At 45.0% G+C, this 122131-nt stretch overlaps 8 protein-coding genes and 1 long non-coding RNA gene across 12 annotated transcripts; 4 read left to right on the top strand and 5 right to left on the bottom strand.

Annotated features, from left to right (window-relative positions):
* The first annotated feature begins 3026 nt into the window (after nt 1-3026).
* GUCA1B (guanylate cyclase activator 1B) lies at nt 3027-8761 on the top strand. Its single transcript, XM_067558714.1, has 4 exons — nt 3027-3230; nt 5074-5223; nt 6688-6802; nt 8592-8761. The coding sequence occupies exons 1-4, from the start codon at nt 3027-3029 to the stop codon at nt 8717-8719; spliced, it is 597 nt and encodes a 198-aa protein (XP_067414815.1). The 3' UTR covers nt 8720-8761.
* A 9423-nt stretch (nt 8762-18184) lies between these two features.
* GUCA1A (guanylate cyclase activator 1A) lies at nt 18185-30017 on the bottom strand. The gene is made up of 4 exons (XM_067558713.1): nt 29820-30017; nt 21820-21969; nt 20952-21042; nt 18185-18396 (listed from the first exon to the last, which is right to left on the bottom strand). Exons 1-4 carry the CDS (start codon nt 30015-30017, stop codon nt 18236-18238), a joined length of 600 nt encoding a protein of 199 aa, XP_067414814.1. The 3' UTR covers nt 18185-18235.
* A 3970-nt stretch (nt 30018-33987) lies between these two features.
* CIMIP3 (ciliary microtubule inner protein 3) lies at nt 33988-41549 on the bottom strand. Its single transcript, XM_067558719.1, has 2 exons — nt 41155-41549; nt 33988-34398 (listed from the first exon to the last, which is right to left on the bottom strand). The coding sequence occupies exons 1-2, from the start codon at nt 41194-41196 to the stop codon at nt 33988-33990; spliced, it is 453 nt and encodes a 150-aa protein (XP_067414820.1). The 5' UTR covers nt 41197-41549.
* Nucleotides 41550-48623: 7074 nt separating this feature from the next.
* Nucleotides 48624-73623, top strand: CUNH6orf132 (chromosome unknown C6orf132 homolog). 2 transcript variants are annotated; one of them, XM_067558819.1, is made up of 5 exons: nt 48624-48872; nt 55645-55760; nt 64010-64085; nt 65466-68658; nt 69692-73623. In XM_067558819.1, exons 1-5 carry the CDS (start codon nt 48725-48727, stop codon nt 69798-69800), a joined length of 3642 nt encoding a protein of 1213 aa, XP_067414920.1. In that variant the 5' UTR covers nt 48624-48724; the 3' UTR covers nt 69801-73623. The 2 variants fall into 2 exon arrangements, with proteins under 2 accessions (XP_067414920.1, XP_067414921.1); XM_067558820.1 differs by lacking the exons at nt 48624-48872; nt 64010-64085 and having other exon boundaries at nt 55653-55760.
* A 2415-nt stretch (nt 73624-76038) lies between these two features.
* Nucleotides 76039-83796, bottom strand: WDR77 (WD repeat domain 77). Its single transcript, XM_067558818.1, has 10 exons — nt 83567-83796; nt 82880-83065; nt 81748-81889; nt 81612-81661; nt 80817-80887; nt 79836-79890; nt 79443-79514; nt 79222-79330; nt 78778-78846; nt 76039-78267 (listed from the first exon to the last, which is right to left on the bottom strand). Exons 1-10 carry the CDS (start codon nt 83679-83681, stop codon nt 78108-78110), a joined length of 1029 nt encoding a protein of 342 aa, XP_067414919.1. The 5' UTR covers nt 83682-83796; the 3' UTR covers nt 76039-78107.
* Nucleotides 83797-83983: 187 nt separating this feature from the next.
* On the top strand, nt 83984-90605 carry ATP5PB (ATP synthase peripheral stalk-membrane subunit b). The gene is made up of 7 exons (XM_067558814.1): nt 83984-84099; nt 84214-84256; nt 85727-85872; nt 86627-86790; nt 88184-88309; nt 89212-89391; nt 90442-90605. The coding sequence occupies exons 1-7, from the start codon at nt 84072-84074 to the stop codon at nt 90511-90513; spliced, it is 759 nt and encodes a 252-aa protein (XP_067414915.1). The 5' UTR covers nt 83984-84071; the 3' UTR covers nt 90514-90605.
* Nucleotides 90606-90754: 149 nt separating this feature from the next.
* LOC137160301 (transmembrane protein C1orf162 homolog) lies at nt 90755-101766 on the top strand. 2 transcript variants are annotated; one of them, XM_067558817.1, is made up of 5 exons: nt 90755-94495; nt 94934-95030; nt 96553-96653; nt 98454-98533; nt 99254-101766. In XM_067558817.1, the coding sequence occupies exons 1-5, from the start codon at nt 94453-94455 to the stop codon at nt 99332-99334; spliced, it is 402 nt and encodes a 133-aa protein (XP_067414918.1). In that variant the 5' UTR covers nt 90755-94452; the 3' UTR covers nt 99335-101766. The 2 variants fall into 2 exon arrangements, with proteins under 2 accessions (XP_067414918.1, XP_067414917.1); XM_067558816.1 differs by having other exon boundaries at nt 98454-98539.
* Nucleotides 96751-100588, bottom strand: LOC137160302 (uncharacterized). 2 transcript variants are annotated; one of them, XR_010921837.1, is made up of 4 exons: nt 100473-100588; nt 98383-98516; nt 97821-97878; nt 96751-97580 (listed from the first exon to the last, which is right to left on the bottom strand). It is a non-coding gene; the product is annotated as an uncharacterized lncRNA (long non-coding RNA). The 2 variants fall into 2 exon arrangements; XR_010921836.1 differs by lacking the exon at nt 97821-97878.
* Nucleotides 101767-104461: 2695 nt separating the features above from the next.
* Nucleotides 104462-108311, bottom strand: ADORA3 (adenosine A3 receptor). The gene is made up of 2 exons (XM_067558712.1): nt 107929-108311; nt 104462-105681 (listed from the first exon to the last, which is right to left on the bottom strand). The coding sequence occupies exons 1-2, from the start codon at nt 108276-108278 to the stop codon at nt 105051-105053; spliced, it is 981 nt and encodes a 326-aa protein (XP_067414813.1). The 5' UTR covers nt 108279-108311; the 3' UTR covers nt 104462-105050.
* Between the last annotated feature and the right edge of the window lie 13820 nt (nt 108312-122131).

Genomic DNA, 122131 nt, shown 5'->3' with positions numbered 1-122131 from the left:
TGAGGTAACATTATGTCCCAGGCATGTACAACCTTGTTTTGTGCACACGGTAGTCAAATTCCAAAAAGCTCTATAGACCAGTTAGCATGCAACAAATTGGTGCACTTTAGAAAGCATACCCTCATAGAGCGCATTGTTGCTCACTGTAGACAAGGCCCCACTTCTCCTTCTGTGCTAATAAGACCTACTTTTATAGGTGGTGTGATCTTACAGACACTTGTGTGGGTGCTTATTCTACTGCTGGTACTAAAGTTAAGCACATGCATAAGTATTTGCAGGATTACAGCCTAATTTCACTGGGCCAGATCCATCCCTGTTGGTGCAGGGAGGTGCAAACTGGATTTCTCTGCACCCTCTTAGCACGCTGCACTTCCGTGAGATTCACCTGGCATTTTTGCTAGAGAAAAGCAGCTTTAATCTCGCTGGTCATTCCACTGGATCCCATATGTACCCATACTTCGCCTGCCCTGACCATGTCTCAAAGACTCATAGACTTTGAGGTCAGAAGAGATCATCACAATCAGCTAGTCTGACCTCCTGCACATTGCAGGCCACAGAACCTCAGCCCTACCCACTTCGTGTGCAGATTCTTATGTGAATCAACATAGCACTTGTAGATCCTTGCTTGGAAAGTGCCATAGATGGATATGCTCCGGCAAGCCCACACGTAGGTGTGTAGTTCCATTGACTTCACTGAGGCTCCTCGCGTGAGTAAACGGTCAGCATGCGTGAGTAAGGAGTTGCAGGACCAGGAGCTATTATGTTAAATGGCAGCCTGATTTCTCTATGGTAGCGTGTGCCTAGCTGAGGTGTTGAACCATGTTCTTCCACGACATTATAAATTCCAACCTCCTGCTAAAAAGAGTGACTCTAATCCTCATGCCCCTTGCTATTACTGGAGTGTGGAGACTATTGTTTCCTATTAACACTGCTCCAATCCTCTTAGGGGTGGAATCCTATCTGTGTGGCAGGGTGGCTCAAGCACATTTATAGCAATAGGTCATTTGTTTCCAGCTGACATGGAAAGACAGATTGGACTCCAACACCTGCTGTGGCAATGGATAAAGTTCTAGTATTGTCATAAAAACATTACACTACAAGAACAAATAATATCAGGCACCTACAGAAGTGAGGGCCCAATCTTTGGGAGTGATGTAGGAGATTGTAAGATGCCTGATGCAGGGACTGTGTTCTGTCTTCTATATATACTGTGCCTAGCACCATAGGGGCCTGATTTTTGACTGGGTTCCTAGGTGCTACCATAATACAAATAATAAATAATAATTAAGCTATTGGAAGCTGATGTTTCTTCTCTCTCTGTGAGATATGAACTATTTCATCACAATATGTAGTAAACACTGAAAGCATGTCAATGAATGGAAGAGATAGGATTTGAAAAAAAAATGTAATATGATTTTTCTGCTTAAAAATATTTTAATGTATGTATAGGAATTCTGTTTTTTTGAAAATCAAACATTTTATATACAAATCATTAAGAGGTAAAAAGCAATTTATATGTATGTATAGAAAATTTTCCCATTTTAAATCATAGCAAAGGTCCTGGAGCACACAGGACTAACTGTATACACCCTGATGTTCACAGGCCTTCTCATGTGTGTAAAGTTACCCCCATGTGTAAGTAAGTGTTTGTAGGATCAGGGCCTATAATAAATAAGAGTTAGTCATTAATACAACCTAACATATGCATACAGAATATTAGAGAATGAAAAATTCATACAAGGAAAATCCACTGGCCAAATTTTCAGGCATGGATTCCTAAAGGCAGGCACCTGAATCTATATTTAATGCAACTAGATGGGCCTGCTTTTCAGAGGTGCTTGGAACCCTAAACTCCATTTAAAGTCAATGGAAGCGTTGCCATTCTTAGCTGCAGGTATTGATACAGCTGTCTAACTTTCAGCACATTTTGAACTGCAGTCTCCTTGAGAGAACACATACAAAAATGTCTCTGTGTGAAGTACTCACACAATGTTTAAAATTCCACTGTGCAATAAATGGCAGACAGATAAGGAACACAAAGTAACAGTGAGGTGCTTATGGAAAATGTAAATAGCAGCAGCTGCAACAAAGGTTAAGAAGCGACAAGATGATCATATCGCAGTGACTTCAGTTTAATTTATGCTGGATCTCCTATTTGGGTCCTATGGGTGAAATTTCCAAAAAAGCTCGAGGCTGATGAGTCACTTAAGTGCTTTTAAAATTTTTACCATAGCACTCATTTTCACTGGAAAAGGAGCCCACGTTTTATTAAAAGTGTGCAAAAGATAGCACATATTTCTCCAAAATGGATCTGTTTTGGAGTTTTTTAAAAAAAAAATTAAAATACCCTTATTTCTAGTAGTTTCACTTATCCTTGTGAATATTTCACACACTTCAAGGGAAGCCTAGAGTGTCCATCCCAAAAAACTCAGACACGTATCAGTGGCTAGGAACTACTCTTACAGAAATTGTTTCTGATTGCTTTGTTATTCAAATAATGCACAGAGTCAGGGAGAAGGGGATTATACATCACATATTAGTGGGAACCTTGACTTTCAAATCCTTAGATTGACATTAGAAGTCATTTTGACCCTTCCTGGAGTTTGCTCCGAAAGGAGGCACAGCTCTGAAACATCTGAAGGTCTCTGTGACTCATAATGGGAATCTCCTAATGATCTTAGTTATTTTTATCCAATTCTGATACCACATGTTGGACTAAGAAAAGCCACTCCAGTATCCTCTAGTAAGAGAATGAGATTGTAGGAGCAAGCAGAGGACACAGAAGAGAAGGAAAGAAAGAGAAAAGGAGGAGAAGGAATAAAGCAAAAGCAACACAAGGTGACAAAACAGAAATATACCACATCAATGAAAGGCAGGAAAGAGAAACAAAGACAAGAAATAACCCAAGAACGAACAGAAGATAGAAAAAGCAGCTGAAGGAGAAAAAGGAACAATATAAGCAAAAGGACACTAACTAAATTTTCCTTTCTTTCTGTCTTTCTTTCTCTTCTGTTTTTTGGAGCAACATGGGACAACATTTCACCAATGAGGAAGGGGAACAAGCAGATATTGACGTTGCTGAGTTGCAGGAATGGTATAAGAAGTTTGTGGTGGAATGTCCCAGCGGGACCCTCTTCATGCATGAATTCAAACGCTTCTTTGGAGTCCAGGATAACAAGGAAGCAGCGGAATATATTGAGACTATGTTCAAAGCTTTTGATAAAAACGGGGTAAGTGTCAAGGGCCAGCAGTAATGGAGCTGCTTAAGTAGATCAATCACCAGTCTTATTTTCTTTCTGAAATTTGGGGATTGTTTTGGCTCATTGCATCCTGTTGTTATTTTTTAATGAGTTTGAGACAAGGTTAGTGAACCCTGGTAGCCCAAGAAGGAGCTCTAGTACTTTCCATGCTGCGAGGATTAACTAAATGAAAATAAATGAAATAATGAAAATAAACTAAATGAAAATACCCTGAATCTAAACACAGGTAGCAATTAAGGGCAATACTTTTCTTACTCAGGTGCCTAAATACGGATTTAGATGTTTAAATTTAGGCGCCCACATTAGGCAATTTTTCCCAACAATCCTCAGACAGTAGAGCTGGCTCAGGAGATGAATGCCCAAAAGTTACCTTCCTGTCCTGGTACGGAGGGAATCGTAGTGAGTGAAAGTCTAGCGAGGCGCTATGTTGTGTGCAGTGGAGTGAGACTCTTGTATTGTCAGTGCAATCCCCATTTTAGCAAAACATCTGGTGAGTGAAGCTGTTACGTGCAAGAAGTCACTTCACTTTGGGTCTTATCTCAAGCTGACCAACGTCAATAGGAAGATTCCAATTATTCCAATTGATTTAACTAGCCTTTGGATCAGGTCCTAAAAGAGAGCCCCACTTTTGCAGTCATTTGCAGTACCAGGCTGATAGAAGTCAATTCTGCAGTGGGTGCACATGCACACTTCCCATTAGCACGAGTAGGAGAGAAGTGCAGGCATGAAAAGGGGGATGGTTTTACAACAATGCAGTGACTGTAATACCCCCAAAATGTTATGGAGGGTGAATGTAAGAAAGTCTTTCTGCCATCATAGCCTGCAAAGTATAGACACACACAAGACAGCAGCACCTCCGATCTTTTCGTCTTCCCATAAAGCACAGACCCACCAAAACTGTTATGGAACAGCCGTACTAAACTGGCAGAGCAAGCTGGGCATGAATGAGTGATTTCCACTTTCAGCGCTGCCTCAAGAAGTGCACTTTTTGGTGGGCTCTCTGAGCAGCCTCCCGTGCGCCCTCAAGTGTCCTTCTGATCACTGGCCACCAGCCGATGAGCCTGTAAACCTGGTATTACATAGCAGGGCCTCCCTGAGGGCAACCTGCCCTGAGGTGAGACAGTCCTTAGACTTAACGGTAGAGAATGTGGGGCCAGATCCTCAGCTGGTATAGACTGGCTTAAGTCTATTGAACTCAATGTACCTGCAACAATTTGCACCAGTTAAGGATCTAGACCTGGTCTTTAGTTTAAAGTATTCATGAAAAGTCACTAAGTCTCTCTTTGAACTTTGACCTCAGATCCCCACATGGCAGCACATCAAGCTATAGACCAGCAGCTCAAAAAGTAGCTCAAAAAGTATTTGAAGAGTTCTGAATTGGCTCATGAATATTCATGAGTTCATTTGGAGACTATATGGTGGTGTGCCTCCAAATAATGAAAGGTATCCAGGTGTGCCATGGCAGAGCAAAGAAACGTCTGGGAACCACTGCGATAGCTGAATTTGTCCTTGTCTTTTCCCTTCCCACCTAGTTAAACACAGCAGTTGGGGAAGGGTCTTGTTTTTGTTTAAGACAGTGAATACCTGACACCTTCAGATCAGATTCGACAACAAATCCCACACTGCCCAATCAATCGGTCAATCAGTTGGCTTGAAAAGTGCGCAGGATTCTTTAAAAAATGCAAAGTAGCAAATAAAGAAATACCCAAATAATCGAGAGTATCACCTTGGCATGTTTTTCATCCCTGTTTACACAGTCGTACTGACTAGGTCTGAGTAAGTGCCTGTGTGGTTGCCTCTCTTGTACCTGCAGGATAACACTATTGATTTCCTGGAGTATGTGGCTGCTTTGAATCTTGTCCTACGAGGAAAACTGGAACACAAGCTGAGATGGACATTCAAAGTGTATGACAAAGATGGGAACGGCTGCATAGACAAAACTGAACTCCTAGAAATAATTGATGTAAGTAGGATTTCCTTATTCCTTATGCTACAATAGCATCTAGAGGACCCAGTTGAGACCAAGGGCCCTGTATGTACATATAGCAAAAGACAGCATCTTCTTCAAAGAGCTAACAGATTGAGTGGACAAGACAGACAAAGGATGTAAGAAAGAAGAGCTTAACCTCTTCTGGGAACTTCTCCTAACCAACAAGGGAAGTACTTAGTAGTCACAGCAGGAATGATAATTAGACAGTATCTTCTTCACTAAAGCCAGTTGATCCCTCTTCTTGGATGGGTCATGGGCAGCAGGATGTGATAAGCATCCTTCGACCAGGGCCACAAGGGAGGACAGCCCTGGTGAAGTTTAGCCAGGGTTTTAAGGTCAGCAGGGAATCAGGCATAACTGTGTCATGCCTTCACCAGTCTCCAGAATGGCAAGATGTCAGCCAAAACTCTTTAGCCTCATGAGCAAAATTGGTGCCAGAGGCATTTTCCCCAAGAGCAGTTGGGTTGGAGGCATAAATAGAAACGACATGTCCAATTCTAGTAATAGAAATAGAAGAGAGACTATGGACCACCCTGTGCTTTCAACTACACCACTCCAAATCTTGAGTAATGCCACTGACTCCCATTTGGATCAGATATTTTAATCTAAGGATGTTAACCTGAAATGGTATTAGGAACCTGTCTAGCACATCCATTTGGGATCTGCTTGGATAAAAGGTGCTACATAAGTGCAAGGTCATTATTATTACCGGGTTTTTGCATTTTAGACATGTTTGCAGACTGAAATGTTTCCAGGTCTTTGCATGCAAAGATCTGTTCCTGCTCCCATTGAATTCGGTGGCAAAAACTCCTATTGACTTCCATGAGAGCAGAATTGGACCCAGAAGAGGAAACAATCCAGAAGATTTAGATTTATTAATTCATTAAATAATAAATAATAACAGTTACTCTTACTTTCACTTACTAGTATTATTATTATTATTATTTCTTTTCTACTGTGGTCTCATTAGCAGGGAAATTTTCTCTGCAGCTGGAGAGTGCCAGCAGGGCCAGGAGTAGCACAGTGACTGCCAAAGCTGGCCCCTGTATCAGCAACTATACACTCCCCGAAATATATTAGTAATAATATCAATAATGAGATGTGAACTAGCAGCCTAAGCACAGATCTGCGAGGCATGAATGCATGTGCTAAGGTTTTTTTCCCAGATATGCCACTCAAATGCTGTGAGGCCTTGGGCAAATCGTTTAACTTTTGAGCATGCGTTTTCCCATCTGTAAAATGGGGACAATAATACTTGCTTGTCTAGCTTGCAGGGGAGCACTGAGGTTTGATTAATGTTTGTGATAGACACAGACAGACAGACAGAGAGACAGACAGCAGGTTCAAAGTCCTAAATAGCATAATTAATAATAACTCTCTTTCTTTGCCGTTTTGTACTTGACGGTCCTTTTTACTCACAAGCTTCTTTCCTTTCAGTCTATTTACAGGCTGAAGAAAGTGTGTCGGTCAGAAATGGAGGAGAGGACTCCACTGCTTTCCCCTGAGGAGGTCGTGGACAGGATATTTCAGTTAGTGGATGAGAATGGGGACGGTAAGAAATTTACAGTTCAGGTTGGGTTCACGCCTTGTGAAAAGACATCTCTGCTGGCTAGACCAATGTAATTGTTAATCATCTAGGAGGATCATCTTATTCATATTAGAAATGGTGGACCAAGCTCTGATCTCAGTTACATTCGGGTAAATCTTGAAGTAACTCCATTAAGGTCAATATCAAGGGGACGGAGAACATTTCCTGTTGTTATAACATAAGATAACAGGAGTTCAAGATGGAAAAAATCTTCTAATCTATCTGAGTAATTATACCACACCCATCTCTGGCTCTGAGATCATCAGGTACTCTGCAAAGCCTAATATAGGGCTCAATCCTAAAACTCTGGAGTTGTCCTTGTAGTTCCACTGTAGTCAATGGGACCACTCACATCAGTAATGGTTTGCACGATCAGGTTCAGAGTTCTCCTGAAAAAGGATGTATTAGATATCAAACTATTACAACATTTGGTCTTAATCAAGCCCACTCCAGGAAGGATAGGCCTGAATATTTTTCTGTCTGTTAGGACTTGTCTACATGGGGAAATTGACCAAAATAGCTATTCTAGAATATTAGCTATTCTGGAACAACCCCCCATGTGGACACTGTTCCAAAATAAAAGTGACTTTATTCCAGAATAATTAATATGTTTTGGAATAATTCATCCAGAATAAAATCACTTTTATTCTGTAATAGAGAGTCCACACAGAGGAGATATTCCAGAACAGCTAAATTATACAAGAATAGCGATAGTTGAATAGTTATTCTGGAATAGCGATTCCAGTCAATTTCTCCCATGTAGACAAGGCCTTAGGGAAGGGATCTGATGACAAAGTTTGAGTCAATGTGTAGTGGGATGCACTGAAACCTGAAATACCTATACATTGGGTGGTTTTACGGCACCCTGGAAGACTGGCCATGTATCGATAAGCAGAGGACTGGTACTTAGTTGTTGCCCTCATTCTTAATTTGTCATTTAAAGTGCAGAATATCATTTTTACTTCCTTTTTGCCTCTTCTCTCTGACTTTGAGTATGTCTACAGTATGGGGACTACACCGGCTATGCCGGCATAATCTCATATGGTTCATCTACATTGCACCCTTCTTTCAGCGGCATGTTGTATACATACACGTGGAGTCTCCCTAGCAGGGGTAAAAATAGCAGTGCAGTTGGTGAGTCACAGCTTAGGTGAGTAAAGAGATGCCTGAAGGGTGTGGGTATATATTCAAGTACATACCCCATACACTCTCTACTCACCAAGTTGTGCTTCTCCAGCTACAATGCTACTTTCAGCAGTGTAGTGTCCTTCTGTCTCCCACTTGCTGGAGCCTTTTGCTGCCACAGGGAAAGACTCCATCAGAGGCTGAGCCTTTCCCTGCTGCCTCCCCTTTGCCAGCGTCTTTCACTGACATGTGTAGCTACACGCTACAGTGTGGACATGGTGTGCTTTTCACTGTGGCATGAAATTGCATGTCCCTTAGATGCCACTGCCAGTGGTGTGTAGTGTAGACATAGCCATAGTGCAGACACAGCCTATGCTGATGGGAAAAGATTTTCCGTAGGTGTAGGAACACCACCTCCCTGAGTGACAGTAGCTAGGCCAACAGAAGCATTCTTCCAACTTCCTTGCTGTGTCTGCACTGGAGGTTAGGTTGGCACAGCTGTGGTGCTCAGGGGGTTTGGATTTTTCACATCGCTGACCGACATCGCTATATAAACCTAGATTTTAAGTGTAAACCAGGCCTTTCTGTCTCACTCTGTTGATCTCTATCTTTCTCATTTCTTCTCCAGGACAGTTGTCCCTTGATGAATTCGTTGATGGTGCACGGAAAGACAAGTGGGTGATGAAGATGTTACAAATGGACGTAAACCCTGGAGGGTGGATTCTGGAACAGAGGAGGAAAAGTGATTCGTTTTAATAGAACCCTCTGTGATTCTGATAGGGATGAAAATGTGTGATACTGGCTGCACCTGGAGTTATGTCAGTTTGAGGATGAAGTCACCAGATGTCAATAGCCTGTCACTCTTAACAGAGCCTCAGCATCCAAATGAAAACTTCAGATGGCTTGAGAAACCTTCTTTCCATATGTCAAACCTGTATGCTGAATATAGCATGGAGACGATTGCTGGCAAGCCACTGTAGAGAATAGGTCTCTTTGTGTACATGCTATGCTGCTTGCCAGCTCAGGCTCCTGGTTACACCCAAAGGAACTAACATCTGACAATGTCTTGCCACGGCTGGTATTCTGAGCGGTGTCTGTTATTCAGACTACCCAAGGGGATTGGGAAATGAGTATTCCTGACTCAGTGGAATTGCTTTCACCGTAGATCGGTGTCTGTCAATATCATCAATGCCTGCAGAGATAGGAACATATTGAAAAGCAGCAACAAAAAGTAAGTGCTTTGATAACAGACTTTGAGCACTCAAGAGGTCTGTTAAGATGCCTAATATGTGTGAGAATGAAAGGTGGATGTATTTCATAGAGTACAATAAGCTCTTTGGGACAGGCACTCTTTTTGTTCTGTGTCTGTACAGCATCTAGAACCATGGGGTCCTGGTCCGTGGCTGGGGCGCTCCTAGGCATTACGGTAATACAAAGATCATTAGACATCAATATATCAGCATCACAAATGAAAGTTACATTGTAACAAGTGAGACAATGCCATGTTCTGAATTTCTGTGCTGGTAGCCAAAACTGTATGTATACAGAGCACAGGAAAATGTACTGTAGAGAACAACAGTATACTGGCTGGGCAGATGGAGTACAGCCCTTTTCCATCTCTCGTTTCTATCCTGCTCCCGGCACCGAGCCAGAGGGTCTTTGGTTCTGGGAGGTTCTGTGGGTGTTGGGAAAATAAAATCTCCAGACTATGGAGCAGCAGGGGAAAGTGCAATACGATTCTACCAAAAATTAAAGTAGGAAAAATATGACTGAATTTACTAGACCTGTATTTTTTCCCCTTTGAAGCAGTAGGTGTAATCATATCTATGAGAGATTTGCAATCACTTTTCATTTTTCTGTGGCCTTTTACTGTAATGTACTTGCTTCTCATTAGTTCACTGGTTTGCTCTTTTATGGTTTCATTGGTTTCTTAAATGTAGGGAAATAGGGGAGAAACAGAATGAGATGCATATTGTGCTGAAACTCGTGTAAAACATAAATCCATATATTTTGGTCTTTTTTTTAACATAGATTTTATAAGAGTATGTTCCTGTTATTTCCATAGCAGAGAAAAGCGATGGTGTTTTTCATTTCTAAGTAAAAGCTATACTTTGGGTCTGAAAAAAATCATTCTGGTTTCAGAGTTATTATCAATTCCAGAGATATTCCCTACATTTAAAATGAAGAATATCACTGCAGCCTCTGGATTAGTTGTAAACATTCTCTAAATCCTGGACCACACTCTCAGATAGCATAAGATAGTGTAGCTCACTGAAATTGATCCAGATAGTGTAGCTCACTGAAATTGATCCAGAATTCCTTCGCAGTAGGAATGTGCGGTTTTTAAATGCTACAACTTCTGAAACTCCAGGGTCCAAACCAAGCTAACACAACCTGACAATTACTTTTCCGCTCCATTTTTCATTTTCTTTTCAGGTTTACATGTGGCTGATATTTTAATTTCTTACTACATAGTTGAAGCTTCCTTATACCAGTCAGCCAATCAGATTGTGGAGAAAGAAAGGTGTTTGAAATCCCCCATCCCCATACAAATAAGTGTATGCTGGCGGGCTATTACAGTGAGAGCTTGTATAGAATCATTGTTAATGTTTTGTAACATTTGAATTTAATAAAGAATATTTGTTTGTTAAAATAGTGTGTTTTCGTCTGTTTTCTACCTTTTCTCATTTCCCTTCCGATTGAAGTGGTGCCCAATGGAGTATAAGGCAGCGTAGTGGGGTGAAATTAGCAAGCTGAGTCTCAGGATAAACCTTCTGTCTAAAAGAAATCTCTTCGGGTATGAAATAATGAACTTGCAAAGGGGTGGGGCTCACATTGCTTGGGTCTTCATCAACGAAACAGGATGAGGCAGAAAAATATTCAGCAGGGGGTGACCCTGCAACTACAAGGAGATGGGAACAGGTCTCCTCCATTGTCCTGTAGCTAATAGGATGCATGTAATTTAAGTCTTTCTCTTCCAAATGGGATCTGCGATAGCAGCACTCACGAAGTCCTGCACCACACGAGATGCAGATGTGATGGCCACCATCCCGGCCATTGACCCAGGGAACTACAGAGCTAAGCACGGTGGGAGCTAAAGAGTCAGACTCTCTAGCTGTGCCAGATTCACATGCTCTGTGGATCAGGTACACAGAGGGGGCACATAACACCAGTGGGCTACACAAAGCCCTGCGACATAGAATTATTGACCTTGACAGCGGCAGCTTCTCCAACAGCAGCGATAGATATAAAGAGCAAGATTTCCTGCTGAGAGCATCTGAGACAGCAGGAGGTTACCTCCCAGGTGAAACTGGCTCCTACCAACTCAAAATTCAAAATTCAAAAGCAGCAAACTCTATCCTTCTAGGCAATCACAATTCATAAGGCAGAAGCAACACCCCACCCTTAAACCATTGACTTAATCAGATTAATGAGCTCAGGATTATGGCTATATTAATTATGAAGGAATACTCCACAGCCAGATTCAAGTAAATATTTTATACTGACTGCATAAGTAGAGCATGTGTATTCTCTAGGAGCAGTAGTATCCCACTCAAATGAAGGCATGAGGTAGCAGATCCAAAATCCAGGTCAAATATCGCTCAAAGAAGCAGGTGCCACTCTGAGCTCAATGGAATTACACTGACTCATGCCAGAGCTGTATTTGACCACAAATGTTTACAAATCTTAATGGTGTTTGAAAAAAAATTGATATCCTTTAAACTAGTTTTGCTAGCACAACAGTGAAAAGATTTTTAATGGGGTGATGGCCCGTGTGGTAGGCACCGCTGCATGCATGATCAGATGTTGGTTTCTGCAGTCTACGGCCAGTGGCTGGGTAGATGTGTCAAAAAATCATACTGGAACTATAGTCCCCCTGTTAAGTCTATAAGCACTAAATGCTTTGATCGCCTCTCAGACTCAGTTTGACCTCTGTGTTGGCTCTTGCTGTCAATTACTTTATAAATCCATTTTCCAGACTTACTGCCTAGCTGAAATTGGATTTGCCTGATCCGATTTCTCATTGGCCTAAATTGGGAAACTGGAGGGTGGGCATCGAGGCTTGCTAAAGACAAATTCCATCTGGCTCTCTGAGCTGATCATCGTTTGCTCCCATTCTTGATGTTCACCAAAGTTAGACAGGCCCTGAAGGTGAAATAACCAGGTTAGAAGCTGAAGCCTTTGCTGCTGCAGAGATAGGCTGTGTGGGAGATGTGACAGAAAACAGTAGCCAGGAAGAGTTATCTTGCCCTGAAGCACTCTGCACAGATAGATTCTCCAGGAATATTACTGAGCATGGCTGAGCACTGCTCAGGAATTGTCTCTGCTCTGAAAGAGATGGGCCCTGACACAACCCCTGGTCTAGGGTCAGATCCAGATCAGTGCAGGGGCTCAGGTCCTCAACTAGTGTAAACAGTCAGTGGATTTGCCTCCAGTTGCAGACTGCTGCGCATATTAGCAAGATGAAGGAACCCCAGTTCTGCATGAATGAAAGTACTGCTGGAAGGACACAGTATGATCCCTGCCTGGTAGCACCTGAGCAGAAAGCAGACTGTTACCAGGGCTAGGACTGCATGTAAGTCCATGTCTATTCTGACATACCCATTCTCTGTCCACAGGCCTGCTGTCTTGAGCGGTAGGCAGTGAGCACCGTAGGGGCCGGAGATTCACTGCTGCTCAGAGGGAAGCAGTCAAAGTCATAACCTCACCTACACTCACTAATATTCTGTTGCAACAGTGCTGGGTAGCCTGCTGTGCACCATTTAAATACTTGCACAATCCCCAGGTTGCCAACTCTGTAATTTTTTTGTGAATCTCAGGATATTTGATCTTTTTCTTAAAGCTCTGTGATAATGTGAGAACCTCAGCTTTCAGTCAAAAAAATGTAAGTTTCTAGCCCTCGTGACTGGAGGAAAGCTGGGAAATATGAAGCAGGTTCACCTTAAAGGCTCAGAAACCAGCAAGGAAATAAAAACCCCTCAAAATATGTTATTGTTTTTAATTAATTATTTTTAAGCCAATTTCATGACGTTTTCAGGCCTGACTCATGATGTTGGAACGTGTGGGGCTGGCAATCCCGCAATCAAGCACCTACACGTAGGGAAGTGGTAATAAAGAGAGAACTATTTCATCTGTTTTCTGTCAGTTTCTGTCTTCTGTATCCTCACACCATAAAGTGTACAAGGAGACCTGCTTGCAGTTTGAGTGCATTAACCCTTTATTTATTTACTCTGGATTCTTTTTGCAATTGTTCTTCACCTTTCTGCAGCACTAAACAAGGGGAGCAGTAGTGCAAACAAACCTTGCTTAATTTCCTTCCTGCTCTCCAGGATGGGATCTCTCAGGACTTTCAGTGGGACTATAACTGACCCAGGTTCCCTGGCCAGAATCGTAAAAGTGATGTAAATTAAGTGTGCATGTGAGAGAGAGACCAGGTTCACTTACAATGAGAGATTATTTTCTTAATTTCAAAGGGCCAAAAATGTATTTGCTGTAATTTTTTAAAAGGCTGAGAGAAAACTGGAGGAGAGGGTGGGGATTCATCCAAGAAAGAGTTTCTCCCAGTTTTCTGGATGAAGAGCCAAACCAACTAGTGATTCTACTCCTACATGACAGATGTACTCCATAAATGTAAAATGACATTATTACTTTAAGGATTAAGAGTTGCTTTGTTTGCCATCAGCACGCCTCTGTGACGTGGTTCTATCTCCTAGATAGCTCAAGTGGTGACACAGAATCCGTCTGACCGCACAGCATGTGTGTGGGGTACCTTCACGGGTACAGAGCTTTGGAAAGGCTTCAGCAGCAGGAAACTCATGTGTTCCTGACAGTGGTCAGAAGGGTGGCATGATTGCTCTACTGTAGGAACCTGCTGCTGCAGGAGACATTCCCAGACAATGGGGAAAATGGTAATCACATTATTATTTTATTACAGTAGCATGTAGAGGTCTTAGCTGAGATCTATGCCTATAATATACAAACACATAGTCAGAGACAGCCTCTGCTGTGAAGAGCTTTAAAACAGAAATAGTAAGGACAGACCAGAGTGGGAGAAAGGGTGTATTATCCCCAATTTATAGATGGGGAACTGAGACCCCTAACTCCCATTGAAATAAGCACCTCGGCACATTTGAAAATCCCACTAGGCACCTATCTGTATCTTTAGGTGCTTAAATAACTTTCAAAATCTGGCCCTAAGTAACAGCAAACAGGTGGAGAATTGAACTGAGATCCGGTGAACCCCCGTTCACTGGCTCGTGTGTTTTGCCTGCCACTGTTTTATTAATTTGTTCTTATTAAGCCAGTTGTTTGAAGGCAGCTTCTCTGGTGCTCATAAGTAATTGGGGTTACAGTGCCAGCTTGTCTCCCCAGTAATGCTAATAAAACATGAACTGGCAGTAAGTAAACAAAGACAGCTGGCACCTGAGCAATCCCTGGGTGATTGCTACCATTTGGCTGTTTACTCAATTGCACATGAACTGGGGCAAAGAGATTCCCAGTGTTGTTTTTCTTGCTTTTTAATTTGCTGTCAGAGACTTTAGAAAGCACCATCTAAGGCAAGGAGGGGAGGGTTTGACAGACACACATCTACCCTCATATTCAACCAGCCAGTTGTTTTGCATCAGCTTTTAGGGCAGCTTAGTCTTTAGAAGTTTCAGATTAAACAGAACGTGGGCCTGTCAGGGTTTTTATAGGAAACATTGCAGCTTCTTTCATGATTAAGTGTGTGGAGGAAATAAAAGCCAAGCTTCCAATGCCATAAAGAGGTGAATTTCATTCTTGTGCAGAGAGCCAGCACACGGTCTTTGCAGTGCTTAATTCCAGCATAAATTCTATTTTGAGGGTTTAAGTGCTCTGGAAGTCTGATAGTGGTCCCCTACGCTGCAATGCATTTCACCCACAGAGCTCACATGGGAATCTTACAATCACATTAGGGATCTTATAATAAAGCAAAATCCTGCTCTCAGGTACACCTGTGTAAACCGTGTCACTGGTTGAACTGTCCTTTTGCCAGAGTCCTAAGTTCAGCCTTACCTGTGACTAGTTCACTTCTCAGTCTAATGACCATGTGACTGGAGCATGTGATTAGGAGCCAGGCCTGCTGGGCTACATAAATGCAGCTGAAGAGGAGCCAGAGGAAAGATTTAAGGGAGTAGTAAGGTTGTGTGAGCTGCTTCATGGAGAGACAATAGGGTGGAGACTCTCTTTAGTTCCCAGGCAGAAGTCTTGCAAAGAGCAGGACCAGTTAGGGAAGACTGGAGGGAAGCTGCAGCAGAGAAAGGGTTCTTAGCCCTGTCTCTATCAAAGGCTGCTATGTGAGCTGCCTTGTACTTTAACAAGCCAGAAACAGAGGGTTATCAGGAAAATGTCTGCAGGGTGAAATTTTATTAACTGTGGCAGAGGGGAAACTCAGGAATGGGAGCACCTGAATCCAGACTGGGTGAGCCCTGTTCACCCAGAATAACATCAGTGCAGTGAGCAAGTCCTGAAGTTACATGGCATTCAGTGAATGCAGGAGCAAAACCCCAGGCCTATCTTGTCTCGCGTATCATTTTAAGCTGTGGTGTAGCTCGCTCTTGTTCCCTGAATGGAATGGCTTTTGGTACGCACCAGGGAGCCAATGTAGCCTGCTGAAAATAGAAACATTAATTTAAAAAATAAAATAAAAAGGCCCAAGTGAAATAATTTTATACAATACCATCTTTATTTGGTTCTCTAATTACACGAAAAGATCAGAAGTATAAAACCTAACCGGTAAAATGCAGCCAAATGAAAAAAACCCCAAAACCTAGCAAATTGCTTATACATTGAAAACAGCCAGTGCCAAATAACAAAACAGTGAATGTGGGAAAATAATCGCTTCCAGTGTACAGCGCTGCCTAGTTACATGTGCGTTTGTTACTGCTGTGGGATGAAGAAACTGTCTGCCCCCCTTCTAGAAAAGTGATTCGGATAACTATCCAAATCCTAAATTAGCTGGGCCAATAAGTAGAGTTTTGCTGGTGTAAATGCAGAATAACAGACCAAAATTTGGCTCCTCAGGATGAATAGCTAACTAGGAAAGACAAAGGGTGGACACTATACATGGTTCTTTCTGTACAGATGATACACGCAGGAATATTTCTACAGACACATGAAAAGTCATTACCTTTCAAATCACTGCCATTGCTGCCCTTTCAGATTTCTTCATGGAGAAACAGGGCCATGCAGATATTGGTTTGACTAGTTCAGACATTAATAAAAAGGCACATTTATGTTTTTCACATTCTAAAAGGAAGTAAAAAAAGGCGCTGCAGTCAACACACTTTTTTCCTAACTCGTGTTATTGGTTTATTTTAATCTTACATTGCCTTTAGTTTAAAGAAAGCCTCAAGCCAAAGGATGAGCGACCTAACCATTGACCTCTTCTGCTTACGTGGCAAGCATCAGAGCTACTGCCAAAGGGCAGCTGTCTCAACATACATAGGGAAGGAGGAGACCCAGCTCATTTCTCTAGCTGTTCTGGAACCCCCTTTCGGGGAGTTACAGTGGGTCAAAGCAAAAGAGATTAGACTGGACACTCTTAGAGTCCATTTTTCCTCCACAGAACGTTGTCACTCCGGGCAGAGATTTCACTATGATTGAAATGCACCCTGTGAGGAAAGACAGCAGAAGGCCCAGGCACCACTTACAGTCTATTCTATTCTGTGGGCTTATGGTGGGTTCAAGTTTCGCCCGAGTGCGCTGTGTAGCAGTGAATTTCACCCGGTAATTTGAGTTCTGATGTGACTTGTTGAAGCGATGTAGGACTCTCCTACCACTTCACTCCCTACAATTTGCTTATGCTCCAGTTCGCTACAAGCTCCATTTTAGTCCTTTCAAAGCATAATAAAGAGAGAAATTTATTCGGTCAAATATCTGATTTGTTTTCCTTGTCATGTGTGTTACCTGAAAGAATTCTCTGTGAGGGTGTGTGTGTTTTACTTTTTTCTGAGAGGAAAATCATCACAACTGTGTTTAAAAACACCTCTAAATATGACCTAGTTCACGTTTCTCTTATACACACTGACTCATGTGTCTAACCAGAGAGGGGTTTGCAATGTAAGTGCTCTATTCAATGAGGGTGCCATCGACCCCAGTGCAGTGGGTCCACAGATGCCCATGTTGCCATTGAACGCCTGTGTTAAGGATTTATGGGGTGCCTAGAGCCGTTTTGTGGGCTCCTGTGCAGATCCAGCTTGCACCCATGTTGCCTCTTTGCTTTGAACTCCCGCAGCAACCGTGGATTCGGTGTTGATTTGACTGACAGAAAAGCTGGTCATGGTGAAGTGGGCTCCACAGGGTCCTAGGAAGGTCCCCTGTGTTTTTCACATACCGATTTCCATCTGCATCAGACAGCTGTGGTTACTACCCAGCTCTCAGAGGGGGAAATTCGCCCCTGTGCAGTCCCACTTAACTTCCCCACTGAATGTACACAGCTTACATCAGGCCTTCCCCACTGCTTAAGCCCATATTAAGAACCAGGTGCTGTTCCTTTTGAAGTCAGAGGGTTTTGCCCTGGGCTTTAATGGAGCCAGGTTTTGGCCCTAATGCTTAAGTGGCATGAAGACCTTGTGAATGTCCACAGGGGTCACTCAGCAATGCTCCTTCTGAAGGTATGATGCGATCCTGCTCTCCTCTTCCTGGAATACATCCTTCACGTCTCTCCCTCAAGAGCAGCAGCCACCTTCGGAGGCACCCAGATGGCAAAGGGGCCCATGTGGCACCCTTCGGGAAGCCCCCAGCATCCTGTGATTCTAGAGCAATGAGCCAGACCGGCAGCGCTCTCCCTTCAAAATCTGATCGCTCCCGTTTACAGAGGCAGCAGGGGTCGCATCCGCTCCCTGGGCAGCGCTCGCTGGACACCCAGAGGCTCTTCTCACTGCTGCTCTGCGTTGCTCTCGCAAGTAGCTGCCTACACACCAGGCTCCTGATCCCCCTGCTAGTGGCTCCTGATCCCCCTGCTAGGGTGGTATTCTACCATAGGATGTTCTGATCACCGGAGCAGTAACGTGGCTTGCCAATTTCCCCACCCCCACCAGTGCTTAATTTTTTGCCAGGGCTCAGCTCTGGCCCCTCTAGGCGTGGCAGTTCATGGCCCCGGCCGCTCTGTGCTTGCTGCATCAGTTATGAATGTACAAAAAAAAAAATGGTTTGAGCCCCGGCCCCTCTTTCATGACAAATTAAGCGCTGACCCCACACCCCAATTTTTTAATAACGTTAGACAATGAAATAAAAGAGTCTTTAGAATTTCTATTCAGCAGCCGCTTCCATCGGCTCCGAGCTCTGTGGGTTCTTCCCGTCATTCTGGATCATCCGGACAATGTGCGTCAGGTCCAAGCTGCGGGTGAGGGTATCCAGGAGCATCTCGTCCTTCTGGACTCCCTCCATGAACTCCTCCAAGGAGAGCTCGCCTGTGTGCAGGAACATGTGCAAAGGGGGTTCTGTTAAATCCTGCTGCACCCACTTCCGTTGACTTCAATAGGCTTTGACTCTGGCCCGGAGGAATTATGTAGACGTAACATAAAGAAGGGCCCTAGCCCAGGCTCTCGGCCCCCCAGCAAATAAAATTAAACTCCTTGCACAACATCAGACTCCCCTCCTTGCCACAAATCCAATCGCTCTCCAAAGCCCACCTCCTTCCCAGCTGCTGCAAACACAGGCAGCTTGCAGTCGGCCCTGAAGGTCAGTAGATCTCAGGGCCATTTCTGACCAGAAGAGGGGAAGCCTGTCTGAAAGCGGACGGTGTCTCACAGGGAACCATCTATGGCCAGTCCCCTCTCCGTTAGAAAGAGGGGTGTCTGTCTTGAGTTCCTCTGCTGAACGCACCTGTGGCAGTTTGTCATGAGGAGAGGGGCAAAGTCCTACACCATTAGGGCCTTATCAGTCAAAACTGGCATTTTAAATACAATCTGGAACCCAACAGGATTTATTTACTGAAGGGAAGGCTCCTTTTCACTCTCTATCTCCCTGCCAGTCTAGGACTGTTCTCTAAAGTTTCCAGCATAGTTTTAAGCCCCCCAAGTAAAGGGGTTTCTACCAGTTCTGTTGGGGGACTCCTCCCCAGCTGAGTGCATCACTCACTCGGGAAGTTTACCCTGACGTTCAGCTACATTTTTCTCTTTCTTAATCTCATCCTCTGCTTAATCCCCCTAGTGGATACTGGGTCTTTGGGAATATGGACATCTAAATTCAAACACTGGGATAAGAGTTTGAGATGTTGCTGTTACACCCATGCTTATTTTGGTACTGCTTAAATAGGGCTTCTGATTTTAGGTTTTAAATTTTAGGTTTTAGGGCGGTTTGAAACAGCACTACATTAAAGCGCGTAGAGAAACAAACACGCTAAACCCAGGGGGTTCAATAACAAGGATACAAAGCTTAAAATAACATGCAAGTTACATGTAAGTTACATGCATATTATTAAAAAGATCAAATAGATATTGTTTAGACAAGAATTTTAGGAAGTACCTGAAAAAATCTTCTCATCATAGTATTAAAAAGAGAGCCCCGAAAAACCTCATTTTTTGGACATCAATGTAGAACTCAGAAATTACTTACAATAAACCTTGAACAATACAATTAATAAACCCCCCCAAATGGAAGCCCTACACATAAATCCAGATTAATGAGGCAGAATCTGGGGTCTGTTTAAAGTTTAGGGATTGGTAGAAGCAGAGCATATTTTGACACAGCCCCACAGGACATTCTGATAAGTAAGCCGGAGAAATGTGGGCTTGGTGGAATGACCATTAAGTGGATACATAATTGGTTAAACAACTGCAAACAACGAGTAACTGTGAATGGAATGATGTCAGATTGGAAGGAGGTCTCGAGTGGGGTGTACAGGGATCTGTTCTGGGTCCCATGTTGTTTAACATCTTTATCAAAGACCTGGACATAGGAATAGAGAGCATGCTGATCAAATCTGCGGATGACACGAAGCTGGGGGGGTTGCCAACACTTCGGAGAATAGAGTTAAAATTCAGCGGAATCCTGATAAATTGGAAACTGGGCTATAGACAACAAAATGAAATTCAGCAAAGACAAATGTAAGGTGCTACACTTAGAGAAGAAAAACCAAATGCACAAATACAGAATGGGGGATAACTGGCGTGGCAGCAGCACTGCTGAGAAGGATCTGGGAGCTATGGTGGATCACAAGCTCAACACAAGTCAGCAATGCGATGCTGTTGCAAAAAAAAAGCAAATGCAATTTTAGGGTTGCATTAACAGAGGCAGAGCCTGCAAGTCACGGGAGGTGATAGTATCACTCTACTCAGCACCGGTTAGGCCTCAGCTGGAGTACTGTGTCCAATTTCGGTGACCAATGTATAGAAAGAATGTAGAGAAACTGGAAAGGATCCAGAGGCAAGCGACAAAGATGATCAAAGGGATGGAATGCAAGCCATGTGAGCAAAGGCTGAAGGGACTAGGTATGTTCAGTTTGGAAAAGCGAAGGTTAACGGGAGACAGGATAGTGGTCTTCAATAGCCACCTGCCTTGGATGGTTTAGACACAACAAATCCTGCATCTTGGCAGGAGGCTAGACTAGACACTGTGGCAGTCCCTTCTAACCCTATGGTTCTACGATTCTATGATTAACAGTGGGCAATATGTAAACACTTAGATTTCACACCAGGGGGAACAGGAGAGAAGGAAATGGACAGGTTAGATGCCACCTGTTTCTTCTTAGTTTGTTGAGACCTTGGACAAAATTTAGAAGGATTTCTCCTCCCACCCTAAAGTTTTTTGGTCAGATCTTCAGATCCTCCACTGATGTAAATGGCCATAGCTTTACTGATGTCAATGGGGCAACACTCATATACACCAGCTGAAGATCTGGCCTTTAAGATGCTCTCAGTTCTGTTTTTGACAGCTCCAGCCATTTGCAGTTATCTGGCAGGAAGAATTAGGGTTAGGGGTTCAAGTTAGAGCAGTGCTCACTTATGCATATATAGTTCCTTACCGTCTCCGTTGATATCGATTTTATCGAACACCATGTCTGTGAATTCCTCTGCTGACATTGTTTCGTCACATCGGTTAATGGCTCGAATAGCCTGGAGGCAGAGAAGGACACAGAGAACATTTAATGAGCATGTTGTGTAGATTTACGAATCTGTGGACAGTGAGTAGCAAAGGGGTGTAAGCTTAAATTATCCAATGTTCATGTGATGGGTTGGGTTCTCAAAGAGATAACAAGTACATTTAAAAAAATACGATTCAGATCAATTTTAAGTAATTAAATGCATTAAAAGATTAAGTAGTTAAGGAGGCACACTGGGATCATTCACAAATTTTTGACCTCTGGAAATCCTGGTTCAAATCCTTAGGTTCAATTAAAGTGCTAGCCTCAACCTAGTCTTAAATGGATTAATTTAAACAGCACGGACTGGAACAGCAGGGATTGCTGCAGGGGAGAACTGGAAGTTGCACTGGGGGATGTGTGGAGACAGAGGGTTCAAGACTTGGACTGCCAGGGAATTCCAGTTCATCAGCACAGCAGTGGGGAAGAGCAACTGGCACAATGTATGCCCACACCAGGCTTGGCACAAGCTCCTGCTGACTGTTATGAAACACGGAAACTTCTCAGTTCGCCCCCAATTGAACCTGCGGGGCCTTTAGCCCAGTATTGGGAGTGGACTAAAGATTTGGCCAATGCTTGCTAATTTGCCAGCTGAATGAGCACAATTGCCTCCCTGGCTTGGAATGTTCTTCCTTTGGACTTGCGTTCTTGTGGCCTTTCTATGTACATTTGTCTAGTGGCTAGTATCCGAGGTACTGTGGCAACACAGTTATTGGCTGAGGAAGAGAGAGGCAGAGCTGCCATTGCTCACCTTGATGATATTCAATAATTCTCCTCTGTCAATGCAGCCGTTCCCGTCCACATCATAGAGCTTGAAATACCATTTCAGCTTCTGTTCCACTTTTCCCTTCAGGACCAGGCTCAGAGCTGCCACGTATTCCATAAAATCAATGTAGCCATCCTAAAAAGCATAAAAACAGGGCGAAATCAGAGGTGAGGATGAGTCAGATAGTCACAGCCTGAACGGTTTTGTCTGGTATCTCTTGGAACAGCTGACTGCATGTCTGTAATAAAACGGGGATCTGACTTACCTTTCTCTAACTACTGGACCAGATCCTAACCTGGTATGAACTGGCTGCAGCTCTTGTGCAGTCAATAAACGGTGCTAATTTATACCTCCTGAGAATCTGCTCCAATAAGTGTGGAAGCACTTTGGAATCTATCTGTGATACTGATCTGGCCCCCATCAGTGTAGTGTCAGAGAACCTCACAATCTTTAATGTATTTGTCCTCACAACACCTCTGTGGGGTATGCTGGTGCTGTTATCCCCATTGTAGAGAAGGGGAACTGAGGCACAGACAGACTAAGTGACTTACCCAAACCTGGGGTGGAGTAGAGAATTGAACTCAGATGGCTGAGGGTAGGACCCTAACCACTAGACCATCCTTCCCATTTACCCAAATCATTTGGCAAAAAAAACTAAATAAGTTCTGATGAATTAGTACTTTATTAATAACTAATAAATATTATTATACAACAGGCTTTAGTGATTTCTTTCTAATAGCAGTGATGGGAAACACAGTTGCGTGTAGTTTGGCAATACATTTCTTTCCTTAATTTAAACATTTCTTTTTCAAATTGAATTAAAAGCATGTATTTTTAATTATTGCAAATGATTGTTTGCATGGCCTGGACTTCCAAGAGTCATGCTGGTAATTCACTCTTGCCTGGCACTCAGAGGAACACAGCAAAACAGACGTTTTGCTGGAACCAAATGGAAGCTGAACCTCAAAAGTGTGGGGTACTATTTTAGATAGAGAAGCCCTAATTCGGGAAGGGTTTTAAAAAAATCAGGCAGCATAGGCTCTCTATTCCTTACTAAACGGATTTCCTGTGCATTTCAGCAAAGCAAAGATCTTTCGGTGACATTCGCCCTGTGCCAGGGCCAGCACAGGGGTTCAGCAGCACTGGAGTTCCACTTACAGACCTATTTTGCAGGCTTAATTGATGCATATGTCTAGTGCCTCTCCCCCTGCACAGGGGTCAATTGCATCCTCTCTGGATAAGGTTCTCTGTGTCCTGTTGCATTCCCCACATTTGAATAAATATGCAAACAAAACAGACATAAGGACCTTGCGCTCTATGCAAAACTAGCAGAGGTGAAGGTTTTTGCTCTTCAGTGCATTTTGAATGCAAGCGGCAATTACTGAAAAGCAGTTAGAGAAATTATATTAACTGATAGTTTTAGTTACCCCAAACGCCTCTACCCCAAAAGTGGTCATTTTTAAATTTGCAGATGCACAATGAGTTACTCATCAACAAACTCTGAAAGTATCTGCCGGACTTAGTGGTAAATTAAACTTAGAGATCTTTTCTTTGCTATGGGAATCTGTTTATGCAATACAATGATATCTCAGGGAGCAAAGAAGAACAGGCTTATGCAGATGAAATCGGATGGGTTACCTAACACTATCCCATCCACGTGCGTATGTAATTACTTGCATATCCTAATGGGATTTGCATGCAGACCTCAAGGGGAGAAGAGAATTCACAAAGAGCATGTAGAATGGGGTCCTTCGCTGTAATCTTTTCCCTCTGGAAACCTGGTTCACGCTTGGTCAGGCCATAACAGGAAAGGGGTTTTGCTCATTTTTCTGCATAGCTACATTTCCCCATCACTAAATCAACCCATACAGTTGAGTGCATTTAGCTGGAGAGGCTTAGTTCAGGGAAGGTTACAGGTCAGGCCTGAGATGTATTTGAGAGCCGTGTAGGAGGGAGCTTGCTGGCCACCATCCTGGCTCTAGATATTGATCTTTGACATTCACAACTTCTTACACTGCCACAGTGCATACTCCCAAACATATTCCCAGTGAAAAGTGCTACATTGTGCAAAGCGACGGTAATTCCTCGGGAAGTATGGGCCATGTACTGTGATGGAATCAGCCCAGTGCTTCCAGGAGCCCAGTTAAAGAACAGATCATCTGCTTCATTCCACAGTCACAAAAACCAGATTAGGTATAAATAGCTGCTGAGTCTAATTACCACCCTGGATTTCCTGTGCATTGATTCAATAGTCGGGTGTACATTCAAACGTGGGATCCCTTAGAACAGTGATTCTCAACCTTTTCAGTAGCAAGTACCCCCTAACGTCTGAAAATGTTAATAACTACCCCAACACTCCATTTTCCACGGGATTTTATATTTACAGACTAATGTGAGCCAGGTCTTGGAAGAAGGGCTGAGCATACAAGGCCGTGATATGACGGATGTCAGATCTAGTGTGGGTAGCGTTACCACCTTTACACCAGGGGTGCGCAACTCAGGTATGTACCTGGGCTCGAGGTGATGTTGGCCAAAGCTAGGAGGCTTTGAGCGGCATGCCAATGCTGGGGAATATCAAGCGCCATGCCCAATTTTATGCCATAGATTTGAGAGGAGGAAAGGGGGAGAGAGAGACAGGGAAGGAGGGCGAGAGAGAGACAGGAAAAGAGGGTAACTGGTGAAATCTGGGGCTGTCATGGGTTTCAATTTCACTGCTCAGCTAGAGCAGTGACATTGAGAAGTTTTCTGGGCACTGCGCTTTGAGCCAGGGAGGGGGGCTGCCCCCTGGGCAAGTTGCAGGCGGCTGCCACCCAGCTGCCAGCCTGGGAGGTGAGCGACTGCCACCCAATCTGAGCTGGGGCACAGGAGGCTTCCACGCCGGCTGGGACCCAGGGATGTGGGCAGGCGGCTGCTGCCCGTCTTCAAGCCAGGGCGCTGGAGGCTGTCCCTCGGCTGGGAGCCGGGGCGCGGGTGGCTGCCACCCAGCTGCGAGGCCAACTCACGAGACGCAGGAGGCTGCCACCGAGCACCCACCTGGGAGCTGGGACCCAGCAGGAAGCAGGGGGCTGCTGCCCACCTCCCCCAGAAGCTAGTAGCTGCCGCCTGCCTCCCAGCTGGGAGCTGTGACAGGGCAGGAAGCGGGCAGCTGCAGCCTGGCTTCCCAGGACTGTGGTGGCTGCTGCCCGCCTCCCAGCTGGGACTGGGTGGGAAGCGGGCTGCAGCTGCTCAGCTTCCCCAGAAGTCGGCAGCTGCCGCCCACCTCCCCGTCACTCTGATTTTCCCCAGGTACCCCCTGCCTGTGTCTCGCGTACACCCAGGGGCACGCATACCACAGACGGAGAAACTATGTCTTAGAAGATGGATGAAATACTGGCGTACCGATTTTGGGTAACATTTTCAAAATCCTCTAAGCAATCTAAGAACCTAAATCGCATTGGTTTTTCAATAGGAGTTAAGCTCCTAAATCACTAGGGTAGTTTTTGCGAATGTTAACCTTTATTTTTGATCTAGCAGGGACTGGGGGGTTGTTTCAGAAGCGTGAGTGCTGATGGTTGTTTAACGAAATCAAGTGTCTAATTCTCAGTTTGTCTTTTCCTAAACAAACCACATCCTTGTTTAGACAGGACATTTTTTAGCTGGCACGTGTGACTGCAGGGTTAACTATCGACGCTGTAAATCACTGTAATTTGGGACTATCCGTGACATGCAGACAGAGTACAGTGACACACGGAACCCGCTGAGGAGGGGAGTTTTGCCTTCAGTGGGAGCTCTGCCCGAAGGACTGCAGAATAAGATGTGGAGGCTGAAAACGCTGATGAGCTTGCCTGAGAGTGTGAACAGCAGAGCAAGTGACAAACTGCTCTGAAGACAAGAGCAGGAAGTTAGACTCCCCTCCTGGCACTACGTGGTTACGAAACCATGCCCTACTGAGAGCAGAGTTAGCCGAGTGCACGGACCAGAAATAGCATGTAATATTTAATAAGCATTCCTGAGTTTAACTGGCTAGAGACTTGCACTCCACTTCTACTAAGTGCAGAAACACCCAACTGAGAATGAAGTCTTGATCCTTTTCCCGCACCAGTTTCCCCTGCAGTTACCCCTGCGTGTCTACACTGCTTGAAGTGAGTGCAAAAATTAGACTCTGACTCCACTCAGGCCTCTAGAAAAGTGGGACCAAGTTCATCCTCTGCCTGCTTCCACTAAATGGAGTGAGGCTAGGTCTGAGTTTGTGCCGTTCACTTCAGACTGGGCATGCCCAGAGGCCCACCGCAGACAACAGCGTAATCGCTCCCATTCTAGCAATGTTTTACTCTTGTTACTTGTATTGTGGTAGCACGCAGGAGCCCCACTCCTGGAGCAGGACCCCTGGAGGTGAGGCACCGTTCAAACGCAGAACAAACATGCCGCCCAAAGAACTTACAACCTTAGTACACCTTGACACCTACCCCTATGCAGAGCAATGGCCCAAATCCTCAAGGTTTAGTTTTAATGAAGTTCTTCCTGTCTCCAATGAGTCATTAAAGTACAGCAGTTTGGGCTAGCTCTGCATGAAAGGTGGCACGTAGAGTATAGGCATTACACATGCAGCTAACTGCCCAGTGCAAGGCAGGCTCTGTCCACACTTGTCATTGCAGTGCGTAGCTACGCATGCCAATGAAAGGCTCTGGCAGGAGGGAGGCAGCAGGATGCTACACTACTAAAGCAGCACAGTAGATGTGGTACGAGCTGGCTGGACATGTAGGGAGCCATGTAAGATACACACCCTGAGAGTTCAGCTATGTACAAAACTTAACTCTGCTCACCTAAGCTGTGCCTCACCATCTACACTAGGAAGACTCGTGCTAGTGGGGCATGCAGTGTCTTTACTCGACAGCCCCTCATAAGTTCAGACGGAGCCTTAATTTCATTGCACCAGCAGCTTGCTAGGTATGTTGCAGAGAACTATGAAGACACAGACCATGTTCTGCTCTCATTTACTCCAGTGTCAATCTGGAGTCAGTCCACTGACACGGCTGGATTTATATTGATTTAACTGACAGCAGAATTCTCCTAAGGTCAATGAGTTTGTTTTCTTACAAACATGTACTACTGGGCTCCGTGCTAACGACTCTCAATCATCCCCACTGAAATCAGACAATAACTCAAGTTAGTGGCACCGCTCAGGGCAGCAAGCACTACATCTGGGAGGAAGTGTTTGCTGGACTGTGACTTAGCATTTTGTTAATGTGGTCAGGTTCTCAAAGTCTCTTGGAACAGCTGTGATAATTTAGGTTTGGGTAACAATAATAACGCAGAAAAGAACTGCATTGGGAGACCAGGCCACAATGAGTACTATTATCTGTGGAACTCACTGCTGCAAGACTGGACTTGAAAAAAAAAAGGGGCAATTAAAGAAAAGTGTTTGGGGGTGTGGTGGAGGGAACTATCTGCAAGCCAAGGCTGGAATGAGACCCCTCCAGGAGGAGTCATGGGATCCATGATTTCTAGAGCTCCATAAATGTACATGAGTCCAGAGTGAGGCTCATCCCTGCTGTTCTTACTCAGGAACGTCTCCCATTTGCTCGAGTATGAGTTGCAGGATGGGGACATACAGCACAGTCCTTGTTCCACAGAGGGACAAAACCATGTGCAAAGAGAGGATGTATTCTTCTCTCAGAGACACAGGTAAGACCCCCACCTACTGAAGCAAAGAGGAACCATGCTGCCTTTGATCTGGGGAGAACAGGTCTCACAAGGTCTGTTCTCTGCACAAATGCAGTGTTGTTTTCACCCACATTAAACAGCTCAATTACACCAACAAGAGCCAAAGAGCAAGGGCTGTCCCTTCACTCAGAGCTGTGTGGGGAGCCTGCAGGCTTCAAAGGGCTCCAGAGGATTGTTGACGGGTATTGACGTGCAGTCATGCGTCAGCTGGGTGCAAGGGGGCTCCCGACATGCGTATTTCCACCTTGGTGTTCAACAGACAGCTCTGCAGGGGTCCCGCTCTATGCAGCCTGGAGAGTAATCTCCTTTATTTCGCCTGCTAAGAGCTTTCTGTGTGGCTGAAAAAGTCATTCCTGACCAGACGGCCTGCACAAAGCCTCGGTGACACTTAAATCTCAGTTAAGCCCTATGTCAAGGATTTCAGCAGTGGGCCGACCTCATGTCTTCTGCACTAGGCTGAATTTCATTCTCAAACTATAGGGATGAAATGAAACCTCAGACAAGGAACTCCTGTGTGATGGGTGTTATGGAAGGCAGTTTGTGAGACAAAGGGACAAGGTGGACGAGGTAATATCTTTTATTGGATCAACTTCTGTTAATGGGAGAGACCAGCTTTTGAGCTTACACTGAGGTCTGACAGATGGACCGACAGACAGAAAGCCGACTCTTGATATGGCCATGCCATTACTCAGCTTATTTGTTATATAAATAAATACATTCAACCCTCAAGTAAATAAAGCTACCTTAAGCACAGCTATCTTGTCCTGCAAAGGAAGAAGAGCCACTAGGGCCTCCACCATTGTCCATCTGTTTTATAGGGAAGGTGAACAGATACCACGGTGATGGGCATCAATACAACACTCTTAGATAAGCAAATCCAGAATCATGCTATTGGTGTCACTTCTGGATTTACATCGGTGACCATGAGAGAATGTAGGTAGCTATGCCTAGATAGTTCAATGGGGCCTTTCCTGCCGAGAGCTCCTTACAAGGCAATGGGCCTGATCCACTCCTGCTTTACTCATAGCATTATGTGGGTGTAACACCACTGAAGCCAATGAATGAGTGTCGGCATAAGATTGGCCATGTAGTCAAGACCTGGAGCCTGCGTATCGAGGGATCTTTCAGCCACCACTGGAATGGTGGTGGTGCGATCGGAACCTGGCAGCCAAAGAAGCGACTCTGGATAGTAACAAATGTTCTTAAATAGGGCCTGAGCTAGCCCGGGCAAGTCAGTGGGCGACTTTCCGCTGACTTGAAGGGGCTTTGGATCAGGCCCATAAAAGTACACCATTAAAAAATAACCTTACAGGGCAGGTCCTTCTCCCACTTGAAATCAGTGACATTTAGCTACTGATTTCAGTGGCAGCAAGATCGGTTCCTACTACAAAGCACAGCATCCATTAGGGGCAGTCACAACCTGCTTAAGCGAGTCATTTGGTGTTTTTGCTACTAACAGCACCTTGTGACAATCAGGAACTCATTTAGCAGGAGCAAGTCATTAGAAATTTTCAAACAAGCTACAAAAAGAGAAGCCCAGCACTAGAAAAACACAGATATAGAATAAAACAAATCAAACGATAATAAACGTAAAAATCAACAATAAACACACTTCAGCTTTGCCCTAAGTCCATGGAACATGCCATACTGAGTGCATGAGGAACTTATCGTTACTCAGTTAAGTGAATGCGGCACTGGGGATTTAGACAGTTTGGCATTAAAATGTAATTTATTTTACAGGGGTTAGAAACCACCAGATAAAATAATTCTTTTAAAGTTTTATTAAAAAGAGAGAGAACGACAATTCAAATAATTTAAAACTGAAAAAACCAGAATATTCACTTTGGAAAGATTCCTTTTTTCTTTTACCTGCAGTCATAAAACAGACTTACATGGAACATTCACATCAGATACTTTCACATCAATATATTTATATGAACTTGATTCTCCACCATCTTGCAAACTTTGCAGATATCTAGACCTCTGAAAAATGAGTGCAAAGTGGATGCAAAATGCTATCAAAACTGGTTTTGGTGAGTGGAGAATTTGAATTTGATAGTGTTTTACACCCACTTGGCCTTTTACACAGATGTAAATGACTATATAACATGTAAGGCAATGGAAAGACAGGCCATATTTATATATTGTTTTATACTATTATTATATATTTACTAGATATTGTCATAGTACCTAGGAATCCTAGTCATTGACTAGGACCTCACATATATAACACATACATACACACAGGTACATATATATTAAATAGGGATGGTAGTATTTACCTTATTAAAGTCAAATGTCTCAAACATTTGCTCAATGTATGTATTTGATGCTGGACTCAGGTTTTTCAAGCCAAAGAATTGTTTGAACTCATGCAGGGTGAGCTGGCCCGAGGGACACTCCGTCATGAACTTCTTGTACCACTGGTGGCACTCGGTAGCACTCAGTTCTTCCACGGCTTTCCCATCCATGTTCCCCATTTCCACACACAGAGATGATCACGTTTTCAGGAACAATGGAAATGTTGTCGACTTCTCCTTCTAGGTTGCTGGGGGGTTATTTTTTTTTTTCAATTCTACTTTTTATCTTTAAGTTTCAAAAGCAGCTGATGTCACAGGGGTTGCACTAATTAGAGAGAACCAAAACACCCAAGCACAAGATTTTTCTAGTTCACTATCATGGGTCACAGAGCTGAAAAGTCACCCCTCCGGAGAGAGTTTCACACTCCCGAAGGTGAATTTAAAATCGCGAAACCCTCTTCAAACAAGGACCTGACATTTAAGTATACAGCAAATCCTAATCCAGCCAATGAGGAAGAGCCAGTGATGGGATGCCATCTGGGGCATCAAGAGTTCAGGATCAAAATAGAAAGGAGGTAAAATGGGAAAGAGTCTTGCAGATTACTGGTAAGATTATGATGGCAGGATTTGTCCCAAGCATAATCTCCTAATCTACTTCATTTCTGATTTTGTCTCGGCCCATGTGAGCGATAACGCTGATACTAACTTCAGAACAAAAGAGAAGAGACTAAAGTACTCGGAAGCCCCTTTGTTATACGGTCCTTTCACTTCTTCCCTAGAACCCATTATAGCCAGAGGGTTTCCAAAACTGGCCAGCAATTTAAGCCTGAAAAATCAGGATGGGGGGAAGAACATTTCAGCTCCTGTCACACGTTTCGTTGGGGTTGATATTGATGGCCAAGGAGAACACCAAGGTAAGAGAAACTTCCAAGCACTCACCAGCACTGCTAGCAGGGAGTGGGCCCAGGGGGCAAATCCCCAGCTGGTCAATTGTCCTAGCTCCACTGACTTCAACGGCGCTGTGACAGTTTACACCAGCTAAGGATCTGCTGCCAAGTGTCATTTGCATCAGAGACATGTTAAAGGAGTCTTAGCATAAATGAAAATGGGGGCCAATGTTGTTTGCATATCTAAGGTGAAGCAACCAGAGGAGGGTTAACAAAAAATGGATCCTAAGAAGTATAACAGGCCAAATCCTCAGCTAGAGTAAAAAATTAATAGAGCTACCTGGATTTATACCAGATGAGGATCTGGTCCATAGTATTCATACATATTTTCTCTTCTACACACTTTAAAGCAAGGAGCCCAAGTTTTGCACATGACCTGATGCTGCTTTCCCTGCATTTATGCAGCTATGAATAATAGAGAGGTTTCAAATTAAAGGTCTACAGGTTGGTTACATTCCCCCAACTCTTTGTCAACTACATTTCGTAGAAGCATGACAATGACTGGGCAGCAGAAATACCTAGCAGGGCAAACATCAGTGAAAAATGTGGAAGAATAAAATAAAGTTCAACACAGGGTTTTTCTGGCAGAAATATTGTGAGGTTTGATATTCCAGCAACAGTCAGTTTAACGAGCTTCAGTGCACCCTAAATAGCCAGTGCCGAGAAATTCAACAGGGAACATGGAAACACTTAGAAGCAAAGCCTTTCGCAGACATCTAGCAAAGCAGGATACAAACCCTATGCTAACCATGAACTGAGCGTGGAGAGCTCCTCTCACCCGTGGGCCTCAAAGGGCTTTGCAAACATTATTCATTTAAACTGCACGGTTCCTCCTTCCAGTCTTATTGCCCCAGTTTCTACAAATGGAGAAACTGAGCTCCAGAAAGGTGATTCAATGGCAGAATCAGCCACCGAACCCAGCAGCCCTGGCCCCCAATCCTATGCTCTAACCAACTAATATACTGCACACCTGCCCTATATTTCCCCTTGATGAAAGCAGAATTCCTCTCCTGACACCCCCTCCCTCTGCCTTCTGATCTGGGCTGTTTAGGGCACAGACTGTTCCCGGCCCTGACTTGGGTGCACACGAGGAAGCAGAGGCTAAGAAAGGCCTGGCACAATCACACCCTGTGCACAAAAACCCCAGAGGGGCCCAACACCCCAAGGGGGCAAGGAGGGGCAGGCTCCTGGGTGCCCCTTCTGCCCCAGCTTGTGGGGAGGACCGGCCTGGGAATCAACAGCACCCTCTGAAGGGCAATAGGTGACTTTCCTCTGCATGCTAACTGTGGCATTCAAGCTGCCTGCCAACTGCCCCCACCCCACACACGCACACTGAGGCTCTGGGGCAATATACCTCAGGAAGAGCTGCTCCGTTTGAGGGGTCAAGGGCAGTGCAGAGCACTTCCTGCTCCAGGAGGAACAGAACTGTGGGGTTTATGCAAGAGGGATTAATATCTAGGGCAAGGAAACACCTCATGCTGCTGGAGGAATTACTTTTGCCAATGGGAATCGAGGGCAAGCCTCACGTGTGCAGGATGTAAGGAGATGCCCCCAGATTTGCTGCTGATATAAGCACCATTTAGGGCCATATTCTGCTGTGGATTACACCGGTGAAAACCTCCTTTCCAAATCCAGAGTCAATGGAATTACTCTGGGTTTGTGCCAGTAGACAGGGGGAGCAGATTTGGCTCTCAGGGTTGTGGTGCCACAGGGCCGCCCTCTACTCAGCAAAGTTGTCTTGGCCTCTGGCTAGACCTATAAGAGAAGGAAAGGGAGGGGGGATTTACCTTTCCACACTGCTGTGTCCCAGCATGGCCTCTGTCTGCAAGCTGTCTGCTCTTCATTGCTCATCACACTTGCAATCCCCAGTCCCCAATGATCAATGGACGGCAGAAGCTGGGACTGAGAGACTCAGACAAGACAACCTAAAAATAAACTACTAATAGAAGAGAGTGTGGGCTTGTACTTCAAGAGACACCAAAGTACTAGCAGTATATTAAATACCAATGCTTTGTAAGAGCTTCCGGTGGAGATACTCAGGAGCCAAAGGAAACAGCCTGTAAGCGGTCGTGAGGTTGTTATGGGGGGGAGGGTCGCAAGCGATCAGGCCTGCATGGCTGACAGCCAGAGCCTTTCAGAGCTGCATGGCCGGACAGCAGCAGGTGTCGGCCGCGTGCTCTGAAGGCAGCACCGCCCCACACGGTACCACAGGCAGAAGTACGGGTGGCATGGCATGGGGGGGAGGAGTGGCATGGCATGGCATGGGGGGTTGTCAATTTTGGGGGAGGTCATCACAGCCTGAAATATTTTCAAAGAGGGTCCCAGAAAAAAAAAAAAAAGTTGGAGAACCCCTGCTGACATCTCTTGCGGTGTACTCTAAGGCAGGGCTAGCAGAGACCTCTCCCGCAAGTGACACATTTCAGTTCCAGTTACCAAACCCAAAACCAGCCAGCGCTTACAGCTCCAAACACAAAATGAGCTGTCTGCCTCCCTGAGCACAGTGTCCTGCTCTGTCTGTGAGGCCCAGTAATAAAGGGCCTCTGATGCTTTCCAGAGTCCAACCAGGACTTTGGGAAACTAAAGAAGAGACCAACTCCTAGGGAATACATTCCAGGTTCTCCACTGAGCCCAATGCATGCTGAGGCAAGACTTCTGGAGTTTAGTCAGTGCTGTGCAGATACCCATGCAGCACATGGATGATCAATACAGCTCACGTTTTATGTACCTCACGGTTGAGTCTCAGTGCCTCAGTTTCAGGGGTTTCCAGCAACTGGGACACAAGAAGTCTGACTGGGTTTTCCTATTTCAATACAATTACGCAACACTCTAGGCAATGCATTTCTTGGAGATCAGTGCATTTATAAGGCGGATAGATTCACCCAACCTAACAACAGCTTCCCAAACCCCTATATCCACACACCAGTTGTAATTTAATTCACCTCATGTAATGTGCCCGCCAGTGGCTAGTTTTGGTAACTTAATTGCAATGGTAGGTTTACACTATCGCGCTGCATTCTGGGAGTAGTTGTGCAGAGGTTACGACAGCCGTTTGCTAGGCAGCTGTGAAAGCTTAGAGCCTGTAGTATCTCCCCAGGTTGTCTTCTAAAGCCAGCCAGATGAGATTTACCTTACCCCTTCAACCCGTGCTCTGAGCTAGAACATCCTGCAAAAACGAATGGCTCTGGCCAGGCACACTGTCAGTTTCATTGCTTTGGGTTTATTGTAACTAGCTGTGGTTTCGTCCCAACAATGGATCTCCACTTGACAACGTTTGCACTCTCTACGTCCATCACCTTCCTGGTGTGATCGGTGTCCCGGCAATACCGGTACCCACAGGTTGGCTTCTGCACAGTGTAAAATGGAGCGTACGAATTAGAGTAATTCGATTTATAGAAGACAAACTTGAGTGAATCAGGCTTATGACTCCCAGGGTGTACGATGAAAGGAATAAACATAGAGGCTAAAGACTGGTCCTTATGATAGCCTGTTGGAGATGACTGATCCTTGGATGTACGCGGGGTGCAAGAAAAATCCTGTAAGGCTTTGGCTGTTTCTCTTCCCTTTGATCTCTTGCAGGCACTGATGGGAGCTGCAGGTTTTAGACCCCTATTGGCCTGTGAAAAGAAAAGTCAAACAAAGAGATATTGCAATCCTCTTTTTTCCTGCACAAAATTGGAGGAGTTTCCCTCTATCATCTACCCAAACATAACGGTGCTGCACTAGTGCATGAGAGCCGGACAGTGAAACAGACCAGGACCAGTAATGAAAGGAGACAGTCTAGTTATACTGGATAGCAAATAGTCAACAACTAGTACAAATGGTGAAAATCTGGCCATTTGAAATTTGTTAATAGTGACCAACATGAAATGCTTCATTTGAAGCCAAACAAAGTTTTCCCCACTCTTTCAATTTGCCAGAAATTACAAAAAAAAAAAAAAAAAAAAAAAGGCACTTTCCCTTTGAGTAGAACCGAACTATTTTCAAAAATAATAATTTCAGAACTGTCGGCAAAGCAAAACATCAGTTATTTACACAGCTCTATCGGCAGCTCCCTGATCACACTGCTGTGCCTGCTGATTGGCTCCCCGAAGCCTTGCCACGCCATGCATTTCTGTGCTAGTTGAATGAGAGCTTTGCAGGGCCTATCCACGACCTATGCACATCCCTCGGTAGGTCTATTTCCATTTTGCGCACAATTATGCAAAAGATGGAGAGGAAAACTTGCAGGGGTTTTTGCAAATTACGCACCTCACATTAATTTACTCGTGCAAAAAAAAATTCTGCTAACAGAATTTAATTTTTCATCTTCCCCCAAAGAATTTCTCTCCTCACAAACCATTTTTACCCAATGTTAAGACAGACATACCTGAGATGGGATACTATTGAACAGGAGTCAGTGCACGGGTGGCAGAAGAGATTGGGAATGGGAAAGGACAGATCTTCACCCCACGTCAGCTGCCTGAATTCAGCCCTGACCACATGTTGCTACTATCAAACTCATTTCTCAGAGGCTAATGAACAATGAGATGGTGGTCTCAGACCAGATCCTAATGGATCAGGTACCCTCTAACATCAAAACTGCAACCACCCAGAACCCCTGCTGACATTCAGGGACTAAAGAGGCCATAAATGTCTCGCTTGACCTTAGAAGTGATCCCTCTGTGAGGACACATACCAGCTACCATACCCGTGTGGTGGTCTGGGGAAAGCTTGCCTGTGCTCTATCTGTTGTGTGGGTCAACAGAGAGCTGCAGTGCTGTCAGTGCAGCACCTGGGGTGCGTGTTAAATTCTCTGAAAGAATGCAAATAGAAATAGGATTTAAATTCACACAGGGCTGGAAAAGACAGGTCACTAGGAGGAGGTGCAAACATCTCTCAGAAGTAAAATATACCCTGCACACATAGAGAGGTAAAACACTTAGTCTAGTGAGTGACTTTACATCATCCAGCAGTTCTGTTCCTCCAGAAGAATTGCCATTGCACTCGCACTGGTTCTGACTTTGTCACTACTGGGAATTTGAAGGTTTTCTTGGCAGGGATATTATTATTATTTTTTTTTACCTTGGTTACTTAACCACCTAGAGCTGCTTGGGATATGCCACTTTTCACTGATGACGCCTCTGATCCTTGGGAACGTCAAATGGAAACCAAGTTTATCCTGCTTAATTATCCTATCTATTTGTGCATCCTAAACCAACTCTCTGGTGACTAGCTTTATTTTTAACCATGTGAAGAGGTTTCCATAATGCCCTGGCTTATTCAATTGAACTATTTTTGGCCTATATATCTGGCCCTGACGCTGGGTCATAAACCTATTAATCACATAACAGGGAGATCAGTAAAATGATTATGTAAATTAAATTGCCTAATGTCTTTGAGGGAAGGGGGGTCAGCACCGCACAAAGCTACTCCCGGTCCTGTCACCCACTCTCCAAACAGCCAGCTGCCAGAGGCCTTGATGCTCTCACTGCAGGACCCTTTTCCTCAGGGACCCTTCATCTGTCTCTGAGAGCGACTCAGATTTAGCTCAGTGCCTCCTTCTTCATCCTCCTCAACGGGCCCATGGCCAGCGCTTCCGTCTGCATTGCAGCAGCAGGATTCCACTCAATGGTGGCTGTGCGGAAGGAGAGAAAATCTTCCCTTCTGACATACTGTATTCTCAGGATGCCACTACAATTCAGAAGCTTATCTGCTTCCTGAGAGCCTAATCCCGAACTCATTGAAGTCAACGGGAAGAATCCTATTGACTCCACTGAGCTAACTGCAGCTTGCAAGCGAGAGATCAGCATGTTCCAGGCCTATGGAACAACAGGGTTTACACACAATTTGCTGACACCTCTTCCCCACGCTGAACTGTCTTGACTTTGGGAGTATGGTATTTACTTCTGGGAATGGCGGTGTCCCCAGTGCCTAGTGTGGGATAGAAATTAGAGGTGATAAAAGGCCCCCCTTGGACAGTGCACTATTGTTCCCTATAGACCAGCCAGAGAGGAAGGCTAGAGTGTCTAAGCCCTGGGTCTGAAGTCACTAATGGTACGTCTACACTGCATATGGGACTGAGATTCACAACTCAGGTAGACAGACTCATGCAAGTTAGTGGACTAAAAATAGCAGTGTGGATGTTACAGCTCAGGGGATAACTTGGGCTCTCCTGCCCACTCACACCTGCATCTGAACTCAGATGGCTAGCCTGAATCTCCACCGGTGTCGCAGTATCCACACTGCTAGCTTGACCTAAACTAGTACAACTCTATCTATCTGGGCAGGGAGGTTTCCTTCCAGTGGACGTGTAGACATATTCTAAACTTTCTGGAAGCAGAGGTTCAAATCCCAGAGTGGTCATTTCAGCCCTTTGGTAGATTTGCAAATTTTAAGGCTAAAAGGGACCACAATCCCCATCTAGTCTGACCTTCCGCATAACACACACCATGGAAGCTCATCCAGTGCTTCCCGCCGCAAGCCCATAACTTCTGGTTGAGCTAGAGTGTGTCTTTTAGAAAGAAATCCAACCTTAGTGTAAAGACTCTAGATCAGTGGTTCTTAACCTTTCCAAACTACTGTACCCCTGAAGCCTGAGTCCCACCCCCACGGGGCTGAGGCATGTAACTTAGTTTCATGGCGCCCCTGTGGCTCCAGGCAATTGCCTTTCTTGCCACCCCCAATACCAGCTCTGCACTTGCGACCCCTCTAAAACCCCAGGTTAAGAAACACTGCTCTAGATGATGGAGAATCCACCACATGGTTAGGAAATTGTTCCCGTACTTAATTACCATCACTGGTAAAAATGTGCACGTTGGGCACCAACACACGGAGTGAACACTGGGTGCTGAGCTCTTCTGAAAATCTGGCCCCAGTTGAAGAACTGGGACCTTATTTTCTTTCTCATCTCCATTATAGTTTTCACCTCTTGCTAAAGTACATTATGTGCATCCAGATGGAGGCATGATTAGTAAATACCAAAGATGCTGCAGGCAATTACCACACCCTTTAAACTAAAGGCGTCAGATAATAAGTACTTCAACATCTGATGCATTCCTTATCTAAAAGACATGACTGCAGAGAAAATGAAATGCATGGGGAAAAATTGGTGCAGTTAGTGGTGACTATACAGGAGACCTTGTGCTTCTCTGTATTGTCCACCCAAAGCATTCAAAACTCATGTGTCGGGCTCCAAGAATTATGAGATTGGTTTAAAAATCATGCACTTTTTAAAAAATAATGAAAGTTGAATACTTTTTATCTGTTTTCTGTTTTTTGAACCTTTCAGATGCAATTGGGTCATATTTTCAAGCTTTTCTTTTGTCTTTCTTTGGTTCTCTGCAACCCTGAAAGCTAGAAACTTTTTTTTTTTTAAATGAAAGCTGAGAGTCTTGTGACGGTACAAGACTCAAGATGCTGGGGTTTCAAGAAAAACACCAGATATCATGAGACTGGAGATAAAATTGTGAGTCTTGGCAGCATGGATTAAAACTGAAAAGAGACAGACAACTCTCCTTGCTTGGCTTTCATTTGTTGATGAACTTAGGTTCCTAAGTCCCTTAATTGCCTTTGAAATTTTCCTCCTCGCGCTATGTACACGGTGCTAGATAGATAACTGAGTGACAGAACTAGAATTCCATTTCCGTCAGAGTGCTGGTACGTTGTGCTTTGCTGTGTTGCTGGGGGTTGCCATCTGCAACTCTGTGGTATGATAGGACTGTTGCACATTTCACAGGATGGTTGAAGTGTCCCAAAATACTGTCCTCAGAATACGTGAGTGCAACTCCTGATCTGACCACAATGTCTCAGAAAGAGAACAAAGCTTTCAAAAGCCACTGCCCTGGAATCAGTGTCCACCTAATCCTATTACATGCAGATTTCAGTCTCTGCAGAGCTGTCCATTATCCCCTAAAGGTTAAATCATAGATGGGGTCAGAAAGAAGGTGAGGATTGATCTGGGAAATCAAAAGGGGTGTGAACGATCTAAATGCTCCCCACCCCCAGATTAAACTCTCCCCTTAGTTGTTTCTGGAAACTTGCATTACTCAGAGACTACAGTGCTACCAGCCCCTGTGCTGATGACCATCTGCCCCTGACCTCCTTTCAGTTAGATCATCACTGTTTTTGTTCATCCCCAGAGGAACTATATGCTACTATCCATATTGTTTGTTTAGCACCTTGCTCTGTGCTGTACAGATACAGCTGGTGTCAGTCGGGACAGCTCACTGACTGTACTGCACCAGCTAAGGATGGGGCCGAGAGGAGAGTTCCTTGCACCAGCCAGGCTGACATTTCCACATGTTTTGCTTTCAGGATATTCACGCCACTGGAATGTTCTCTGGGGGAGGTGCAAAATGCCATTTGTGAAACTGGCAGACCAGGTGCCAGCTTATGCCAAGGCCCCTAGGCCTCACCTGAACACTGACGAATGCACGGCTGGAAACCCCTCTGGCTCACCTGTGTGTTAGCATTATTAAAATAGCTATTAGATTTATAAAAATGTGTGGAGTGTTTAGACTTTATGAAATGCTTGTAGGATGCTGCCTGTATTAATCTCACTTACCCTCTGTACCCCATGGTACAAGGTTATATTAAGTTTTTCCAGTGTAAACCTCTGTAACTTGCCAAACAGGAAACAAGCATTAATTAATGTGAAGACTGGCTTCCTACAGAAGGTGTAAGGTCCTGCACACAAGAAGGCCCAAAGAAACCACATGAGCCATTGTGAATCAAAGGACAAAGACTTTGTTGACTGCTCCCCCACCACGCCCAGAAGAGGAGAGCTATATGAGGACTCATCCCAACAGTTTGAACTCTGGGGGAAAGGAATAAAAATCCATGACAAGAAGAAACTGGATCTCTATACTGCCTGGACTTTGGAGAGGGCAAAATTTCTAAGCATAAGCAAAGGATCCCCAGCTGCTTAATGTCGATTAGCTCTAGGTGATAGACTTGCACATTACAGCAGCTTCGATCACCTTTTGGAACCTAAGACTGTAACTTATTTCTGTGTGTATGTTTACCGGTAAATAACTCTCATTTCTTCTTAGTTAACCTTTAGATAGTTTATAACAGGATGGGCTATAAAGGTTGTCTTTGGCATAGGATCTGAGGTTCAATTGTCCAGGGTTTAGTGACTGGTCCTTTGGGACTAGAAGTAACCTCAATATTGTGATTTTTACTGTAAGGGACTATCTATCAGAGTGGTTCTCAACCAGGGGTACACATACCTCTGGTCTTCCAGGACGTACATCAACTCGTTTAGATATTTGCCTAGTTTTACAACAGGCTACATAAAAAGCACTAGCAAAATCAGTACCAACTAAAATTTCATACAGACAGTGACATGTGTATACTGCTCTGTACAGTATGGATTGAAATGTAAGGACGTTATTTATATTCCAATTGATTTACTTTATACTTATGTAAAAATGAGAAAGTCAGCAGTTTTTCAGTAGCAATGTGTTGTGACACTTCTGTATTTTTATGTTGTATTTCTATGTCTGATTTTGTATGCAAGTGGTTTTTAAGTGAGGTGAAACTTGGGGTATGCAAGACAAACCAGACTCCTGAAAGGGGTATGGTAGTCTGGAAAGGTTGAGACCCACTGATCTATCACAAAGGCATGCTTACCTGGCTGGCAAGATAGCCTGGCGTGCACAAGGAGTAGATTGTGACTCTATGCTAAGGCTGTTGCAGCGCCTGTGGAGTTCACGCCTGATTGTGGGTGGGTGAAATCTAACTATAGAACTCACAACCAGCGTGGGATGTGCACTGGCTTCTTCACAGCCCTGCCCTGAGGTTGGGACACGTGCTCCTAGGCCACTCCGGGCAGTGCGACGCTATTACATCCTCACGCTCCAGGGCAGCTTTCTGACGCAATGCCATGAGACCGTCCCCTCCGGAAACGGAGCGCTCGACGTCCCTGCGACCCAAGAGGTGGGCACGAACCCACCGACGGGGCACCGGCCAAGCCCCAGGACTGACGCCTCTGCGTGAGGGACCCCTGTGTGCGCATTCTCCTCCCCGGCTCCATCCTCTGCCCTGCACTCTGCCATCCTGCCCCAGGGGAGGCCTACAGCTCACCCCGACCTGAGCCACCATCAGCAGAGGGGAGCGGCTCAGACCTCTGGCCTGGGCACTGCTGCAAGAGCCAGCAGCGGGCCCCCTCCGCTCCACCACCACAACTCCTTTGTGCACTAGCGATGGAGGTGCAAGGGGGAAGCTGGAGAGGCACGGGGGGGATGCACTCTTTGCACGGGGGGATGCACTTTTTGCACGGGGAGGGGGGGGGATGGAGCTGAGCCGGGTCAGGGTCGCATCCTGCCCATCACAGCAGGCACCGCCCCTCCCTGGCCGGCTGCCGAGCCCGTCGGCGGGCGAGCTCCTACCTGCGAGGGAATCCCCCCTGCGGGGATCCCCGGCTGCGTCATCCCGCCCGCCGGGGCCGCTCCGCCCGGCTCCGAGTCCCCACGCCGCCGCGCCGCTGGAGGCGGCTGAGTGCGGGAGGGGCCCGGGGGTCCGGGGCGCGGCGCTGCCGGCCCGGGCCATTGTGACTCGGCCGAGGCGTCAGCAGCCGGGCCGGGCCGGGGGGCAGCCCAGCTCTTCCCCCCCGCCGGCCTGCGAGCTTCCCCGCCCCGAAAGAGGTCTGCCTGCTCGGACCTGCCTGGAGGAAAGGGGCCCTGTCCACATTCCAGGCGTCAGTCAGGAGAAAGCAGCGCAACCAAAAGCCGCGTGAGAGAACCAGGTTCCCCTTCCCCATCACAGTGCTGGAAGAGCTCCCTGCCGTCCAGTGCACAATGACCGGTCACAAAAAACAGGTCGTCACAATGCCCTACAGTCCTCGGATGCTTGTTGGTCAGACCAGGGAACCGCTGGAAGTGATATCATCGCAGTGCAGGGCACAGAACCCTTTACTTCTCTGTTTAGAGCTGCCATGCTAATGGTGGGTTGGGTTTTTTTAATTATAATGATTTTTTTTACCGAGTGAATAACGCTGAGTGAATGATTTCCCTCCCACTATGTATTTTTTCATGAGGCTCTCAATGAGCTGAGACAAAGAATCTTTCAGATGTTACCTGTAATGGACCAGATTTGCATTAAAGTAATAGTTCTTCATGTCCAGAGTTGCAAATTCAAAGATGGCCGAGGTGACAAGTAAAACAAATGTAACAGTCTCATCCCCTCACCAGCTATTTACTTTCATGAGAATTAGGGAATTCAACAAAATCACTCAACAACATACATATCAGAAAAAAATGATTTCCTCCTGTGATAAAAACAATACTTTGCAAAATTAAAACAAACCCTGTTTTATGCCTGACTAGTTAATAATCACTAACATGGCATGAAAGTGAAAATCTTCTTTGTATGAAAAATTCATTGTGAAAATAGGCCATTTTTTCCAAATGTTGGTACAATTTTGCCAGTGCTGGATTGTTAATTTCCAGTGTTTTCATGGAAGTTCTCATTCATTATTCAAAATTAATGCACATTAAAAAATTGTTATTGAATGCCAATATTAATACTTAGCATACCATTTTGATGTCTTTACATCATCAAAGTATTTTATCTACCTCCATTAACAAGTCTGCATAATTGTATGCATATTAAGTAATCTATACATTCGTGTTTATTAATTTATACTGTTCACTTACATTTTTTAAAAAAGGCCATTTTTCTAAGGATTTGACCCTTCATTTATAACCCTTTGTAAATTTCAAATGTCTTTGTTTTTCTTGTTGCTCCTATTCATAGATGTGATGTCACACCTCTGAAATAACTCGCTTCATGCAATAGGAGGTATTTTGCAGAAGTCTTGTGTTCTTGAGTTACGGAATCCACCACAGGTATTGTGCTTTAAGCTATGATACAAACATACACCTGCCTCTCCTGCGATAGATAACTCACTGAGGAAATATACCAAACTTGATATGGCAAACGTGTTTGGGAGTGCTAGTGACATCACTGGCTGCTAGAGTTCCAGATGAAAACACGTACATGCCATGTCTATTGTGTTGCCTCTGGCAGCCTAAATTGCATGTTTCCTAGTAGCATTTATTTCTGACAGCAACAATCAGGAACGTGGGGGTGTGCAGCATGTGGGGAATGTGTGTGCTGCTTATGTTGGAATTCTAAATATTTCAGTTGACAGCTGTGGTGCTCACAGACAGACCTGCTTTAAAAGGATAATGTCAGTACGTAAGGATAGGTGCGGTTCAGAATGTACCGTGGAAGGGGTTCTTGCAGATAGGCACCTAAATACAAATGGCCATCCACTCCACAGGAAGTCCTAAAGTATCTGTAACTCCCATGGAAAAAACTCAGACTGCTTTTGTGTAGGTGCCTAACTTTAAAGGTTTGAATGTTTGCATAAAGCACTGCCCTCCACTGGAGTAAATTTGCCAGGTCCCCTTATTGCCTGAGTTAGTGGAACTGTTCGTTCAAATTACAAGGCTAGCATCACAACCAGCTTGTCTGCTGCTGACTTTTTTTTTTTTTTTTTTTTTAACACAAAAGAAGCTATTCCTACAGCAAATAGGCATCATTAGGCACATAATAGGCATCAGGTGTGCCCATGGAGACAGCAACTTTTACTGCTGGACAAAGAAAAATAATTGCCAGCTGAAAGTCAAAAGCTTGACAGCCACAGAATGCAGATGTCAACCAGCAGTGATACCCCTCCCAAGCCCCTTAGAAGCACTGAGAAAACTTGGACAGGTTCTCAACTGAAAGGGGTTTCCAGGGCGCAGAGTTTTCCTTCCTCCGCCTTGTGCTTTTCTTCATTATCCATGTCTAACGCACCCTGCTACTCTTGGTTTAGTATTTAGTACAGAGGTCACATGTGTTTACTTTTATGCAATAAAAAGAGGGAACACACACACACACACACAAGTACTGTATTGCTAAAATAGTATTTTCCCTTCTATTTTTAGGAACAGTAATGTGTGCATTTTCAATAAATGTGGTCAGTAAGACAGGATTTTGTTGTGAGAAAAATGACTTGGCATGAAGAGATTACAATGGTTTCTGAAGTAGCAATAATATCTTGCATGTAGCTAGCCTTTTGTTCTCGGAGAAGCACAGAACATGTAAAGTGACATGCAAAGTACCAACGTTTTGCATTGCTATATGTCTAAAGCAGAGAGCACCCACCAGCATAGCATGAGGGTGGGATTTTCACAAGAGCACACTCTTGGCCTAACTGCTGCCATTGAAAAATTGTTGGCTTCAATGAGAGCAGACTTCGGACAAAGTTGAGAGCTTTAGAAAATCCCACCCTACAGACCCAGCTCTGTCGCCTCCCATCAGAGGCCCTCAAAGTGCATCGCAAGTGTTCACCAGTGCTCCTTCCCCGACCTCGCCCAGTCTAGGGATCAGCCCGCGGGAAAGAACAAATATTTGTAGTCTGGAGCAAACGTGAGGGGTGTGCACAACAGCCTTTATAAAACTGGCAGGTATCTCTAGTTAATTAGCAATCAAGTCACTGGAAGGGAAGAAGCCTGGTGAAGACATATCCTTATGGTGAGAGGAATTTGTCTCTCTTTACCACCTCTCTCCCCAACTGCTACAGGCTGCTGGCAGAGGGGCGGACAGCGTAGGTGCTGCTGTTCCACCTTCCCCCTCCTGATCTTTTTGGGCCTTTGAAAGTGCTGCAGTCTGTTCAGGCCCCTGCTGCTATTCCCGTTGGCCCCACCTCCTGCGGGGATGTGTGAATTGGCTTGGGTGGGCCTTCTACTGCAACTGGGAAAGGAAAAGAGAGTTCAGGTGGGGGCCCTGGTGTGTCAAACAACAACAGACATGTGCATCCCTATGAATGAGACCTCGGCTGGTCATTTATTCAGCCTAGCGTGGCACCACTGAAGCCCATTGGAATTTTGCCATTGATTTCAGCAGAGCCAGAATTTCACCCACTGCCTCTCACTTTCTCTCTCCAGGTTCTTGCATGGCCCTTGTCACTGGGATCCATAGGCACCTTATATGAAAAATGGTGCCAGTGAGTTGGATCTTACTTTACTACTAACTAATAACACTCGGTAGTTCTGTGAAACTGAAGCCATCGTGCCTTCCACCCTTCCTTCCTGGAACAGCTCTTCTCAAAAGCTTTGTGGATTTCTCTCACTCTGTATTATTCTATTAGCCTCTTCATTGATTAGCCCCTCTCTTCCCTTCTCCCACGGCCCTTGAGTTAATTTGTCTATATGTGTATATCCTGTTAAACCGGTTTGATCAAACATTGTAAATACCAGGTGGCACTTACCAAATGTCTTGCATATTTCACAAAGATACAGTGTTCTGTTTGCTGACGATGTACATATCTTTGCATTTATCCTACACATGATGGAAATTAAGCTGACATTCCTAGGCAGTGGAGGGTGTCTTTCATTTGGTTTGATCTCCAGTCATGAGAGGTACCTGAAAATTTCTTCTAAATGTTCGGGATGCAGGAAGTGTGGGCCCTGGCCAAGAATCAACATTGTTTTCTCCACATTGTTTTCCCTTATGAAAAATGTCTCTGTACAGTTTCTATCTTATCTGCAAGCAATCCTGTTCCCTTATTTGAACTTGACCCTAGGTCCAGATTGCCCATCACAGTATTTTGTGCACGTGTGTCATCCTGTTGAACTCAAGGCATGTATAAAGTTCATCACAGGTGCTGATGTTTGCCAGTTCTGTTTGTTTCGGTTCCTTTGTTTGTCACGAATGCAAACCTTTTTTTTAAAAGACTGTGGGCCAGATTCTACCACCCTCGCTCACCCTGGATAATAGCTTACTCTGAGAGTAGACCCATTGGACTTCAGCAGCATTCATCCTTGAGTAAGAGATTACTGAATATGTGTAAAAGCAGCAAAATCTGAGCCCTAATATATAGTTACTATGAGTCCCTTCCTTTGGTTCTTTCATGCCTTCCACTGAGCACAACTATAACCCATAAGGCAGGAATGGTATCTATAGGAGGCTAGGTTTTATTTTCTGAATCAATGGTCAGTAATGAGGGGCTGAGGTCCCACTACTAAAGGTTTCTGTTTTTCTGTCCCATTAATTCATTTTTCTAGAAAAGTACAAAAATGAAGTCTATGATGAGAAGGACATTTACATGAATACAGCAATTAATATTGCTGACATGCTGCCAAAGAAAGGCAAATTTACAAGACTGTTATGGCTTGATAATTTTAGCTTCCATTCTTTGTTGTTTTGTTGGATTTTTTTGGTACAAGAAAGGCCCAGTACAGGGTCATAAAATCAGTGTGTATTAGTCACAAATGGAGGCTCCAATTCTGCAAAGACTTACTTAATGTTAAATATGAGCAGTCCCAGTGATTTCAGCAGATCTACTTATGTGAGCAAATTGAAGCATGTGCATAAGTCTTTGGAGGATCATGGCCTTAGATATGTGAGTAACTTTAGGCACTCATGGGTTCCTAGTTAATCCAATCAAGCGTGTCAAGTTGCTCACACGTATGACGTGTGTTTGCAGGATCAGGGCTACAATCTCTAAAATATTACCTTTGATATTGACGTCTTATATCACAGCCATCTCAGTGCAGCCCACATGACAGCAAATTTTAACATCTTTACCCCCATTTTGCCATGGATGTCAGATTATTTTTTTCTCCGTTTCAGTGGTGTTTGGCAGTTCTGAGTACACTGTCATTGGATTGGATTTCCATTTTCAGATATTCCATTGGTACTGTGTTTCCTGCTATTCACTGGAAGATTTCATTCAAAACTCTGGAAAGGCCTTTGCACATATTGCACTAATATTTTTGCCAGGGAAGCACGTGGGACAGGTAAGCTGATTGTTGGCAGCATCTCCAAAATGTACTATAGTAATGAAACCTACATACATGTTGACCCTAGTAGCTGACTTGGACGTACGAATGAAGATGATAATACTTGCTTTCATCACCTCACAGTGTTGTTTTCAGCGTTAATGTTTGAATGACTTTTCGAAGGCATAAAATGCTATGGAATTCCCAAGATTTATAAGCTGTTATTCATTAACTTGCAATATTTATTTGTGCCACATATAAAACAGTTTTCAATGTTAGGGATTAATTCAAGGAATGACACCTATTTTTTGTACTTAAGAGAAAAATTAATTATATGGTGTTATTTACAATTTCCCAAAATACAAAAAAATGGAGTCACGTCATGAAATCAACAGGCAGCAGATTTACTATAAATAAGAGGAAGTATTTTTTTAACACAATGCGCAATTAACATGTGGAACTCATTGCCATGGAATACTGTGGTGGGTAAAAGTATAAGTGGGTCAAAAAAAGAACTAGATAAGTTCATGGAGGATACATATGTCAGTGGTTATTAAATGGTCAGGGATGCGACCCCGTGCTTGGGGCGACCCTAAACTTCTGACTGCCAGGAGCTGGGAGGGGAAGACGGGGTTGATCACTCCTACTGTCCTGTCCTGTATATTGAAGCTCTGGTACTGGGCTAAGTGAACCATTGCTCTGACCCAGTAGGGCAGTTCTTATGTTCTTATAATTGGGGTCAAATTCCATAAACTTTAACTAGCTCTTAGATTGTGATGTAGGCCCCAGTCCTGGGAACTAATCTGCACAGACAGGCTCTTGTGTCTCGACACAGTCCCACGGAGGGAAGGCATCAGGATTTTCAGTAGGCACAGAGGCCCACCAGTTTGGATCAGGTTACAGGATCAGGCCCTTGCAGGATTAGGCCCTTAGCTATTAGCACACCATCTAAAACAGGGGTTGGCAACCTTTCGGAAGTGGCATGCCAAGTCTTTCCCCCTTCCCAGCACCCTGGCCAGGAGCCGCTCCTGGCCCCAAGCAGCGCTGTGCAGCGGCCACTCCCCCCTCCCCACCCCGCCCCTTCCCCCACTTGACGTGGGCCCCGTGTTCTGGCCAGGAGCCGCTCCCAGCACCACCAACACTTGTACAACCCTGGCGCCAGTGGCAGTGTGAGTGCCACTCAAAATCATCTCGTGTGCCACGTTTGGCACCCGGGCCACAGGTTGCCAACTCCTGATCTAAAATCTAGATGCCCGTTTGCTTTCTGGAAAATACATGATGGAGCCAGATGATTAACCTTTTGAGTTGTCCTAAAACTATTATTTATTCTACTGCAGTAGCAGCTAAGGACCTCAAGCATAGTTAGGGTCCCATTGCACTAGGCACTATGCAAATAAGTGAGCAAATACAGCTCTGGGCCAAAAGAGCACACCATCTAGGATTTAGACTACACATAACAGATGATTGAACAGACAAATGGGGAGCAAAAGAGGGACAAGTGAGAAGAAGAGGATAACAACACAGAGAGAAAAATCCCACTCTAAATACCTGTTTCTGCTACCCTGACTCGATGAATATACTAGTTAGAAGCACACACGCTGACCAGGATGTTTAATCAACAGTAGTACCACACAGAAATGACTGGTATGCATATGTGTTTTTCAGTGCCCCAGCCTTGTTTCTCCTTACTGGAAGAGAGAGAGAAAAGGTGGGGTGAGCTGTGAAATAAATTCACTCGCTGACTAACACTTTTTGCTGTTAGTTTGTCTCTGGAAAAACAGGAAGGAGAGTGAAAAGTGTATTTGTTTTTATCATGGCCAGAGAAGAACAGATGAGCAACTTTACAGACCTGCTGGATCCTCTCTTGGGTATCAATCACGGTATTGCAGAGAGATCCGCAAAACATCCCTGAACAGCAGGGACTAGAGATTGGCTGAGTCTAACAATGGCTCATTGTGGCAGGAAGGAAGGAATGTGACCTAAGGAGCTGCTGCTGGGTGTGGCCAGGCAAGAACAGCCAGCCCTCTACCTGCTCAGGTGTTTACCCTTAAAGCAGCAGACAAGGTAGCTCTGCAGACCAACACCTGTTTTAGCTTCAGCTGGGTGGCAACAGACTGGAAATATGTCTTGCTAAAGGAAATATTAGAGACCTGAGCAGAGCAGAGCACAGCAGGGGATTTGAGCAAAAATGAAGAAGAATCACTCGGTGCAGGGGACGTTTAGCAAACTTTTTGGGAAGAAACATGCGAACAATACCAACACCCCTTCCCTCTATGCTGCAAATCCACCATGGATCTTCAAGCAAGAGGTCACCTCTGAGGGCAAAGGTGGTCCTGGTTAGTATCTCTCTTTATTTGGGCTTTCCGGGGAAAGGGATTGAACAGTACAGAAGTCTAATCACCCTTCCAAGGTGCTGCCTGGCCTGATTAATCTCTTGCTTTCAGGATATTGAATCCAAGCAGTGACTGGCTATTTTAGGAGTGGGGAGAGAGCAGCAATAGCGGGTTGTGGAGCTCTGGTTTGGACCATATGGATCCTGCGAGAGCCCCATTAATCATTCATGCGGTTGGGGAAACTGTGGGAGGCATTTGTTAGGGCTGAGCAGATTAGAAGGAAACATGTTTGAACCTGTGATCTTCTGAACTAGCAGCAAGTGATAAACTCTGTAAAGTCAAGGAAAATGAAAGACTTCTGAACAAGTTTAATAGCTCATAAAAACTAGGAAATTCTTCCCAACAGGCATGAAGAATCTAGCCTAAAATGTGTGTTGATAAGAGATTCTCAGATCTCTGAAAAATCTGGTCTATAACTTGCTTTGTTCTCGTCTTTGCTAACACATTTGATCTGCTCTTCTTTTCTGGATTTCAAAGGAGCTTTTAGATGTGTACTTTGTAGGCGATCTGTTTTTGAGAAACTGTGGGGTGTCACGTTTGTTTATTCTTTGGATTTCATTTGTATTTCATTGTAGATTTAACAGTTGTGCAGCACCCTAGAGGCTTAGGTGGGATAGTGCCAGATAAATATTATTAGAGCTGAACTGAATTATAGATAACAGAATGTGGATTGGATTTGGTGACTCTTAGATTCCAATAAGCACTTGTACATTCGGGGGTGGAAGTATTGTTTCTTTAGCTCAGTAACTTTTGTTAGTGTGTCCGCTAAAGATAGGCAGAGGGATTATATCCAGACCTCGGGCTAGTGAAATTCAGATGAGGCCAACAGGTACGATTAAAAGTGTCATGAGGCTTCATTCAAAAATTGCTCACTTCTCATTATTACCATAAATCCAAAGAGGGACTCAAGTATTTTCCAGTGAGGGGTTTTTGTTTCAAGTGGCAGTGCCTTTGGGGAATTACAGAAATCAGGCCTCAGCCCTGTGACTCCATCCTTCGAAGTCTGCGGCACTCCTTAGGAGGCGTGAGGGACACTGGCTGAGAAGCTAAGAGCCACGAGTTCTTGAAGCCTACTCAAACAAGTAAGGGGTGCAGGATCAGGCCTCCAGTAGCCCTTAGCTTTTAATATTTGATTGTTTAGGGTGTTTTTGGTACTAAACAGAGTTTTTCAAGCCAGCATGTTACGATTTATCTGTGCCTTTATCCCAGGTCTGCTGTTGCTTCACTGCTGAGCAGTGCTGAATTTTGGCTTCTGACAGTGCTATGTTCTGCCCCATCAAAGCCCTGCCCTGTCTCTTGCCCCTTTCTTTGAACACTTACTGCACAGTTTCATCTGCTAAAAGGTGCTCCGCTGCTTATACTAATCCCCACCCTAGCTTTGCATCAGATATATTGCAAAGTAAATACAGGTTAAGCAACAAGAAAAGGGAGTAGGTTTTGCATGTGGCTGACTCAGAGATTCCTGAGTTTAGTCCTTAATGCCACCCCCTCCTGAGCGAGGGCTACACTAGTTTTAAAGTTACAGCTACCATCCACAATGCAACCCCTGCAATTACAGTGTTACATGGTATGAAGTGAGAAGAGCTGCTCTCAAGTCCCATAACTGAATCTGGTGCTGTACAGTCTTTCTGGGAGGGCATTAGTTCAAATATAAGTACCCTTAAAACAAGGAAGCATCACATCTGCAAACGTCTTCAGAACAAACTATATATCCGATGGTGCCCAAAATACAACCCAAGGGTCAACTGTTTCTTAGGGAGTTTTAAAATATAGCTTGTGCATTTACTTGGAGAGGACGGTCAGCAGAGAACGCTGAACAACTTTTAGTGCTGGTGATCTCTTAACAGGCAAATCCTATTTATCTGGCAAGGAAAAGAGAAATACAAGCATTTCTCTTCCCCCTCCCCCCCATTTTTGCCCTCTTCATTAAAAGCATTTCAGCTGCTTTCCTAGAGATGCTTCAAAGCCTGCAAATTCCTAACAATATTAGGGCAAAGTTGTGTGGTCTGTAATTCAGCCTCTTATTGACTTCAGTGGATATCTTCTCAATTTAAAGATCACATGATTTTGGAGCCCCTTGACTATTCAGTCTCTCTACTAAATTAATTGAGCAGTTTGTATCAAAAGCTCTGTGAAGTTGAATTAGATTTGTGTGGGCTTTTAACCATGGAGAGAGTCACAATTTGAATAAAACTCAGTAAAAGGATCCAGTGTCATGCTCTCGGGTCCAGACACTGGAGTTCTGCTCTGTAAGGACCTCAAATGGGTGTATGTTCCCTCCAGTGGTCCTTGTTGCAGCTGGGAATAACACCTCCAGTGGAAAGCCATTTAGCACAGTTCACTCTAGTCTATCTACGGTCAGTGCATGGCACGTGCATGATGTGGTGGGTGGGGACACCACCACTCTTGAAGGCTTTTTCTCTGGCAACAACTTTTCCCTCAACCCAGGAAGGCTGCGTCCTACTCTGATCATCAGCCTGAAGACGGCATGCCTTTGCAGTGCGTTGGGCTGCTCTCAAGCCATCCCAGCTAACCTGGTGCCTGCAATGGACGCAGTTAGGGAAATGCAACCGGCCAAGCTGACTGAGTGTTTTGTTGATCGGGATGGCGTTTGTGGCTGACTCACTCGTGGCGCTCAGGCTCGCCTGTGTAGGTGTTGAAATGAGGGATGATTTGGTGTTCCTGCTAGTGCTCCATGGAGGTCTCCAACCAGCTGTTCAGTCTCCTTTTCGTCCATGGCCACCTCGTAGGCATGAGCCGTTTGCAGAGAGAGGGGAGAAGTGTCTGTGTGGGACCCAAAACCCAAGCTCAGGAGAGGTGCATTATCAACAGGGTTGATTAGGAAATGGTTCTTTTCCCCCTATTTACCCCAAAAAAAGACCAATGTTATACTCTACATTTTTTATGAAAATTAATGCTTTTTCATGGCAGTTTCTGGTTTGTTAACCTAGAACTCATAGATAGGGTCTTGCAAAACTTTGTTCCTCGCTAAAGATAAATACATTCTGCTTTCTCCCTCCTACTTCTGAGGATGTCACAATTGCATGCAAATCACACTTCATGACAGAGACCTGAGAACACAATCTGTTTTGCTGGATCACATTTCCTCCAGCTAACCATCTGGGGCATGTCTCAGACTGTTAGCGTCGTGGACCTTTCAGCGTGAGATCATCTGTTGTCTTCCTAGCCTGGTTTTGCTCCTGAATAACTCAATCCATCTCTATGAAACATGACAGAGATGCAAAGAAGAAAGTTTGGGTGTCATTCCCACCTTTTGGCAGGGCTACAGTGGCAACCAGGTATCCAAACAATCTCAGACACAAGCTGGTTGGCAAGGCAAAAAATAAATAGGTGTCTCCTTTTTACAAGGTGGTTTTCATTCAAGCAAGAATCCCCATGAGGTTTTTAGGCAAAATATTCAACCCATCCCTTTCACTTGTTTGCATGGATTACCCAATCCTAGTTTTCTACCATGTAATCCACAGAAATTAAAGGTGACCAGCAGCTGCTCCTCCCATGCCTCAGATTGAACCTTGGATTCCTTTGCACTGAGGTGTGAACATCATGCTCCCAAACTAAAAAAGCTATTTTCATATTACTTCAATGACACAATCCTTTTTCCTCTCCCATGGAAATCAATAGCAAAATCCCTTTGATTTCAGTGGGTGTAGGCTCTTTCATATGGGAATTGATTTGGTTTTATCTCTGAGTGTACCTATTTTACATGCCTTTTCCTCCTTTTTTTTTTTTTTTTTTTTTTTTGTAACCCTCCTGCTTTGCTTTAATGTTAACTTTCTTGGTAACAAGTTATTCTGTAGCTACCCTTCCAGCAAAGGTGGGGTTTACTCTTTGGTGCCTCTGTTAATTCATGCTATTAATCAGCCACAGAGAACATCATTAAAGTAAATTATGGGCTCTATTTACTGTCAGAAAGAACAACTGGAAGAGAGGTGTGGTCTAATGGTCTGCGCACAGGACGGGGGCTTGGAATTCACCAGTTCTATTCCCAGCTCTGCCACCAACACCCTCAGAGGTCATGGCCAAGTCACGTCAACTATTTGCCACACACATCTGTAAAATTGGGATAATATTTAACTCAGAGGGTGTCTTTCAGTTTTGTTGTTTGTAAGGCACTTTGAAGACTCGAAGTGTCTTTTGTTGGTGCTATTTATCCCTCATTGTGTCGCTATAATATGTACTGGAAGGAAGCATTGGAATATCGGAGTTCTGATTTGAAGACACGAGGAACAAGGATTTTGCGGGGACTAAAGAAGCATTGATGTCTGGGTCTGTGTTCTATTTATGTTTTCACTATTTGACTAAGCCCCCTACCATAAACAACCAAAATACAACTCAGGCACGTTCCCACTTTATCCAGACCAGTTCAGCTACCCCTAGAGCAAGGTGATTAAGTTAGAAGCAGAGAGAGGCATGGAGGTGGATTCATAGTTTGACTGCTCAGTACTGCATTGCTACAACCATAAATCCACTGGAGACAGTCCTGGTGTAAATTTGGAGTAAGTGGGAGCAGAATTTGGCTCTGCGTCTCCGTGTGCCCAATGAGATTCAATCCAGGGCTGCCTGCGTTGACTAGATACTTTGGGCAGAGGTTTAACACCACTCCTAACCCTACCTAATCAATCGAGTTTGTGTCTGTGTAACACACTGCTGAAGCATGTCTTAGGTACGTCTACACTTAACACAACCAACATCTGCAGCAGCCAGTCTCAGAATCCGGCTCAGCTGCCTCAGGCTCACGAGGTTCCTGCTACGGCACTAAAAACTTCAGTGTAGACGTTCCCGCTCCAGTTGTGAAGCCTGGCGAGGGAGGAATGGGTCTCAGAGCCCGACCTCCAGCCCGAGCGTGAACAGCGACATGGCTATTTTTAACGCTGTTGTGGGAGCCCTGTGAGTCCTAGTCTGCAGGCACAGGCTCTGAGGCTTGCTGCCCTGGGTTTGTTGGTGGGGGCGGAGTGTGTGTTCTGCAGTGTAGACGTACCTGTAGTCACCCTTTTGTGGCTGGGCCATGCAAAGAGTTTGTCAGCTGCTACTGCCACCAACCTTATGGCTCAGCCAGCAAAGGCTGATGCTTTCAGATCTAGAAGCTCAGTCTCCACTGTTGACCCAACCAAGGGCATGTGTATCTCTGACCATTTCCAAAGCCCCCTCGCTGCTGCCGTAGAGAACTGCCGGGGGAGCAATGGAAAGCGCAGGAAGGAAAGCTTTGTGGCTGCCTGCAAAGCCTCTGCTTGTCCCCGTTCTCCTGCAGGCTCCGCTACCGAAGCTCAGTGGGAGTGAGACGCTGCACGTGGCTTGTCCTTTGTTCAGTGTTGACTATAAGCTGTCAGAAGAGTCGCCGCCGGTGCAGACGGCCACGCCCGGGGAGCTGGGATAACAATGCTAAGGGCTCATTGTCCCTCTCTGCTTCACGGTTAAATGACAGGGAGCTGTTGCAGAGACACAGCAGCCTAAAATACCAGCAGCAAGGCCCACACACTGGAGGCCACCTCCCTACCCATAGGGCTATGCAGCTGTCAGGATGGGGACATGAGCCAAGGGCAGGAGCTCAGGATTCAGCAGGGATTCTGTGGCAGGATTAGAGAGAGAGGCCATCAGCCAATCTCGGTCACCCTGAAATTCATCTGTTAAAGGCTAGGTGCTGACTACCAGCCAAGCCCCACAGTCCATGTGCTACTGCCAGCCACTGATCCAGCTGTGGAACCAGCCAAGTGGCTTTACGTAAGGAGGGGGCAGGAGAGACTGTCAGAGAAAGTCTCACCGCACCATCAAAAGTTCATCTGTTTTCTTCCAGTTGCTTCTGAATCTTCCTCCTCCCTCACAAAGGAGGAATCAGATGCCAGCTTTATAAGTTCGGTCTGCCTGAGACAAACCTTTATTAATACCGAATAGCAATAAAAATAACTCACTAAAACAGACCTAACATGCTCTAATCAATCTGTGTTCTTTAGGCTTGGATGCTCTCTTCCAACCTGTTTTTACTAAGACTTCTTTTACTTCCTACAAGAAGAGCTCATTTAATTTGCAGATATAACACCCTGTGACATAGAGCACGGAGCACATACTGGACACCAGATATGGCGTATTGCTGCTGAACGCATGGAAAGCCCCACTGAGTTCAATAGGCCTATTCCATACAAACAACAACTTGTGTGTAATGGTTTGCAGGATTGGGGCCTTGATCATTGCAGCTGGAGCTGGTTAGAAAAGTGTAAACGAAGTCTTGCAAACAGTTTAATTCTGGCTCTTCCTCCACATTTCATTTGTTGAAATTTTCCATTTAGCTCTAATTATGGTGCTTCTTTACGCACCTTTCCCCATGGTACCAGAAAGCTGATCCATTAAGGAAAAGTTAGACAGAAGCTGACTTGCACCATGCACTAATGTGCCTGTACATATGTTCTGATGGACCAGAGTGAGTAAGAATCAGAACCAAGGACCCTCCTTCTCTTGAAGATCCCCTAAACACCTGAAATCATACATAAACCTGTTCTCGTGACATCTTTAGCCCAATTTTACTGGCCCAAGAGATCTGGCTAAGCACCAGACTTTGGGTTTCATACCCAAACGGATAGAGTTCTGCCCACTGCAGGGAGGAGATGACTCCGGATTCACCACACTTCTTAGATGATGGTGTTGGTTTTAACAGCAATTAGTTTTATTACTATCTCACAGGTTTTCTTCTCCTTATTTTTAGGCGATGTTGTTGAACTGTATCATGGGGATAATCGCTTTACTACAGTCACTGATTCTGGAACAGCAACACTTAAGCCTCGGCCAAGAGTCCGACCATTACTGACCTTCACACCCCTTGTGAGTATTTTCCACTCCCTGAGTACGTTCCTGAATGCGGAGGTCAAACTGCACAGGTGGTTCCAGGTCAAAGAGGCTTGCTCTGCAGCTCTAGCAAATGGTGTTTAGAACCAGGTAGATCGGTATGGTGCCCGGTATATCTCTCGTCATCTATATGCAGAAAGAAAATCAGATAGGAAGCAAAACCACTCTTTATAATGGTGGATACAGGCAGGGACTGAAATCCAATCTGAGCCCATAGTTTATGGTGGACATAGGGAAAATAGCCAGGCAGGAAGCTTGTAGGTGAGGTGAGGTAAGTTACATTGGTCATGAACTTGGTAAACTGCATTAGCATTTCTGATGCAAATACAAGGCTGAGAGTGTTGGTAGCAAAACTGGATCAGAGTGTGGATACACTATTCTGATGTGTCTGTTACTGGTAATGCCCTCTCATTGACTCAGTTATGAAATGCTCATTAGCAAAGTGAAGTCACGAAGCAATAGTGGGGAAAAGGAAATTGGCAAAGCTCTAATCAGGGATGCTATTAGTGAGCAAAAACCCCTTGAGCGGACAGGAACAATGGAGAAGTCAGGGACATAATGCTTGTGTTGCAGTGATGATGTAATACAGCAGGTCTTTGCACCAAATGGTATTTATGGGTAAGTGTGTGGATATTAGTCTCCCAGCTCCAAACACAAATTCTCCTCCCAGTGCGTGATGGGAGAACCCTATCTAATGAATAGGGATTAAATGAGTTGAGTTTGATAGAAATTACTTTAAAAACCTAGAGAATCAGACCCTTTCTGTAAGTTATTTTGAACCATCTTCTAGGCTGCTCTAACAGGGACGTAACCCTTGAATAAAGAATGATCACTTTCTATGCTATATAGGTTTTAATCTGTGTGTCTTCCCGTAGTGCATCGAGCACCATGACTACCCACCTGTCACGTATTGTTGTTTCTCTCATCCTTTCTCCAGGAAGAGCAGTGTGTGTTGTGTTTTGATAGATGTGTGGTGAAGTGTGTTTGTTGTTAAATAAATATACCAGTTGTTATGTGTTTTGTGTTGGAGAAGGCAATTCAGATACATACATATGGCACCTGGAGCCGAAGGAGAGTTCATTCCAGAACCTCAGACCACCCCAGGATTCCTCTCTCGTGAACGGGATGCACACACAACGCCCCATCAAATGAAAAGCTTGAGTCATGCATTTAAGTCCACTCAAGTTCAGCAAAATGCCGCTTGGGGTTCTGCATCGTCTCCTTCCCTCCTCCCCTGTGTAGCTCGGCTTGCGTTGAGATGGCGGTCGTGCTTTTGGCCATCCTTGCTCTTAAGGTGAGCATGTAACTAAGTGAGCTGAGAGGGAAGAAAGACTGGTATGTCCATGTCAGGTTGAATTAACACTGTAGGAATAGCTTCTTTCTTTCTCTGTTTCATTCCCAGTGTACCACGCCACATACCTGCTCAGCTCTGCCACAGCTGCTTAACATCAAAGTCAGGGAGTGCACCAAAAACAAAGGGTGGCTGCAGCTGGTATGCCTGTGAGTTGGAGCTCTTCCACGATGGGTGAGGCTGAGAGCTTTTCCCTGGGATCTCTTTGGTTTTTGCTCTCAGTGCATCAGGGCAGTCCCGGGCAGTTTCGGTTGTTTGCACTGTCAGACAGTTCTGACGTACCTTTACGCAATCTCTGGAGACGGGTCCATCTATGTAAGCTCCTTGTGACAGGGCTGGTCTCAGACAGGGCTGTCAGCACTTAAATAGCAACTGCATGCTAGCATTGAAATGAGGAGGTACGAATAGCAGGGCTAGAGATGGGGATGCCCAAAGAAGCTATAGAAGAGTCTCTCTACCTCCGGAAGCAGAAGGAGAGAGCACTCATTGCTAATTCAGCAAAATCTCTCCATTCGTGATGAGTATTGAACATATTTTTCCCTGCATGCTGAGTCTTTCCAAGGGCCCAATCCCAAAAGGAGTGTGGAATAGGGCACAACTGCCCAGGTATATTTTGGAGACCAGCGGTAGCTGAACTGCATGTAATGTACCAGACATGGGTCACTGCTAGCGGTGGAATACTGTCTTAATCAGATTGTTGGTCTGGTCCGGTCTGGTCATGCAAATCCTGTATTCTTAGCCCGAAAAGCTGACAGGGAAGACAGAACGAGCCAGATTCTGTTGCTTCTTGTGCATCATCAGCATAGCTGTTTACTGCATTTCAGTCTGTTCTTACTCTTGTGCAAACTCACTGGCAGGGACGTGGCCGCGCCAATGTTAAAGGGCGTGTACAGCTGCCATTACGGGTGTTAGGAGACCGTGGGGTTGCAGCGGTGTCCTTCAAGGAACAGTTAGGAGGCTGGGGTGACACAGGTATTGTTGAAGGAATAATTAGGAAGCAGTGGAGTTGCACAGTGTCACCGAGGGCGTGACATATCTGGAGAACCTTTCTGAAAGCTGATAACACCAGAGAGAGAGAGACTAGCTAGACAGTCCGAGCTCAGCCAGAGTTTGCAGGGCTGGCTCTTAGCTGAAAAACTCTTTTCTTTTTTTTTCTCTTTAATTGAATCTGCCATGGAATCAAAGAGAGGGAACAAGCATGGGAATCCCATGAAGCCAGTTGCACAGAGTAGATCCGTGCTTGTGGTACAGCTGGCCTTCTGCCTCAGCTTGGAAAGGTCCACGAAGGGAAGAGAAGCAGTGCAGGGGGGACAAATAGGTGTCTGCAGCACAAACGTCCTCTGGAATAAATATGCAGAGCCATTCTCCTCCTCGACCCCAGCAATGCTACTTCCTCCCCTGCTCCTGTGCTGATCTTTCTGGTGTGCTCTTTGGCTACCGGGTGGGAGCCCTCGGGCTCCCAGCTCACATAGTCCCTCATCCTCGAATAAGTGGTGTTGCTGCCCTGTCTCCCCTGCTGATGCCTCCTGGCATCTCTGCGGACTCTTAAATTCCCTTTTTAAAAATGAAAAGGGCTGCCTGCCTATCTGTGCCGAAACCAAGGGAACGAGTCACTGAGCAGGCTAGAAAGAAGTGCAGCCCAGCTGTGCCTTTGCAGGCAGTGAGAACCTGCCCTGTAAGTCCTTCCAGTAGTGTCCTTCCCTCCCTGCTTCTGCGCCTTGCCACTAGGTCAGGCCAGCGTAAGAGAAACGAGAGCTTGCCTGCCTGCTGGGTGTCGGCTGCACTTTCCGACGTGCCCCCGCCTCACACGCATCCGCACAGGGCAGTGGTACTCCTGGCCCATGTGTTTCTGCAGCAGTGGTGCCTGCTGGGACATGCGGTTGCACTGTCTCGCTGAGCGAGGGGATGGAGATTCTTAGCACAGGCAAATGGGGTTGGGATTGGAGCTGGCTGAAGTTTATCCTCCAAAAACTGAGGTTTTAGTGACTGACATTTTTGCAGAAAGACTTCATTTTCCCTTCATTTTTTTGTTGTTGTTGTTTTGTTTTGAAATTGCAGGGAACAAAGTGTCACACTCGTCAAATTTTTTTCCAATTGGGGTGCCCGGGAGAATTAAAATAGAGAATAGGGTGTTTTCCCACTAACATAGGAAAAATTGGTTTTGAAATTTTTAATTGAAAAAATTTGAATTAAATGAAAAATTTAATTTAAACTTTTATTATGCAAAAAAAAAAAAAAAAAAAAAAAAACGTGCCCCCCCCCCCCCCCCCCCCCCCCCCCCCCGCCCCCCCAGCTCTAGCTGTGATGTTAAGTGAACGGAGCTGGGACCCACTCTCTGCCCCTGGTGCCTTGCTGGAACACACATCACATAAGCAATTTCCTAATCTAAAGCCCCTTCTTTTCTTTTCACACAGCAACCCTTCTGACACGCTGCATTGCCAGGGCTTTGATAATCTGGCATACGTGCAATCATGAGTCAATATTGAAAGTGGCTTAGGTTTGTGTACACCTGCCCTGGAATCTCTTCAACATTCCTTTCTGTTTGAAATTTTTCCCTTGCAAGACTAATTTCCATACCACAGAAACCCTTGTAGCATTTAGCAGCTGCCTTGCTACCATGTGTGATGTTTTCCAGTCGGCACTTTAATGAGCAGATACTTGCGACTGATGTACTCTTGGGAGCAGTGTCTCTCCCTTCGGTGATCAGCAGCCTGCACCTCCCACGACGTTCTCCATTCCCATTGCCAGTGAACAGTGCTGCCTTGACAACCCTGGAGACCAAAGCTTCCTGGTCAAGCCTGAGCCCCGACTTGGAGGAGTCCCCACTAGGGATTTGGAGGCCGCTCATTTTCCTTGGCCCAGTCAGCCCTCAACCTCTCTGAGATTGCCACAAACAGCAGCTAGTTGTTGGGTCGTCTTTTGCTACAGACACATGCCTCTGGGAACCAAAATGAGACCTGCCAAGCTCATTCCAAATGAAGGAAGTGTCAGTGTTTGTGATAGGAGACTGGGGAGCTGGGCTACTCAGCATTTGGAGGGAGATGGAAACTTCCTTGGAGAGGGATGGCCTAATTCTGTCCCACCGTCATGGAGGGGCACTTCCACATTACAGTGAACGCTCATCCCAAGCAGGATACTCAGCGCATGGAAAACCTCCCTGTGCAAGTTCCAGAAACCTGAAATGCTGGTTCTAAGTGAGCCACCCAAGAGAGTGGAAACGCCTCACCGTGAGTCAGATGGAGGCTGAGTAAAGCTAGTCACGTGCCTAGCAAACACACACAGTTGCTATGGCATTGTCAACAGAGGCCCCTGACTTGGGCTGGCTACTGACTTGGGCTTCCTCCATGTTTGGAAGCCAAGCTTGTGACCTTGTGCGGGCTAATTCTGAGAGGCGTGGCATGCCCACAACTTCCCAAGCATTTCTTGGGAGCGGCAGGTGCTCAGCCAGGAACCATCTCGATTTGGCATCTTAAAAAAAAAAAAAAACTGGACACCAACAATTATTGGACACTTCAAAATATGTCTTCCTCTTGTTCATTTCCGTAGGGGTGTGTCCCTGTAATCTACTGTGTGACACATGCACATCTCAGAATGCAGGGGCAGATGAAGGGTTACAGATCACTCTGTCTCCTTGTTAACAAGCTGCTATTTGCACTGTGCTCCTGAGATTCAAGCAATGTGTAATAGCTAAGAATAGCTGGTTTTCTGTTCTGTGGCTTCCCTTATGCTTTCATGACTGTACCAGAGAAGGCCCTGCTTGCTTGTATGAAAAGCCTTTAGATGCCTCTTTGTTTGGCTTTTTCTGGTAAAGCTGCAGACCTCAAGGAAATCCTATTGAAGTCATGGCCTGACATGCTCAGCTGGAGAGGTGCACTTGATGCCGCTGGGCCAGGGCAAAGAGGGAGAAATCCTGAAATGCTTCCCTATCCCCTCTGGTCTCCTTATCCCTTGCCCAGAAAGTTCCCTCGTGTTCTCTTGTATATCTCCAGGAACCACAGGACGTCCTGCATGGGACAAGCCAGCAGTCTTTCTAGCCTGGCATTCTACCTCTGACAGAGGTCAATATCTGATGCCTTAGAAGCAGCCAACCTGTTCACCACCGTTAATGTACCTGGTCAAGTGCACAATGACCTCAATTTTGGGGCTGAGGAGGATGGTCTCCTGGCCCTGTCGTGATCCGTTTAGGCACTGAAAGCCATAGCGGGGACGCAGTGAGGGAGCATCTGCATTTTCTGTTTTGTCAAGAATCAGAAGGAAACTCTGGGTTGAGAGTGGGGGTGGGGAAGTTGCTGTTTGCCACATTCGTGTATATTCTCTTCTCTCTGGGAGGCCCTCTGGGGTTTCTCTGCCACTTCTAATCTCTGCTTCTTCTGGAGCCCAGCCATGCTGCTCCAAACACAGACTAAAGGGAGTGTTTTGACAGCATTAGCCACTCCTCCCCCATCCGACCTGCTGCTGAGTGTGTGCTCTCGGGGACCTACACTTTGACCCCTGAGTGAGTTATCTAGGGCGGCTTAATAGCACTTCAGTGAGTTGGGAAATATTCTAGTCCTCAATGGACTGCCTCTCCTGGCATTATTAATGTACACAGGAGTCAACTGGCATTTATCAATCCAGGCCAAGGCCGCTTTTGCGAAAAGCCCATCCTTGATAAACGTTAGCAACAATCAAAGTGGGTGAGGTTGCGAATCCTAAGCATTCAGGTATCTGAAGGTGTGTGTGAAACTGGAGGATCAATGGTTGCGTTTCCACTGACAGCCAGCAATGTTCTGGATCTGCATACAACCCAGGAAGGAGGATATTTTTAGTAACACGTAGTCATTGTATAATGATCAAGCGGTGCAGGAAACATAACCCAAACAATTGCCATGTTTCTTTTGGCTGTAATAAGGTATGTTAAACCTTCACGCTGCAGGACACAAGCCAACCCTCTAACTATTGGGGGTCAGGAGGAAGCTTTCCCTATGAGCAGGTTATTCTGGTTCTTGCCCCTTCCTCTGAAGCAGCTGGTGCTGGCCACTGTCAGAGAAAAGAGACTGGACTATATGGGCCACTGCTCTGGAAGGTCCTATGTTCCTAAATTATCCCACATTGGTTTCTTTTTACACCCAGCGCCTTTACTGCCAGTTAATCTAGAATCTCAATGTGTTTATGATGGACTAGATGATGTGTTTTATGAGTTAAGATGGAACTTTGGCCAGTGGGACTTTGGAATCCTACTGCAATCTCTTGTGAAAGTAACAACACTGCCAAACGAAAGACAAAGGACGCTGGCTACGGCCAGGGTTTGTATGAAAAATGCAACCACACTTTGCAATGGTGGAAACTGCTCATAGGGCAACTTTCTCCTTGCACAAATCACTGTTAAGAGCTGATGTCAAGAACAGCCCAGAAAAAGCCATTTGCAGCGCACACCACCACATTTTCTGGGTCTTGCAGAACCCAGGAATTGTGCTATATATTCCTGAGCTCTAGCTGCTGGCTCCTTCTGTATTAACAATGTATGTTTCTACAGACAGAGAGCACGCCTTTAACTAGGACCATCTGACTGGTACAAACTTCTCCCTACCGTGGAACAGAAGGGCCCCAATTCAGTCTTGCCCAGCACCTTGTGCGGTCACAGCTGTGCAAAGTTTGATTTGGTAGCACTTTGTACAAGGTGTGGAAGATTGGGCACGGCGCATGGCGAAGAAGAACTGAGCCTGAACTGTCTATAAGAAGTCTCGAGAGGGTAGAGTCCAGTCTCAGAACTGCTGAATAAAGCGTTGGTCCAGGAATTACAGAGTTCCCGTCCGGGCAGGGCTATGTCTGTAATTTTGATGTGTGAGTGTATGTTTAGCAAGCAGCAGAAACTTGAAATGCTTTTGCAGAATGATCGTCACCGTGACTCACCGGTCGGGCGGGTTGGGCCGTTTGTGTTTGGGAGGTAGATGAGGCCCTTCTTCAGCATTTCAGCCTAGTAGAAAGTGTCGTGAATGAGGCTACTTCTCAGAAGAACAGCATTAAGTGGAGCTGAACAAAATTTTTTGCACTCAAAATGACCAGAAATGGCCCTAGTTTCAGGTAGCGTCGCAAGCATGGATCTCAGCAGGGTCACCAACACTCAGGCACCTGTTTTACTTTTGTACCAGAATGCTTCCAAACTTGCCCTGTGGATGCAAAAAGAGTTGAAACTCCGCAATGTCAGCTGGGTTTCACTTTGAGCCCTCAGTGCTAGCTAGGAAGAGGAATGCAAACGCAGGAGGGTTGGAAGTGTCAGTGGCACTTCACTCGTTAGGCTGTGCTAAATACCACAACCCCGCAATAGAGGGTGGAAATCGTGCCATTTCTCCAGGACTTAGTGTGCTCCGGGCGTGAAATTTGGTGAGCGACGGCCAGCGCTTGGTGGAGACTGAAGTCCTCCTATCCACAGAATCTTCACTCCTGCCCTGTCCATGAATAAGGCAACCTGGAGTGCTAGTTACACTCACCACATGAGTGCTTCTCAAGGCCACCATGCTAGTGGAGGATGCACCAGCGGTGGTGACTCTCTGGCAATCGCTGATGTTCCTGCCCCTGTGGGAGTCTGTCTGCACACTCAGGCAGACATCACTGCATTGGTTGCAGTCAAGTCATGTTTTCAAGCTTTTCTTCACAGCCAGGAGGGCTAGGGACATATATAAATGAAAGCTGAGATTCGGATGATATAACATTAGTAAAACACATGCCCAGCTCTTTATTCCTGTGCTATTTGAAGTGGTGTTATTAACTGTTGTTATTTATTTGTATTGTAGTAGCACCCTGGAGCCCCGTTCATAGACCAGCCCCCCACTGTACTAGGTGTTTTCTAAACAGTTCTGAGTTTTCTTACCATCCACTTACCAAACCATTTCAGAACGCCCAGGAGACGCATGGAGTGGCTGTGCCTACCCCATCTGTGCCAGAAGGCTTTGAAGGAAAAACAGCTCTAGGTAAGGTGTCCTCTCTGCGCAGGTATTTGAAGACCGTAACATGATTGTAATGCACAGATCTGCTTATGTTGCCATCACCTTTCCTTAATCTTGCAACTAGTTTGGCTGAAGACAATACACTGAGGCGTCAGGATTTGGCCTCCTGTGTTTCCACTCAAACTGAGCTAGCTTTCGGGCTGGCTGACTTAAGGAGGGTGCCAAGTGTGCTTGGGAAAGGATTGAAACGCAGTCGGGAAGCTCTCATCAGATGAAACCAATACCTGCAAAGCATGTCGGGTTAGTTTCTTCTGTGATGCAACCATGGCAACGATCAAGATTTTTTTTAAAAATATATAAAGTTGTTTCCATTGTTGACATGGAAATTTGGTTGCTTAATTTGTTCCCTTATACAATGGGAAGCATAGGAGGTAACTGGATTTTGTCTTGACTGTAGATAGTGACTGAGATAATAGGAAGCCAGGAGACTGAATTTACTTTTCTGCCAAGTATTGCATAAAGTCTGGCGAGTCCTCGAAGAGTCTAAATCTAGCTGTTTCCTTTGTGGAGCCCGTTTATCTAGTGTGATAAATGTGTATAAAAATCAGTGCCTCAGAAAAGACAAAGAGATGCACCAAGGCAGAGTAAAATACGAAATACGTCCGTAGCAATTGCTAACCTAAATCTCATGAACCCAAGAATTACGGAAACGTCTGATACAAGTCTACAATATCTTGTTTTGTTTGGTTTTTGTTTTGCTTAATTCCTCCCTAATTTTCATAACCAGATGAGCACAAAATACTCTGCAGGGTCTCCCAGTGCAGAAAGAAGCCTTCTCCTGTCCATTAACCTCAGCTTTTTTTTTTTTTAAAAAGAAAAGGCTCCATCCATTTTTTTTCTTAGTGGTGAGATGCAACTCTTATGTCAGCTTAATTATGAACTAGGCCCTTCAGATGACTCATCCCACCTGTGCCGACAGATTTACACGTTTTATCCCGGCCTCCTAAGGAGCCAACCTTGGAAGTTATTAGGTGCCTTCAACTCCCAGGGAAATCAACCGGAGTTGAGGGTGCTGAGCGCCCTACAGATGAGTATATTTCATCTTCTCCATAGAAAGCCTGGTACAAGCCATGCCTGCTTCATTCGGGTCTGCCCCTGAGATTTTAGTTGCAAAATCAGGTCATTATTCTGGGCACCTGCTAAAGATGTATTGAAAGAGAGTGCGCTATTAAGGAGTGAAATGCAATGGCTGTGTTGCTGCTAACATGATTTCCAGTCAGGTCGTTTTAAATAAAATGTTTCCGGCTGGGTGTGTGACGCTCGGCTCTTCTTAGAAGGGTGATTTTGCTGGAGATGTTCTCTGCCTGGACCATGCCAATCTAATACCAATGTTCTTTCCCATAGGCCTTGGGCCCCAGATCAATGGGAACCACAGAATGTTCTGTTCAGTTGGAGACCTGCGGTCAAAGGCTTTTGAGAGAGACTTTCTGGACAATGATATTCCTCCACCGCCTTCAATGGCTCCACCCCCGCCTCCACCCTCCATGGCACCCCCACCCCCACCCCTGGAAATACCACTGCCTCCACAGTGCGTGGCGCCACCGCCACCGCCGCTGCTGCCGCCACCGCCACCACCACTTCCCGGGGCAGCATCTCTGCCATCCATGGCTCCACCTCCGCCTTCCGCTTCCACCTTCTCCTCTCCCAACCCACTGTCCCCTCCGGATTTCATTCCTCCGGCACCTCCACTCACACTGCTCGTTCCCCCGGCGCCTCCTCTGCCACCTCCAGCACCTCCCATGCTTCCTACTCCCTCAGCAGCTCTGTCCATCTCGAACGGCGTCTCCAAATGGAAATCAGAAACCGTTCTGAACGTGAGGCAGACAGATGCCAGGGGAAATGCCAGCACCACCTCTCTCTGTGTCACCACTCCACCAGCCTCTAACCAGGAAGAAGAGACGCTCACCAAGTCCACTCCAGAACCTCACCTAACTTTCCCCAGATCATTTAAAGTACCTCCTGCTACTCCGGTGAGAAGTTCGTCCATTCCCGTGGAAGAGAGAGATTCCTGCGAGGAAGATGGGCCTATTTCCAGACAGCCTCACACCCGCCCTCCCCTTCCGCCTAGCTTTACCGTAAGACCGGCAGCGAAAGTGCACTCAGCTGGAGAAGCTGAGCAGAAATCTACATTGGACAGGCAGATAGTAACAAAGCCCATCAGGCAAATCACAGAACCCGCGAGCCCAAGATCAGGATCAGACTCTGGCAAAGGGACTAATTCTAATAGCTATCTGTCTTCCTTATCACAGGCAACAAAGGTCCCGCTGTCGCAGGTGCAGGAGAAAGCTGGGAAGGACTTAGGTCCAAAATTTGAGCATCCTGCTTCAGACGAGGAACTGGATGTGCCCTCCCCAGACTACACATCATCTGACGATGACTGGAAGGAGCCCAGCAATCTAAACAAACTGAAGCAAGAACTCTCAGCCCTGCTGTCCTTTTCTTCGAAAAGGGAAGAGAGGCAGCTGGATAAGCCCATAACTCCCAGGCCTACAAACAGTATTACTGACCATGCTAGCAACGATGGGTTTAGCTCTGGTGGGTCAAAACAGGCTAAACCGGCGTGGAAGGATCCACAGTTACCAGCAGGGGGGAAAAGTGAGAGGAAAGAGAAGACGCCTACTAATGCACTCACCGCAAAAGAGAACTCCTCTGATGCGGTTCTCACTGCTGCAGGCGATAAATCCACCAGCACGCAAGCAAACAGTGTTATGAAATTCAGGAGCGAGCTGGAAGCACTACTCTCCCCAACAAAGGAAGGTAAACCACCCATACGACCCACGAATCACAGACACGGTCCAGGCACAAACACAGTTACTCCTCTGCATTCTGGTGGCAGCCAGACAAATTTTGGTGACTCCAGGCTGCTGAAACCAGTAGCCAATCAGCTCCCACCCACAGCTGCTTCAGTGGAAGTTGAGAAGACGCAGGAGGAGTGTAAGACTCCTAACGCCCTCACCGGTAATAAGACTTTGGAGAACTTAAACCCTGTTCCCGAATACCTGCTGTCTGACGATGCTGGCAAGTCTCCAAGCCTTCCTCAGAAACCAAAGGACCAATTCTTTGTTCCAGCCGCCCCTTCACCCTCCTCGCTAGAGGCCGCCTCTCCCGTACAAACCTCTGGGCCACATACAGACCTTTCTCTAGTCCAATACAAGACCCATCGGGCCAAGACCAGCTCCACAGACAGTCTGTCCTCTCTGACCCCCTCCCGAACTGTAGAGGAGGGGCCAGTCAGTGCCAACAACCATGATGTAAAAAGAGGTGCGCTCCTGTACTCTGCAGAGAACCCACGTGTGTCTTCAGAACCGTCCTCCTCCTCCAAGAATGCAGGCCAGGAGGAGGAGGATGCCCTGATCCACCCTGTCACAGGAGAAAAGGTGGAGAAAGGCTCTCCAATGGCTCTCCTCCTGGCCGCAAAACAGCGGGCCCAAAAAGGCAGGCTCTCTGCATCCCGCCAGAATAGTTATGTGTCCAAGAAGCCCCACGTGAAGCTATCAGAGAAACCCAGCAGCAGCAGCCAGTCTGAAACTGGCTCAACCAACTTCTATTACAATGAGTCCAAGCCCTACTCCTTCGTTGTGGTACCAAAGTCCCTGCAGAAGGAGTCCCCTGCCCTATTGGAGGGAAGGCAGAATGACAGGATGGACAAACCTGAAGGCAAAGCACTGGGCTTCTTGGAACCAGGGCAGAGAGACTACAAACCCCTGTCGTTCTCCAGCACTTCTGAGCAATGCCGGAGCACGCAGAAACTTAGCGCCGGGGAGTCCCAGTGCCTTCCAAAGCCGGAGAGGTTTGGTGCCTCCAGTTTAATTCAAGGCCTCCTGGAGTCCAGCCACTTGAGACCACAAGACCCGCGCCCCAAACCCGACCTTTCCCTGTACGCGCGCCCTCCACCTCCTAGCTCCTTGCCCAAGGCGGAGGAAGAGAATGGAGAGAGATTTGACTATGAGATCATCCCACCGCCACCAGAGTTCAGCAACGATGCCAGCAGGGTGGATAACGCTTCTTCAAACAGGGCAGAGAGCCACAGAGACCCCAGCGTCCCAGCTTACAGCCAACGCTGGGAAAGGCAGCAGGACATCCGGCGCCCAAGTTACAGCTATGGCAACAGCTATGCCCTGCCCCCGAAAATGGCCCCAGACAGCAGCACGAGGAATACTGCCATTAGTCATCATTACCCAGGCAGCAATTACTCCACTGGCCTTCCTGTCAGTGGCCCAAACAGCCGCCCGCTGATCAAGAAGCGCCTCTACGTGTCTGAGCCCGATAGCTCCTACACAAAGACATCCACATCCTCCAGGACTGTAAGCACACCAGGGACCTACGGCCACGGCGTGGTGGGGTATGGCTCCCAGGCAGCGGAGGGGATGCGCCGGGTCAGTTCCACCCACAGGAATGCCCCCAGCAGCATGCAGGGCAGGCGGATGTCACTGGAACCCCCTGGGAAAACTATGCCGTATAGCAACCCCACCACCAACGCCGTATACAAAGGGCAGAGTGGGGACTGCCCTGTCCCCAATGCAGCAGCCACTGGCAGGTACGTTCCACTTACTGTGAGGACAGGTGGGCTGACACTGGAACCTCTGATCAGAATCCCTTTGAATGTGGGGCTGGGAGGGGTGTCCGATTTGAATCCCCAGGTCTGAACCCACGCCTGTGGGTCTCCTTTTGGGTCATATCCAAGAGAGAGAGAGGCTTATCTCCCCAGTACTGGCTGAGATGCAGCTGACGTCTTTTGAGACCGTCTTTGGCGCTCCCTAATCCAAACCCACGACCTGATTCTTCCTTCCATCTCAGTCCTAGGCCTGACTTTCATTTGGTTTTCCCCTCCGACCCAAGCCCTGTCTGGCTCCAAACACAGCCCGTCTCTAATTATGACTTGTTCTGAGGAAGAGGGGCGGGTTTGCCGGAGGGAGAATATCCCCAAACTGAAGCAGTCGATTTAAAGAGCAGGACAGGCAGGGAAAGGAACAGGACCGTGTCTCGCTCCACATTTGCACCACGTCTCAATCCTGATTGGGGCTTCTGGGTGGTACCGCAATACAGATACAAGCCAGAAAGAGCACTATGGAAAAGCCTGATCCCAGCTTCTTCCCAGAATCCTGAGGCCCTTCAGCTGGCAAAGCAAGGAGAGGTGTCCTCTCCGTGGGAAGTCCTCTCTTCCCAAGGAGCATGCTTCTGAATTGACTTTAATCAGAGCATGTTTTGAAGCAGATGTAAAAGGCGAGCGGAGGGATTCCTTTGCTTGGCGCGCTGTGGGTATGTCTTGTCACACCTGGCCCAGATAAAGGAATGGTGCACATTTAAAGGTAGTGTGCCCACTGGGAGGGGCAGCGTGGATGCAGGGGTGGTTATGGTTGGAACAGCATCTAGCCAATCTGTCTCTGCGAGCGTGTCTTCAGAGTCGGGCTGCCAGAGAGAACTACCGCTGGCCGTCGTCCCTGGATGCGGAATGAAATCATACAGGAACACAGTTACACTTGCCCCCACCCCTCTCTGATGCCTTGCTGCTTTGTTTTATAAATGGTTTCCAGGGCTTCTGATGACTTCCTCTTTGTTTCCTCCCTCAGGCCTGCCCAGGGCAGCACACAGAAAAGTGCTTCTGTGAACACCTTCACTGTCAGGCCTGGGACGCGGCAGCCCATTTCCTACGTGTACCAAGGTGGTAGCTATCTATAAGCTGGTTCAGCAGACTGTTTTTCTGCCTTCCGTTACATAAACCCCACAAGCCTGTTCCAACCTGATGTGACGCAAGATGGACCCTGAGGCATTGTTAACGACGAGGCCCATCCAGGAGCGGTTCTGTAGGGGCACAAGGGTCTGCCATGGCTCCCAGTAAGTACACGGCTGGTAAACTGTTGGGGGTGAGGGCGAAACTAAAACCCTTCTCAAAGACTGATATGGAGAGTAGTTACTGGGGAGGACCAGTTGCTGCACTGTTATAGTAGGCGAAGGCTTTATTTCCTCCACAGGAACATTAGGTGAACGCTGTAGCCTATTAGGTCTCTTAAATTTTAAAAGAAAGAAAAACGTGCCCTAAGTGCTGTTTAAAAGCATGTGATACAAAACTACTCATTAGTGATTTTCTTTTGTTAAATTCAGTTTTAAAACTATTTTAAATGCAATTTATTTGGGAAGGGGAAACACCCCACTGGGAACCTGCATGAGAAGGGGAAGGTGATTGAATCCAAACATGCAAAAACAGGATGTAGAAACAGAGTTTTAACAGGACCGTGAAGGACGTGATCTGAGCAGAGGACTGAGGGTCCAGAGCTCCTGGAGTTGGAAATCTAATCCCAGCTCTGCCATGGACTCCCTCACTAGCCTACAGCAAGTCAATTAGCTGCACGTTTTCAAAAGTGGCTTTTGATTTTTGAGGGCCCCTCTGGACACCCAAGGTCCATGAGAGCTGCTGGTGCTTCAGCAACTCTGCAAAAAATCGTCTTAGCTCTCTCTCCTCAAGCAGCCAAAAATGGAGGTGTGGGTGTGCAAGTTTAGAAGCCGCTTCTGAAAATCTGGGCCTTTCACTTCTTGTCTTCATTTTGCCCATTTGTAAATGGTGCTAATGCTAATTACCAACTGCCTCAGAGGAGTTAAGAGAGGATTAATTGGTTAAGGTTTGTAAAGTGCTTTGGAGATGGAAGACATTCCATAAGTGATAATTATCCTTAAATTCTGTCCCTACTAATGGACTTCACTGTGACTTATGAACAAACTGTGTAGTTTTACACTTCTCTTGCCCTTCAGAAGAATGCCCATTTAAACCCTATTCCAAACAGTTACGCTACTTGATTCCTCTAAATTGATGTCTCATAAAGGATGTGGTTTTAGTTTGTCTGCTTCCGGGTCAGCTATTTTTAATGTAGTCCTTAAGTAGCTGACACACTGTCTTTGTAGTGTAACAATAGTAAAATATTAGTGGTTTTAGCATCATCTGTTTTTAGCTATCTCTATAAATGTATTATGGATGCACTCTTGCACTCATCAGGCAAGCATGCTGTACTGTGTCTGCTTTCTTTTAGTTCAGATATCTGTCTGAATTACAGCCAAACAATGGTTATCCAAATAAGATGGGAGCCATGAAAGTAACTTTAGGTAAACAGGGGGCTTCAGTCTCTCTCTCTCTCTCTGTATATCTCTATATCTCTCTATATAGGGGGATATACTCTCATTTTAGATAACCAAAGTTTGGTAGCTAACTTAGTTGATAAAAGATACATAAATGAAACACAAATTTAGTATGCATCAAAATAAACTCAATGAAAATGACTGTAAAATAAATGTAAAAACATGTAGAGACTATTTTCCAGTTGTGGACATCAAACAAAAAGCACTTTGAGACACTAGTCTATTTTTTATTGAAAGCACTTTTTATTTTCACTAATATGCAATATCTGCTCAGTTCACTTAAGCTTTCCCATATAGTATGTGTATATGTAAAACGTTCTTATTTTTGCTAATGGACTCTCAACATTATGTGAAAAGCTTTAGCTTACACTATGCAATTTTTTAAAAAAAATTTGGTATGGACATCCTGTTGTAAATTTATAGTAAGTGTATCATTACTTGTAGTATTACACTAATAATCTCACTTCTGCCCCTTATTCCACAGTTAGATATACATTTAAGTATTCTGGACTCCTACTTTATTATGAATACAATTAGCTTGCAAATGTGATAACAGTGCAATAGCTCAAATTAAATTACCCTAATGCACATATGACATATCATTCCAAATAAACTTACTCCAGGTTGTATGGTAAAACTAACTCACAAAATGCCTCTGTGTTGTACAAAAAATAAAATGCATGGATGCTGAAAGAAGCAATTTGCTATATCTTGTAAGTTGTTGCCAAATGTACTAACACCCCAATCCTGCAAATACTTAAGAACATGTGCAACTTTTATATCATACCTAGTTCTTGTTGAAGTTTATGGGATTATATGTGAGAGTAAATCAATGCACTTTTTTCACTGATTGCAGGATCGGGTCCTGAATATGGACTATTAAAAATATATTTTCCTTGTAAACATTCAGGTGAATTTCTAGTGCCTTGGATTCTTTTATTTTTATTTAAAACAAAACCACTTTTCACCCACCTTTTCAGTTTCACACAGGCATGATTTTGCTTTTTAATGTAACTTTTTGCAAATTAAGATTTTGGCATTGACACCTGACAACTTGAAACGGTGAATGCCTACTTTCCTGTCAAAACTGATCAAAAACAAGTCTGGGAAATTGAGGCTTTGCTCATAAATGATCCATTTTCACTAAAGAATGGCCTAGTTGGGGAGAAGGGTTTTTTTGAACAAAGCCTTATACAATTAATCTGCTTTTATGAAAACACAAAATCTGAAACTTTGTTTTTTGATACATTTGAATTTTGTTGCTTGTGTTTCACGCAGCCCCACTACATACACCGTTTTGTATCACTATTTTATATAATCTGGGACCTTTTTTCCTCCCGCCAGAAATTGGTTATATGATACACAAGTGGTTCCATTGCCCATATTGCTAAAACAGATTAGCTTATTTTACGGACTAGAAAAACAACTTCCATTTTCATTTAATATGGACACCCACCCTTATAAGTCGATGAAACAGTTACATGGAGAACAATGAGGTGGTGTCTGTGGTGGTCAATTCAAGTAGGACTTTGTGTTCGCAGTTATAAATGTGGATAGGGTGAATTCCAGCGAAAGTATATTCTACTTCCTGCATGCCTGCTTTTGGCCATACCTGCTCCCATTGAATTCAATGGTTAAACTGTAATGGACTTCCAGCGGCGCTGGAGTTCGGTGCTCTAATTGGTTCCCAGGGAAAAGCTGTCCACATTGCAAAAAATCACCCCCACAGATATTGGCAGAATAAGCAGAGTGGCAAAAACCAAATGGGCAATGGAGAGTGAGACTTTTACAGAAGGGCTCTGCTGCCTCCAGGCGAGGGTGGAAGCATTGTAACAGGACAGCCTGTGCTGCAGATAAACACAGGACTTTGTTTTCCAGGGCTCTGAATCTGACAATTTGCACCAGCTCTAAATTCAACATGGCATTTGGTTTTTGTTTGCTTTTTGTAATATAAAATCACCCTGATGAATTAGTGGTTGTATATTTTGACTTGGCCACCCTATATAGGTAATTGTTGCTTTATCACTGCATATAGGTTGCTTCCAAAACGAATAAGTGGACTGTAGTTCATATTATCCTGAAGTTTAAAACCTACTAGCATTTTTAAACTATTTGCTTTAACTTTAATGAAAACTTGGTCACTCATCATCATTCACCACAACTGCAGTTATTCCCAGCAACTGAACTACACTGGGGGTAGTATAAATGAGATTTTTACTTGTGAAATGTGTAACAAACTTTTATTTATGCACTGTATAAAAACGTCACCCGCACTATGCAATCTTTCTCTCATTAAATGTGTTTTATTTGTTTTTGCTTGGAAGGTTTGGGTTATGTTTGGTTGTCTAATTAAATAAAACCTTGTTTTGACTTACTCAGTTATCCAAATGTTGTTTTAAAGAGACAAAATCTGCTCCTGATACATCTGATGCAAAAGCATAATCTACCTCAACTTTAAGACTGAAAAAGGGGTGGGGTGGGAATTACCTGTCTCCTGCCATTGGTAAAAGATGAAAGAGCATTTAGTTTCTAGGTAACTGAAATTCAGCCTCTGTAGAATTACCACCATCTGTCTGGGGGTCAGTCCAGCTGCCTGTCCATAATAAAACACCACTGCAGGCGGTACAGTCTTCTGCAACAGGGTCACGAAAGAGTCCAAGGACTGAATGGACAAACGGGGGACAGTCCTTGCCCTTCTAGAGGCTCTCCCTCCAGTTCTGGTTAGGGCAGCCAGGCAGGGAAGCTTGTACTATCTATAACACACTTGTTCTACAGCAGGACTCTAGCCTTTGGAGCTGCCAGTCCAGCTTCTTTTGCTAGCACTGAAACTCCCATGTGCATTTGCAAGTCCCAACATGAGTGTCTTTTAAAATGCTCACATTACTCACACTGCAATGAGAACAGAAAAGACTGAGGCTTGTTTTAAACATGGGCTCCCTCTCCCCATTCCTCCAAATGAACTACACATTTGCATTTCTTTCATTCAGTGCGGGTTATAGACTAGACCTCTTTACTGGGGAAGTGCTGTGTGTGTGTGTGTGTGTGTGTGTGTAAAATGTAAGTAGTGTAAAATTTAGGATTTATATATATATATAGAAAAAACCCTAAATGAACACTCAACGGGGGAGGCACACTAAAAACTATGATCAGGGGGCAAATGAGTCCAACAGTAAAAACATCAATGAATCTAAATCTCCACTGCCCTCTTTTTACAAATAGTTTCTACATAAAGTGGGGTTTATGCCCTTCTCCCCCCGTCCCCTTTAACTGCCTTCCAAGCTCTGCCTACGTTAAGGAAGCTCCCAGGGGGACACGGATGTGCCTGTAATCACACTGGTGCACATCCAGTGCACTGATGTAACATGGAGTTTACACTGTTGCAGTTTACGTCAGTCTGTTACAGTCGTGTGATTTTCCTTAGATCCCTACAGCGCACACACTTCAGACGATTGAGAAGTCTGTTGGTGTGCAGAAAAATGAGAGCTTTGAGTGTGTTCCCCTATGTCCAGTGCCGGCATAGTACCTGTCTCATAGCATTTAGCTACCTGAGGCTGTTATTACTTAGCTCTTCGGGGCTCTTTCTTTGTGTTGTGTTTGTACAGAATCTAGCACCACGGGGTCCTGCTCTATGAGTAGGGCTCCTACGTTGCATTACTATAAGAAATAATGTCTGCTCTAGAAGCTCGGAGACACAAGCGTTGTAAAACCGGTTAAAAGATGGATAGTAATGCCTAGTGACACCTTTGCCCAAAATGGGATAATGGAATGTGAGCAGGGAGGAACTTGTCTGCGTCTCCCTTCAGTTAGAAAGATATTTACTGAAGAAACACTCATTTGAGGTTTGGCAGAGAACCAGCTGCAGAGGCAGAAGGACACATAAGTCAGACTAGAAAGCAAAAGTCCAACCACTACCAAAAAAATCTATCCGAACAAAATGGCTCATCCATAGTTGAGCCAGGTTTGCTTGTCTCCAAAGTTATCAAGAACAGGCCTGCGTGCCACATTTCACTCCAAGGGAGAAAATACCAGCCTCGCTGGAGATGAGGATTCCAGTTTAAATTACTAAAAGTAACAGCTCTATCCGTTAAAAACAAAACAAAGTGGAAGCTCTCGGGCAGAGACAACATAAGACAACTGTAGGCAGAGAGTGGGTGAAATAGCACTGCTTTCTTCTGACATACAATGGGGCTTTTTCTTTACATGACCTCTGCAGCCCGCTGCATGTAAGTTAGTTCTTAGACTGGCCTGACGTTTCAGGTCAGCTATTTCAAAAGAGCTCATCTCCTCTTAGGGCACCAAAATAACTGACCAGATCTTCCCAGAGGTTAGTACGCTGTCTATAGAACATTTCCAACACCGTTCTTTATTTAGGTACCTAAATAGGAGCTGAACTCTTCTGAAAAATCTGGCCCTGTAGAAAAGGACCAGGTGTAAATGGATAATTAAATTATTAATCCCTCAATTTTTTTCTGCAGGATCTATTGGTTTTCCAAAGGCAAATGGTGGTTTATAACACCTGAAACAAAACTTAGCTATTTCATTTTAAGTTAGCTGGGGCCAGATTCTGCAGCTGCTCTGGATTCTGAACTCCCCTTACCTTCAATGGGAACTCTGCACTAAACAGTTATTAGGGAGGTATTAATCAAAATGTCAGTTAAAGCTGAGTCCAGTTTTGCACTTAAAGCAGGGATTCAACCTCTTACGTATGTGGCATAAACTGTCCTTTCTAGAATTATGCATTTACCCCTGTGGGACAAAGAAATGTAAATCCATTCATTAGTTTACAATCTAAAATTAAAAAATGGGTCCTTTAAGAAATTTAGCAGTGTATATTGAATCTTATTTTTTGTCTCAATCTGTCGTGGTGCTAACAAAAGTTACCCGTTCAGTTATCAATCAGCAGACACGCTACTGCATGCAACAAAGGCATCCTTAAACCATAAAATGTAATCTCTTTAGGGTAACAAGTGTGTATGCATTCCTCCTCCTAGCACAAAAAGGCGTAGATCTTAGTTGAGCCATTTAGATACATCCTCGGTATAAATAATAATAAAAAAGGGTGGGGATGAAAGATGAGATATTTCTCCCTTCAAGAAAGTTATAGTTTAGATTCAATTGTCAGAGATCTTAATATGAAAGCCAAGCAATACTGGGTATAGGAGACCATGCACAACTTTTAGATTTTTTAAAAACTAGCTATGTAACAGCCTTTTCAACTGCAATGTCTCATTTCCCATTATGCTGAAATATCCTGATGGAGAGGACTCTGCTAGTTTAATGCATAATGATCCTGGCAGCTACTTATTTACCAAAAAGAAATGGATAAACTTTCAAAGAAAGATGATTTTTGTATGCTGCTCTCAGCTATGAAATCAAAAACTCCTCATTAGGTAACCCAATAGACAGCTGCTGCCCCTCTGTGGTGGGACACAGGAACACTTAGTGTTGAGCATAAGCTATTAAAGTTTGAAGGGGAAGAGCAAAGTGTTTGTGCACTGCTGCCACATTAACAGAAGCAGTTGAGTATTGATATAACATACAATTTTATAATACCTGTATAATCTGAAGGGCGTCCAGGTGCACACACGTGCGCACACACACACACACACACACGTGTTTCATTTATGCTGTGGAAGTGCTGCAGTTTTTCAAAACCATAAAGTAACAGCCAAGTTTTAAAAAGTTGTGTGAAGTTACAAAAATACTAAAGAGTGAGTAGAGCAAATACTAGGAATTTGGGGAACGTGCCCCCCTTCCCCGGCACAAGAAGCCACTTAACCCAAGTAGTACAACAGAAGTCACCCTCTTATGGAAAGTCATCAGCAAAATCTGGTCACAGTGACTTTCACAAGAGGAACAAGGAATTGGAGCGTTCAGAATCTTCAGTCTGACTCCAAGCTGTAACACGGGAGCTTTTCCCCTGGGCTCTCTTTACCTCTTCACCCCTTCAAGTGAAGTATCTGCACAGCAGGGAAGCTGGAGTTTTGACCATGGGAAAGTCACAGTAACTTGCCTTGGCTTTCAGGGTTCCACTTAATGTCAAACATAACGCAGGCACCTGAACTACCCTTGTCTCTGATACAGACACATCGGAGAGCCCAGCTCATAGCTCTCCCTAGGCAATACTTCACCATGAAGGCACTCAAGGGCTGCACTGGAGAACTGTGAGAGCTGACCTTGGCATTCCTGCTAAACAGCCCAGATCTGCATTTGTTCTATTAGTGACTAGCTGGACATTCAGAAGTCCATTCACAGGACAGAAGCAACAACTGGCAGATATTGCGCCTGTGAATGCGATTCACACACTCAGAGGGAAGATGGAGCCTCCCTAACTACACCAGTGGTTGCATAACAATAACGGTGGGGCATTTCTGTGCTATAAATATTGAACCAAGGCTTCCTGTTCATTTGCCAGGATTAATGTACACTGCTCTTAATCTCATTGTTCTAATAATCCCTTCTCAAGACAGGCCCCCACAAGACGGCCAGACTTTTTAACTGTCGGGAGAATTTCGTTCTGCTACTTCTGTAAGTGGTTTGATAGGCCAAGAAGAATAAAGCCAAATCCTTTATGGTTTTATTTATTTATGTTTACCTAATTGCCCATTTCCCATTCACTGGGCCTGAAATGAGAAATCTCAGGCACAACACGTTGAAAGCTTCATCACAGGTGACTCTGAACTCTACATCATGGGGCTGTGTTTGTAATTAGCTCACGCCTAATGTGAAGTTGTTGCAGTTTCTGTCTTCTTCTCTGCAAGCCACAAGCTCTGAGACAGGCAATGGGCCATATACATCCCTGGTGCATAACAGCTGGAGTCATGCCAGGGCTAAATCCGGACCAGTACATTTATAAAACTAGTCCTGTACACTGTTGTTTACAGTAGCTTCACTGGTCTGTGTTGGAACAGTGTGGTGTAAAACTTGATGGTCCCATCCAACTGTAGAGAGCAAGGCCTTGTTCACGGGAGACCATGATAAGCCTCTCACAAAGTCTCGATGAGAGCGGTTTCTGAAACTGGGAAAAGCAGAAGACATAATCTGACATTAGATACAGTGCTCAGGCAACAGTACCTGAAGGGCCCTACTCTCATGAACCACTTAGCTGCACTGTCAATTCAGGAAAAGCCCAACACACACAACCAAGCAGAGTTCAGTAACTAATTCCTGCTGATTAATGTGTTCTCAGCTTCATCATGTACCCCCTTCCCGCACCCCAACAGACGTTCAGTTAAAAAAAGGGACCACAAGATTCTAGCTTTATTTTGTCCCTCCCCCCAGTCAAGTCCACAGCTATAAGTATCTGAGGATGCATTTGATCCATTTCTGCAGTACTACAAAAACAAAAATCCTGACCTCTTTTACAACAGTCAGTAAGTACTTATGTCAGTAAGTTTAATATGTTCTTCCCAACTGCTGGAGGCCTATTTCTTCTCCTGCATGTAAAACACACTTAATCATTTCATCTCAGCTAATAGGAGACTCAAATTTCAAAATACACCAAGTATTAATTTCATTTTGTACTTACACTTCTGAAAGACTGGAGTCAAGAACTGCTACTGAGCAATCTTCACTAATTGAAGCCAGAAGGGGTGAACTGTAGGGTAAAAGAATGATTGCTGTTAAAACTTCCACTCACTGCAGAAGTCCTTATGTTTAATAAGGGGAAAAGAAACCCCAGATTAAAAAAAAAAAGATATATACTCTGGGCCACAAAAATACCATAATATACCCACAACTCCCTTTACTATTAATGAGATGTGTGCACCCTCTGTCATTCACGGCATGTCTTTTTGCCTTTTTAAAACTGGGGCTGGTATTTATTTTGCCCTAGTCTGTTCTGTGCTATTGATCCTTTATTACAAAAGACTGTGGCCAAGAGTGCTTCCACTTGCTTTAGTTCCAAGAGCCAACGGGGTCTGTCTATCAGCATCTCAACTGCCTCATTCCACCATAACATCATGAACGTTACCTGTGCGTAGAAAACGCAAACCCAGTGATGGTTTGGGAGTGCACAGCTGAACTGAGAGCAGAGTCTGGGTTCTTTGTGTCTACAAGAGCCACTGTCCCGTTTTCATCGCCTGTAAAAGAACAAAGGAGAACAGGGTTATTTGGCAAATCAAACGGTGAGAACAAAGAACATTGGTCGGAACGTGTAATCTGGATCATGACAATCAGTCAATAGCATCTTACCCAAGACAAAGGTGTCGCTTTGCTGTGGATGCCACGTAACTGAGGTAGGAAGGTAAGCAGAAGCACTGCAAACTGTCAGGAAAGAAACTAGGGTGAGCGTGAAGAGAATTGTGAGCTCGGAGATATTCCCATGGGTTTTTTTGTGCCTTCAGTTGCGGATTACGATTTTTTTTAAACTCATGGCACTTATGTGGTGCTATTTTATAACTAGTTACTTTGTTCATTCTAGCAGGGGATTGGACTGGAAGATCTCTCGAGGTCCCTTCCAGTCCTATGAGTCTATCACTGGCTGAGACAAATTCTATGCAGTATAACAATGCAAACTTAATGAAACCTAACAAATGTATCCCCCTTCCCCAGAAAATTCCATGTTTTGTATATCCACAGACTTACCAATTCGAGTGGCTGGTTTGGGGCATCTAGTATCCCACAGTAAAATTCTGTTGTCCTACAGATTCAAAGTTAATGGAGAAAAAAGATATTTTTGAAGGCTTTCTCACTGCCTAACACATCAATGAATTAAGTTTTGGACTAGGAGTAAGGAGTTGTAATCTCTGCTCTGCCACTCACTCTTTCCATGGGGTTGGGTAAATCACACTCTGTGCTTTTAGTCCCTCCTCTCTAAAATGGGGGCAGTAACACTTACCTACCACGCCAGAGTGAGACTCAGTATTTGTTTCAAAATGCAACTACTGTTGTGTAACTGCTCAATTTTATCAGTCAGAGACAATATTGTGTCCTTGAATGAGAACACTCCTATACCATATTAAACAAATCTGCACCTCATTCAAAGCTACATGGTAAATTCATAACTGAACAGCACATAGATGTTTTGATTGAGGTGGTTTCATTCAAGAATCTGTTTTTTTCAAATTGTGACAACTGGTAAAAGCAGATGTTATTGCTTTTATTTTTATAACGAGCAATTGAATAGTCACTTCCCATCCTTTAATTACAAGTCCATCTTTTACCTCCCGACTCCCTTGTTTAAGGTCTCTCTAAACTGAGATCATCTGCACCATGGTAGCTGCACCAGTGTACACTCCCAGTATAGATGCACCACCACACCAATGCAGCCTACCCTGATTTCATACCAGCGCAAGCTCTGCAGTACGCTGGTGCTGTGATCTGTAATGACAATTTAAACTGGGGTTGACATATCGTCAGTACAGACGGATCCTTAAAAACTACAGAGCTGGCCAAGAGTACATTTCAGTGCAGTCAATACAAAGTATCGTTGTAAGTTATGGGCCAATGAATGTGCCAAACCACAAGGTGCTACCTACTGAAAATATAACTACATGTTTTAACTGCAGAGCTCACAGGCCAAATCGGATTTATAGCATAGAGATTTGGAAACAGAATTAGTTTTACCTCCGCACAGGACAGGAACACGGCATCCTTACCAGGACAAGAGGCCACACATGTGACTGGACTGGAATGAGCTATCCAAAGGAAAAAAGGATAAAGCTATTCAAAAGGTAGGAATGTGGATCAAAGCTGAATGTGTTGCCTAGCTAAGTAGTGGGAGGAGAGAGAGGTGCTGGCTGGCTCACTTGCACTGCCTCTACCTGGGCTAGTAGAGATGTTACGCCACCTTCTTCCATCAGCTCAAAAATTCACATAAACTTGTATTAGAAAGTGATAAATATAAAATTCTAGGGAAGGAATATTTCCAGCACAGCACAATTACTACAAAATGGATCCACAAAGGGGAGAGGAGAACTGTCACTTGTCAGTATGATGTTTGGGGGAAGGAATGAGAGCGAGGGGAATGACACACATCCCTGGAAAGACATGGGCTAGAAAAATTCTTGTAAGCCTGCAAACCTCCTATGGACAAACTCTGTAAATTTTGTTAAATCGTAAGCACTGTCCACTTGAAATATATTGCATCCTCATTTATCATTCATTCCTTGAAAGCTGAGCAGCATGTGTTACAGTTAGGACAACTATTATTGGGGTTAGTGGCAAGAAATCCAAAGTAAATATCTCAGGTCCAAGATTGCGGTCTGGTCACCCACCAGCCAGTACAATGCATATATAAACTCTGCAGAGCAACGTGCATTTTATCAGATTGGGAACAGCTGGATTTGAAGTCCACACCCCCAAAGCAGCTCCTAGAAGTGAATAGAAGGAACGAAACGCATAAGTCAGTTTGTGACTCACCTCTGTAAGAATGCAGCACTGTTTGCTGTGGGATGTCCCAAATCTTCACACTATGAGCAAGAACACAGCCGGTTAGGAAGGGTGATGGATGATTCACTCAAAACAAGAGAGAAGCATGAGCGCAAAGGAAACTAACCAGAAATCTTTGCTGCCACTAACCGCCTGGGTGCTGTTAGAGAAAACGCTCACTGTCGTCACAATGTCGTCATGCTCATATTTACAAAACTTGTTCACTATTAGAGTTTCATTCTCATCCAGCTCCCAGAGCTCCACAGCACCTAGAGGAGAAGGGGGAAAGCCAACCATTTTACCAAGAGGGTTCAACCACGAACCAACACAAATGCCTGAGAGAGAAGGTGCTCTTCCATCGAGAGCTCTCATTCCCCAAAAGGGCCCTGTGCTGAACTGGATGGGATCTAAATGAAAATATCCCCATATTCAAATCAATTAACAGGATCACAAAGCGCAAGAAAGTTTTCAAAAATGCCACCGTGATCATATTAAGAATATTATGTAGCACTTACACAGCGGTCTTTATTTGCAAAGCATGTTACAACACATGCCAGCAAAAATATTAACAGTGCTTCCATATTACGGTGGTGAGTGTCAAAGAAAACCCAGAACTACGGAATTCAGAACATCCCTCTGAGGTAGGTTATTATTTATCATGTATTATCGTGGCACCTAGGAGCCCTACAACTCCACTATGCTACGTGCTGTACAAAAAGACAGTCCCTATGGTCCTCCTTATTTTTACAGATGGGGATGCTGGCACAGAGCGGTGACATAGCTCGCCCCCACTCTTACAGCTGGGCCAGGAATCTTAATCTGTGCTCAGGCTTTGTTTACAACTGAGGGTTCAGAACGGTCATGATCTCAGCTGAGAGCACAGGGAATGGGGCTGGAACCCAGCAGTACAACTGATTTTGTATTGTGGTCTGAACACCTAAGTCTGTTTTGTGCATGGGCCCCTGCCATTTCAAATACAAGCAAATTCTTGTCGACAAATCTGCATGCCCACAATGTTTGCTCTAAAAATAATTAAAATTCTGAAAAGTATTTAAAAAACCAAACACTAATAGAACCTCCCACAGTCACTCCCACCTTAATCACGAGCGACCCTGGAGCCAGTCCCCTTAATACTATCCACTTCCTTCCATATGGCATCCAAGACAACTCACTTTATCTGCACCAGGCTAACTACTAATCATGCCCACAGATTACAGACAAACTACAGAGCTACAAAAATTCAATCACTTTTAACTTACCAGAATCTGAAGCCACGAGTATTCCTTTATCCGCTACCCATTTCAAATCTGCTACACCTGCTTCTGTCTGAACCCCAGCAGAGCAAAAGCCTTCATTAGGGGCCCGTTGTGGATCCTTAAATACCCAAATGGAACCCACCCAGCAACGTCCACTCAAGCTAGAAGCACCCAGGAGAAGGGCTCCATCTGGAAAAGAGGGAAATAAAGATGAGAAAGACGGTTAAATCCCCCAATTCCTCATCTACTGAGATCATACATAACCCGAGTTCCATGTTGTGCTTTATCTAGGTTAACATAACTACAGCTTTCTCTTGACGAGGAACAATGCTAAAGTGTAGGTGTGCTTAGCTAACACGTGCTAACTAAGGGCTTATCTACAGGAACCGTCTTACAGCTGCAGCATGTCAGTGAAGACACCACCCGTCCTACAGTGACTGCAGGGCTTCTCCCTTGGGTGTAAGTACAAAGCCTTCCCGAGAGGGAGCAGGCAGGTCGACAGGAGAAGTATCCCCGTGAAGTAGAGCCATCTACACCAGGGTATCCCGGGGCTGCAGGGAGAAGAGCCCGGTGCAGTAGCGGGGATGTGCGGGGTCCCCGGAGGACGGGGGGTCCCTAAGCAGGCAGAGGCGGGGATGGCGCAGGGAAGCTCTGCGAGGGGCCGGGGACGGGCCCCGGCGAGCGGGGTACCTGGCCGGTAGTGGGCCCCGTCCAGGTGGCGCTCCATGCAGGCGGGCGCGTTGGGCGGGATGTTCCACTCGGGCCCGGCCGCGGCCCCCCCCTCCGGCTGCTCCGGCTCTTGCATGGCGGCAACAGCAGCAGCGGCGCGCGCGCGACTCCCCCCGCCCCAGGCACCGGCAGACCAGACACGTGCGTGCCGCCACCCCGACTCCTCAGCCCCGCCCCCTGCCGCCGGGCCGGCCCCGCTCCTCCTCTCGCGAGACTTGACGGAAGCCCCCCCCCCCCCTTCGCGAGATTACAAGAGATGATGATTACGATTCCTGCCACTCCTCTCGCGAGACTCTTGCCGCCGGGCCCCCCCTCGTCCCCGGAGCTCGCGAGATTTTGGCAGCTCCCCCCAAAGTCTCGCGAGGCTTTAAGTTTCGTCCCTGAGGCGGCCATTTTGCTGCTGCTGGGCTGCCGGAGGTGACCGGCACGGGGCCGTAGAGAGGGCAGCGCCGCAGCTGTGCCGACCATGTTGTCCCGCCTGGGCCTGCGCGCCGGTGAGTGGGGCCCTCCCTGAGGGGGGGCGTGGGGAGAGGCTGTGGGGGGCGGCGGGCCGGGCCGGGCCGGCGCGGGGCCTGCACTGACCGCTCTCTGTCCTTCGTGCCCACCAGCTCCGGCTGCGCTGAAGAGCCTGGCTCCCTCCCTCTGTGTGGGGTAAGTGCGGCCCGCCGGACGCCGGGGTGGCCGGGACTCCTGGGTTCTCTCCCTCCCGCCCCCCCGGGTGGGCTGTGATGGGGCGGGGGGGGGTCGGGATTTCTGGGTCCCCTTCCCAGTTGGGGTGGGGGGGGGGTCCGCCTCTGGGGGTCTGTTCCCGCTCGGGGGGCGGGAGGGATTGAGCTGTTGGCTGCGCTGGTGCGAGACAGCCCTGGAGCTACGGCCTGTCTGCCCAGCGCCTCTCTGCACTCCGGGGCGGGCTAGTCCGCCCTTGCCTGCACCAGAAAGATGAGGCGACCCACGTAGTCCGTGTACAGCCACTGCAGTAATGACCCCCCCCCCCTCGTTCTCAGTCAGTTCCCCGTTCCCAGTCCGCAGCCTGGCGGCTTCCCCCCCCCCCTTCTTACTGGGGCTTCTTGCCCCTGAGGAGTGGGGTTCAGCTGCCCCAGCTTCCCCCCCCCCCCGCCTGGGAGCATGTCAGTGTCACCATGTCAATGTCACTGCTCCTGGCTTTACCATGTTGGCCTAGCAGGGGAGTGAAGTCCGTGGGAGGAGCATTTTAGTCTGAAAAGGGCCACTGTTTTGTCCATAAAAGCTGACTTTTGTTGACCGCTCTCTAGTGTAGACCAGCCCCAAGATGAAGCACTTGCTGAAACGTGGGGGTCATGCTGGTTTAACTCCTATACTAACTTAAGTAAACCCATGTGTGTTTACACTTTTATATCTCTAATGGGGTAAGATCTAGTTCTCCTATATCACTTTTCATCAGCAGAGCTTAAAGCACTTTATAGAGGAGGTGACTTCCAAATCAGTTACATTAGTTTAGCTAGCTTCTGCCTATTCCAGGTACTAGCAAAAACAATATAAATCCGACTTATTTCAGTTCAAAACTATCAACAGAGTTAGACCGGTTTAAATTGGTATAAAATAAGACAGTTAGTTAGCTTAAATGGTGCATCTTTGTGTGTTAATCAGGCCTTAATATTCTGAGCTACTTTCTGGCAGCAAGTGCTATTATCTGTCCTGCTATGGCAGCACTCAGCTAGCTTCTCATCAAACTTTTTTTAATGTAGGGATAATTTTTTTGTAAAGCATCTTGGGTAGAAAATTAAAGGAATGAAAAGTTTTTGTATAGGTTTGCTACAATTTCTCATTTAAGAAATCTCTGCCGTGAATCTTCAGACAAGATCATAAAGGTCTCATTTTTCTCCACATACGCAACCTCCTTTTGTGCCCATTTGGGTTGATTTTACTAAGTTTCACATGAGTAATCTATGCAAATAAATAGGTATGGGTAAGTGTATATGCATTAACCAAAGTCCATTTTGAATGTTTAGTATACAGTCATTTGACTTTGAAATAACTGAAAAGATTTTGGGGCTGTCGTTAAGAGCAAATGTTCTAACTTCATGTGAGACTTCTTTTTTTGCCAAGGAATACACTTCACAGAAAAACTCTTTTTACTCGTAGTGTGTTGCATGCGTCAAGACCATTTCACACAGATCAGCGCTGCTTGGCTCCTTTGCCACCTCTCCCTGAGAAAGGAGGGCAAGTTCGTCATGGGTTGATCCCAGAGGAATTTTTCCAGTTCCTCTATCCTAAAACAGGAGTCACAGGTTAGTATGTTGTATCTTTTCGGGTTTGGTTATGATTACTTGATGCTGCATAGCTCCTATGGTCAGCAAGTAAGGCAAAATGTCTGAAAAGTTTAGGTTTTGCTTTTGTGAGTAGCCTAATGTTCATTTGGGTGATGCATTTTCTTTTGTGGTGTGAAAAAACACACTCCATTTAGGATATTGTACTAATTATGGGCTTGATCCTGCATAATGGTAAGTTTCTCTCTGAGTTATTGAGAACCTTCAACTCTTTTTTTTAAGTCTGGGAAGTAAATGGAGGAGTTGATGGGAGGGTACTGTAAAGACTTAGGACTTACACACACACCCTTTAGCTTTCTCTAAAGTGTGTGTGTGTGTGTGTGTGTGTGTGTGTGCGCGTGTGTGTGATTAGCAGAAAAGTTTTTGCAACTGCTTGTTCACAGTAACTCCTAAATGTGGAGGTTAATGCCCTATACTGAGAGGGGAGCACAGGCTAGAGATAACATATTGGGCATTCCATGGTTACTTCCACTACTGGTGATGGAAGTCATTGTATAGCAGTATATCTCTTGGAATGGTGTAAGATGGAGTTTCCTCTACCTGGTTCTTCTACCTGAGTCATCCTTTTTGTGAGAAGGAGGGGCAAGTCCCTCAATATTCCTATGTAACTTAAAAAATTAAAATACCTAGCTCTGCTTCCAGTCAACTGAACTTGGAATGGATCTGTCTCCAGGTGGTGTGTTTAAAACAATATCCTTTTTTTTTTCTATTTTAGGGCCCTATATGTTGGGGACTGGGCTACTGTTCTACCTTCTTTCCAAGGAAATATATATAATTAACCATGAAACAATTGCAGGTATCTCCATAGTGTCAATCCTCATCTATATAGTTAAAAAATATGGGGCTGATGTAGCAGCTTTTGCTGATAAACTCAATGAGGTAAGGAAAAAAAGAACCTAATCTAACTTTATGCTGAATCACAATGCAAAAAGTCCAGGATGTTCACTTGCTAAAATTAGTTTGGATATCAACAGTTACCAAGAGTGCAACTTTAGAAGAACTGGTGATTTTTTTTTAATGCTGGAGAAAAGTAATGGCTTTAATGATCATTCTCTTTGTACAGTGCTGAAAGCCTACATTCGGTGATCTGTGTTGAATAAATCTTACAGGGCAGGCAATTTAACCTAAATTCATGGACAGGTTCGATGTACAGTTGAGTACTGTAGAGAGACTCTTGCAACTGAGTGTTCTTGCATTTTGACTGCAATACTACGAACACTGAAGAAAGGGATGAAAGTCCCATCAGAACAGTACTTCCAGCCCCTATTGGCTAAGGGAGCCAGAACTTGACTATCATGCATGTTAAGAAGTCACCTGTTTGCAGTGTGCTTATTTTATGGTATTTTGCCATGGGTGTCACAATCTAAAAGGGCTCGAGTGCCTAGTATGCATTTGTAGTTTGGTATCTGTAGAATTTGAGTAAAAATTTTCAAAAGCATCTTAAGTCCCATTTTCAGTAGTGACTTGGATGCTTGGGAGCATAAGCCTCTGACTTTCAAACTCAGATGCTTTTGAGAACAAGCTGGTGTGTGTTTTTGAGAAATAGCTGAACCATATAGGTGTATTGTGAAGCCAGTGCAGTTTTTATTACATTTATATCAGAATGAAATGGAGGAGTCTAGTTTGTAGGTTAGAGACCTCATTGACTCATTCTTCATATATTGGGGCCATGCTCTTTTATTTCTGTACTCTTGTGTGTTCCTTGGCTGTTTTCTGCTAAGACCTTTTCTATGCTAGAAAGGGTTTGCTGGGATAACTATAGCTTCTTTCTAATCTAGACAAGGTCTTGCCCTTAGCAAACTCCTACAGTAGACCTGGCTTATATTGGTATATAGGAGTCCCTTTGTTGGTGTAGCTTATTTCAGTTGGGTAACTTGGATAAACTTTACTAGTAAAAGTGCTTCTATGTCAGAATAAACTACATCTACCCTGGGAGAGTTTGCAGGTGTAGCTGTACTGGTCAACCTTTTCCAGTGTAGACAAGGCCTTAGCAGAAAAGTGCTTACCTTGTAGTTTATACTGGTTCCCTGAGTGAAATCATCTATACTGAAAAAAACTCATCTGTACTGGTAAAACTGCATTTATATATAAGTTTTAAGTGTAGGCCAGGGTTAAGCTTTAAAAATGGCAATGACTATTCTTGGCTGTCCATCTTCTCCTTCAGATGTGATAAGTTACAGTTTAAGGAGATGATGCAATTTTGAACAATCAGCAGTTGATCTCTCCCTTTCTTATATTTTTGTCTGGATCTTGAAGTTCCTTCTTATTTCAGGAGAAAGTTGCCAGTGCTTTAGCTGTGAAAAATGATTCAATCAACCACCTGGAGTCAGAAATTGAACAGGAAAAGAAGGAGCAATGGAGGGTGGAAGGTCGCAGTTATCTTTTTGATGCTAAGCGGGTATGTTACAAAAATAACTTGACAAATATATCTTTTTACATACTTATGTGGCCTTCATTACCGTAGAATCTGAGTATCTATGTAGTTAACAAGCAGCAAATGTTGACTATCTGCACAATAGGGAGGGCAGGTACCATAGCCTGAATTTTCCAATTAAGACCTTGTTTTCAGTTGCATATTTCTTAAGCAAAACTATTCAAGCTTTAATTTTTCCATTCTGGGTATCTGCCCCGGGCTGATTATTTATTTGAAAACTTCCTTGAAAATGATTCAGCCATTTCTGAGAATGAAGCTAGGGGAAAATCCATTGTTAAAACTTTGACAGCCTTTCATTTGAGAAATGTTAGAACCTACAAGCTATGGGGTAGAGACTTGAAATTTGGCGGTGGGAGGCCCCTGTGCTGAGGATGTTCCTTTGGCAGTCCATGTGAATCTGCCTACATTTGGTCAAATTATAAGCCTTTGAAAGGATTCCATCCATGCTGGGCATGCTGCAGCATAGAGCTAAGCAGGCCTTCCCTGCCAATTGTGGCTTTGGGCCGCTGTGGGCAGGGTTGGGTCTGAGCACCTGAACTGAGAGCAGGGAGACTGTCTATCTTGTGTCACTGATCTTTCCTGCCGGGCCCAGGCAGCATGGGGGGGGGGGGGGGGGAAGAAGATGCCTGATTTGAATGAAGACGAGCAAGACTGGCAGAGGTGTAGATTGGAATGGGGGGCTGGCTGGGAAGGGAGGAGTGGGGTGACAGATCAGATAGGTGCTAGGGTGCAGGAGGACAACTGCACCTAGCACTCAGGGTTCCTTTGAAAGGCAACGCACGTGTATTATGAAGTAGAAGAATGCCAATAAAGTTGGTCAGAGAAGTCATAATGGAAAACTGAAGTGCATCTTTTGTCTTAACTAGAATAATATTGCTATGATACTAGAGACTAACTACCGAGAAAGGCTACTCACTGTATACAATGAAGTGAAGAAGCGGCTAGACTATCAAATCGCTGTACAGCAACTGCTGCGTCGTAAGGAACAAGATTACATGATCAACTGGGTAGAGAGAAACGTTGTTCAAAGCATCACTGCTCAACAGGTACTTCTAGCTTCTGAGCTTCTAGCAAGTTCACTCTGCTTCCCATGTCCAAAAGGAGAGTACTGTTCCCCTTAACTGCCTGACATCTTCGGTCAAAAAAGACTAGTATTTCTTTAGCTGGCTTCCAGAGCAGCTGAGGCACATTCCTACTTTTCTGAGCAAAACCAATGGGCTCTGATTCTCTCTCCTCCTCTCTCTCCCCCCTGCCATTCCCTCTTCTCCTCCCCCCCCCCCCCCCACACACACACACACACACACACACACACACACACACACAAAGAAATACTGAGCACCTGCAGACTCTACTGATTTCACTTGGAGTTGTGGTTACTGAGTGCTTTTAAAAATCAGGCCCAGTAACTCCAATTGGAAGAATACCTTCAAGCACAGTGGTAGGCTTGTGGGTAGGAGAGGTGCCCAGGAGGCTGGGGTAGTTCCTTGCAGCATCCCTTGATGTAAAGCATGGATGCTTCAAGTGTGGATTTTTAAGATTACTGGTGGGACTAGCACATCTGCACATTTCCCTTCCTTGATGTCTCACAAGGCTAAAGTAGCTTCAAAGGTTGGCCCTACAGTGGGAAGTGAAGAAAATGAATAGACCTAGGTATGGAGTTGAAGAGAAGTAGTGAGGAGTTGATTTACATAAAGCTGTCTTCTCCCCTCCATCAGTTCTGCCTGCACTTTGGAGAATACACACAGGCTTCCCCAAGCTTACTGTTCAGCTAGATAAGTTAATCTGACACTTGTAGTCTCCTGTGAATTGTGCAGACTGACTTTTTTTGTGGAATCAGATTTTAATCATCTAGATTCATCATCACTTGCTAATGCTTGTACATAGGCCAATATTTGGATTCCCATCTCCCTGAATTTCTTAGATGATTATGCTAATTATAAACCATACATTAGCTGGAACTAGATCCTTTTTGCACCCGACTTCAGTTTTTACTCAGCAAAATCTGAAAATGACAGGTGTGTACATATTGCTCATGCGAATAATTCTCTTCTCTGAGTTGTTTCAAGGCCTGTGAAAGTATTCATTTCTCTTTGCAGGAGAAGGAGAGTATTGCCAAGTGCATCTCCGACTTGAAGGTGTTATCGAAGAGTGCACAAGTGGCAGTGTAACTGCAAAGCATTGAATTCCAGTCGGCTCTGCGTGGCTTCTTTTGGAAACTGTACAACTATAACTCTCAATTAAAATAACTTCTGTACTCTAACTAATGTCACTGAATTAGCACAAGTCCCAGAGTATGTTTATGGCAATTAATTCTGACGTATGAGCAGGGACTTTTGTACTTGTTCCAGTTTGTTTTTATGCAGAAATTAGGATTCTGCAAACACTTCATGTTTCTCTGACTGGCTTTGCCACTGACTCATGCCTCAGTTTCCTCTTGTGTAAAATAAATATATGGGGAATGGGAAAGTGACGCATGATTCATACTTCTAAAGCAGTTTGATATCCTTGACTAATATGAACAGAGAACAGTGTTTACAGTAGACCTACATCTGTGTAATGGCCTCACCATTACACAGACAGCGATGACAGAACAGAATGAGTGCTGTTGGTGGGGAGAGGGTAGGAGAGGCACTATACAGAGTATGTTATGTTCCACTTGCTGTGGAGGGTTGGGAGGGTGGGTTTTGGGATTCTCTTCCCCCCCTCCATTTCCAGTTGTTCTATATGTCCAACCTTACGCTTTTAGTTTTTGGAAAAACAAAACACTTGAGGTGTTCTGGCGCATCAGGTTCTCTGCTCTGTTCTCCAAACATACGTACTATTTCAGTATGTGGCAATAAGTCCCTGTTAGGGGGCTTGCTTTGCAAGCTCAACTTTCCCCAGGAAAGCCCTACTGACGGACTATAGATCATGATTTTACACAATGCTCCATGGAAGAGATTTTGTTACCCAGCATCTTACTCTGTCAAAGACGGAGGGGCTACTCTTCCTTCCTTGTTGCTTTTAGTGGAAAAGGTCCCTCCATTCTGTGAATGCTGCATTAGGGGTTTTTTAATACAAACACTCCAACTGTTTAATGTTCCTGTGGATCTTGTTGAAGACTGTTTTCAACTGTGCATGGCTAGCACCCTAGGGCTCTTTTCTGGATGAATAGAGGGCTCCCTCTACAGGCAGGGATGTGACCATGCTCCTTTTATCACAATCAAGTTGCCTTTAGGAATTACTGCTTGTTCTGATAGGACTGAAGGCATCTTTCAGCTCTGCATGCTGTCTACCAGTTGTCTCCTCCAAAGCACATACCCCTTTGACCATTCTATTAGCAAACTGAAAAATTAGAAATTGTCAATGTCATTTGTCAGTACTGCTGCCATGTAAATCTCTCCATGGATTCTGCATGTCCACCTTAACCCCTCTAATGCTCCAAGTGGCAGTGTTTCAACAAATGAAGGGTAACCCCTATTCTCATTCCATTTTCCATCCCACTTTCTAGCCATTCCAGCAATAGTACTAGAATGGCAGGCACACAATTCATAACTGAACCCTGGTGGCATAAGCCCAAACTGCAGCCTTTTTGATAATAAAAATTTCTGCTGATCCTACCCATCCCTCCCCCCCAAAAATCAATTTCAAACTGAAAATGGCTTTATTAGGATATAAATAGTTCCTGAGAAGCCAAGCACAACAACAATGTGCCCAGGGAGAGTTAAATCCTCAGTATACATGTTAAGTAAGGATAGGTAAATCACTGGGCTTACATTTGAACTCACTCGGTCATCTGAACGTTGACTCCACTGTTATTGGGTGTGTGCGCCACTTACTAGAGATTTGAAAAAGGAGCCACTGGAGGGAGAGTTCTAATTTAAAACAAAAATCAATGCACTGCATATAGAGAGCCCTTTATTTACTGTTTCTGATCTCATCGAGATAATACAAACCCCCTCCTGAGTAAAACACATCTGAGTAATCCTCTCTTCAGCAATGCATATTACTTTAGGAAGTGATTTATTCATAAATTACTTCCCATTGAAGTGATTATGTTGAAATGTTCTGCCCAAAAGGGATGATATTACTTACCATGAGGGGGAAAAATGTTTGTTTCTAACAGAGCCATTCAACATTTTGGTTCACATTTTGAATTTTTGAAAATTTATGACCAGTTCTATTTCCTTTGAAATACCATGTTTCAAAAAAAAAACCAATTCAGAGGAGAAAAAAAACTATTCAAGAGATTTGCAAAACCAGAACATTCTCTTGTGTTCACTCTCCCTTAATAAAATTGAAATCAGAATTTTAAAATGCTTTCTGTTTTAACAGTCTAAGGTCCGGTGAGTTAGGTGGATAAAGACACTTGATTTAAAACACATTTAATTGTGATTGCCTAAACCATGGCTCTTGTTTCCATGAAAGAAAATGGGTATTTTTTAGCATAGCAGTTTCTTGTGTTGTGAAATCTGACAGTACTGAACTTCCTCATGCATGTGGTAAAAGGTCCAAGACAGTAGCTGCCTCTTTGTTTCAACATCCAAACAGCTTTTTACCTCGGATAGCTGTGACTGATCTGCTTTGACAAAGGGAAAACAAAATCAACAAGTATTTGCAGCTGCTAAAGCTTTAGACCACTTTCTTGGTGTCCAGTGGGCAACAATTTTATGAAGGGAGGTAAGATGTGTTTTTTAATTAAGATAAATGAAATAATTACATTTTTACTGATAAAGAATAAATCATTTATTGTCAGAAATCTGGTTAATGAAGTGTTTAGGGCCTATTCCTTTCAATAAGTATGTTCGGATCTTTGGGCATTTTCAGATTTTGTCCTGAGATTTAAAAAGAATACTTTCTCCTCTCTTTTGTCAGTGTGTGAAAGACCCACACAAATACTAAAGTCCAATAAAGGACTATACACAGAAAATATCAAGTGCTGTCAAATGCACAACGTAAACTGGACAGTCCAGATATATTACATCTGTTACCCCTCTAAAGGGATCAATACGCAACAGCTTGCCACCTTAAATAGTTACCCAAACAATTCACAACACGATTAATTTAGATTAAAGAACAAAAACTTTATTTAACTACAAACAGATTTTAAGTGGGTACAAGTAATGAGGTATTAAAATCAGAAATGGTTACGAGAGAAAAGATAAAATGCTTTCTAAACCTAACAAACTAGACTTGGTTCAAAGTGATATCTCTTACCACATTTCCAGTATCACTGCTGACCAAAATCTCAAGCCAGGATCTGCTCCCAAAATGCAATGGCTGTTTCTCTTGTCTTAGGTGTAAAGAGAAATGGTTAGGGAGAGAGACTTGCAGGTGTTTTTGCTCCTCATTTTCATAGTTCAGTCACCTTTTGAAAAACATTTTCCTAAGCGTGACCCCTACTTAAAATTCTTTCCAGCTGAGAGCAAGGAAACATGGAGTCTGCTGGAGTGAGGAGACTTCAGGCTGTTTTCCCATTTGTGTATGCTGAAATGCAGATTTTGTCTTTTTTCTTCTCCTCTCACTGTTTGAGGACTCTGTTTACAGCGTATGTGCAAATTGAGGTAAACAGCCATCCCTTTGTTTAAGACAGACTTGCTTGACCAGTTCTACCTAATCTGGGCTATCTGAGTTTGAACATGTGTCTTTAACATCATACAGGGGGAATTTCATAACTTTACACCTAATGTTGCTACATCCATTTCACCATGGCATTATTGACCTGTGAGTTGTTAGTTTTCAAATGAAACTTTACAAGGCATATTTTGTACAAAAATTATGACAGTAGTGTGTACGTGGGGTGGAATACTGGTTGTCAGGACTCTTAAGTCCTGCTCCTGACTCTGCTGCTGACTTTCTGCCAATTGTGTCTGGGCAGGTTATTTACCATCTCCACATTTGATACACCTCACACACACACTAAAATGTGATAATAATGCTTTCTTAGTTCACCTGTATATGGTGAGGCTTAATCCATTGTCGTTCATTCAGCATTTTGAGCTCCTTGGATGAAAGCCTCCACAGAAGTACAAAATTAGAGTGGACCCAGAGTTGGAGGCTGTTTAGACTCAGAGTTTTCTAAACAATATATACATACTTTTTATCCTTAGTTACCAGAGGAAGAGAGAATGGGAACTGGGAACTCGAAAAACAATCAGAATCTACCTCCAGGTAACTACATCTTTTGTAGGAGAAAAATGAGCCAAATTCTGTTCTCAGTTACACTGGTGTAATCCCAAAACTTCAACAGAACTGCATCAGTGTAATTGAGAATAGTATTTGGCTCCCTCGACCAGTACATCATCTCACCTCTCCCGTTTGTGTGACATTTTTGGTCATCGTTGGGCAGCAAAGCTAGTGTGGTTGTATACATCTCACAGCTTGATCTACCATAGCCCCACTTTCATCCACGGGCATGTCATCCTCTTCATTCCAATTAGTAAACATAAAAGAAGACTTTAAAGAATGTTCTCACAATAAAGTACATTAATAGCTCCCTAGTGAGTCATAGGCCTCTGGGTAGAACAGATCCCAATACTGGAAACACTGCTGCAGAAATAAACTTATTTTAAGAAACATATGTTTTAATGTTCTTATATTCACATCTAGCACCATCATTGCCTGCCCCCACCACCATCACTGCCAGCACGAGTTCCAGCACAACTACTCTAGTCTCGAGTACAGGAGAAAAAAGGATATCTGATAAGTAAACAAGAACTATTTTCTGTATCTTAATTGTCATGGTGGCATGAGATCATTCATAGGCTCCTAGGAGAGTTGTTATAGGCAATGAATTTAATGTCTCTAATTGTAAAGCGTTGCTTCAGAATTTGCTACAGAGTCTGTATATTTAGATATTTATATTGCTGATACTCAAACATGTATTTTTCATCAGCCCTTAATGCAATTCTAATGGAAACCACATAACCAATAACTCATAAAGAGCTTAGAAGTGATGCATCAGATTCCAAAAGAGATGTTTTTAAATGAAAATGATAACTCTGATACATTCAACACCACAGTTTGATTTAAATAAGTTACTAGCAGACCAATATAAGTTGACAGGCTGATGTGATATGCCCAATGGTGATGCTGGGATAAACTGTTTAGCTTTCCAAAATTTCATGGAAATGAAAATGTCAGGCCAAATTCTACATGTGTTTACACTGTTGTAAATCAGGAGTAACTCCATTGACTGTAGTGGAGTAACTCCTGATTTACACTGTAGCAAATGAGAGTGGAATCTTGTCATCCATAAATGTACAATGAGCAGAAGTATACCTAATAACTCATCTTCAAAGATATAAACGCTTAGTAAAAACATCCATTACTGTCTCCCGCCAGAGATTTTCTCCAGTTACAAGAGATGCAGGTTGCAGACTGTAATATGTTTCTTACAGCATGTGAATTGAATAATCTGTTTCCAGAAGATTAATGCCTTCAGTGTATATCCCTGTGGTGGGGTGGTTGTATGTATTTGAGTTTAAATCTGAAGTGAGGATATTTTTCTTTTTTTAAGCGTTTGCCTTACAGACTTACGTGGTTTGTCGGATTTACATTCATGTTCTGAATGCTGCATTTTTATGTCTTTCACACTCAGGCTCCATAAGGGGTGTGAGAATCCAAAACATTTTAAAGCATACACTGAGATCCTCATCCTGCTCCCATTCAAGCCATCCATTTCAACGGGAGAGGGCTTTTTACAGTCTCCAGTACAGTGCTCTCCAATTACCAGGCCAGACTCAGTCCTGGCGTAAGTCAGTGTGATTCTACTGAGATCAGGGAAGTTACATCAGGGCTGAATCTGGTCTGTTTAGATCAAGTTTCATCTCATTACTTAGAATGAAATAAGTGCTGATCTGGTTACCCATATGTATTCCTCCGCACGTGAGGGTCCATATTACAGCTTGCATACTCTGTAGTAATGCTTTTAATGCCAATAACCATATCTGAATGACACACGCATATTCTCACATAGGTTTTTCTTAGGTTCTTTCCTCTCATTTGGAATTTTGGCTCACTAAACAGCTGCACACTGTAGATGTGATTTTGTTATCCAGTGACATCTGTCTTGATTCAAATTAAGTGCCTGTGATGTGATTCTGGTAAAATTAAAGTGTTTGAATTCAGTGTAAGGGGCTGAGATAGTACTGGCCAGGCCTTAGCCACAACAGAGAGCAGGAAAGGGAGGGGCTGTTTCTGACCCACTGTGTTCTGTGCATTAACAGCCCCCAGTTCCTCTACATACTGCTGGCCTGTATCCCTGCCGTCCTGTTGACTGTGCTGGTATTTACCACCATCTACTTTATAAGAAAAATGAAAATAAAAGGTAAGGGACACGCAATGAGGACTAACCCCTGCAGAATATTGGCCTGCCATAGCTAGTGGCAGAGGACAGCTGGTTACCAAGGGCCAGGTCTTCAAAGTTATTTAGGCACCTAACTCACATTGAGATCAGCTGGATTTCGATGCCTAAATATGTTTTATAATCTGGGCCCAAGTGTCTCAAGTGTTCCATATTCAAATGCTGCTGATGCTGGTTTTTCATGGAGGGAGTGACAGCGTTCACTTAGAATCTCCTCGCCATCTCTGTTCGGGGTAGGCCCTTTGTCTTTATAACATTCCCACATCATGTTTCAAATGTCACCCCATTCAGAAATATGCTTAGATGATATCTGCATCATCAACAGCAATGACTTTTCTCTTTTGCTGTTTATGTATTTAGGAAGTATTAAAAGGTTGACAAATCCTTGCCATGTGAAACAAAAAAAAAAAAAATCATTACAACAGTGAACTTTTGTTTAAGGAGACGTTAAGCAAGAATATAATCATCAGCTCCCTCTGTTTAATAGAGTGTTACTGTATTACAGCGTGACCACCATTACAACACTTATGTCATTCTAGTGATTTGATTCAATTGAGTGAAAACTCTGATTACACCCAGTTAATCGACCACGCATGTCTATTAAATGTTAATACCCGAAAAAAACCAGACAGGTGTGCTTTGGTTTTTTTTGCAGGTGGATATACTTTGTCTGAGTATTGAATAAATGGCAGCCAAAAGTATCTGGTTATAGCAATGACTTTTCATCTACCTCTGGGCACCGCTTCAGCTAGACTGGTGGTAATTTTGCCATCACGCAATGAAGCATAAGGCCCATTATAGCCAAGGATAGTCACTATTAAAAAGCTTGAGCCATATTTTTCCAAGCACCCATCATCCACCTCTTCCACATGTCTTCCTGTGGGAATCCACCTGGGTAAGATCCAAGTTATTCGATTACTTAGGGTCAGTTTTCACTGCAGAGTTAGTTCAGATTTTTATTCAGGTGTTACCCAAAATCCCTCCCATCCCTACACAAACCTTATCTCCCAAGTTTAGTGGTGCTTTAAAGCCAAGCTAACTGGCCCTTTCCCTTTAGAGCCTGGGGTTTCACTTTCATTTAGGCTGGTAACCTATCTACTTTGCAATGAGGACGCAGGCAAAACCACTCACGTGCTTCCCACAATTCCTGCTGTGTGATCAGACGGACAGACGAGTCTCCCACGGGACCCTGGGAAAGTGTCATAGAGCAACTCAGTTTACAGTGACACCAAAAACCCAGGAGTTCTAACGAGACTTATGGGGGAGCGCAGCCCCAGCAAGGACAGTGACTTGACACACAGACTAGGCTAAGCTGCGGGTTGATCCCATGGGTTGACTCTGTAATGAAGAGAGTCCCTTACGTTGTAAGCTCTTTGGGGCAGGGACTTTGTTTGTACAACACCCAGCGCAATGGGGTCCTGGTCCATGCCCGGAGCTGCTCGGCACTTCCACAATACAGATAATATAGTAAAATAATACAGGGGATGCAGATCAGAACATATTGTCCACCTAGTCCCCAACGCTGTGATGCTCCAGTTTGGCGTTGTACCCTTCCTTCTCCAACTGGCCTGATTAAAAGCTTATTTCCATTTGCAGAACAGTTTGCCCCAACTATTCTTGTGCCCCTGGCCCTTCCCACTCACCTCATGAACTGGATCAATTCATTCAGGCCTTAGAATGACTGAATACATACCCAGAGGGCTGGGATTTCTTCTGGGCCTTGCTGACATTGGTAACAAAAAATATCCCTTTTCTTTGTTACAGATCACCAGAGACCTCAGAAGACTTCTCCAGAGCAGGATCCTGAAGATACTGTGCATCAGGCACCTGACAAAAACACCCAGGTAAAGGTCAGAACTGTTTCCTTGGTATGTCTCGTGATGCAATTTCAGATTCTCTGTAGAAAATGCTACATTATTATAAATATGAATTTGGGACTGAAAAAGGAGGTTCATATAAATGTAACAATTAATTAGTGGTACCTTTTACCTTAAATTATAGCTAGTACTTTCCCTTGGATGCCACCCTACTGCTACATTTCTCATCTCTGCAGCATCCTCAATCCCCATCAGCTTGCTGGGGTGCAAGAGACTGAAAAAGGTGTCCATAGAAGAATGATAGATATTCCCTGCCCTGAGTCAAATGCTACATTCCCCAAATACTGCAGGGGCTCGACCTGTCCCCTCTGCAGTTCCTTAGAGAGGGGATATCATCTCTCTGACATTATGTGGCTCCCCAACTATGTTAAATGGGATAAAACGTATAAGGAATATAAATCCTCATGCTTCAGGGCAGAAACCAATCACTAACTGAGAATTAGGAAGCAACTTTTCCTTATGGGCAAGTTTTTCGATAACTGTCCAGTATGGTATTGATTCCTCTGCAGTCTCTAATATTGACCACGGTCATAGGTACTAGACAAGTCCTATGTTCCCCATGCACAGGGAGAGACAGGATGGGGCTGCTCACACTAGACTATTTGAGAGCATCCCAGAAAACACAGTGAAGGGTAGGAAATCCAGTCAGAACTGCAGCAGTTCCTCACTCCCAGATAATGTTTGCAGGTTCCCACATGTCCTGAAGATGAGATCACCTACGCCGATTTGACTTTCAAACAGAAGACTCCACCAAAGACTGATCTGTAGCTTTTGCTAGTTGCAGTGGAATGAAGACATCTTTGCTGCCTGCAGTTCAAATGCAGATGGAAGTTCTGTCACAACCTCCGTTCTGCTTAGGATCATGTTCCATATAGAACATCAGCTGATTTCTTTAAGCTGCAGAGGTCTGTCCTGTCCCACAAGGAAGTGTTGGTGAGTGGTCAGAGCAGGATACTAGGCATTCAGACACCCCCTGACTCATGGTGTGAGCTTGTGGAAATCATTTGCCTTTGTGCCTCAGTTTCCTCACCTATAAAATATGGATAACAATGCTTGTGATGCCTTTGTCTCTTTTCATTCCTTCTGCTATATCTTTGTGATTCTTCAAGCTGCTTCTAAAACTTCTTTGCATGTGTGAATAAGTGACAAGATAAGGGCAGGAAATATTTATCTCTACCATCAAAGCAGATGTGTCCTATCAGATGGTCTCATCCCTCTCACTTGCTTTTATATGTCCTTCTTAAATTAGTACTTACTCAAATAATCCATTTTATTGTACCTCCTTTTTAAATTGTCAATTGCTTTGGTGAACTGTGTTTGTTAATCACATCAAAATAATTATCAATAGTAAATGGCATATGTACATCTCTGCTCCCTGGTTGGATCATGAGACGTAGATAGTTTTTCTGGACTTCTGACTTCATGTCCTCTGAAGAATTTTAGGTTCAAAGAAACGCTATTATGCTTATGAAATTCATGGCCACGTTGGAGACATTAAAAATACACATAATAATAAACAAACAGTGAGGGCACCTCACATTTTGGGGGAGTATCAAAGGTTATAATGGCACTTTCATCCATAGCGTTTCAAGTACTTGTCAAAGGCAGGTAAGAATCATTATCCCCATTTTACAGCGGAGGGAACTGCAGTGAAGTTACAATGAAGCCCACTGTTCACCATCACATCTGTCAAGGGGGAGGGGAGCTGTAGGGAAGCCCTGCTTTTCCAAGCCAGGCAGAAGAAGGGAGGGGGCTCCCCTCTGTTTTTAGCTGAGCACAGGGAACTGCATTCTATTCCCCCATCACCCACACAAGCTCATGCATAGAGTACTGAGGCAGAGAGAGATGAAGGCCCAGATTTTCAAAAATATTTATGAGCCCCAATCAACGGGAGTTAGGAACTTACAAATTGTTGTGGAGCTGCCTGAAATGACTTGCCCACGGTCACACGACACATCAAGGGTAGGTTGAACCTACATCTCCTGACACCCACTCTCTTGCCCTGTTACTTGAATACTGAACCCTTCTTCAGCCAGCTTTTCAAAGGTATTTAGGTGGCTAAAGATGCAGCTCTTAATTACCGAAGCATGCTAAACAACACAGGTGCCTATCCTCAATCGTAGTGACCCAGAGTAAAGCGGAAGTGGGAACAGGCTCAGCTGTGGTGAATTGCTAAATTCCCCTACAAGAGATGGTGCTTAGGGCAGGGAGAAATGACAGCTTGATTTACACCATTTTGATTGGGCAGGGCTGAAAAGAACCGAACTGCCCCACTTCTTCTCTTGGAGCTATGCAGTGCTATGCGTCAGGGGTCTGTTTAGGAAGGCAGGGCTGAAAGAGTCTCTCTGAGCTTAGTGCTCTAGGGTTTAACTAGAAGATTTAGCTGGGCCAAGCATTTTTTCTGTTTGTTCATCATGTCTGGCCTCAGAAAAGCTCAGTTTATCTATCAGCCCTATGGGGTGTTGGTCCTGTGCTCACTGGGTCTCTCACAACTGGTGTTACTGCAGATGCCCTGGGAAGAAACCTTCAGCCAGGCTCACAACTAATTAAAGGGGGCCCATGTCCAAGTAGCTCACAACCCACAGCAGCTGTTACGGATGAACAGGGGGTTCTGCAGTGAAATCCATGTGTGCTGTGCGGTCTAGGTGAGCTTCCTCCTGGACTTATTCATTACCTGAGTCCAGCTGCACAGAGGGGGGGACATAATCCCCTGACAGAGGCTGTGACAGGTATTAAACTGGTTCAATGCTTCATCTTAGTCAAAAGGCCAAGGCATAGCACAGGTTTTTTTATCAGTAACTTCCTCAGACGAGCGAAATAGAATTGCTCCCTTTCAACTTTCCTATAACAGCCTTTATCAGAAAAACACCTGGCTTCTACATCCTATTTTCACCCTCTGCCATGCCTATTAGAAACAACAGATGCTACTAATCAATTGCTGCTATTTAATGTAGCTTACCAGCTACAACTTTTTCCAAGGGTCTTTAGACTATTATTTATCGTTTGTATTTTTGTAGCAGGACTCTGTGGGGTGAGGTGCTCTACGAACACAGAACAAAAAGACAGCCACCTGCCAAAAGAGCTGACAAGCCTCTCAGAGACTGCTTTCTCTGAGCCCTGGTGGAGGATAGCGGATGGTTTATACTAACCTAAATGTCAGACCTCTCGAGAAAGTTAGTGTGATCTGGGGACGATGCTGCTTATGCATTTGACTGTCACATGAGGCAGATGCCTCTCTGATTAGAAGTCAGTGGTGCACTTTGATTAGCTACAATACTTTATCCCTCCGAGCTACCTCCTCTTGTAACAATGGCATTAACTAATTCCACCTGCTGTGAGTTACCACAACTTCTTGTTTGTGAAATGGCAGAAGCAATAGCCTAGAATTCTCCCGGGCAGTTGTAGGTCTGAGGCCCCTTTGTACTCCCTAGAGACATGTAGGATGTGCAAGTTCACACGAGATGCACCGTACTGCACCAACACAGCCCGGCATGTAACCCAAGCATTGCTCTCAATACATTTGACTTTGGATTTTTTTTTTAAAAACAACATTAGAAAAATTAAAAGAAATTGAGTACGGCTAATTATTCTACTGTGTCCATGCTTTGCTGTGCTCCAGTGACCAGTGTATGAGAACTGCTCTTACGTGTGTTACAGTAGTGCCTAGAGGCACCAGCTGAGATCAGGGCTCTGGTGTGCTTGGCACTAAAGACAGCCCCTGCCCCCCAAAGAGTTTGCAGTCCAAATAAACAAAACTGCTAGCAGAGGAGGAAATTTCCTTTTTTTCAAAAGGGGAACTGAGGCACACAGTGCACTTTGCAAACGCTAAGTAATAGTTACAACACCCTGTGATGTAATTATTTTCTCCATTTGACAAATGGCAAAATTGTGAGTGGTTTAGTGACTGGTTGAAAGCCGTCTGAAAGAGAGTGACTGCCAAAGCTGGGATTAAAACTCAGGAGTTCCTGGCTCAGATAAGATAAGCAGGGCCCCCACATAGGTGGAGGGGGGAGAAGGATACCTTTTACCAAGGCCTGGGGGGCTGGCCCAGGCTGCAACCCCCATGGGTATGTGTGTGAGAGGGGGCCCATGTTACAGGTTTGTACTGGGCACAAAAAATTATGTTTGGGCCCTGAAGATAACATTCTTCTCTTCAAATATTATTCAGTCAGGGTATGCCCAGGCTGCTAAATACTGTGCTTCGGAAAACAAGAATATATCTAACATCTTTTCCAACTGACCCTGGTCAACAATCCTTATGAGAAAGTGCAGAAGACAAAATGTGCCTGGAATCTCTTTGCTGACTTTCGAAATAATAAAAATTGTACCTCCGGATATCCCAACCCACTGGTATTCCCATTTGACAGCGGATATGTTGTGCCCCTGTGGCATATTCTGTTATTCACCACTATGCTGCCTTTCATTGTCTGGCATCCTATGTCTCAGCAGGACAGGCCCACTGTTGTGTGGTTCTGGGATTGATTTATTTGGGGCAGGGGGGAGTGAATAAAAAGGTGCCCCATTGACAGGAACTCCTTGTAGGAATAAGAGGGCAGTTCAGCCTGCATAGTCCTTTCTGCTCAGACTGCCCTCAAGGGACTCAGTTGCGTTAGTCGCTTTGTGATACAGACACCTGTCTTCTAGTGAATGTGCTGGAGCCCACTTCTCACATGGCACTGAAAAGTCAGCAGGTGCGTATATGTAACTGGGGCAAAGAGGTGAGAAGGAATGGCTGGATAAAAGCACTAGACCTGCAACTACACTGAAGGGGAAACAAAGAGGATAGTAGAAAGCTGGGTGAGGAGGCCCTTCCACCTTCACCCCTCAGTGGTTGGACTTACGATCAGAAGGTTGACCAGTTCAAATCTGACCCAGGCTAGCTGTGAACAATAGCTAATAATAATATAATAACTGCCTTGCATTACTCTCCTGTGACAGATCTGCACTGATGGACTAGAGACAAAAGCATATATATCTCATTTATCAGTAGTCAAAGCCATTTCCCCACCACCAAATGTTCAAGTCTTAGAATCAAGACTGGAGATCTTTCTTTAAAAACATACAAAAACAAGTAAACACGGTAGCTCAACGACAAGCCTTGGGTGATGTTCTGTGGCCTGTGTTATGCAGGAGGCCAGACTAGGTACTCATAATGGTTCCTATTGGCCTTAAAACCCATAAGCTAATTGCTGATGCAGACAGTGTGTTTTAGAAAATCATGGCTGAGTTTGGACTAGATTCCACTAATCCTGCTACCTTTGTATTACTGGTGAGGCCTTTCTCTCCAGCGCGTGTAGAATGAGAGAGCAGAATATTCAGAGCATATATTTCTCCCCAAGCCTGTTAATGCAGCAGGGTTATCTGTCTGCTTAGGTTATGTGGGTATAACTTACCCTGATAATTCAATCGCCATCCTTGATTTATGACAGCTGCTTTGTGTGATGCTTCCTGGGGCTACCCAGGACTGAGAGGCATCTCGCTACCATCTGCCCTTAGCGTGAGGGAGCCTTGTTGGTGCCTGACAGGGGTCAGCTCCCCAACTCCACAGGCAACGCAGTCACTCCCATCTAGGCCTCACAGGCCCTGCTATCACGCTGCAGGCTAGTGATAGGCACATTCCAACCCCTGAGCTCTCCGAGAGTCTCCCTGGAATGTCTGGCCCCTGCTCCACTGGTCACTCGCACTATTCACAGATTAGCTGCTTCCAAAGACACGGTAAAACCCAGCTTGCCAGTTCCACCTCGGAGCACTGCTCTGCTCAACACACAGCACTGAGATTGTTTTACAGTGAACACAAATGTAGGTTTATTTAACAAAGTGTAACAATTCAAGCAGAAGCAAGTAGTGGCTCCGTAAAAAATAAAATCATAACACATGTTCTAGAGACTCGACTTAATTAACAAGATACTCTCAGGGCTAGTAGGGTATTGCTCATTTAAAATGCTTGCACCATTTTCTAGCCAGGCTGGCTGTGACCCCCTGGCTTGAGATGTGGATGCTGTTAGCTTGCTTCCTAGGTGAGGGCTTCAGTGTGTCCCTTTGCACACCAAGATATACCCGAAACAATCCTTTGTCTTTAGGACACTTTCTTGCTTTTTTTTACTTCCTATATATGTCCTTTCTTGTAGATTTTCACAATCTTTAGTTAGCACCTGGCTCAATATGCAAATAGGCACACACTACACTAACAATATACGAATGGCCAGACAGGAAGATAGGTGTATGTTACCTGAATGTTGCCTGAAATGAACATTACCAAAGTGTGTGACTTGCTTTGACTCCAAGACCTGAAGAACATTATTTTCAATATAGATACATAACTCCTTGAATATTATCCACACATACATGTTGCAATGATTATGACAACCAGTGGGCTACTGGCTCTCAGTAGAGACCTCACATGCCACCCTTTGGTGAATTATTAGGCATCTATGCGACCCAGGGAATCCCTTGTAAAACCCTCTGGACCCTCTGCCAGTTGCCATCAATAGGTCGCTGGGTCATCCTCTGATGAATGCTCCATGCTGGGAATGACCGGCTTTGGATTCATGCACAGGACATAGGCTCTTAAAATAAGTATACAAGTATCTTTGAACTTCTTTATCTTGCATGCATAGACAATGGGGTTCATGGCCGAATTGGAGTGAGACAGTAGAATGCCCGCATACATCAGAGTCTGCGGGATGGGACACTTGGGACAGAAATAGAGGACACAGTTTAGAATGGACAAAGGCAGCCAACAAATCACAAACAACAAGAGGACGAGGGCCAAGGATTTGGCTGTCTTGAACTCCTTCCCATAAAACACACCTGCCCCTTTCGTGTTTGCTGCGCTTTGACTTAGCTTTGTCCGGATGATGTAGAAGATATTGATGTACAGGGCACACATGAGGCTCAGAGGGATGAGGATCCAGGTGAAGAAGCTGAAATACACCATGTAGTCCATTCTCATCACCGAGGGGAAGCGACACTTGAGTTCATTGGAGTGTCCTGGGCCTTTCTGAGTCCTCCTTTGGTTCCATCCAAACATGGGGAGAAGCCCTGCCAGCAGGGACACCAGCCAGCAAATTCCAAGAACCACCCAAATTCTTCTCTTCGTGGCGATTATCCTATACCTGATGGGAGCAGAAAACACCAGCCATGTTAGATGCTATGCTTTAGCGACAGTGAAGCAGCATCCAAGCAGCTTCCAGGGCTGGAGGTTCATTTGTGGTTGACCTGAGTGCTAAGCTCTCTTTTGGGCAAGGTATCTTATTACACGATAAGCAACAAGTCTTCACTCAGGACAGTCACTTTGCGCCATATGTGTAATGATTGACTGGTTTTAACCAAGTCTGTCTCTTACCATTTGGCCTGTTTCAATGATCACATTTCTGGTCTGGTGCTGATCTCAGCATTTCTGAGACAAGGATATGATCTGCACTGCCATTGCCAGCAGCTGCTTCTGCCACTTTCGAGTTTTCCTTTAGGGAACTCACCATTTATACTGTAATTTACACCATTACCCCAGACCAGACTATTTCTCTGCTCTTGGTACCCTTTGATGTAGGTCCGTTGCTCATAGAAATATGGCCTGATGTATTAATTTAGATGGGAAAAATGAACCCAAAGAGTTAAAGGTGTTCACCTGACCTAGTCACTATACAGCATTAAACAAGGTTCAGGGTTTGGTAGACAGAGACCTCAGCCTGTTTAGGACCACGGCAAACAGATTATTGAAAATCTTTTAAACCTTTTATTAAAAATACAGAAAAGAAATCAAAAACAGTGAAAACATTTGTAATGTAAAGCGGTAAGCAAGGCTTTCATTTTAACAACATCCCTTGTTCCCTTTCCCTTTAGATGGAGAGAGTTTTTGATCCACCAATTTTGGTTCATTGATTACTGGTCCCACACTTCTCTTGTTTACCAGGCATAATCTTAATACAGTCCTTGAATTATATCTGTAGGCCTTTTTGGTTAGACTAATGCAATCTTTCTGTCTCCCTTCTGTACCTTTTCTCTTTCACATATATTGTTATAGGTCACTGTGATATTTTATGAACTTTCACTCACTTCTGACAGTTGACCTCACAATGAGAGTACATTTGTAGGCCCAAACAATAGGACCCTGTCCCGTCTGATCCTGTGCCATGTTGTTTTTATCATGCAGGTACTTGGCCACTCAAGTTACAGAAAAAAAGTGTTGTTTTTTTTTCTCGTATGAGAACTTGCTGTTTCCTTTATGCCCATTTCTCGTTTTGACCCAGTGCTGAAGTTGTCACTAGTATTTGACGTGACTACCCCCAAAATAAACGAACACATAAAAAATAGGCTATATAGCCAGCAAAATGACTGAGGAACGAAATAATGTTTCGCCGTGATCCCAGAAGCTCTCTGATCCCTACAGGCCATGATATTGTCATGACTGATTTTTTATATTGTGGTAGCATGTAGGGGCCCCAGACATGGCTCAGGACTCCATTGTGCTAGCGGCTGTACAAACACAGAGCAATGAGACAGTCCCCGCCACAAAGAACTGATCTTAAATCGATTTTATAGATAGGTAGACCATCTTTCTGTTTTGTGAGAGGGTGCTGGGGAGTGAACCCCCTTGTCAGCCCCCTGCCACGCTAGTGTAGCTAGCAGAAGGGCAGCAGAGCAGGTAGTTGGGTTGGGGTTGATTGCCTGAGGGGACGCAGCTGGGCAGAGGAGCAGACTGAGCAGCTTCCCAGAGGAGTAATTAGCCCAAGCAGCAGCTGTCCGAGAAGTCCTAGAAGGCTTATAAGCCAGGCTAGAGGGTTTGGAAAGGGAGAGAAGGAAAAGGAGTCAGGGGTGGGACAGAGGGATTGCCTGTCTCTCTGGCTTTGAGCAGTCCCTGCAAGGACTGACCCAGGCACAGCACTGTATCACGGTGGGTACTTCAGATGCACGCTGTAAATAAACCATGGGTGACTGCAAGTCTGTGGGTCCTTGCCTCCTTTTTGGTCCAGGGGAGCTGAAAGAGGAAGGCGGCAGGACCAGACCTGTTACAGGAACATACATTGAAAGTGAGTTTACTGCTTGAGAAACTTTCCTGCTTAGAAGCCACTTCAAATAAATAGGGGAGCAGGGAGCATCTGTATTCATAGCTCCATAGAAATGTACGGCTGGAAGGGATCTCAAGAGGTCTTGTTGTCCATCCCCCGGGCAAGATTGAGTAAACCTAGCTGTCTCAGGGCAGGTGTGAGATAGGGGGTAGGAGCACTGGAGGAGATGGAAAAGCTTGCGTCTAGGTGTGAGCTGGGGCACAGGGACCAGAGGGAGCATTAGAGGATTAACTGAACCCCCATGTAATATGAACAATAACCTGAAAATGCCGCAACCGAAATGGACTGACTCACCTGGTGGCCAGTCTCACTCTCAGGTACCTGTCGATCGCGATAGCCAGGAGAGACAGGATGGAGGCGTTCGTGAAAACCACTATCAGGCAGCACATGAACAGGCAAGAGTAGAAGTGGGTGACAACTCCCAGGCTCACCACGATGGCCAGGGGCATGACGAGGATCCCCACAGCTATATCGGCCAGCGCCAAGGAGACGATAAAGTAGAAGGTATTATTGTGAAAAGCTGGGTTCAGCTTCACCACCCAGATGACCAGGATGTTGCCCAGAGTCGCAGATATCCCGATAACGGACTCGATGACGATGTAAACTGCATCCAGGCTGCTTAGAGACAAGCTGCTGTTTGTCATGGTGAATACAGGGTGTAGCTTCTGATAGGTGAAGGAAGGAGGAAGATGCCAACAGGAACAAGCTTGGGTAGTACTTTTCTTCCACAACGGAACCAAAACTTGACTTTTTCAGTGAGTTTCCTTAAAACAACCACCCCTGCAGAACTTTACAGCCCCATGAAATCATGCAGTTAGCTGGCTGTTACCCCTCCTTAGCATGGCAAAAAAGTTAATTGCATCTGGAGATCCATGCAGCATGATCCTCTCGTGATTTCTCCTTGTTAATGCCAGAACATCTTTTGGCTCCTTCAATATCCTTTGGGCACTCTGGAAATTTACTTGGAAGTGGTCAGAAATCTTGTAGTAACCCTCGCAAAAATCACCCTGCTTTCAGTTCTCTTCCCAGTGACTCTATTTTAGAACTGTAAGCACTTTTTTTTTTTCTTTCAGAATTATCCATATCAATTCACCACATCTAATTCTAGATAAAGATGTTTACTCTTCTTAAGAAGTGAGTCAGTTAAAAGGAAATAATCAGGGTGTTCTATTTGATTTCCATCCATTTGACAAGTTGAATAAATGTTCTGCTTAATTTTCAACTAAAGCTCTGAATGGGCAGAGACCCAGCTATCTCAGAGATCCTCCAACCTTCACTGCTGATCTTCTAAGTCAGCTGTGCTCCTTGGGACATGGCTGTGACTAGCATGGTCCTGTCATAACGCAGAGGTAAGGCCTTCTCAATGGAAGGCACAAGGCTCTGGAACTCATTAGCCCCAGACATCAGAATGAGCTCCAGCCTAATCATGTTCAGAGAGCAATGCCTGGTTCTGTTCAGTTCTTCAGGTTCTTAATCTGCACCTGTCACCCTGGCAGCTAGGTGCAGCAAGGTCTTCCCGCAGCGAAGCTGCTGAAGAATGAGCCTGCACTGGTCATGGATAGAGGAAAGAAAGAAGGGAAGAAGTGATGGAAAAAGGCAGCAGGGAATTAAGAAGGAGAAAGTAAGATCTAGGTAAGAATAACTAAACTAAGCTGAAAGTATCTGAGTTTGTTATGGAAAATATTTCTGTGATCCTTAAATTTGTATTTCACGGTAGCTGGGTACTCAGACATACAGCTAGACAATGCTACCCCAGAACAGGCAAATAGAAACCACAGAAGACGGGGCAAAAGCAGGATTTAAACAATTGTAAATTCCAAACTTTTATCCAGGTTCCAAAAGTGTCCTGTAAAAAAGAGAACTGCAGCCCAAGTGATACTGATATTTCAGGGTCCAGCGTTGACTTCCTTTCTAATGCCCTCTGCTCCCACTATGGGATGACCAGATGTCCCAATTTTATAGGGACAGTTCCAATATTCGGGACTTTGTCTTACATAGGCGCCTATTACCCCCTATCCCCGTCCCGATTTTTCACACTTGCTACGTGTTCACCCTATTCCACTACCATGCCTGACATTTAATTGCTTGCATTGTAATGGTCTATATCATATTCTTAGCTCATCAGGGGAGTGACTTTATCTTCCTAAAAAAACAGCAAGCATTCTGTGGCACCTTAAAGACTAACACATTTATTTGGGCATAAGCTTTCATGGGCAGAAACCCACTTCGTCGGATGCATAATGACACTATGACATAAACGACACTAAGAAAAAGAATGGAATGGAACATAGTCTTTGGATCATAATCTTTCACTTCCTGAAATGTCAGTTGTCTCTGAGCTGGCGCAGCTCCGCCAGCAGAACTAGTGATGTGGAAGTGAAATCAACCCACAATAGTAAGTGGTGAGACGGTTTAGGGGAAAAATAAAATGAAAAAGCACAGATATTTCTTCTGCATGGCAGGCTCTATAAAACCAGATACATGGCCAAATTCATTCTGGGTGTAACCTTACTGAAAGTGGCAGCATCATTCCTCGTTGACCCGGGTATAATTCAGAGCAGAACTCCTGCTAAGTGGAATCACAGTAGGGATGATGGTCATTAATCGGGCTATCTGCTGCATGGGGATGTGATTGAGGATTGCTAGCAGACTGGTCCACAGCCCCCCAAAGCCAATGTAGCAGGCTGTTAGCGAACCCTGCTCATATCTATTCCATTGACTTCAATAGATTGAGGATCAGGCCCTCGTGGAGCAGGGAGCCAGCGTAGAAGCTACTTATGCTGAGAATCAAATGGGATAAAGCTGGGGAAAGTCACAGTTCTGGCTTGCACTGAACACATATACGAAGTCAGGGTGCATGTCATCTACCCATACTATCTATGTGCTCTTAGAGCGTGGACTAGTCTGGCAATGAGAAAGCCAAGGGTAAGGAGTGCATGCTAGGAATTAGCTTATAAATAGCACAGCAAGCATCCAAAGCAGCAGAAATTCCTCTATCCAGCTGTCTCCAGGACAAGCAGCAATTTCGACCGTAAAAGGGTTTTCCCTAGGCCAGGTGGGCAGCATAGCTACATGTTTCACCCTTTGCCCAGCTATAAGTAAAGCTGAGCATGGACAAACCCACACTTCTCTTTGCCTGCAGAGAATGACCTCATCTCATGTTATTTTATGCCGCAGTACGGTGCATTCAGCAGGTTGATATGGATAGATGTGTGTGTGTGCGGGTATGTAGGATGGACCGTGAACCAACCAGGGTGCTGAAGGAAGGGTGTACATGAATGCACGATGTGTGAGCACATATTGTGTACATTAAGAGGCCTGTAAAAATCACACACATTTGCTACATTTTTTTTCCTGGCAACACTTACGCCCGGTCCAGAGAAGTATGTTACAGAGCTAGGGCTGGTGCTACTAGTTTGATCAGATTATCTGTTTGAAAACACAGCCGGATGAAGAAACCCCCCCTATTCAGAGAAACTTGACACCTCTAATTTTCTTCTTCTACTACTTGTGACCAGATAAGAGTATTTACCACATCCTGTATTCAGCAGAGCCACCACTGCATTCCCACCGATCTTTTCGGGAGCTCATGGTCAGCTGATTATCCCCTATGACCAATAAGTCTTTCGGAGTCACTGCTTCCCAGAATAGAGTCTCCTACCCTGCAAGTATGGCTTACATTCTTGGTTCCTACCTGCACTACTTTACATTTGGCCAAACACATATTGTTTGTTTGCACCCAGTTTATCAAGTGATCCAGACCATTCTGTACCAGTGACCTGTTCTCTTCATTATTTACCACTCGCCCAGTCTTTGAGTCATCTATAAACTTTCTCAGTGATGATCTGATATTTTCTTCCAGGTCGTTGATAAAAATGTTAAAATATTGTAAAGCCAAGAACTGATCTAGAAACACACCCATTCAATGATGATTCTCCATTTACATTCTGAGACCATCAGTTAGCCAGATTTTAATCCATTTAATGTGTGCCATCTTAATTTTATACCTTTCTAGTTTTTTAATCAAAACGTCATGTGATACCTGAAAGTGAAAGAAGGTACCATCCTGACTGACAGGCGAGAACAACTTGACCGATGAAGCTCTGGACAGCGTGGATCACTTCTGCTATCTCGGCTCAACTTTAAACAGCTCATTGAACCTTGATACAAACCTTGATGTGAGAATCAGCAAAGTGCCTCTGTCTCCTTTGGCAAACTTGCCTCACGTGTCTGGAACAACAAGCTGCTAACCCTGAATACAAAGGTGTCCGTTTATCAGGCTCGTGTCCTCAAGTAACCTCCTTTACAGCTGTGAAAGCTGGGTCAGTTCTCCAAACAGGAGCAGAGACTGAACAGCTTCCACCTTCGCTGTCTCAGAACAATCCTTGGAGTCACTTGGGACCAACAGATCACTAACAACGAAATCCGTGAGAGACCCGGCCTGCAGCCTATGCAGACTATGCTGGACGCTCGCAGGCTTCGCTGGCTGGGACACGTGGATTACATGCCTCAAGATCGTCGGCTGACAGTTGTGCTCTGTGGCCAACTCAAGAACTACCCGTGACGCAGAGGAAGTCTAAAGCTCCGATATAGCGACAAGGTTAAGCAGGGTCTCAAGAAATTCAGCATTTCCACCGACAACTGGGAGAAACCTGCCCGCAACCACTCAGTCTGGAGAATAGGGTGACAAAATGTCCTGATTTTATGGGGACAGTCCTGATATTCTGGCCTTTTTCTTATACAGGGGCTTATTACCCCCCACCCCGTCCCGATTTTTCGCACTTGCTGTCTGGTCTCCTTACTGGAGAAGCTGGGTCAAGGCTGGTGCAGTCATCATGGAGAGTCACCCGAGAGCCCAGGCTGAGGCCCATAGATGATCCAAGAAGCAAAGTGTGCTCCAACCTCCATCAGCTAAAAAACTCTTTTCTGCGTAACCAGAGCCCTACATACCCCCTAGCTTGTCCCCACCCCGTACAGTCTTACTGAATCTTATTAAGACCCCATTGGTCTTAACTATGGAGACTGAGAGCTGAAATCACGTGAATATCCTCTTACTTCCTCTGAAACATTTCACTTCCTTAAGAAGCACATCACTTCCCTTCAAGTTAATACTCTCCATTCCTATGCAATTGCTTCGCGCCGTTTCTCTTGCAGTTACTTCTCTACATCACAGGGTAGGGTAATGTCTCTTCGCAAGATGCTCAGATATTCACTGATGGAGTCAAAGAGAAATGCCTATCTGGATGATTTCCATGAGCAATTGTGAGGTCACACACCCCGCATTAAAATAGAGTGACCAGAAGCCCGTATGTTATTCTTGTGGCTGGTTTTTGGCTTTGCTACATGATATCTGCCCGGCTACTTTTCAAACTGTGCTGAGAATGTGAGGGAGCCACAAGGGATGATCTCTGGTGTTGATGAGGGGAAATCGCTAGGGAAGATCTCCAGGTACAATTCACTTATTGCACGTGTAAGGAGTGACCTTCATCTATAACTTAGCAGGTGTGTGAAACGCTGGGGTAGAGGGTGTTTCCTTGAAAGTAGATCCTGGGGAGAACTGAGTTTTGGTTCCACTGTGGAAGATCACGTCCACTCACTCTTATGCTTGTTGGCATCTTTATCCTTCTCTCCTCACCTTGAACCCACCGAAGATATTCCCTGTTGTTCACCAAGACAAACAGCAGCTTGTCCCTAAGCAGCTTGGACATGGTTACATCGCTGTTCAGCCTGGTTTAGCTTATCTCAGTGGTTGCTGAGCCCGGGACGTAGGGGAATCTTTGGTCTCTAAAGGATGGTACACAGTTCACTGAGGGTCCCATTTTCATAAGTAGCCACTGATTTGGATGCCTCCGTTTTTTGGTGCCCAGCTTGAGACTGAACACTGAAACACCCATTTAGGCTGGAGTTTGAAAGCTGCTGAGCACCCAAAGGTCAAGTTAATGTCAGTAAGAGATGTAAGTTCTCAGCACTTCATTAGCCAGGCTCTAGGTATCACAAGCTAGCCCTCCAAAATTTAGAGAGCACTTTGGAAAATTTGGCCTCGAATCCCACACCTTGCAGATTGCTTAGATTTGCTCATCAGTGACCAGCACAAAACGACTCTGTACAGCTAACAATAAGAGATTTTCAAACCTTTCTAGGGGATTTGGACACTTAAGGAAACATGGGCATCCAGATCCCTTAGGCAATTTTGACAAATCTCAGCCATGAACCATACAGCATGAGGCTACTTTCCACCAGTCCATCCAAAACAGCTGTTAATCCCTCTGCAGATCAAGGAAGGGAAAAAGAACTAGCCAAAATTAAAAAAAACAAACAGAAGAAAAAAAAAAACAGTTATGGGGAATCTTTCTGTGAAATAGCCACAAGATGGCAGCACTTTCCTGTGTCAAACAAACCTGGAGTGATGATATCCCTAGATAGTTTCATCAATTAATTCACACCAATGCTAGCAGAGGGAATTATCCTGTAGTCTGACCTGATTAGTTAGTCCTCACCTTTCCTGGGTGTTCAGCATATAAGGTGAGAATTAAATCTTCAAAGCCTCCCTTTGCGGTGATGCCTATAAAAACTGGACAATGTTTAGGTAGGTGGTGGGCCATGACTGCTGCCTATCACACCAACCCAGCACTGTCTCTTTGTGCTGCCCCTGCCTGTCTGTTGTACTCACCCTGTCCTCTCATCTTGCACTTTGATGGTAAGCACTTCGGGGAAGGGACTGAGCTTTTGTTCTGTGTTTGTACAGCAGTGAGGTCCTGGTCTGTGCCTGGGGCACTCAGGCACTATGGTAATACAAATAAGTAAGTAAACAAATAAGACGAATTAGCTATTCTGCGCTTGAAATGATGGGAAATAATAAAATCCACTCTTTCCACCTAAATCATATCAGGCCAAATTCCTGCAGGGTGTTGCCTATTGACTCCAGCAGGTTGTCACAAGGGCTGGCTTTGGCCCTAAGTGTCATTTTCCCCTCTTTCCTTTAAGAGTGCTCCCTTTTGTGTTCTTGATTCTATTTAAGGCAATGGCTCCTCCAGGCAGTTAAGCTACAAAGAACTGTCCTGGTATTTTGCCAAAGAGCGGGTGTGGCTCTACATGTGAAGGTACTAGAGAACCTTACAAAAGCCAAACCGGGCCCGTCAGATTTCTCATTTCAGAGTTAAAAGGCGATAAGGAGGCATGAATGGAGTCCGACATCTGAGCTGGAAGGGTGGGACGAGGCTTAGCTGGCATGAATTACACAAGGATGCCTTGTGGATGGATTCTTATTGTATGTTTCTTTTTGCAGCAGCACCTATCCTTATGGAAAAGTCCCACAGTATGTAACAGAGACTGATAATCTCTCTCTAGGGTTTGAGTTGTACCAGTCTATAGAATTTAATAGAGTTCTAACAGATCTATAGATTTTCTTAAGGTGTAAGCCCTATGGGACAAGGGTTTCTTTTTCAGTGTGTGTAAATAGTGCCTATCATACCCAGAATACAAGCTGGTTTTATTATTATTTGAATCAGCCTATACAATTTAGTGAAGAATTATACCCCTACTATGGAATTCTATAGCTCACCTAACATTCTTCTACCAACTCCACTATTAAATTCTTTTCCATTCAAGTCATATGATGTCTTGTTGCTGACTCCAATGAGAGCACAGCTGAGCTTCCAGGTTTCTGGTGACATAAATTAGAGAGAGGCAACATGGAAGATGGTTTTCGTTTGCAAAATCTTATCACTCAGAATTTAACATGGTGGCCAAAAGTTTCAGACTTCAGGTTCGTAAAGTTTAGGCAGCTAACTAAATGAGAAGGAAGATGGTCTTGTAATGAAAGGTTTGGAGTGAGACTCAGAAGACCTTCGTTTAGTTCCAAGCTCTGCCACAGACTCTCTGTGTGCCCTTGGGTAAATCACTTAATTTCCCTGTGCTTCAGTTCCCCGTCTGCCGAATGAGAATAATAACCCTTTCTCCCACTAGTTGTCTATTTAAATCGTTAGCTGTTTGGTCCAGGGACTTCTCTCACCATGTGTTTGTACAGTGCTTAGTACAATGGAATTGTCGTCTTGGTTTAGGCCTGTAGGTGATTCCGTAACATGAATAAGTGGCAGGATTTTCAGAAGTGCTAAGCGCCTTGTAGTCCCTCTCAGAAGCAGGCCACTTTTATTTGGGTGGTTAATATCAGCCCCTGTGACGGGGTGCACCTGGCCTTTCGTGGCCCCCTCCTGTGGAGGCCCTGCGGTCCTACAGCACCCCGCCCCAGGCCGGAGCAGCAAAGGGGGGTCTTCAGGCCTCCCTACAGGCCCCACAGAAGCAGCAGTCTCAGAGAAAAGGCGCTGCAGAGCTCAGCAGGTCAGTCCCTGGATAGGAGCGGAGGGGTGAGGAAGAGAGCTCCACACTGCCCACAGCAGCTCGATGGGCTGCGTTTACTGGTCACGGGAATGAGGAGACCTAGGAGCTATAGCCCTAAGGTAAAGGGTGAAGGAGTCCGAGGGCCAGGCCCAGGGAATGCAGCAGCCACGGATTGAAGGGACCCGTATGTAGCTGTTGTTATAGGGTCCCTGAGTTGGAACCCGGATCAGTGGACACAACATGGGCATGCGTTTCCCCTCTGGGCCCCGCACCAGTCGGGCATGAGACACTCTAAGCTCACCTCAGCAGGAGGTTGGCTCTTAGCGTCCATCCGGACGGTGCAGGGAGCAGTAAAAAGGGGGATTTAAAACCCACGTGTCTGTCGCGCACGTAGGGACAGAAAAGAAGCAGGTTCCAGCTATTACACGTCAGCCGCCGTGCAATTCAAACAAGAAATAGAATAAAGCCATCTCTTGGGGCCAAGCGCACCACTCGTACACATGGGTGCAACTCCACTGAAGCCAGCTAAGCTGCACCTGCCCGAACCAAGGTTGAATTAGGCCCTGGCAGTGTAATACGCCCACTCTTCCCACATCGTTCCCGGCTCGGATACTGCGAAATGCGCATATTTTCTTCAGATGCTTCCTGAGTCAGGCAGCATCTGTTTCCTGCCCTAAACAATCAGGTTGCTGGACTTTTGTGACTCCTTGCCACAGAGCAAATAAGACCCTTTCAGAACCCATTCCTTTCTCTATAGCTCCCCGCCCACTACACACACGCATGCCCTCAGCGTGTCAGCTTCATGCACAAGAGTGAAACCACTGCAAGCAGCTGTCACATCTTCTCCTCTCCCAGGCTGTGCTTCCTGTTTTACTGGGCACCCACCTTCTCTTTCCACTCAGTTTTTTCAAAACCAGCTTCAGGAAACAGTGAGCTTGGGATTTTACAACTTGTGAAGTGACTACAAATCCCCAGCTCTGTGCAGCAAAGCGGGGAGGCTAGCGTTTGCTACCTTGCTCCTCGTGGCATTCAGCTATTCTGTATTTATTTTTCCTTCTCACCGTTTACTTAATATATGGGGTGGCTTTAAAAAGTCAGACATCTGAGGAAGGGCCCCCTCATTTACTAGTTTCCAATGAAATTAAACTCAGTGTTGGAGCGTTAAGTTTGTGTCGTGTCTCCTGCTGGAAGCTGGGCCACATACGGGATAATAGCCTGGTACTGCTGCTTGCTAATGGAGTCTTTTAGCTCAATCAGGTGAGATTTGCATATTGATCCTGAGTTAGACCCTGGTGATGACCCCTTCTCGGGGGTGGCGGGGGGTGTCATTGAAGAATCCCTCACAAAAAAAGAAAAACAAAGCCATGGCAATAATCTGAAAGTGCAGTTACTCACACCATTACGGGTTAGAGTGTTTGGTATTGTTGCTACCAAATTTGTCATGCTTTTTACAGGAGAATTTGTGGCTGGAATTGTGGTCTCTAGAGCTACTTTGAAAAATGAAGAAAAAGTTTACAGGGGAAGATTTTTCATCGCAGCATACATTTTGTGAAAAATGTGAAGCCAGCCCTGTCCAAGCAGGACAAACCCCAGCAAAACGCACCAGGTCTAGCTCAGAGCAGAATTTGGCCGAGGGTACGTCTGGGACATATTGTTCTCATTTTCCGGTAGCATCAGGTAGGTGTTAGCCAATGGACAAGGCCATACAGACTAGTCATCATGAATGCAATAGACTAGACGTATCAGCGATCGGCTCTGGTTTGGCAGGAGGGGGGATGTCAAGCTAGATAGTCTGCTGTGCTGTATGTCAGCTCCCAGATTCCCTCCCATTGCTGATAATTTGCCTCCCCACGATTACACAAAATGCACAGAGCTCTGATCTCATTGTGGCCCCTCTCCTCCCGTCAAGAATGCTCCACTTCCTCTGAATCTCTCAGCAGCTTTGTGCAGTTGACCCCTGGGACAGGAACGCCTACTCCCCCGTCCGTACTCCTGAAAGCTGCTGTGCTTATGGCTTGCGCAGCAAGCTGCTAACGGCGCTGTGCATTGTTATCGATAGGGAATTAAACCAAGCGCTCGTTTCCTTCCTTCCTCTTATGAAATCGCTCACTAAACACAAAACGCAGGCTAATGCCGAGAAAGCTCCAGCCACAGCCACACCTTCACCCAGCAAGCTTCAGCTGCCGCTAGCAGCCCACAGTGCCTGCGGTGAAGAGCAGGCACAAGCAGATCAGATTTAAGACTAATTGATCTCTTCAGTGCTCCTGATACACAGAGTGCTCGACTGTGTCAGTCCCCACTGAGTGCGGGGCGAGTGGAGAGCTCTCATCACCTCTCGGGGTCACGGGCTAGGACAAGCGCTTTCAGCACGGCTGACACAACACGCTTTTGTCGTAGCACGGCAGGTTTTGGGATGAGATCCAATAACCCCTTTTGGTTTCCCCATCACCCTTCAATCTCCAGGGCCGTATGGCTCTCAAGAAGGGCTAATTGCAACATTCTAAAGGTACGTCTACACAGCAAAAACCCCAACTGATTCAGGCTTTTCAGGGTTTGTGCTATGGTGCTTGAAATAACCGTGTAGAGGTTTGGCTCAGGCTGGAGCCCAGGCTGCGAGACCATCCCCCCTACTCAGGTTTCAGAGCCGGGGCCTGTATTCCACCCTGCTCTTTTAAACCTGGCCCCAAAGGTCCTGTCTTGCTTAGGATTTTAAGAGGCATTTTTAGATCACATTAGCTCGGTGAATCTAACTCACACCGTCTAAAACTCGAGAGCAGATAAGGCAAGTTGGAGTTTATAATGTACCAACCTGGTTGAATTAAAGCACCCAGGACAGTTTAAGGTTTTAACTTGATCCTTCTAAACTTGCTGAAGAACAATGTGCCGTGTCTGAACTGCTGATTAGACTGTGTTAGTTAGGGGGAGCTAGATAGCCTCATGTGACCTTTAATTCCTAGTCCAAGGGGGCCTGTGGGTTGGCCTTGCTGGACTAGCCATTTTAAAGCTCCAGTCCGTTTGCTAGGCATTTCTATGGATCCAACAACAGGCTCCAACTGCCCCCTCTCCAATTCTCATGCTGGGGTCCTCCTACATCCTGGTGAGATAAGGATCAGAGACAGACCAGCGTATCTTAAATCTTAGCTGCTGCTCTTGAAGAAAATATTTCTCTGTAAGTGAACACACAGATGGGAAAACCCCTCCCGTATCAATGGTTTTATCATGTGACTCAACAGTGGCAATGATCCTCTCTTTGGTCTGGTAGGGATATTAAATACTTGCAAGGGAAAGAAAGCTGCGTTCTTCCAGACAGGCCTGTCATCTCACCCAAACACAGACTGAGGTAAGGACTCCTGTCTGTTCCTTCTGCAGTCGGCACTCGTTTGGTGCACTTTATGTCCATCCCTGCCTCGTTTGCTTTGCTGCTTGGGCATATCTGTCTATCTTTACTACCTCCTTTGGTTGATTTCTTCCCTCTTTCATTTCATTTCTTTCCTCTTGTGCCGCCAGTCTTTTACCTGCTCCCGTCAGGGCCTGCTGTTCCCTTTGCCACATTCCCCTGGCCATCACATGAAATGTTAATTCCAGTTGCCACACCTTCTCCCCCTGGCGATGCATATAAGCAATCAAGGGCTGAACAAGATGATCCTTTCCATCTTCAACGTCTACGTTCCTGCACTCACCACTGAAAGCCAGCCACCTTAGAGGCAGAATGTGGCAGCTGTTTAAAAACTTGAGCAATGCTGCAGAACAGTTTAGAACAAGAAGCAAAGATGAGAAACAGCCAACTGAAAATGCAGGCGGGAGACATAATGTCAGCCATTGGAACTGAATTAGGAAACCGGGTCTAAAGTCCCAAGACAAAGCATAGCACGGGAGGCTGTACGCTGCGTGTGATCCTAGCAACTGCTGGCAAAGGCGTGCTAACGTTTGGACTAATATAGCCACAGGGCAGCCTTTTTAAATGTAAGGAGCTCACAACACTTCACAAGCATGCAGCTGGGGGATATTTTCCCGTGTCCTGCTTTCCTGGACAGTTGTATTGCGCATGTTGTTAAATTGCAAACTTTCATTATATTGTGCCAGAAGGTGTACAGGAGCTTTTTGGGGATTTTAGGTCTTAAAAAGAAAAGATTCATACAACATGACTTAGTGACAGAAGACTAATATCCCTGTTAGCTGTTCTGTGCCTTTAAAGGAAAACAAAGCAGAGACAGGGTATAAACATGAAGCAGAGCTCAGAGCCATTTGACTGGAGAGCCGGTGTGGTCCCTGGTCTTGGACTCAGGCGACCTGGATTTTAACCCAGCTCTGCCCCAACCCCGCTGAGTGATCTTAAGCAAGTCTCTGTGCCTCAGTTTCCCCATCTGTAAAAAGAGGATAATGATTCTTACTTCCTTTATAAAGTGTTCTGAGACCTACAGATGAAAAGTGCTATATAACAGCAGGATTTTATTATTTTTCAGATATACTCATATTAACTTGGAAGCTTTTGACATTGGGACATAATTACACCAAACTCCTAAAAAATGGAGACATAATTACTATAGGATCCCGGTCATCATTCTGGGAAAACTTGGGAAATTCCCGCTACCAAATTTTGCAGAAAGGCAAAACTGTTCGGTCTTATCTTGGGATCTGCCTTCTGCTACAGAGAGAATTGTAACCATGAGCAAACTGACAGTGGAAAGTCAGGGCCAAGCCAGAAAACTCATCTTGGTCAAATCCAGATGCTGGGAATGAATAACCTATGGGAAGGGAATAATGGGTACGGGGGTAGAGAGAAATAAGAGGAAAGCATGGAGGTGGCTGGGGAGAAGTTTGTGTTTTGCGAAAGAGGAGGTGATCCTCAATTTTGGTGGTTCTGGCTCTGGCCAGCCTCAATCCACCCCAGATACGAGCAGTGCCAGTTCCCCAGAGTGCCCCACCAGTGCACCTCGATTCATCTTACACAGGTAAAGGAACAGCCCTGGTATGGCAACGGCTTTTGGCCAGCACTGTCCTGGGCTGGATTCTACCTAGTGACTTAGAGGTGAATGGATCCATGTCTCGCTATCAACCCCAGCAGCCACCAGGCCAGCCTCTCCTCCACTCCCCCAATACCTATTTTCCATTCCACGATTGCACGCAGCCCTTCTTTTGCAGCTTGGGACCCTGCACTCATTGAAGTGTGATGGGCTCCCTGCTGGTTAAATGTGACACTTTCCACTGGGAAGAGTCACTGCTGCGTGTACAGCCAGGAAAGCATTCAGGGTTGAAGGGAAAGGAAACAACTCTCCTGGCATTTCCTTTCTGCTTCAGGAACACAGCACAGCAAAGCACATGGGCTGGAGTGACAACTGGATTAAACTTTTGACCGCCTTTTAACTTTCCAGAGCTTATCACGGGGTGCTTGCTGCATACAAACCAGCTAGAGCTGCACACATGTTCACATACACATGCACATCTCGTTGCAATGAGCTGCTTTCAATAGAAAATACTTGCTCAATATTGCTCTAGCAAATGACTCGTCACAAACATAAAGGAAGAATAAAAAACAACACTTCTGCTCCCTAAAGGAACCTATCCCCTGGGATACAGGTGAGTTGTGCAGCGTCTTTGTACTCAGCGTGTCCTGCATTATTTACAGCCATCAATAAAACTGAGCCAGGGTGCGAAGTGCATGCCAGGATTACTATTCTGACGCTTGGAGCCACCAGATGGCTCTGTTACAGAGTTCCTGACACTTCTTTTCTTCATGTCTGAGTCCTGTGCAGTTTTTGAAGAAATGTTGTACCGTTGTTAGTTGTGTGTTGTGGTTTTGTTTCAGGGGAGCTGTGGCAAGCAGCACAGGAAGTTGCTCTCTGCCGTACTCTTGCTAGTTTCAGTCAATTCTTGGGGCAGAGTAGCTTCCTGGGATCTGGCCACTGGGGACTTGGCTGACAGGTTTGAAAAAGGGGACGGCCCGAATGCTGTTTGTGACAACCTTTGTTCAAGGACTGGTGTCAAACACACAAGTTACACTATTAATATACCTTGACTCCACGTCACTGATTTCTCCTCCAATGGGAAGTCAACCTGCAAAGCACCAAACATCAGCTACACCTGGGCATGGGGGAGTGACAACACAAGCAATGAGCCTCAACTGTGAAATGCAGACTCTGCTCTGGACCTGGACTCCTTG

The sequence above is a fragment of the Emydura macquarii genome, unplaced genomic scaffold (genome assembly GCF_026122565.2).
Source record: "Emydura macquarii macquarii isolate MOO-44397 ecotype Brisbane River unplaced genomic scaffold, CSIRO-AGI_Emac_v2 contig_2184, whole genome shotgun sequence".
NCBI lineage: Eukaryota > Metazoa > Chordata > Testudines > Chelidae > Emydura > Emydura macquarii.
This window is presented reverse-complemented; position numbering and strand designations above follow the sequence as displayed.

Excerpts from the sequence above, each read along its gene's own strand:
- GUCA1B (XM_067558714.1), top strand. The coding sequence starts at position 3,027 with ATGGGACAACATTTCACCAATGAGGAAGGGGAACAAGCAGATATTGAC. Across the intron at positions 5,224-6,687 it reads AACTCCTAGAAATAATTGAT|TCTATTTACAGGCTGAAGAA; the intron begins GTAAGTAGGATT and ends CTTTCCTTTCAG. Across the intron at positions 6,803-8,591 it reads AGTGGATGAGAATGGGGACG|GACAGTTGTCCCTTGATGAA; the intron begins GTAAGAAATTTA and ends TTTCTTCTCCAG.
- GUCA1A (XM_067558713.1), bottom strand. The coding sequence starts at position 30,017 with ATGGGGAACATGGATGGGAAAGCCGTGGAAGAACTGAGTGCTACCGAG. Across the intron at positions 21,043-21,819 it reads AATTATTGAATATCATCAAG|GCTATTCGAGCCATTAACCG; the intron begins GTGAGCAATGGC and ends CTCTGCCTCCAG. Across the intron at positions 18,397-20,951 it reads AATCGATATCAACGGAGACG|GCGAGCTCTCCTTGGAGGAG; the intron begins GTAAGGAACTAT and ends TCCTGCACACAG.
- CIMIP3 (XM_067558719.1), bottom strand. The coding sequence starts at position 41,196 with ATGACGCAGCCGGGGATCCCCGCAGGGGGGATTCCCTCGCAG. Across the intron at positions 34,399-41,154 it reads CAGGGGGGATTCCCTCGCAG|GCCAATAGGGGTCTAAAACC; the intron begins GTAGGAGCTCGC and ends TTCTTTTCACAG.
- CUNH6orf132 (XM_067558819.1), top strand. The coding sequence starts at position 48,725 with ATGAAGAAGAATCACTCGGTGCAGGGGACGTTTAGCAAACTTTTTGGG. Across the intron at positions 55,761-64,009 it reads TACTGACCTTCACACCCCTT|AACGCCCAGGAGACGCATGG; the intron begins GTGAGTATTTTC and ends AAACCATTTCAG. Across the intron at positions 68,659-69,691 it reads AATGCAGCAGCCACTGGCAG|GCCTGCCCAGGGCAGCACAC; the intron begins GTACGTTCCACT and ends TTCCTCCCTCAG.
- WDR77 (XM_067558818.1), bottom strand. The coding sequence starts at position 83,681 with ATGCAAGAGCCGGAGCAGCCGGAGGGGGGGGCCGCGGCCGGGCCCGAG. Across the intron at positions 83,066-83,566 it reads CGGGGCCCACTACCGGCCAG|ATGGAGCCCTTCTCCTGGGT; the intron begins GTACCCCGCTCG and ends CCTCTTTTCCAG. Across the intron at positions 80,888-81,611 it reads AGTGCTGCATTCTTACAGAG|CTCATTCCAGTCCAGTCACA; the intron begins GTGAGTCACAAA and ends TCCTTTGGATAG.
- ATP5PB (XM_067558814.1), top strand. The coding sequence starts at position 84,072 with ATGTTGTCCCGCCTGGGCCTGCGCGCCG. Across the intron at positions 85,873-86,626 it reads TCCTAAAACAGGAGTCACAG|GGCCCTATATGTTGGGGACT; the intron begins GTTAGTATGTTG and ends TTTCTATTTTAG. Across the intron at positions 89,392-90,441 it reads AAAGCATCACTGCTCAACAG|GAGAAGGAGAGTATTGCCAA; the intron begins GTACTTCTAGCT and ends TTCTCTTTGCAG.
- LOC137160301 (XM_067558816.1), top strand. The coding sequence starts at position 94,453 with ATGGGAACTGGGAACTCGAAAAACAATCAGAATCTACCTCCAG. Across the intron at positions 94,496-94,933 it reads CAATCAGAATCTACCTCCAG|CACCATCATTGCCTGCCCCC; the intron begins GTAACTACATCT and ends ATTCACATCTAG. Across the intron at positions 95,031-96,552 it reads GAAAAAAGGATATCTGATAA|CCCCCAGTTCCTCTACATAC; the intron begins GTAAACAAGAAC and ends GTGCATTAACAG.
- ADORA3 (XM_067558712.1), bottom strand. The coding sequence starts at position 108,278 with ATGACAAACAGCAGCTTGTCTCTAAGCAGCCTGGATGCAGTTTACATC. Across the intron at positions 105,682-107,928 it reads AGAGTGAGACTGGCCACCAG|GTATAGGATAATCGCCACGA; the intron begins GTGAGTCAGTCC and ends TGCTCCCATCAG.